Genomic DNA, 144179 nt, shown 5'->3' on the forward strand with positions numbered 1-144179 from the left:
AAACAATTGGTAACACTACGCCGTGAAGGACTGAAATCCTGCAGCGCCCGCAAGGTCCCCCTGCTCAAGAAAGCACATATACAGGGCCGTCTGAAGTTTGCCAATGAACATCTGAATGATTCAGAGGAGAACTGGGTGAAAGTGTTGTGGTCAGATGAGACCAAAATTGAGCTCTTTGGCATCAACTCAACTCGCCGTGTTTGGAGGAGGAGGAATGCTGCCTATGACCCCAAGAACACCATCCCCACCGTCAAACACAGAGGTGGAAACATTATGCTTTGGGGCTGTTTTTCTGCTAAGGGGACAGGACAACTTCCCCGCATCAAAGGGACGATGGACAGGGCCATGTACCGTCAAATCTTGGGTGAGAACCTCCTTCCCTCAGCCAGGGCATTGAAAATGGGTTGTGGATGGGTATTCCAGCATGCCAATGACCCTAAACACACGGCCAAGGCAACAAAGGAGTGGCTCAAGAAGAAGCACATTAAGGTCCTGAAGTGGCCTAGCCAGTCTCCAGACCATAATCCCATAGAAAATCTGTGGAGAGAGCTGAAGGTTTGAGTTGCCAAACGTCAGGCTCGAAATCTTAAGGTGGGACAAAATCCCTCCTGAGATGTGTGCAAACCTGGTGGCCAACTACAAGAAACGTCTGACCTCTGATTGCCAACAAGGGTTTTGCCACCAAGTACTAAGTCATGTTTTGCAGAGGGGTCAAATACTTATTTCCCTCATTAAAATGCAAATCAATTTATAACATTTTTGACATGCGTTTTTCTTGATTTATTAGTTGTTATTCTGTCTCTCACTGTTCAAATAAACCTACCATTAAAATTATAGACTGATAATTTCTTTGTCAGTGGGAAAACGTACAAAATCAGCAGGGGATCAAATACTTTTTTCCCTCACTGTATATCCATCCTGTATGTGTGTGAATGTGTGTATGTGTGTGCGTGGCCTAGTGGTAAAATAATCTGTTTCATTTCACACACCACTTCTGAGGACTTACCTCGCCAGATTCCACTTCCAGGCTCGAAGATGCTTTGTTGAAGACGTGGTCCCACCAATGGAAGGTGAACTGCTCCCCTTGACGATGTCCCACCCCTCCCTTGTCACATTTCACTTTGACTTTGATAGCCTCCGATATACCATTCTCCTGCCGACCAAGACCTTTACCTGTGAACAGTGAGGGGTCTTCTATTAGTGGTAGAGTAAGAACATTAGATCTAACACGGAATTAGATAAAACTGGCACCTACTACTAGTAGGGACGTCCAACATTCAGACACTATGGACAGACACTATGGAGGCTCTAGGGGACCTTATATAGACAGGTGTGTGTGTGTTTGAGAGCAAAACAATTTGTTTACTCTCTAAATGGTTAAATTAGTGAGAAATAGATGTCATTGTTGCAATAGTTTGTGAGTGGGCAACATATACAATCATCTTAAATTGACATGTTTAATTATTTTGCCATATTAAAATTGAATATTGCGCTAATTTCCCTAATGTGGACAGTTTTTTACTACAGTGCATTCGGAAAGTATTCAGACCCCTTGCATTGTTCCACTTTGTTACGTTAGCCTTATTCTAAAATTGATCGTTTTTTCCCCCTCATCAATCTACACACAATACCCCATAATAACAAAGCAAAAACAGTTTTTGAAATGTTTGCAAATGTATTTAAAAAAAACTTAATTATCACATTTACATAAGTATTCAGACCATTTACTCAGTACTTTGTTGAAGCACCTTTGGCAGCGATTACAGCCTCGAGTCTTCTTGGGTATGACGCTACAAGCTTGGCACACCTGTATTTGGGGAGTTTCTCCCATTCTTCTCTGCAGATCCTCTCAAGCTCTCAGGTTGGATGGGGAGCGTCGCTGCACAGCTATTTTCAGGTCTCTCCAGAGATGTTCAATCGGGTTCAAGTCCAAACTCTGGCTGGGCCACTCAAGGACATTCAGAGACTTGTCCCGAAGCCACTCCTGCGTTGTCTTGGCTTTGTGCTTAGGGTCGTTATCCTATTGGAAGGTGAACCTTCACCCCAGTCTGAGGTCCTGAGTGCTCTGGAGCAGGTTTTCATCAAGGATCTCTCTGTACTCTGCTCCGTTCATCTTTCCCGGGCGGCCAGCTCTAGGAAGAGTCTTGGTGGTTCCAAACTTCTTCCATTTAAGAATGATGGCGGCCACTGTGTTCTTGGGGACCTTCAATGCTGCAGAAATGTTTTGGTACCCTTCCCCAGATCTATGCCTCGATACAATCCTGTCTCGGAGCTCTACGGACAATTCCTTTGACCTCATGGCTTGGTTTTTGCTCTGACATGCACTGTCAACTGTGTGCCTTTCATGTCCAATCAATTGAATTTACCACAGGTGAACTCCAATGCAGTTGTAGAAACATCTCAAGGATGATCAATGGAAACAGGATGCACCTGAGCTCAATTTCGAGTCTCATAGCAAAGGGTCTGAATACTTACGTAAATAAGGTATTTCTGTTTTTTATTTATTAGTTTTCGCTTTGTCATTATGGGGTATTGTGTGTAGATTGACGAGGAACATTTTAGAATAAGGCCGTAACAAACAAAATGTGGAAAAAGTCAAGGGGTCTGAATACTTTCCGAATGCACTGTACCTTACATTTTCAACCCATAACATTTAGTGGAATTACACATCCTTTTACCTCAGATTGGTGACGCTAGTATTAAAAGAATATAGTAATCACGATGACATCAGATTGATTGCTTAAAGCTGATCAATATCTTTGGTTTTGTACCGTTGATTGTCACACGTGCTGGGATGCGCAGAACGTGCCGTTAATAAAATGGCACGAAAAATTTGGGGCAGTCACTCTATAAAAGTCGCTGGCCACACCAATGGATTTGACAGTCAAACTATCACTTAAAAAACAGCCAACCGTTGTCACTGTTGATATCCTATGGGTCTTGATAACCCAAACGTTGTGATTCGTTTAAGTTAACAGAAAGTGGTTCGTTCCCTTTTTCGTGATGGCAGCCTCCCGAAATCAACATACGACATTCCAAAATATAGATATAAGCCTTCTACAAGTTCTCATCTAACCAACCATGTACAGGTTATTCAAGGTTTCTGTGTGGCCTTTGAAAAGTGTTAGTTTAAACAGCGCTACACCCCAAACGTTTGCCCCCTGATCAACACTTCAAAATGTAGCTAGCTGTCTTCTACAAATTGTCCCTCTAACCAGTGATGTACACATTATTCCCAGAGTCCATGTGGTTTTCGATATGAGTGATTGACAAATAAGTGTTGCGTTTCTTTTTCTGTTTTGGCGACCCCCAAATCAAAATGCATCCCCCCAATGTAGCCCACTGTCTTCTGCAGGTTGTTCTCTAACCAGTGATGTAAAAATATCTCCAGTTTTCATGTGTTTTTTAGTTTCAACAGCGCGTACAACCCGATTTCCCCCCTAATCGATTTCAGTGATTTTTTGCCATATTAAAACAGGGTTTTTGGTGCATGTGCAGTTTAAAAAGATGCCCATAAAAAAAAAATCTAAGTAACATTATTACCAATTGTTGCACATGTATGATAGTACATTTTATGCTTAGGTTTTCAAGATATCACAAACTGTTTCTGCATATTGGTTATTGATTTGGACAGCATCATTTTCAACATACGTTTTAGGAATATAAATGTAACTTTCAACATTCCTTTCCAATGGTATTGTACTTAAATCAGGTAAAAACTGCTGAATGAGTCCAAAAACGTACTGTGATGGATTTCTTTCGATGATATACCAGAAATCACCAAAACGGGTTTGCCCTGCCTACTAATGTACTAGCAAGTTCAAGCTGACATATGTGTCGTAGTCCCCTGTAGCTCAGTTGGTAGAGCATGGCGCTTGCAACGCCAGGGTTGTGGGTAAATGTAAAATGTGTACACTTGATATAGAAACTCCTGCCTGTAATCTTAAGATGTTAATTAGCTAGCACATTGTCCATAATTAATTTACTATACTGTTACTAAATACATTTCTGAACATGTAACATTAAAGTTACCTTGTTCCCAGCCATGACGCAGTAGCTGTTGCTCTGCAAACTTCAGTCCACGGCTCTTTTCCTGAACAGTTTCTGCCATTTATTTCTAAAGAAATGAACATGTTAGCTAGCTATATTACAAAGCATTTGTCAGGTCTTCAGTCTCAGATGTCAACATTTATGTATTAGATACTTGAACAGTAATGCACAAAGAATACATTATTTTCTAAAATATAATATACAAATCCATTTGCAAGTCCCCAAAAAAAGACTGCTCAGTCAAAGTTCAGTTTGGGTTTTGTTAATGTCAGCTAACAAGCTAGCTAGTTTTAAGAAAACGTTTACACTTGAATGCAAGTCATTACTGTGCTTATAAGGGCTGACTATGAAATCATAAACAACAACCGGGGTAATGGAACTAGTTATTTTACCTATTGTCTGGTTATTTAGCCTCACATCGTCGTTCAAAAGGGATAAATTAAACGTTTTCACAATTCTACAGGAGCCATGAGGTACATTCAGCAAGCTGACATGACGCCGGAAGTGACTACACTTCTTCTTCTTCAATGAGGTTTAGCGGCGGTTGGCATCCAATTAATATGGCATTACCGCCACCTACTAGACTGGAGTATAATGCCCTTATACTTTGCTGGAAAATACAAAATAAAAATAAATCAACAAATACCCTGCCATCTAACCCTACACTCACCACCCTACTCCACTATTTAAATCTTTCTAGTCCTACCTCAGGCCAAAAGCCTGAAAGGACGGGTCACCACCATTCAACACGCCCTGTAACTCTTCTGATGTCAAGTCTCATACACCTAAATACCTCTCTGCAGCTGCCACCACAACCTCAATTTTCTGCGACTTACATTCCATCCCTGCAATACAGTTGAAAACCATTGCTATAAATGCTAAAAATCCAATCTTACTGAAGCATATATCACTGGTTGTCCTATCCCCCTGTACTGGTACAGATCTACTACTCACACCACTCAGGATCCCTCTCCCTTGACCCATCTTCCTCTACTTTCTTCACTGCCTCAGCATACAGCACTACTCTAACCCTGGAAACCTCAACCTGCCTCTTTCGCACCGGACATTTCTGATCCATAGCCCCATGGGCACCCCTACAATTAACACATACCCCTACTTTCCCCAATGCTACACATTCCCTTGTCTCATGCCCATCTGCACACTTCTCACACCTAGGAACCTCCCTCCTACACACTGCTGCCACATGCCCATAAGCTTGACACCTGTAACAACATAATGTACAGTACCAGTCAAAAGTTTGAACACACCTACTCATTCAAGGGTTTTTCTTTATTTTTCTACATTGTAGAATAATAGTAAAGACATCAAACTATGAAATAACACATATGGAATCATGTAGTAACCAAAAAAGTGTTAAACAAATCAAAACATATTTTAGATTTTAGATTCTTCAAAGTAGCCACCCTTTGCCTTGATGACAGCCTTGCACACTCTTGGCATTCTCTCAAACAGCTTCATGAGGAATGCTTTTCCAACAGTCTTGAAGGAGTTCCCACATATGCTGAGCACTTGTTGGCTGATTTTCCTTCACTCTGCAGTCCAACTCATCCCAAACCATCTCAACTGGGTTGAGGTCGGGTGATTGTGGAGGCCAGGTCATCTGATGCAGCACTCCATCACTCTCCTTCTTGGTCAAATAGCCCTTACACAGCCTGGAGGTGTGTTTGAGGTCATTGTCCTGTTGAAAAACAAATGATAGTCCCACTAAGCGCAAACCAGATGGGATGGCGTATCGCTGCAGAATGCTGTGGTAGCCATGCTGGTTAAGTGTGCATTGAATTCTAAATAAATCACTGACAGTGTCACCAGCAAAGCACCCCCACACCATAACACCTCCTCCCCCATTCTTCACAGTGGCAACCACACATGCAGAGATCATCCGTTCACCTACTCTGCGTCTCACAAAGACACGGCGGTTGGAACCAAAAATCTTAAATCTGGACTCATCAGACCAAAGCACAGATTTCCACCGGTCTAATGTCCATTGCTCGTGTTTCTTGGCCCAAACAAGTCTCTTCTTCTTATGTGTGTTCTTTAGTAGTGGTTTCTTTGCAGCAATTCGACCATGAAGGCCTGATTCACACAGTCTCCTCTGAACAGTTGATGTTGAGATGTGTCTGTTACTTGAACTCTGTGAAGCATTTATTTGGGCTGCAAGCTGAGGTGCAGTTAACTCTAATGAATTTATCCTCTGCAGCAGAGGTAACTCTGGGTCTTCCTTTCCTGTGGCGGTCCTCATGAGAGCCAGTTTCATCATAGCACTTGATGGTTTTTGCGACTGCACTTGAAGAAACTTTCAAAGTTCTTGAAATTTGCTGGATTGACTGACCTTCATGTCTTAAAGTAATGATGGACTGTCATTTCTCTTTGCTTATTTGAGCTGTTCTTGCCATAATATGGACTTGGTCTTTTACCAAATAGGGCTATCTTCTGTATACCAACCCTACCTTGTCACAACACAACTAATTGGCTCAAACGCATTAAGAAGGAAAGAAATTCCACAAATTAACTTTTAAGAAGGCACACCTGTTAATTGCAATGCATTCCAGTTGACTACCTCATGAAGCTGGTTGAGAGAATGCCAAGAGTGTGCAAAGCTGTCATCAAGGCAAAGGGTGGCTACTTTGAAGAATCTCAAATATAAAATATATTTTGTTTTGTTTAACACTTTTTTGGTTACTACATGATTCCATGTGTTATTTCATAGTGTTGATGTCTTCACTACTATTCTACAATGTAGAAAATAGTAAAACATAAAGAAAAACCCTTGAATGAGTAGGTGTGTCCACATTTTTGACTGGTACTGTATTTGGCACAAAAGCGCGTACAGGATAACTCACATATCCTAACATCCCTTTGTCGGGCAAAGACTCAACATCAAAACTCAAAAGAACAGACAACGACTCTTCTGTTTCACCACTCACGCCACCTTGTCTGCGTAGCACCAAACAACGAGCATCACAAACACCGGGAATCTTCCCCTTCAGTTGAAGTGACTAAACACCATACATCACCTGTGGTGTATTCCTTACGTTTCTTAAACGGAAGCAAACGGAACGAAACGTGGAGGGAACTAGCTGAATTTGGCCAATAGAAATTCTGGAATGGTATCAAATACATCAAACACATGGTTTCCATGTGTTTGATGCCATTCCATTTACTTCGTTCCAGACATTATTATGAGCCGTTCTCCCCTCATCAGCCTCCACTGGTTTGGACTAATGATTACACCACCGACGAGCAGAATCGGCAACGTTCTGAACTTGTTCCCAGTTTTAGTTGATTAGAAGTGGTTTTGAACATGCAAATAATCATTCTTTAATTGGTAAATGTTGTACTTGCGAACTGAACAGAGAATGTATTGCATAACCATTCCAATATCAACCCTTACCCAATACATATGTGAAACTCACAGGAGGCTGCTGAGGGGAGGTCGGCTCATAATAATGGCTGGACGGAGCTAATGGAATGGCATCAAACACATGGAAACCATGTGTTTGATGTATTTGATACCATTCCACTAATTCCGCTCCAGCCATTACCACGAGCCCCTCCTCCCCAATTAAGGTGCCACCAACCTCCTGTGGTGAAACTACAATACTTTATCCTTCCAAGAGTGGACTCTTGATTAGCCTGTCACAGTTCTGACAGTGGGCCTACCTGCCCCCTTGTTCTTGCAAACCTGCCTCCTAAGGCCCCAATGGAGAAACCCCATGTTGGGGCCCCAGAGAAAATTGCATCAAGTGTACAATTTTTGCACGTTTCTTATAATTATGGAGTTAGAATTATGAAGCTATCAAGATGTTGTAATTTTTTTAACTTATCATGCTTTGAAAATGTCTGATTCATAATTACAGTTTTTCTGATTCGCTAAAACACTAAACCCCATTCTCTGAACCAAATGCTCAGTGGCCTAAACCCATTTGTCGAATCAATCAGTCTTTTTGCAAAACTCTAAACACATTCTCACTCACTAAAACACATTTCGTACTGTGATGCACTTGTGTCACAAAATGGTAAACACAGGCAGCAAAAGTTAAACACAACTACAACACACTTGTCATCGTTAACACACAACGACTCCAAATTGTTCACACTTGTTTCTAATGATGTGATCAAACCAATTGTACAGAATATAAGCCAGTTCAGAGTGCAAAGGTGGCACAGGTGCGTTGAATGTTGATTCCAACAATGGATGGAAACAATCTGAGAGGCAGAGGAGGAAGAGTACGTGTAAGAGGTGGTGGAAGAGTACGAGGAAGAGCAAGACCAAGAACAGTAATTTCAGAAGAAATTCGAGCAACTGCGATTTACCATGTTGTTCATGGAATGACAATGAGGGAAGCAGGACAAAGAGTACAACCCAATTTGAGCAGATTCTCTGTGGCCACCATAATCAGGACATTCAGAGAAGAGAACAGGTAATTGTTTATTTTTATTTTGGTCATTGAAAGTTTACTGTATACATTTGATTCAGTACATCACTTTGTCAATAGAAAGGGGACTGGGGGAAAAAAAATATTAATTTTCTTACCATACAATATTTTACGTATAGAAGTGATGTCCATTATTATTTTTACTGTATGTATACGTTTAAATGCATTTTCCCTTTTTGTAGAAATACAAGACTACCACATGAGGGTGGAAGGCCTGCTATGTTCTCCCAACAGCAAGAGGCTCTCATTGTTGATATGGTCCTTCAAAACAATGCCATCCGACTGCGTGAAATACAGCAAAGAGTTGTTGAACACAATGTAAACTTTGAAGGAATCAACAGTCAGCCTTTCTACCATTGACCGTGTCCTCCAGCGCAACAGGGTACGCATGAAGCAAGTGTAGAGTACCCTTTGAGCGCAACTCAGAAAGGGTCAAAGATCTACGATTTCAGTATGTGCAAGTGTACACTCAGACACTTCCAGCGCTGACGCTTACAGTGCTATGCTACTAGTCTACTGTTACTGTAAACTGCACTATGTTGTAGCGTATGTAAATCAGGAGTGCATACAAATGCACTATTGCAGAAGTATGTCTTTCTGTATCACTTAATAAACTATTTACCTATTTTTATATATAGTGTTTCAATTGGATTCCATGGAAAGTGCATCCTGTCGTGGTTTGGGACAATGTCAGCTTTCACCGTGGTGTCCGGATACGTTAGTGGTTCAACATCAATCAGCGATTCATAAATGGTTGCCTTCCACCATACAGCCCTTTCCTCAACCCAATAGAATAGTTTTTCTCTGCGTGGCGGTGGAAGGTCTATGACCGAAACCCATACACCAGGGAAAATCTCTTACAGGCAATGGAATTGGCCTGTGGTGACATAGGTGTGGAGTGTTGTCAAGACTGGATCCGGCACACCAGAGGGTTTTTCCCCCGTTGCCTGTGATGTGGACGAAATCCTCTGGCCGGAACCAGCACAAAGACGTGATGCTGAGGCAGAATAAATCTCTCATTGACTTTGATTTCGTAGTTGCACAACATTTTTGAGAGCACTAATGTGCTTTTCATTTAGTGTTCTTTGGGCTTTTGCAGTTGGACTACTGTATTTTTATGCAAGTGCTGAATATACAGACGTTCAATACTATTACTTGCAGTACTTACTGTATACAATATATTCACTGCACTACGTTGTGATTACTATACTTTTTATTTTAATTGCAAAATGCGTTTACTATATACAATAAATAAATAAAATCTAACTACATGCCCTGGACGCTGTGTTCTCCCCCTTTTTTTTATTATTTTTTTATGTAGTGTCTAATGAACGCTCTGTAGTGTTTATATATTGACTGGCTGTGTGTATGATCTGAAAGCATTGTTTGATTTTGAGCACAGATTGAATGGTTTTGAGGCGATTGTTAGATTTTGCCAGATGAGTCAGGGGTTTTGTGAATGTAGTTTGAAGTTTTGAGAAAATGGGTGAACATTTCAAGAAATGTGTTTTAGCAATCGAGAAACTGTAATAAAATATTTGATATCTTGCCACATGAATACATCTTCATAATCCACCAGGGGTAATTTGCGAGAGAGAGCAATCTGCAAATCAACAGATGGGCCAGGGTCAAACATCTTTACATATGTCATTTGTCTTATTCCATGATTTTCTGCAGGACATGAGCTCAATTGATTTTAACTTTGCTTTTGAGTTTGCGTCGAGACATAGGCTACAGTTCCATTCTAACTGCGTCCCCAGGCTCAATTAGTGCATAGCCGGCTGTGGACATGATTAGTTCCATCCTACAGGAGTCCAGTCAGGCTTTGCCTCAGAGGACCCTGGTTGGGCATTCTAGCCTACAGGAAACCATTTTATGTTTTCTGTGGGAACTTGGTTTCCTCATGACAAGGATGTGTGTACCATTAACCCACCATGCAGTGCTGTTTCTGTGTGAACATTCGGCGGCAGGAAAAACACACGTCCTGATGAAGTCCGCAGTTATCATCACCACCCTACTGTTTACAAGGAAACTCTTCTCTTGCTGCCTTACAGTCCCTATAAACCACCCAAACACACAGTTATCACAGCAGTCGCAACATATTGTGAGCCAGAAATACCCAATGTCAGTAAAATGTGTCCACTGTCTGGTTAGGTTCAACATCACTGTCCTGAAACTCAGTGACCTACCGGGTAGGGGAAAACCCCAAGGGGAAAGAAAGAAGAGGAAAAAATTGAAGATGTGCAGTATGCATATTGTCATTTTTCAAAAGGAGTACATTTATATGACTAAACCTATACATCACCAGGCCTACTATGTTGAATTATTAGATCTGTCTGTACAGTGGTGAAAAATGATTTAAAGATGCCTTCATCAAACATTGCGGCTAAAAGATGTCACAGATACACTAGGCCTGTCCTCCATATGAGCCAGTGGTAGCAATATGAGGTTATGTCTACCTGCACTAAAGGCCTAATCTAGCATGCAATGAGTTCTTCTGTTTTCCATCAAGTAGTCATTGCCCATTGGTCCTTACTTTTTACAATCTGACCCACAAATTCCTGACCATATCTCCTCATCTACTTCTTCAGATCTTAAACTATGCTACTGTAATGAACAGTGATCATGTATGACAGAGTTTTAAAAAAAACACTTTGACATCATCACCTATTGGTTCAATCTCACTGAAAATGTATCAACCATATACTTTAGGCCTCCAACAAGATAATACATCAATGTGACATTTTAGTTGTAGTTTATTGTGAAAAGTCTAATTGCCATCAAATATTTACTATTCTATAATTGTATAAAATATAAGTGTAGCTGCCTAGCCTTGGCGTCTCTCTCTCTCTCTCTCTCTCGTTCTCGTCCTCGTTCTTTTTTCCTGTCACAGTTTTTCAGTTCACTACTTGGCTCTCCTCTCAATCCACAATCTGCGACTAACAGACCCTCCCCTGATGGAAGCGACAGAAAACAATGCACTGAAGTTGTGAAGTTATACTAGTGCTCTTTCTTCACTGACTTCATGTGGAATTCATTTTCCACCGCTGGAAATTTGTTATAATATCTTGAGGTAGCCTACTTCGTGATTTTTCGTCGCAGAAATCGACTATCGACTCGCAAATACAGTGGATTAACAACAAATGTTTTTCACCCAGGTGAGTACTGCAAACATATGCGTTGAGAAAACAAACGATAAAGTGTCTATTGTAAAACCAAGATTATGATTATGCCTATATTATTTACAGATTATTCAAACTGTAGATCTGTAGATCTGTATGTTGTTGTTTTTAAATTCTCTCCCATACTGTTGTCTTGCTCTTTTTTTCTCTGAAGTACAGCACATACCGTAATAAATCCTGGCATGCCTGTTTATTACCATGGATATTAGTAGATAGAAAAAAGCACGTGAATACTGAACATTTGTATTTGAAATGCTGTTTTTGTGAGTATTTCTTGTCATGAAAGTTTGCTGGGGCATAGCCATATCCTCAATCTTCATAACTAAACTGGGTCAATTAATATTTTGCTAGAAGGATTAGCCTATTTATAGTTTTGTGCTAGAAGGATTAGCCTATTTATAGTCTTGATATGCAAAACATGATCTGACTATCATAGAGTGCCATCTTAATGTGTATTGTTTGATCAGGTTTGCAGTTGTTTGGTTTAGGGTTGAAGTTGTTTCCATGATGGTGCCGCTTGCCTGCCCCCCCCCCCCCCCCCATCTGAAACCAAGTAGGACTGCAAGATATCATCCAGGCAAACACATGTGAACCTCAACCTGCATATTGTTACAAATATATATATTATTACTGATGTTTATTTTCATCACATTGTGTACAGTTACTGTAATAATAGCATTGATGGTACTGTAGCATAACTAGTCCTAGTTGTTTGTTTTTTCAAGACTTACTCTTAAATACCTAGGTACAGTATATGACTGTAATGACAAATCAGTAGAACTCAACTCATAACAGTGATGTAGGCTAGAACACACTCATTTTCGGTCTCCATATTGGCTTATTGACTAGTCACTACTAGGAGAGCTCTTGTCTAAACCTGCTGTGCTACTATCTGTGACACACAAAACTTTGATGTTCAGGCAGTATGTTCTCCATTAGAGAATGTAGAGCAGAGGAAGTCATTGGGAGTAGGTCGGTTGGGAGTAGGTCTGTTGTTGTTTCCATACGCCAAACGGCCAGCCTCCGCCTCTGTTGCGTTTCAATTTATTAAGCGCTTCTGGGGTATTCCAAGATCTTAATTGACCTTAAAGCCTATGTTGTGGCAAGGCAAGATTCATGACTAATGTCACCGAAATGTGGAGATGAGATGGTTGTCACTTCTAGCAGTGTGTGAGACATTGTGACACGGTCTGAGTGACTGAGTCAACTTTCAACACTCTTCCATGTGTAGTCTGTCAAGCTGAAAACATACCAAATGGGACAATCATAGTGAGTCCTCTGGTGGATCTGACACACCCAGTGGTTTCCATATCTATGTGGAGCACGTTTCCTCTTTGGATGACACATATACTCCTTCTATTACTATTTCTTATTGTTCTAAAGGTAAGGTACTGTATATGTCTATGTTTTTGTGAATGGAGGCTCTTGGGAGAACCTGGCACTGTTGCACATAGAAACACTTTAACACTCAACACCTGGAAATGAAAGATAGGATATGTGATTTACACAGTAAGCCGCTGCCACCTGGACCTGACAACACCTAAACTCCCATCTACTGTGCTCTCCAAGACAGCTCACCAAAATCCTCAAATCAAATGTATTGGTCACATACACATGGTTAGCAGATGTTATTGCGAGTGTAGAGAAATGCTTGTGCTTCTAGTTCCGACAGTGCAGTAATACAGTGGGGGAAAAGAGTATTTAGTCAGCCACCAATTGTGCAAGTTCTCCCACTTAAAAAGATGAGAGAGGCCTGTAATTTTCATCATAGGTACACGTCAACTATGACAGACAAATGAGAAAAAAAATCCAGAAAATCACATTGTAGGATTTTTAATGAATTTATTTGCAAATTATGGTGGAAAATAAGTATTTGGTCAATAACAAAAGTTTCTCAATACTTTGTTATATACCCTTTGTTGGCAATGACACAGGTCAAACGTTTTCTGTAAGTCTTCACAAGGTTTTCACACACTGTTGCTGGTATTTTGGCCCATTCCTCCATGCAGATCTCCTCTAGAGCAGTGATGTTTTGGGGCTGTCGCAGGGCAACATGGACTTTCAACTCCCTCCAAAGATGTTCTATGGGGTTGAGATCTGGGGACTGGCTAGGCCACTCCAGGACCTTGAAATGCTTCTTACGAAGCCACTCCTTCGTTGCCCGGGCGGTGTGTTTGGGATCATTGTCATGCTGAAAGACCCAGCCACGTTTCATCTTCAATGCCCTTGCTGATGGAAGGAGGTTTTCACTCAAAATCTCACGATACATGGCCCCATTCATTCTTTCCTTTACACGGATCAGTCGTCCTGGTCCCTTTGCAGAAAAACAGCCCCAAAGCATGATGTTTCCACCCCACTACGAGTTGAGTTTTTACCAAAAAGTTCTATTTTGGTTTCATCTGACCATATGACATTCTCCCAATCCTCTTCTGGATCATCCAAATGCACTCTAGCAAACTTCAGATGGGCCTGGACATGCACTGGCTTAAGCAGGGGGACACGTCTGGCACTGCAGGATTTGAGTCCATGGCAGCGTAATGTGTTACTGATGGTAGGCTTTGTTACTTTGGTCCCAGCTCTCTGCAGGTCATTCACTAGGTCCCCCCGTGTGGTTCTGGGATTTTTGCTCACCGTTCTTGTGATCATTTTGACCCCACAGGGTGAGATCTTGCGTGGAGCCCCAGATCGAGGGAGATTATCAGTGGTCTTGTATGTCTTCCATTTCCTAATAATTGCTCCCACAGTTGATTTCTTCAAACCAAGCTGCTTACCTATTGTAGATTCAGTCTTCCCAGCCTGGTGTAGGTCTACAATTTTGTTTCTGGTGTCCTTTGACAGCTCTTTGGTCTTGGCCATAGTGGAGTTTGGAGTGTGACTGTTTGAGGTTGTGGACAGGTGTCTTTTATACTGATAACAAGTTCAAACAGGTGCCGTTAATACAGGTAACGAGTGGAGGACAGAGGAGCCTCTTAAAGAAGAAGTTACAGGTCTGTGAGAGCCAGAAATCTTGCTTGTTTGTAGGTGACCAAATACTTATTTTCCACCATAATTTGCAAATAAATTCATTACAAATCCTACAATGTGATTTTCTGGATTTTTTTTCCTCAATTTGTCTGTCATAGTTGACGTGTACCTATGATGAAAATTACAGGCCTCTCTCATCTTTTTAAGTGGGAGAACTTGCACAATTGGTGGCTGACTAAATACTTTTTTCCCCCACTGTATCTAACAGTTCCACAACAAATATCTAATACACACAAATCTAAGTAAACGAATGGAATAAGAATATATAAATATATGGATGAGCAATGTCATTGTCAGAGCGGCATAGGCTAAGATGCAATAGATAGTATAGAATACACTATATACATATGAGATGGGTAATGCAAGATATGTAAACATTATTACGATAGTATAGAATACAGTATATACATATGAGATGAGTAATGCAAAATATGTAAACATGATTAAAGTGGCATTATTAAAGGGACTAGTGTTCCATTTATTAAAGTGGCCAGAGACTTTCAAGTCTGTATGTAGGCAGCAGCGCCTCTGTGCTAGTGATGGCTGTTTAACAGTCTGATGGCCTTGAGATATAAGCTGTTTTTCAGTCTCTCGGTCCCAGCTTTGATGCACCTGTATTGACCTCGCCTTCTGGATGATAGCGGGGTGAACAGGCAGTGGCTCGGGTGGTAGTTGTCCTTGATTATCTTTTTGGCCTTCCTGTGACATCGGGTGCTGTTGGTGTCCTGGAGGGTAGGTAGTTTGCCCCCGGTGATGTGTTGTGCAGACCGCACCACCCTCTGGAGAGCCCTGCGGTTGTGGGCGGTGCAGTTGTCGTACCAGGCTGTGATACAGCCCGACAGGATGCTCTCAATTGTGCATCTGTAAAGGTTTATGAGGGTTTTAGGTGACAGGCCAAATTTCTTCAGCCACCTGAGGTTGAAGAGACGCTGTTGCGCCTTCTTCACCACACTGTCTGTGTGGGTGGACCATTTCAGTTTGTCAGTGATATGTACGCTGAGGAACTTGAAACTTTCCACCTTCTCCACTGCTGTCCCGTCGATGTGGATAGGGGGGTACTCCCTCTGCAGTCCACGATTATCTCCTTTGTTTTGTTGACGTTGAGTGAGAGGTTATTTTCCTGACACCACACTCCGAGAGCCCTCACCTCCTCCCTGTAGGCTGTCTCATCGTTGTTGGTAATCAAGCCTACTACTGTTGTGTCGTCTGCAAACTTGATGATTGAGTTGGAGGTGTGCATGGCTACGCAGTCATGGGTGAATAGGGAGTACAGGAGGAGGCTGAGCATGCACCCTTGTGGGGCCCCAGTGTTGAGGATCAGCGAAGTGGAGATGTTGTTTCCTACCTTCACCACCTGGGGGCGGCCCGTCAGGAAGTCCAGGACCCAATTGCACAGGGCGGGGTTGAGACCCAGGGCCTTAAGCTTAATGATGAGCTTGGAGGGTACTATGGTGTTGAATGCTGAGCTATAGTCAATGAACAGCATTCTTACATAGGTATTCCTCTTGTCCAGATGGGATAGGGCATTGAAATGACGTGGAAACATCATTAATTCAGCCAGTGTGTGGCCAGTGGGTAAATCGAGATTCCGTGTGGATCTTTCTGTACACCTCTTGGTAATGTGTCTGTTCGTCTACAGACTGTTACTGCCATCAGTGAGTACTGTATGTAGATTTGGTGATCTCTTTTCTGTCTGTGGTCTAACTACAGATTTGTCTCTTAAATCAAACAGCTGGAGATGATCCATTGCACTCTTCTGACTGCCCTTCTATGACCATCTGTTTCTCCATCGAAGAAGTGAAGTATGGAGGTCTGGTGAGCCATCGGATATGTTTTGGTTTGGGATGACACTGGCCAGACACACCAGAGCCGAAGTAGAAATAGCACGAGTACAGATGAGGTAAATGTAGTTACAGTATATTTGCTTCACGTTAATTTGATCTTCCAAATGGCAGAAAACCTCTGTTTATAAAGGTTTATTGTAACGCCACATAGTACACTGGGTCTCATGAAAGGTTTATACCAGGCCACACACCATTTGGGTGTTGTTATTGAGTTGAGATCATAGTTGTGCATCCTTGTTTGTTTTTTATCCAAGCATGTCACTTTATGGACTCAAAACATTGTTTATATTTTTTATTTTATTTTACCTTTATTTAACTAGGCAAGTCAGTTAAGAACAAATTCTTATTTACAATGACGGCCTACACCGGCCAAACCCGGACGACGCTGGGCCAATTGTGCGCCGCCCTATGGGTCTAAGGCACTGCATCTCTCCCACAGAGACCGCTGCGCCACTCGGGGGCCCCCCATATTGTATCCCCCCATATAGAAGGTGGATTCATGGTTAAACTGTACAGAGAGGTTCTAATGAGTTTTTTTAATTAATTTTTTTACCTTTATTTAACTAGACAAGTCATTTAAGAACAAACTTATTTACAATGATGGCCTACCAAAAGGCAAAAGGCCTCCTGCGGGGACGGGGGCTGGGATCATTTAAAAAAAATATAAATATAGGACCAAACACACATCACGACAAGAGAGACAACACAACACTACATAAAGAGAGACCTAAGACAACAACATACAGTGGGGAAAAAAAGTATTTAGTCAGCCACCAATTGTGCAAGTTCTCCCACTTAAAAAGATGAGAGAGGCCTGTAATTTTCATCATAGGTACACGTCAACTATGACAGACAAATTGAGAGAGAAAAATTCCAGAAAATCAAATTGTAGGATTTTTAATAAATTTATTTGCAAATTATGGTGGAAAATAAGTCTTTGGTCACCTACAAACAAGCAATATTTCTGGCTCTCACAGACCTGTAACTTCTTCTTTAAGAGGCTCCTCTGTCCTCCACTCGTTACCTGTATTAACGGCACCTGTTTGAACTTGTTATCAGTATAAAAGACACCTGTCCACAACCTCAAACAGTCACACTCCAAACTCCACTATGGCCAAGACCAAAGAGCTGTCAAAGGACACCAGAAACAAAATTGTAGACCTGCACCAGGCTGGGAAGACTGAATCTGCAATAGGTAAGCAGCTTGGTTTGAAGAAATCAACTGTGGGAGCAATTATTAGGAAATGGAAGACATACAAGACCACTGATAATCTCCCTCGATCTGGGGCTCCACGCAAGATCTCACCCTGTGGGGTCAAAATGATCACAAGAACGGTGAGCAAAAATCCCAGAACCACACGGGGGGACCTAGTGAATGACCTGCAGAGAGCTGGGACCAAAGTAACAAAGCCTACCATCAGTAACACACTACGCCGCCAGGGACTCAAATCCTGCAGTGCCAGACGTGTCCCCCTGCTTAAGCCAGTACATGTCCAGGCCCGTCTGAAGTTTGCTAGAGTGCATTTGGATGATCCAGAAGAGGATTGGGAGAATGTCATATGGTCAGATGAAACCAAAATATAACTTTTTGGTAAAAACTCAACTCGTCGTGTTTGGAGGACAAAGAATGCTGAGTTGCATCCAAAGAACACCATACCTACTGTGAAGCATGGGTGTGGAAACATCATGCTTTGGGGCTGTTTTTCTGCAAAGGGACCAGGACGATTGATCCGTGTAAAGGAAAGAATGAATGGGGCCATGTATCATGAGATTTTGAGTGAAAACCTCCTTCCATCAGCAAGGGCATTGAAGATGAAACGTGGCTGGGTCTTTCAGCATGACAATGATCCCAAACACACCGCCCGGGCAACGAAGGAGTGGCTTCGTAAGAAGCATTTCAAGGTCCTGGAGTGGCCTAGCCAGTCTCCAGATCTCAACCCCATAGAAAATCTTTGGAGGGAGTTGAAAGTCCGTGTTGCCCAGCGACAGCCCCAAAACATCACTGCTCAAGAGGAGATCTGCATGGAGGAATGGGCCAAAATACCAGCAACAGTGTGTGAAAACCTTGTGAAGACTTACAGAAAACGTTTGACCTGTGTCATTGCCAACAAAGGGTATATAACAAAGTATTGAGAAACTTTTGTTATTGACCAAATACTTATTTTCCACCATAATTTGCAAATAAATTCATAAAAAATCCTACAATGTGATTTTCTGGATTATTTTTTCTCATTTTGTCTGTCATAGTTGACGTGTACCTATGATGAAAATTACAGGCCTCTCTCATCTTTTTAAGTGGGAGAACTAGCACAATTGGTGGCTGACTAAATACTTTTTTTCCCCACTGTAGCATGGCAGCAACACACGACAACACAGCAACGTAGCAACCCAACAAAAAAACAACATGGTAGCAACACAACATGGCAGCAGCACAACATGGTAGCAGCACAAGACATGGTACAAACATTATTGGGCACAGACAACAGCACAAAGGTCAAGAAGGTAGAGACAACAATACATCACGCGAAGCAGCCACAACTGTCAGTAAGAGTGTCCATGATTGAGTCTTTGAATGAAGAGATGGAGATAAAACTGTCCAGTTTGAGTGTTTTTTGCGGCTCGTTCCAGTCGCTAGCTGCAGCTAACTGGAAAGAGGAGCGACCCAGGGATGTGTGTGCTTTGGGGACCTTTAACAGAATGTGACTGGCAGAACAGGTGTTGTATGTGGAGGATGAGGGCTGCAGTAGGTATCTCAGATAGGGGGGAGTGAGGCCTAAGAGGGTTTTGTAAATAAGTATCAACCAGTGGGTCTTGCGATGTGTATACAGAGATGACCAGTTTACAGAGGAGTAAAAAGTGCAGTGATGTGTCCTATAAGGAGCATTGGTGGTAAATCTGATGGCCGAATGGTAAAGAACATCTAGCCGCTCGAGAGCACCCTTACCTGCCGATCTATAAATTACGTCTCTGTAATCTAGCATGGGTAGGAAGGTCATCTGAATCAGGGCTAGTTTGGCAGCTGGGGTGAAAGATAGAGGAAACCAAGTCTAGATTTAACCTTAGCCTGCAGCTTTGATATGTGCTGAGAGAAGGACAGTGTGCTGTCTAGCCATACTCCCAAGTACTTGTATGAGGTGACTACCTCAAGTTCTAAACCCTCAGAGGTAGTAATCACACGGGTGGGGAGAGGGGCATTCTTCTCACCAAACCACATGACCTTTTTTTTGGAGGTGTTTAGAACAAGGTTAAGGGCAGAGAAAGCTTGTTGGACACTAAGAAAGCTTTGTAGAGTGTTTAACACAAAATCCAGGGAGGGGCCAGCTGAGTATAAGACTGTATCATCTGCATATAAATGGATGAGAGCGCTTCCTACTGCCTGAGCTGTATTGTTGATGTAAATTGAGAAGAGCGTGGGGCCTAGGATCGAGCCTGACATCGTAGTCTGGCAAATTTAATGTTGTCAAATCTACACAGCAATCTCCCAATTGATTCATAAACCTCCCAGGGATTTATGTGTATTTTTTCCCAGCCAAAGTGATTGTCAATATTACAATTAATACTTGACTTGAATTGATGATTGGTCAATCTCGTCTTTTCAGTCTTTTGTGCAGATAAATCATCGTAATGGAAAACATCAAAGAGCAATGGCACGTTCAAAAGAAGGTGACAGAGATGTAATATTCCTACCACATGCTTGTATCAGTCTCTCAACCCCATATGCTCTGCAGCCGTGCAGATAATTTGGTGCAGATACGACTGCAGCCATGCAAGACATGGTTTTGGACCAGTTTTGCTGTGGAACATAGACAGTTACTATAGGCTCTGGCTCAAATAAACCTTCATAAAGGACAGTTGGTTTGGAGAAAGGATCGAGGGGGAGGGGACTAGAAGAGGTTAATGAAGTGACCACAGAGTAGTTGTACTGTGGTGAGTGTCTTTGGAGCTGCTTGTGTTGTTGGTTGATTGGGTGGGTGGAAGGGTGGTATTGTGGAGGGGTGGTGGAGACGTGTTATTAAGATTTGGGGGTCTGTTCTGGTGCCTCTCGTTTCATGCGGTGTCTATAGAGGAAGGCTATAACAAACAGAAACCTGAGCTGTAGAGGGAGGAAATGTAGCCCTTTTAACGTCCAATTGCTTTAGGAGGCCGTCTTGATGAAATGGTTGTGTTTTTTCCACTCTTCATTGCGTTCAGCAGCTGGTGTGAGGTAATTTATGTAAATGAAGCAAGGGCCATTTATTTTCTCAACTGTTGGATAAGATATTTACCATATAATGTGAATTCTGCATGTGAAAATAAATAACTGTTATGTCATGCTTGGCACTCCATTGACATGTATTGGTAGAGCCCCACTTGATGTTTTTCCCAGTTCCCGACAGAGAGCCAATCCAGTCATCCACCAGCTGTGTGGAGCAGTGACTCCATGGCCCTCCATCATGCATTTTATGAGATCCCCGCCTGACAAGCATTTCCATCATTCAGGTCAGGTAATAAAAGGGAGAGTTAGTCAAAGAGCATGAGGAAAAGCAGAATGAGACAGGATCCCTCGTCAACATCACCATTATTCAAAACAATATACCAGTCTATATTAGAATCCCAATGGATTTGCTCTTGGAAAATCTGGGTACAGCAATGCCAGTATGGGTATGATGGTGTTGGTAGAGTTTTTATTTTACCCGCTAGAATCCCTCCTCAGTTGTGTTTACTTGTCAGAGGAAGGGAAGGTTGGGATCCAGACCTGAGTTTATAGGCAAGAAGTTTCCTATCCGTTTCCTATTGTTTGTCCTAGTTCTGTCTCCCTGTGCTCCACAGTGATGAGCGAGGGGAAGAGCTAGGAGAATGTGGACTTGTGGGGGTTTGGGAGACTGGGATGTTCTAACTTAGTTTTCTTTTTGCACCATGGCAGAGAAACGGAGCAGAACAAACAAACTATTTGGGTCAAGAGACAGCTTGTCCCCTGTGTTTTATAAGAGGTGAGCTCATGAGTTAGTAGAGTCAATATTGAGCCATCTTGTTTAAATGGTAGAAAGACCTATATGATAAAGATGACCCCATTTAAAGGATGCTTTTGGAGTAGAAGCAGCAGTAACACTTACTTTTACAGTGTGTTAACTACAAGGAAATTACTTAGTACCTACTCACAGCTAAAGCAATTTATAGTTATTAGTTGTTAGGCTACCATTAGAGCATGCCGAATTTCCACTTCACTTATTTTTTTACATCAGTTCAGATCTCTACTGATTAGTTCCCACTTTGCACACAGAAAAAGAAAATGTTACATTCGTTTGCCATTTCCTTGATTGGGGGAGATCATACTCAAAGAGGAAGGGATGCTCCTGGCCCCTCTCCTTCCTCGCCTGCCCACCGTGTTATTTGCCCAGGACGTCCTGTGTGGTGGTGGTGGGGTGCATCTGGCCCTTGTCTCCAGTTGCCTCCGGGCTTCCTGTTGTGTCGAGCAGACCTGCAGGTGTGACACAACACATTTGTTTCACCAAATTATTACATTTGGCATGCATAACCCCCACATGGCTGTATTTTCCTCTTGCTTTTTGCTGAATTTATCGGTTTTCTGTTTTGAGCCAAAGTGGAAAAAGTCATTCCGCCACCTATAGGTCTCAAAATAGGTTACAGCACCACTGCTGAGAAAAGCATAGGAACATTTTTAAGAGTTCACCTTCAGGGTAGCACACGTGGCTCAAGTTCTAAAGTGAAAAAAAGGCCCATCTGGAGAGGGAGATCTTTTGGTTCTGTGAAGAAAAAGCTGCGATAAAAGGATCACATTAATAAGGAGCAGATTTCCTCCTCGCCCTCCAAAGGCAGCGCACCGAAGGCCAGAGGCAGGCCAGTAAATCAATGGGGTTTAACTGAGAGGAATTTACTGGCCCAGACTGGACTTCCTGGAAAACCAGAGAGGTAGTAGAGATGGAGAAAGAAAGAGACAAATTCCTTATGATACGCATCTCCCTCTGAGTTCTACCCCTGCTTACTGTCCCATTGAGTTCTATTTGCTAGCATGTCACAGTACCTTTCTGATGTTCAGTCATTCAAACATATGCAGACAGAGGGACGAGTCTCTAGACGCACATCTGCCTACACGTGTTTAGCTCTGTGTCGCTTCATGCATTGTGCATAATGACCTAACCCCATACCCTGCAGCCTTTTTACATTTAGGGGCTACATGAGGTAAATAAAAGCCCAGGTGGGACACCATTATTACTCCCCAAACAGGAAATGATGCCAGAACTCATCCTGTAAATTTAAAGAAGAACAACAACAGCAGAGAAAGGATATAACAACAGGTCTCCCGAGTGGCACAGTGGTCTGTGCCATCCTGGTTCGAATCCAGGCTCTGTCGTAGCCGGCCGCGACCGGGAGACCCATGGGGCGGTGCACAATTGGCCCAGCGTCGTCCAGGGTAGGGGAGGGAATGGCCGGCAGGGATGTAGCTCAGTTGGTAGAGCATGGTGTTTGCAACGCCAGGGTTGTGTGTTCGATTCCCACGGGGGCCAGTATGAAAAAAATTATTTAAGAAAATTTAAAAAAATAAAAAATATGTATGCACTCACTATGGATAAGAGCGTCTGCTAAATGACTAAAATGTAAAGCTACCCAAATGGGTTCCAGCTCAAGACTATCTCACTGACTGCAAATAAACTTGCCAGCCAGTTACATTAGGAGTGTTATCTTAATCGAAAGCAGATGCTGCATGGTCGTAGTCTGTTATCATAAATTGCTCTCAGTTTTATGGAACTGTGAAGTAAAAGTCCCCTGTAGCTCAGTTGGTAGAGCATGGCGCTTGCAACGCCAGGGTTGTGGGTTCGTTTCCCACTGGGTCCAGTATGAAAATGTATGCACTCACTAACTGTAAGTCGCTCTGGATAAGAGAGTCTGCTAAAATGACTAAAATGTAAAATGTAATAAACATTAAAGGCCCAGTGCAGTCCAAATTCAGTTTTTCCTGGATTTTGTATCATATTGTTCAACAGCTGATGAAACTAATACTGTAAAAGTATGAACAAATGTGATCAGTGTTATTTCCTGATAGTTGCTGGTTGAAAATACAATATACACAGGACCTTCTAAACAGCAGGTTTGCATGGGAGGGAGTTTCGGCTTTCCATGGTGACATGGGTTAAATTGGTTAATAGACGAATAACAAAGAGAGTTCCAAACCTCTCTGCCAATATCAGCTAGTTTTCAGTTTTCTCCTTCCCACTCAAACCATTCCCAGACAGTCCTAGGAACTTTTTTGCTTGAGAAATAGTTTTTTGCTAAAACACAATTTTTGCTCATTTTAATAGAAATCTATTACAGTTAGGTACTTAATTGTTACCAAGACATTATTTGATATTGATAGAAAAACGGCTTCATTGGGCCTTTAAAGCTATTGCCCATGGCATGAAATGTGTGGTGCTTGAACCATGTGTTATTGAAGAGGACACTGAGTCAGACACTCAACCATGGGATACCGAAGGATCAGTGTATGAATGTACATGTTACACTAAATGTGGAAAATCTTTGTTGATTCCTTGGGGTGTCTTTAGTTTTTCTAAAGTTCTGCATTGCACCAAAACCTATATATTAGGAATTACCATACTTGTATTGGAGAAATACTTAAACTAAGGTATACTGTAACATCCAAATCTGTGTTACTGTAACCTATCAGGGCCGCTGTGGGTCCTGTTGAGACCATGGTTCTGTTAGCCTTAGTGTTAGCCAATGCAGAGGGGGTTTGATACCACACCCTGCCGCTGGAGAGGGGACTGCAGCTAACATCTGGGACTACAGTAGAACACAATCTGCATGGGATTCAGCCAAGGGAAAGGGGATAGTGGCTGGGGATGGAAAGTGTGCGTGCACACACACATTGTTGGGGAGGGCATGTGAGGCCTCCATGAAGTCACTGTAGGTCTCTGTGTGTGCACATCTGTGTTTATGTGGATGTGTGATGGAAGGTTTTTTGATGACCAGGCAATTTTTACAGTCCACATCAGTTCAGCATTTCCTTTTGTTAAAGTACATTCTGCTGGGCTGTTTCCCTTAGTGAGAAAATACAGAACAAGACATTATTGGAATACTGAACTAGTGCTGCTCTACGGCCTATGATTAATTGGGTATTGATTGACAGACCGCAAAATTGAGGAAGTACGAGAGGCAAAGAGTGTTTTTGAATTTGCCACCACCAGTGTAGTAAATCCAGATGTGCACAGTGCACGTGGAGTTTCAGACTACAGTGTGGTCATAAAACAGGCATGGCTTTTCTAGACTTGGATGATTTCAAAGGCTTGTGACCTCATGGCCTTGTTGTGTATGTTGGAAGAACCCAGAAGAAAACAAACAAGGATGAAAAGCTGAGTGTTATGTCTGGCAGTGTCATAAGAAGATCAGCCGAGGACGCTAAACATAATTTAGAATACTTCACTTAAGAGGTTCCCACAATACTTTGGGCCGCTAAAAAGGACAGAGAAGTTGAGTGAAAGTGACAGCATGAAGGTAAAGAGCATGGAGAACCAAATTATGATTGAGGAAATTAGATTGACGTTGTGGTGGAAATGTTGGAAAAATAGATATGATGTGAGACACATCAGAGTCGTAGAGGATATTTAGAAGAATAATGAAAGACTGCAATCTGCAGTGTCAAGCTCAAATTGGCGGTGGTCATAGTAGCTATGTTATTGTCGTCACTGGCTGTCCATCCAGTGTGTTTATGTAAGTACACTACAAGTCAAAAGTTTGGACACACCTACTCATTCAAGGGTTTTTCTTTATTTTGACTATTTTCTACATTGTAGACTAATAGTGAAGACATCAAACTATGAAATAACACATACAGTGAGGGAAAAAAGTATTTGATCCCCTGCTGATTTTGTACGTTTGCCCACTGTCAAAGAAATGATCAGTCTATAATTTTAATGGTAGGTTTATTTGAACAGTGAGAGACAGAATAACAACAAAAATGTTATAAATTGATTTGCATTTTAATGAGGGAAATAAATATTTCACCCCTCTGCAAAACATGACTTAGTACTTGGTGGCAAAACCCTTGTTGGCAATCACAGAGGTCAGACGTTTCTTGTAGTTGGCCACCAGGTTTGCACACATCTCAGGAGGGATTTTGTCCCACTCCTCTTTGCAGATCTTCTCCAAGTCATTAAGGTTTCGAGGTTGACGTTTGGCAACTTGAACCTTCAGCTCCCTCCACAGCTTTTCTATGGGATTAAGGTCTGGAGACTGGCTAGGCCACTCCAGGACCTTAATGTGCTTCTTCTTGAGCCACTCCTTTGTTGCCTTGGCCATGTGTTTTGGGTCATTGTCATGCTGGAATACCCATCCACGACCCATTTTCAATGCCCTGGCTGAGGGAAGGAGGTTCTCACCCAAGATTTGACGGTACATGGCCCCATCCATTGTCCCTTTGATGCGGTGAAGTTGTCCTGTCCCCTTAGCAGAAAAACACCCCCAAAGCATAATGTTTCCACCTCCATGTTTGACGGTGGGGATGGTGTTCTTGGGGTCATAGGCAGCATTCCTCCTCCAAACACGGCGAGTTGAGTTGATGCCAAAGAGCTCGATTTTGGTCTCATCTGACCACAATACTTTCACCCAGTTCTCCTCTGAATCATTCAGATGTTCATTGGCTAACTTCAGACGGGCATGTATATGTGCTTTCTTGAGCAGGGGGACCTTGCGGGCGCTGCAGGATTTCAGTCCTTCGCGGCGTAGTGTGTTACCAATTGTTTTCTTGGTGACTATGGTCCCAGCTGCCTTGAAATCATTGACAAGATCCTCCCGTGTAGTTCTGTCTGGGCTGATTTCTCACCGTTCTCATGATCATTGCAACTCCATGAGGTGAGATCTTGCATGGAGCCCCAGGCCGAGGGAGATTGACAGTTCTTTTGTGTTTCTTCCATTTGTGAATAATCGCACCAACTGTATTTGTGAATACAAGACCAACTGCTTGGCGATGGTCTTGTAGCCCATTCCAGCCTTGTGTAGGTCTACAATCTTGTCCCTGACATCCTTGGAGAGCTCTTTGGTCTTGGCCATGGTGGAGAGTTTGGAATCTGATTGATTGATTGCTTCTGTGGACAGGGGTCTTTTATACAGGTAACAAACTGAGATTAGGAGCACTCCCTTTAAGAGTGTGCTCCTAATCTCAGCTCGTTACCTGTATAAAAGACACCTGGGAGCCAGAAATCTTTCTGATTGAGAGGGGGTCAAATACTTATTTCCCTCATTAAAATGCAAATCAATTTATAACATTTTTGACATGCGTTTTTCTGGATTTTGTTGTTGTTATTCTGTCTCTCACTGTTCAATAAACCTACTATTAAAATTATAGACTGATAATTTCTTTGTCAGTGGGTAAACGTACAAAATCAGCAGGGGATCAAATACTTTTTTCCCTCACTGTATGGAATCATGTAGTAACCAAAAAAGTGTTAAACAAATATATCAAAATATATTTTATATTTTATATTCTTCAAAGTAGCCACCCTTTGCCTTGATGACAGCTTTGCACACTCTTGGCATTCTCTCAACCAGCTTCACCTGGAATGCTTTTCCAACAGCCTTGAAGGAGTTCCCACATATGCTGAGCACTTGTTGGCTGCTTTTCCTTCACTCTGCAGTCCAACTCATCCCAAACCATCTCAACTGGGTTGAGGTCAGGTGATTGTGGAGGCCAGGTCATCTGATGCAGCACTCCATCACTCTCCTTCTTGGTCAAATAGCCCTTACACAGCCTGGAGGTGTGTTGGGTCATTGTCCTGTTGAAAAACAAATGATAGTCCCACAAAGCGCAAACCAGATGGGATGGCGTATCACTGTAGAATGCTGTGGTAGCCATGCTGGTTAAGTGTGCCTTGAATTCTAAATAAATCACTGACAGTGTCACCAGCAAAGCACCCCCACACCATAACACCTCCTCCTCCATGCTTTACGGTGGGAACTACAAATGCGGAGATCATCCGTTCACCTACTCTGCATCTCACAAAGACACAGCGGTTGGAACCAAAAGACACATTTCCACCGGTCTAATGTCCATTGCTTGTGTTTCTTGGCCCAAGCAAGTCTCTTCTTGTTATTGGTGTCCTTTAGGAGTGGTTTCTTTGCAGCAATTTGACCATGAAGGCCTGATTCACGCAGTCTCCTCTGAACAGTCCTTCGACCACAGATAGGCTGGCACACACTCCCTAGTCGCTGTAATGCCACATGTTGGGTGGATGGGTGTGGGGGCGAAGGGAGTAGGCACCATCAACAACCCATTGGGAGAATGGGGACTTGATGGTACAACTACACACCACCCCACACCCAATATTTCAAATTCATACTTTCAGAAACTTTCAGGTTTTTTGCAAATCAGAAATATACACTACCAGTCAAAAGTTTGGACATACCTACTCCAGGGCTTGTCTTTATTTATACAGTGTTTTACATTGTAGAATAATAGCGAAGAAATCAAAACTATGAAATAACACATATGGAATCATGTAGTAACCAAAAAAGTGTTAAACAAATCAAAATCTATTTTATATTTGAGATTCTTCAAATAGCCACCCTTTGCCTTGATGACAGCTTTGTACACTATTGGCATTCTCTCAACCAGCTTCATGAGGTAGTCACCTGGAATGCATTTCAATTAACAGTTGTGCCTTCTTAAAAGTTCATTTGTGGAATTTCTTTCCTTCTTAATGTGTTTGAGCCAATCAATTGTGTTGTGACAAGGTAGTGGGGTACACAGAAGATAGCCCTATTCAGTAAAAGATCAAGTCCATATGATGGTAAGAACAGCTCAAATAAGCAAAGAGAAATTACAGTCCATCATTACTTTAAGACATGAAGGTCAGTCAATATGGAAAATCATAAAGCGCTATGATGAAACTGCTCTCATGAGGACCGCCACAGGAATGGAAGACTCAGAGTTACCTCTGCTGCAAAGGATAAGTAAATGCTTCACAGAGTTCAAGTAACAGACACATCTCAACATCAACTGTTGAGATGTGTCTGTTACTTGAACTCTGTGAAGCATTTATTTGGGCTGCAATTTCTGAGGCTGGTAACTCTAATGAACTTATCCTTTATTACAGAGTCATATCTCTTCACTGTCAGGCACCAAGGCCTTTTTCTAACTTTCATCCAATAACTTGGACAAGCATCATGATCATGGCATCATGTGTGAAGTGATTCATGGGGTAGTAAAACAATAGGATTGTGGGGTCCAGGGCACCACAGGGTGACTCACAGAGACCTTCCTTTTGTAATGTCACCACCATATTGTAGTAGGAGAGGTGATTTCACTACAGGGTATGGCAGGAAGAGTAAAGGAAGGGGTAGTTCTGAACAAACAAGATACTGATGATGATTCATACCGCAACACCAGAACAATCAAAATTCCTGTGAATTTTTCAATGGTCATGATTATCAGGATGTCTAGAAGTCATAACACTAATTGTGAAATTCTCAAATGATGTAGTCATTTATCGTTTCGTTATTCAAGACCTGTATGTCAGGATGTTACAGTATTTCTTGAGGATAATGATGGTAAATATTAATCTACAGCCGAGGATTCGGTTATGAATGGGGTTATACCATTAGTGGATTGTTCTTTTATACCAACTAAACTGTACTAAACAGCTTGTCTCCATCATGGAGGTTCATTCACTGTGAAAGCTCACTGTACACGCATGTGGTCTCTAGAATAATACCACTTGATTCTATGGTAATTACATATGGTCTCTAGAATAATACCACTTGATTCTATGGTAATTACATATGGTCTCTAGAATAATACCACTTGATTCTATGGTAATTACATGTCCAGAGTCCTGAACTGTTACTGGAGCCTTCTAAGCGATGGTCTCACGATAATGCCAACGGTGTGGTCTTTCGACTATGTTCTTGCTGTGTGCATTTACAATCAAGCCTGTGTTTTCTGGTTATGGTTTGTGGAAAGCCTTTTTTTTTTTTTTTTTTACAAGAAGCCAATGTGTCTCTGCACACATTATGATCCCCAGTACATTACGGCACATATAATTACTGCTCTGTATGGTCATGTCCCTCCAAAACCTCAGCCAGGGCCTCCATTTTAGGTTTTCCACCATTTCATATAGTTAAGCTTGCATAAAAAAATACTATTAAGACCCTGAACAGTGCTTTTTAATCTGAGGTGAATGTTTTGGGGTGTACTGTACTTTGTTCTGGCTAGGGTACTCCGGAGTGTTTGTGTTTGTGAGTACCCCTACACTTTCCCTGACCGATGAAACCACAGCCACTCTGCCTGTGGTTATGGTCTGGAGTGTGCTGGCCCTAGAGGCAGTTTACACTGTGTGGCTAGTTGGTTGCACACAAGAACACACAAGCCCTCACTGTGGAGCAATGCCACAGGGATGGACTCAACTTGGAGAGAGAGGCCTCAACTTGGCCAAACGCCCAACACAACAAGAGAGAATGTGTTTCCAGAGTTTCAGCACAACATGTTTCAATTGGCCAGGCATTCATACCAACCTTATCATATAGATATATTAGGTCGGAATGAACATGCATGAACTAGCTTCAAGTATTAGCTTAACAACACCATAAGGCACATATTCCATGGCTGACTATTCGGCCATGTGTAGAGCTCATGTTGATGTCCTCATAAGGCCCAAAACAACAGCATTACCATGGTACCCTTATCAACCCTCCCTCCGTTATCTATTTCAGTCTGTTCAGTGTCGCCCTATCGATAGTGCCTATGACATAAGCTTTCTACACTAGAACCACATGACCATCATCACAGGGATAGAGTTGAACACATACACCCCAACTCTGATTTATCAGACTGGTAGAGCTGCTCTCTAGGAGGAGAGGAAAAGGTGTGGCCATCACGTAGACCTCCTGACCCAATCAGCTGGTATTTGGGGGACCCCCAGATAGCATATGTTAGCAAAATGTGTGCCCTGCATGCCCGTTCGGTAATCCGGCCCTGCTCACACACAGGCCCTGGACCCGTTGCCTGACACAAAATAACAGGGTGCGTGTCCCTCATTTCCCCAAGATAGCATATGAGAGCAAAATGTGTAGAATTGCTGGAAATTTGCTTTAAAATTGCAAAATGTTCTCTCAACCTCATGACAAAATGTGTATAATAGCATTAAAAAACTGCAAATTTTTCTCTCTGCACCATGGCAAAATGTGTTGAAATGCAGTAAGTTCGCTTATTTCCCCTGGAGGTCGGTGCCCCAGGGCCCCAAATGCGGTAGTCCGGCCCTGTGTGTGAGGCAGAAGAAGACTGACATAGGGATAACATAGAGTTGACATACAGACATAGGTTCTATTTTATTTTTCCATAGCAACTACCCTGATTTAACGAAGCGTTAGAGAAGTGATTTACATTTACATTTTACATTTTAGTCATTTAGCAGACGCTCTTATCCAGAGCGACTTACAGTTAGTGAGTGCATACATTTTCATTTAGGACTCAAACCCAAGCATAGATTGGCAGACACCATTAAGCATACAGCATACTGTATTGAAGAGGCTGTTGTGTTGAATCGTATCCAAAATGTTGACCTCTGTGCTTTTTCAAGAACATTTAGCAAATGTGGGCCTACAAAAAACGGTCCGCTAGTTGCCCATCCCTGATTTAGACACAAGTGCTTTTGTCAGTTGTTAATCATTGGTCATCAAAGTGTTTAGCTGGGGTTGTTTTTGTTTTCTGATGGTCCACTAAAGATTTCAAAGGCTTGTGACCTCTTGGCCTTGTTGTGTATGTGTAAAAGCTAACTGTTATGTCTGGCAGTGTCATGAGAAGATCCACCGAGGACAATACACATCATCTAGAATACTTCACTCAAGTAGTGGTTCCCACAACACTCTGGTCCCAAAGCAAGACAGAAGTTGAGTTAAAGAGACAACATGAAGAAAATAAGAAAAGAGCATGAAGTACAACATTATGATTGAGGACATTAGACATAGGGATGACATACAGTTGACATAGGGACCATTTTATTTGTTTTTTCATAGCAACTACCCTGATTTAAGGAAGCATTAGAGAGATGTTCTATGACTCAAACCCTAGCATAGATTGGCAGACACCATTAAGCATATGTCACTGTATTGAAGAGGCTGTGTGTGTTGAATCGCATCCAAAATGTTTACGTCTGTGCTTTTTCGAGAACATTCAGCAAAAGGAAAGCATCAAACAGATTTGCTGAGATAGAATAACAATTTTAACTTGTCTATAAAAGGAAGACAAAAGAAGCAGACACCCAAATGTTAAAGGTGTTTGTTTTTCTCTCAGGTCAAAGGTCAAAGTTCAAGAACTCATAGTTCATTGGCATTAATCCTACGGACAGCACACCCTGCAGCTCCAAGCTCACTCAGCAAAATACAGCCTTCCGAGTAGTAACTCCCCAAAAGACAAACCCCTCCTCTTTCCCTCCATATCATCCCTTTGTCACGCAAATCCCACGACAACCATCAACAGCATATGAGCTGCCAATAGAAGACTTTCCACTCAGAATGTTCCAGTGTGTGGGGGATGAGTCTCGTGGTTCGGTACCACCCTTAATGTACAAAGCCTCACTGTAAACACCCCCAAAATGTGTCATGTTCAAGAAACAATAAAAAAATGTAATGGATAAATGCCCCCATACTATAACACCTCCTCCTCCCATGCTTTACGGTGGGAACTACAAATGCTGAGATCATCCGTTCACCTACACTACGTCTCACAAAGACACGGCGGTTGGAACCAAAAATCTCAAATTTGGAACCGGTCTAATGTCCATTGCTCGCGTTTCTTGGCACAACCAGGTATCTTATTATTATTGGTGTCCTTTAGTAGTGGTTTCTTTGCAGCGATTTGACCATGAAGGCCTGATTCACACAGTCCCCTCTGAACAGTTGATGTTGAGATGTGTCTGTGACTTGAACTCTGTGAAGCATTTATTTGGGCTGCAATTTCTGAGGCTGGTAACTCTAATGAACTTATCCTTTGCAGCAGAGGTAACTCTGAGTCTTCCATTCCTGTGGCGGTCCTCATGAGAGCAGTTTCATCATAGCGCTTTATGGTTTTCCATATTGACTGACCTTCATGTCTTAAAGTAATGATGGACTGTAATTTCTCTTTGCTTATTTGAGCTGTTCTTACCATCATATGGACTTGATCTTTTACTGAATAGGGCTATCTTCTGTGTACCCCCCTACCTTGTCACAACACAATTGATTGGCTCAAACACATTAAGAAGGAAAGAAATTCCACAAATGAACTTTTAAGAAGGCACAACTGTTAATTGAAATGCATTCCAGGTGACTACCTCATGAAGCTGGTTGAGAGAATGCCAAGAGTATACAAAGCTGCCATCAAGGCAAAGGGTGTCTATTTGAAGAATCTCAAATATAAAATAGATTTTGATTTGTTTAACACTTTTTTGGTTACTACATGATTCCATATGTGTTATTTCATAGTTTTGATTTCTTCACTATTATTCTACAATGTAAAACATTGTAAAAAATAAAGACAAACTTTTGACTGGTAGTGTATATTTCTGATTTGCAAAAAACCTTAATGTTTCTGAAAGTATGAATTTGAAATATTGGGTGTGGGGTGGTGTGTAGTTGTTCCATCAAGTCCCCATTCTCCCAATGGGTTGTTGATGCCTACTCCCTTCGCCCCCACACCCATCCACCCAACATGTGGTATTACAGCGACTAGGGAGTGTGTGCCAGCCTAGCTGTGGTCGAAGGAGCCGAATCCTCCTTATGGGTTTTATATCCAGTTTACAGTAACTGTGTTTTAATGGGGGGAGAGGGGGTGGGGTATAATGCTGCATAGTCAGGACTATAGGCTGTGGTTAGAGTGACACATCAAGCTCTCCATCTTATTCACTCCAACTGGCAATGCCTGTCAGTGCCAGCTTGAGAGCACATTTATGGATTTGTTATTCTTACTGTTGATATGTAAATTGATGACACAAAGTCTAGAGCTTGAAATTGTTATATTCTTCCTAAAAAGGCGCTTTTGACACCACTAATCATGGGAATTGACCATCAGAAGCATTCAGTCAATTATATCATGTTGACAAGTTTTGGTTGTCACGTTACCTAAGTGATATGCATGAAAAATCATATATGATTTAGCTGAAGCTACAATCTATCATGAAAACAGTGCAGCTGGTGACATTGACCTTTGATTGGTTTTTATTACATTATAAGTATCATAGAATCATATATAGGAGTTGGCTGTTGAATTGATATCGACCTCATTACAATGTGTTGACGCTTAGCCCATCTTTTTTGTGCAGTGCACACGTGGAGAATGCAATACTGAAGTGAATAAACTGTTTTCCTGTGTTATTTTTCTTTCTTTGGCTTCAATAACTTGGAACATTTGGACATTTAGAAGAAAGCATTATGAAATGGTATTCATATTATTGAGCATGTAACATTATTCTAGCATTTTACAATGCCAGGAGATTCCCAGGAGGAACTTTGAGGAATTACTGTGAACTTGAACTTGTGCTTGGCATCCCTCTCTCCTTCTCCCTCCTTTCCTCCCTCTCTCTCTTTATTTATCTCTCTTTCTTTCTTTCTCTCTCTCTCTCTCTCTCTCTCTCTCTCTCTCTCTCTCTCTCTCTCTCTCTCTCTCTCTCTCTCTCTCTCTCTCTCTCTCTCTCTCTCTCTCTCTCTCTCTCTCTCTCTCTCTCTCTCTCTCTCTCTCTCTCTCTCTCTCTCTCTCTTCTCCTTTTCTATTTTCTCTCTCTCTCTCGCTCTGTCACCAATCCACAGCCAATGTGTTTTTCTCTCAAATGTATTTTCCTTTGCAACGCTCTGTTCCAAAGAGTGACTCATATTTTCTACCAAAATTAACGTTTCAACCCCAAAGAGAGAGAGGAGTAGAGGGGAGGGAAAAAGGCAAGCAACATTTTAAACAGTGCCATGTGCAGTGTCTAGGATTTCACCATTTACTGACAGTATAAAAAAAAACTCTCTACTCTTATTTAAGGAGCTTGTTATCCAATAGCGACCATTAAGACCCCACCCCACTCAGGACTGGATTGTCTTGGAAGACAAGAAGATTTAGGATGCTCAGTAAATGTGAATTAATCGCTATTGCATGCATATTGCATGGTTCAAATGATGGTAAAGATGATATAATAATAATAATAATAATAATAATAATAATAATAATAATAATTATAATAATTATAATAATTATAATAATAATAATAAAAGATGAGCATGGAGTTTCAGTAAGTTTGTGTGAGTAGCCTCCAGAGCTGTCATTAAATGAACTGTGAATGCAATCTGCACAGTTGGTTGTCATATGTGTTGAAACCAAATCAGATATTTTTCCTTAGTCTCATTTCTGAGGCTTCTGCAAGACTCATGACTGAAATTGAATGTTAATAACATACATAAGAGTGTCTCAGTTTTGCAAGATTCATGTGACACGAGTACATCTGTTTTCATTTAGGCCTTGTTTTCATTTAAGTCACTGTGCAGTTCTGGAAAAAGCATTGTGGGGCCTTTTTAAACATTAGGACATTTTCCAGTTGGTACGATCTGCACACGCGTGGGCCACTTGTTTAGTTCTGGGGCGCTTGACATTGTGAGCCAAGACGAGTCCATTGAATTAGCGAATATACTCAGATACTATAAATAGTCTCTCTGTACTCGTTTCAACGTATGGGACTCATTTTGTGCATAGAACGTTTTAAGAACTAAGCTACCGGGCGGCAGGTGGTTAAGAGCGTTGTGCCAGTAACCGAAAGGTCGCTGGTTCTAATCCCCGAGACGACTAGGTGAAAAATCTGTCGATGTGCCCTTGAGCAAGGCACTTAACCCTAATTGCTCCTGTAAGTCGCTCTGGATAAGAGCGTCTGCTAAATGACTAAAATGTAAATGTAAAAACAAATGAGCTGTCAATGAAAGTATTAGAAAGTGTGTGCGTGTGTGTGTGTGTGTGTGTGTGTGTGTTATACTGTGTATTCCTATCCTCTATTGTTTTATTGGGCCACATGAAAGTCCAATTGAGATGGTCTGCTTTGCTCATTGAAACTAACCCAAAAGCGTTCTAGTGCAGGCTGCAGCATTAGAGGTCCAGAACCACCTCTGTACCATTCAAGGCACATCGAGATGTAGCTCTGGTCCAGACTACACCCTGTACCAGACTACACCCTGGACCACAGCTAATAGATATGTAGAGCCAAATCTGGTGTCCATCTACACTTATCACGTGTAACATAATAAATATATTTAGCCATCTGTGTATGTTTTTATCTTACGTTGATTGCATGAAGCAACACAGAAGAAGAATCTTGATTTTTATAAAAGATGATGGAAAAAAGATGATGAGGAAAAAGCTAAAAAGCTGAATTTAATAAGAGTGTACTCTCAGCAGGAAAGGCTTGGGCAGGAATCAATAATCAACCCACATGTATGGGTGGAGTAGCAAAAAAAAGCCTACTTTTTGGGTGGGAGGACCTGAACCCTTTTACCTCTCAGAGCAGGGGTCTGCTACCTACTTACCAGTTATGTCTACCGACCTACCGTTCAATTTAAAGGTAACCCAAACATGTAATGTGAACTGCCGCTGACCTTAACTTCAGTCAGAACTCTGTCTCTCTTCACGTCTGCACTCATTAAACCGACACTCTCTTTCTCAGCACTTAAGAATTCCCATGTGGTTTCAAGGCTTTGTCTAATGAAGCTCAATTAAAAAGAAAAAAGGTAAATAAAAATATTTACCCCAGTCCAATAAAGTGGCTGCTAATGTCGATTGCTCCTCTTAATAAAAACCATACGCCTGTTCTTGTAAAATTCTGTTTTAGTGGTGCAGCTTTTTAAGGCGTTAAGAGTGTGTGCCAGAATGTGTATTATTGTCACGGAATCAGCCGAGGCTGCTCCTCCTCCTTGCTCGGGCAGGCTTCGGCGTTCGTCGTCCCCGGAGTACTAGCTGCCACCGATCTATGTTTCGGTGTTTGACTTGTTTTGTCTTGATTGTGTACACCTGTTTCCCATTACGTTGTATTGTATTCCCTATTTAACCCTCTTGTCGTTCATTGTGTGTTGTGTGTTATTGTATTCGTCATCGGCAGTGTTAGTGTGCGGGTTGTTTTTCCTCCTTGTATGGAGATTGTTTTCTTCTCTGGTTACTTTCAAGTAAAGTACGTTTCCAGTAAGCTCTGTGTCCTGCGTTTGACTTCGCCTACCGCATTTCACCGTCGCATTCTGACAGAATAACACACCTTCACGATGGATTCAGCAGGATCGTCCGCGTCAACGGGAGCACTGGAGGAGCGTGTAACCCAACAAGAGGCCATGATCCAGCACCTGGGCACCACCATCCAAGGGGTGATGGACACCTTGAGGCGATGGGAGAGTGGAGGTTTGCCCACACCTCATCCTACGATACCACCCCCATCAGCCATACCCATCGTTCCATCTCCGGAGTCCAGTGGGATTCGGCTATCGCTCCCAAGGGCTTATGATGGCACCGCGGCCGGGTGTCAGGGTTTCCTACTCCAGGTTGAACTCTACCTAGCAACCATTCACCCGGCGCCCTCGGGATACGAGAGCGTGTCCGCCCTCATCTCCTGTCTGTCCGGCAAGGCGCTGGAATGGGCCAACGCCGAATGGAGTGGGATAGACGCCGCTACGGTCAGCTATGCGGAGTTCACCCGCCGCTTCTGGGCAGTATTCGATCATCCCCCAGAGGGTATAGCGGTGGGTGAGCGTCTATTCCATCTTAGACAGGGGAGGAGGAGCGCGCAGGAGTTCGCGCTGGACTTCCGGACGCTAGCTGCCAACACGGGATGGAACGAGAGGGCCCTCATCGACCACTACAGATGCAGCCTGAGGGAGGACGTGCGTCGGGAATTGGCCTGCAGGGACACCAACCTCAGCTTTGACCAACTGGTGGACATGTCGATTCGCCTGGATACCCTGTTGGCTACCCGCGGACGTCCGGATTCGGGGCCGTCCATTCCATCCCCCAGCACTTCCGAGCCGACCCCTATGGAGCTCGGGGGTGCTGGTGCTAGGGAGACCAGGAGGGAGACCAGGAGGGAGGCCGTCCCCTGCACCAACTGTGGCCGCAGAGGACACACTGCTGGTCGGTGCTGGGGAGGGTCTCCTAGGAATCGAGGCAGTGGGCGACGCACTGATGAGTCATTCCAGGTGAGTAGGCACCCAACTCACCCAGAGCTCTCTGCTGATCATATGTGTATTAAAGTGGTGTTTCCCGAGGTTTCTCCTCACTCCCAGCATAAGGTAGATTCAGGCGCAGCTGGGAATTTCATTGATCGCCAGTTCACCTATAAGTTAGGGATTCCTATCGTACCTGTTGATGTGCCCTTCCCCATTCATGCCCTAGATAGCCGCCCGTTGGGGTCAGGTTTGATTAGGGAGGTCACGGCGCCTCTCCGGATGAAAACGCAGGAGGGTCATGAGGAGATCGTACGGTTGTATTTGATTGATTCTCCTAAGTTTCCTGTGGTGTTGGGACTTCCCTGGTTAACAGCTCATGACCCCAACATTTCATGGCAGCAGAGAGCTCTCCAGGAATGGTCTGATCAGTGTACTGGGCGGTGTGTAGGCGTTTCCGTAGGGGCAACGACGGTGGAAAGGCCGAACCAAGTTCCCACCTTGCACATTCCACCTGAGGATGCCGATTTGGCTCTCGCCTTCAGTAAGAAGAAGGTGACTCAATTACCACCTCATCGACAGGGGGATTGTGCATTAGACCTCCAGGTAGGCGCTGCGCTTCCACGTAGTCACGTGTATCCTCTGTCTCAGGAGGAGACGGCCGCTATGGAGACCTACGTCACCGAATCTTTGAGACAGGGTTACATACGGCCGTCTACTTCCCCTGCTTCCTCAAGTTTCTTTTTTGTGAAGAAGAAGGATGGGGGTTTACGCCCGTGTATTGATTACCGTGGTCTAAATCAGATCACCATCAAATACAGCTATCCTCTCCCTCTGATTGCTAGTATGACGGAGTCATTACACGGGGCGCGATTCTTCACAAAATTGGATCTCAGGAGCGCGTACAACCTGGTGCGCATTAGGGAGGGAGATGAGTGGAAGACAGCATTCAGTACCACCTCGGGTCACTATGAGTACCTCGTCATGCCATACGGGTTAATGAATGCTCCTTCAGTCTTCCAATAATTTGTGGACGAGATTTTCCGGGACTTGCATGGGCAGGGTGTTGTGGTATATATTGATGACATTCTAATATATTCCGCTACACGAGCCAGCATGTGTCCCTGGTGCGTCAAGTGCTTGGTAGACTGTTGGAGCATGACCTGTATGCGAAGGCGGAGAAATGTATGTTCTTCCAGAATTGGCAGACTCCCACCACGGTAAAGGAGGTGCAGCGCTTCTTGGGTTTTGCCAATTACTATCGGAGGTTTATCCGGGGCTTTGGACAGGTAGCAGCTCCCATTACCTCTCTGCTAAAGGGGGGTCCGGTTCGCCTGCAGTGGTCAGTTGAGGCGGACAGGGCGTTTAAACGTCTGAAGGACCTGTTTACCTCGGCTCCGGTGCTGGCGCATCCGGATCCCTCATTGGCATTCCAGGTGGAGGTGGACGCTTCCGAGGCTGGGATCGGCGCTGTGCTGTCTCAGCGCTCGGGTACGCCACCTAAACTCCGCCCCTGTGCTTTCTATTCTAAGAAGCTCAGTCCGGCGGAGCGCAATTATGACGTGGGGGATAGGGAGCTGCTGGCTGTGGTTCAAGCCCTGAAGGTGTGGAGACATTGGCTTGAGGGGGCTAAACACCCTTTTCTCATTCTGACTGACCATCGTAACCTGGAGTACATCCAGGCAGCGAGGAGGCTGAATCCTCGCCAGGCAAGGTGGTCAATGTTTCTTTCCTGTTTTGTATTTAAGCTCACCTATATACCAGGGTCCCAGAACGCTAAGGCAGACGCCCTGTCCCGACTATATGACACAGAGGAGAGGTCCATTGAGCCCACTCCCATACTCCCGGAGTCTTGTTTAGTGGCACCGGTGGTGTGGGAGGTGGATGCGGAAATAGAGCGGGCGTTACGTTCCGACCCTACTCCTCCACAGTGTCCAGAGGGTCGGAGGTACGTGCCGCTCGAAGTTCGCGACCGTTTGATATACTGGGCTCACACGTCACCCTCCTCTGGTCATCCGGGTATTGGTCGGACAGTGCACTGCCTTAGTGAGAAGTACTGGTGGCCAACCTTAGCTAAGGACGTGAGGGTTTATGTTTCCTCCTGCTCGGTGTGCGCCCAGTGTAAGGCACCTAGACACCTGCCCAGGGGGAAGTTACAACCCCTACCCGTTCCACAACGGCCGTGGTCTCACCTATCGGTGGATTTTGTCACGGACCTTCCCCCCTCCCAGGGGAACACTACGATCTTGGTCGTTGTGGATCGGTTTTCTAAAGCCTGCCGTCTCATTCCCCTGCCAGGTCTCCCTACTGCCCTACAAACTGCTGAGGCCCTGTTTACACACGTCTTCCGACACTATGGGGTGCCTGAGGATATAGTGTCTGATCGGGGTCCCCAGTTCACCTCTAGAGTCTGGAGGGCATTTATGGAACGTCTGGGGGTCTCGATTAGCCTTACCTCAGGTTTTCACCCCGAGAGTAATGGGCAGGTGGAGAGAGTTAACCAGGATGTGGGTAGGTTTCTGAGGTCATATTGCCAGGACCGGCAAGAGGAGTGGTCGGGATATATTCCCTGGGCAGAGATAGCCCAAAACTCCCTCCGCCATTCGTCCACTAACCTTACGCCTTTCCAGTGTGTGTTAGGGTATCAGCCGGTTCTGGCACCTTGGCATCAGAGCCAGACCGAAGCCCCTGCGGTGGACGAGTGGTTTCGGCGCTCGGAAGAAACTTGGAACGCTGCGCACGTCCATCTGCAGCGGGCCATCAGGCGTCAAAAGGCGAGCGCCGATCTCGAAAATATTTACCCCAGTCCAATAAAGTGGCTGCTAATGTCGATTGCTCCTCTTAATAAAAACCATACGCCTGTTCTTGTAAAATTCTGTTTTAGTGGTGCAGCTTTTTAAGGCGTTAAGAGTGTGTGCCAGAATGTGTATTATTGTCACGGAATCAGCCGAGGCTGCTCCTCCTCCTTGCTCGGGCAGGCTTCGGCGTTCGTCGTCCCCGGAGTACTAGCTGCCACCGATCTATGTTTCGGTGTTTGACTTGTTTTGTCCTGATTGTGTACACCTGTTTCCCATTACGTTGTATTGTATTCCCTATTTAACCCTCTTGTCGTTTATTGTGTGTTGTGTATTATTGTATTTGTCATCGGCAGTGTTAGTGTGCGGGTTGTTTTTCCTCCTTGTATGGAGATTGTTTTCTTCTCTGGTTACTTTCAAGTAAAGTACGTTTCCAGTAAGCTCTGTGTCCTGCGTTTGACTTCGCCTACCGCATTTCACCGTCGCATTCTGACAATTATCTCCTGACACAGAAGACAGGAGGGTTGTAAGGGGTGATATATCAAAAGCAGCAGATCAGTGAATGTACATGATTTATGTTACAGGGAGCATTTGCCAAATCAACTCATAGCTACAGCTGTAGGTTTAGTGTGACTGCTGGGGTGTGGCTGCAGTTTATTTGTTACTTTGATTATGAAAATGCTTTGGCTGAAGCCCCTAAAAGGGATCCTAGCATGGCATTGTTGAAGAACCACACCCTTACGTTGTGAGGGGAGGAAGAGACCTTGTGAAGGGCTAGGCCTAGGCCTTGTTGTTCCTCTCTTTGCTTGACTGAACCAATTACTAAATATCTTCTTTGGAATAGTCATAGAAATAGTTGAATACCCCAAGCTCTTTATTTCATGCTCGTTGGTGACATGAGAAGCTATAGTACACTAACTCTGTCATGGGGACTTATTACAAAAACAGAAGGGAATAAATAGCCTTGACCAATTCTATGTCAACATCAGTCCATCCTCCAAAGACCGTCCCTTTCCCACGATGAGGGGAATGGCCCTTCAGTCGACCCATGCTATAGTGTTCCTGAACTTCCCAAAATGTCCATGGGAGTTTTGGGGGAAAAATACCACTTTCTCTGTGCCGGCCTCCCTGCCGCTCCCTGAGAGCCTGCTCCGGTCCCCATCACTAGGCGTTCCCCTGGGTCTGCGTTTTGATTGGATCCAGATGGTGTGTGAGTGTGGAAGGGGACATGGCGGAAGAGTGTGGTCTTCTCTCCAGCTCTGATTGATAATAGCTAGGATGGTAGCTGAAGTCGCATTCCTCCCTCCAATCCATTTCTGTCTCTCTCTCTCTCGCTCGTTCACTCGCTCTTTATCACTCTCTCAGATTCAGTGGTGGAAAAAGTACCCAATTGTCATACTTGAGTAAAAGTAAAGATACCTTCAAAGAAAATGACTCTAGTAAAAGTGAAAGTCACCCAGTAAAATACTACTTGAGTAAAAGTCTAAAAGTATTTGGTTTTAAATATGCTTAAGGATAAAATGTAAATGTAATTGCTAAAATATACTAAATCATTTCAAATTCCTTATATTAAGAAAATCAGATGGCACAATGTTTTATTTTATTTTTTTCGGATAGCCAGGGGCACACTCCAACTCCAGACATCATTTACAAACGAAGCATTTGTGTTTAGTGAGTCCGGCAGATCAGAGGCAGTAGGGATGACCAGGGATCTTGATTAGTGTGTGAATTGGACAATCTTCCTGTCCTGCTAAGCATTCAAAATGTAAGTACTTTTGGGTGTCAGGGAAAATGTATGGAGTAAAAGGTACATAATTTTCTTTAGGAACATAGTAAAAGTAGTCAAAAATATAAATAGTAAAGTACGGATACCCCAAAAAACTACTTAAGTAGTACCTTAAAGTATGTTTACTTAAATACTCTACACCACTGCTCAGATTCCTCTGTTCTAAGTTGCCATATGGGGAGAATAGGGTGCGCGACGGGGAGGGTTTGGGTAAACGGCTCAATGCTGGCCCGCTGCCTTACCTCTGCTTCGTGTTTAATGAACTCTTTTACAAGGTGTAATACTTACCATGCTTTATAGGTGCTGAGAATATCATTAGATTCCCCTTGGACTGAAACTACGGGAAGGTTTCAGATAAATGTTAATATTCTTTACAATATGAAGTGTTTGATATCTTTGTAATTCAGATGGTGGGCTAAAAGCGGACAAGTAGCCAAGCCAGTATGATTTGATTAGCTGTTTAATAAGAAAATAAAAAAGATAGGTATTTGATTGTCCCCTTTCCTGCTAATAACCTGATCCTTAATAACCCTCTCCTCAAATGTCGGTCCTCATGCTTTCGATCTATAGCCTATTATCACTGATATTTCTCCCATGGATAGGCATTATAAATATCCTCCATAACCTTTTTCCTCCCTTTCTCTCCTCAGGACCATGCAGTCACTGCAGACCTGTACCGTCCTGCTGGTTCTGAGTGTTCTGATTGGCCTGTCCTGGTCTCTGAACCCAAGGGATCCCAACGTGTGTAGCCTATGGGAGAGGTAAGTCAGTGTAGCTCATGTCATTTCATTGTACCAGAATAGAAGAGAGCACATTTTTTGTTTATACTGTTTAGTGTGTGAGAAAGAAGTAGAAGTATAACTAACTTGTTGTTCGTTGTTGCACTTATCATTGAATATGTAGCACTTGGCTCAAAATATGAACTTCAGGTTGTCTCAACTCTAGACCATGATGGGTCCTGTTAGAAATTGCGTAATTCAAATCTGGTATTGGAATAAGAGAAAACATAATCAAAGAGATATTCAATCCAAGCTAAATTTATTATATGCAAAATGTATGTATGATAAGTATGTTGGTTCGTATACGTCTCACTGAAATACCACGCAGGGCAGACAGAGAACTAATCCATTGTTACAGGTTCTTCTTCAAATACTCTGACAGAGATATTTCCCACTCCCTGCTGGCCAATCAGAGTAGAGACTGAGCGTGGTTTAGACTTACTCAGCCAATCCGTTGGCGCACAGGCTAGTCCCAGCCTCTTGGCTCTCCACTTGTTGCACACTGTTGCCAGGCATAAGTTTTTATCATAACAACCTGTGGAGTCAGCACCCAAAAGACACCATTCCACTGTACTACGTTCAAGGACGGTTCACAGACAACAAAGAGGCAGTGTTCGTATCTGTGAGAAATACAAGTCTTATCTATAAGAAATACAAGTTTTATCTCATCCTAGCCCCTAACGTTCCTCACATGAATCACAGCCTGTTATGTGAAACAATTCATATCAGTACAGTATAAACCTTTTATGCTTTAATCATTAATGCATTCTTTGTAAGTTAGTCATCCCATCCAGTTATGAGAAAATAGAACCCCACAGTCCGTTCTGTCAATGTATTGCATTTGCCTATTATTATGTCTTGAGTACATTTTGTCCTTTCATGCAGCTTCACAACCTCAGTGAAGGAGTCGTACGCCCACCCTTATGACCAGGTGACAGAGGAACCTTGCTCTGAGCCACGCACCTCCTACAGATGCACCCGTCACAGGTAACACAGTCTGCCGACTCACTTCCTGTCTACTTCCTGGTTCTGTCCATAAGGTCAGGGGGTAACAGGAAGTATTCTCTATTTGACTTTGTGTTGGCCAGGATCACCTATAAGACAGCATACAGACAGGCGGTGAAGATGGACTACCGCCGGAGGTACCAGTGTTGCCCTGGCTACTACGAGAGCAGAGACAAATGTGTCCGTAAGTTTAACGCCATAGCTTTTCTTTATTTCCATATCAAAGCTAACTTAGAAGATTCATCAGTAGCATTTCAATTAATTAAATATAGACATATTTTGCCATTGATTTCTAGAATTCATCCTATTTTGTGCTTGGTTGCTGAGTTGGTTACATTCTGGAGAGTAGACATGCATGACCTTCTAGTCTACTAAAGAGTGTGTTTGTGTGTGTTTTTCATCACTAGCCCGCTGTACTAAGGAGTGTGTCCATGGGAGATGTGTTGCTCCAGACCGCTGCCAGTGTGAGGGAGGCTGGCGTGACGACGACTGCTCCAGTGGTGCGTTACATCAACACACACACACACACACTGCAGGATATGACAGGTGACCATTACTCAAACACTGATCCTCACACACAACACTCAGTCACACATAGGGCTTTCCAATGGAAACAGCAAGGGACCATTACCAAATAAACAGTGATGCGTCATTGAAGTAAGCCACAGCCCAGAAAACAGTTTATTAGACCAGGAGGACACTATGTCCCACTCCCTCCCCTTCCTGCCACTTGCCATTTTGTACTACATCAAGTATGTAACAGTGTATACTGCGTATACTGCATGCTTAGACCCAGGACCCGGGATGTAAATCAATATTTTCCGTATTCTGCAAGTATACACTTTTGGAATCAAATGCAAAAAAATGTATAGTTGCATATTAATTAAAATAGCTTTATCTTAGCACATTATTAATGTTTTACATTTTATTTATCCCAGAAACATTTTATTAACCCAGAAACTCCCAGTTAATCAATGCCAGTGTTCTTCTGAACTCAACCAGGTCACTAGTACAGTGCTGAATAGAGGGCTTAACTTAAGCTGGTGGTGTATGATGCCTTCAGAGGGGATGATGGGAAGGGCAAATGGAAAATGTTACCCCTCTCCCTATTTTTCCTCACTCTCCTTCTCTCTCTGGGTAAACGAGTGCTGGCCTTGGCACCATACTGCTGAGGCCTATAATAAAGCTCACTGGCAGAGTGAGAGCTGACACTTAGATGCCTGTGTGTTGAGCTAGCTGTGGGAAATGAGAGAGAGGATGAGGTTTAGCACTGAGAGCTGAGAGAAAGACAGAGGAAGAGGGAGAGCGCTAGAGACAGAGAGAGAGAGAAGTGGACAGAGACAACGAGAGAGGAAGATAGAGATTAAATAAATGTAGTTTAATAAGAGGTCGTTGGGGAAGAGAGATTGTGATGGAATAGTTTATGTTGGGTGATGTTGGGGGGTTTAGATACAGAAAAGATGACTGGTTGAGTTTTGATGCTTAAGAACAGAGTGATATACTCTAGAAGGGTGTGGGGGAAAGAAGGACTGGATGTGGTTCAGTTAGATATGTGGGAGATAATGCTGCTGTTGGATGCAGACGAGACCTCCACCACCACTCGGACAATACACTTGGGGAAAGAGAGGAATTTTCCCACCATATCTTAATGCATTCCATTTACAGAACAATGGAGACTTGCCATTTTAAAGAGCGCATCAATCGAAAAAATGTCACTTTAGAACCTTGATCAGATATAAACAAACATATGGACCATTTCTGTGAGAACAGGTCTGGGTTCTGTTATAAATTGGGTAAGTGCAGAGGCTTGGGCACAGCCAGCTGGTCCTAGCACAGCTATTCAAAGCCTAGGTGTCCAATCCATCACGTTTCACTCACCCACACTCATGGCTGGCCTTGTCAGGCCTGGACTATGATAGCAGATAGTAGAAGGACTAGTAAACTGCAGGTCCTTTACTAAATCTCCATTGCCGTCCTGGAGAACGCCTGTGTAAACATTATTGCTGCTCCAGCTGAGCTTCCCATAACTCAATGTGACACACACTCGAACTGCAACCTCTCAGCGTCTCTCGCCCACACGGAATGAGTAAATGTTTGATTCATTTAAACAAAGAAAATAGAAAAGGGTCCTGTTCTGAGTTAGAGTAATAAACATGTCTCTGCTATGTGGTAGTTTTCACTCTAAACCCTAATTTGGCCATACTGTACCCTCCATTTAATTGTCAAAGAAGTCCTGCTTGAAACGGTGACACAGTACACACTGTATGTTACTGAAGGAAAGAGAGGTGGGTGGAAGATCTCATTATAAACTACGTAGAAAAGGTACAGTTCCTGTAGAAAATGTGTGTGCTTGCTTCAGCTGACTAAAATGATTTTTATCATAGTGGAAGTAGTAGTAGTATAACTGCAGTAGTAGTTGTGACTGAAGCAAGCACACTAGAATCCATATAGAACAGTACGATTTGTTTGTGATCATTCACACTGTATGTCATTCCCCACAAACCTCAATGAGACAATGAAGTATCAATCCATCATTGAATGGTTGTCATCATGATAGTTAGTGAGATCATCACTTGGATTGGATATCTTTTTTTCCCTTGAATGGGGTTTGTGCCCCAGTCAGTCCGCGTTATTGATGAGACATTGGAGGAGTCAGTGTGTGTCCATGTGGGATCCTGGTTTTCATGGAATCAGGAATGATCCCCCTGACGCTCTTTAACTCTGATTGAAATCCAAACCTTGTGCGATTCACCGGTTGGCGATAACCACCAGAGCCATCCCGAAAGGCCACTGTAAAATTCCCAATTTTAACCTCATCCATCTTGTTGGCTCCATGCAAATCGCCCTGTCAATCGTGAATCACAAGTCGGTAACATGAGATTCATGAGCTAGTAGGGCTAGAGTTGGACACTGACTATGTCTCTGTTTGTTGGAAATTCATGACTATACATGGATAGATATATTGTCCCTGGGGGAGTGATCTTTACCATTGTCATCTACTCTGGTTCCTGTGCTGTTGTTTTTGGGTTGAAACATGACAGTCCCAGTGGTCCAAATAGAATAGAATTTAATTGGATTTGTTTTTGTTCATGTGCATTGCAATGAAATCACATACAGTATACAGTGTATCACCGTGCAACTACATCAGGTTAGGTTAATATAAGGAAAACCTCCTTCAGAGATATCAGATGGAAAACATTGTACACTGGTCCACTAGTCCACTGGTTTATCCATACATTTATATGATTACATATATTTTGTTGCATGGGGTTTATTTTTTGATGTGTCTGTTATCATCTGTGACTGTGTGTGTCTTCCAGCCTGCGATGACAAACACTGGGGTCCAGGTTGTGGTCAGCTGTGTAAGTGTGAGAACGGTGGCCTGTGCAATCCTGTGACCGGTACCTGCCAGTGTCCTCCAGGCTACATTGGGCGCCGCTGTGAGGACCCCTGCCCACCAGGCACCTTTGGCAAGGGCTGTCTTCAGAAGTGCCAGTGTGGAACTGGGGGTTCCTGTGATAAAGTGACCGGAGAGTGCCTGTGTCGAGAAAGTTTCACTGGGACATTGTGAGTAGTAGAAGTAACACTCTCTCAAATAGGCCTACAGCTATATGTATAAATATAAAGTAAATTGTATGTTAAGGTTGGAAAGACAAAATGTGAGGGCAGTAGACTAATTGTTATACCATATCCTATGGCCTTATTCCATTCTACCAATGCAGGAAAAGAGCCCCTCTTGAAACACTAGGTTAGAGCATGAGTCATTAGTTACAGCCTGTGTTTTAGATGCCCTTGAGGATGAGTAGAGAACCACTAGCTATTAGTGGAAACTCTTTATATGAGGCAGCTGCCAATGTCAGAAAACCGCACAGCACTCTAATAGTCCAAGGACCACCCACCAAAAATGTGTTGTTCCGTGACCTAGGAAGCAAAACTGCAAAATATCAACAACTAAGTAGATAAACTTATGAATATGAACACTGTGTGGTTCAAAACTTGTAAAAGTTGCACTTTAATGTATTATTTTTAATCAAAGAAATCATAGCGCATCTTGGGTAATATCCCTAGCAACGTTCCGACATTGGTATGTTTCACCTTGGTTACTTTTGTTGCACGCTGGCGCACAAAACACATAACTATTTGTGCGTTCGGTGTTCGTCCGTGCATAATCCCAAGCAACACGTTACCGGTCCTTCACTGATCCAGATGAACCTGTATAAGGCATTTTGGCAGCTGTATTTAGCTTACAAGGCCATCATTTCGTTTGCCTGCTAGCCATACTAAAGACAGCACAACGTTTGCTAGCTAACACAGCTCTCAAAACATTCAAGGTCCCGACAGCTACATAATGCGCTGTTCTGGTATCTGAGATAAAAATCTATTTAGCACCTTTCAACAGCTTCCTACCTCGTATTATTCCGTGATTTTTCGGTCCGGTACATAAATTGCCTTCTGCAAGCATGGACAATGGAACTTGTGTAACAAGGTTAACATGGCAACCTCATTATGTTGCTAGAGGAAATTACCCAAAATGCGCGATGATTTTGAAATTGTACCTTTTGATTTATAATATTTAAGCAATATGCAACTTTTACAAGTTTTGAACCACACAGTGTTCATACTCATAAAATTATCTACGTAATGATGTTAAAACTTTGTTGAAGTTTTGTTTCCTGGGTCACAGAATGCCTTTTCTGAAGCCTTTTTTTGGTGTGTGGCACTTTGACTATAAGAAATAGTAGAAGTGTTTGGCAATGTACCACTACTGATAAATTCTACCGTGTACAGTTGAGTATTTGTTGCAATGCAGTCATTTTATTTGTCCTTAAACAACTTTCTCTGTATGTTTATGCACTGTGTCGCAAAGAGATTCCACTAAATTGAAAAAGATAGGAACACCTTAACTTGTACCCTAAATTAAAATCTCTACACAACCTGAGTTGACCTGCCACTCAGAGTTATTTCCTCCATGTTCCTCAGCTGTGAGAAGGCATGCCCAAGGAGTCGATGCCCGCTGCGATGCCCATGCCAGAACGGGGGCATCTGCCAGGGGAAGGGGATCTGTGCGTGCCCCCCTGGGTGGACGGTACGTTTCCTGATCCCTACACTGACTCAAACACAGCATCAGTGGGTCAACATGGAAATCTTTGTCTTTTGAGGTTATCAATCTGATCCCTGTTTTAATGTCATCGTACTATGTTCACTCTCTCTATTTCTCTTTCTTTCCTCTCTCTCTCTATCTCTCCATCTCTCTCAGGGTGAGGTGTGTACAGAGCGCTGTGCAGAGGGCAGGTTTGGTCCTAACTGTGCCCAGGAGTGTGTTTGTCACAACAGGGGCCACTGCGACCCTGAGACAGGCCAGTGCCAGTGTGCTGAAGGCTTCACTGGAAACAGGTGTGTGTGTTTATCTAACTCACTGCAGTAGAGACATATATTTGCAATATACTCAACCTGCACCCATGGTTGGGTCTAAGTTGTTTATATCATACAGTTCATGTATCTTTCATTCATAATATTAAATAAGATACATATAGAATAGTTTCTGATACAGTTCAAGCCAGAGATATCTTATTCCACTTTGGTTTCGGAGCATGTCCTGATTTGTGTGTATGTGTTGTATCTCCACAGGTGCAGTGAGGAGTGTCAGGTGGGTAGTTACGGGCGGGACTGTAAGGGTTTGTGTGACTGTGCCAACGGGGCTCGCTGCTATAACATAGACGGAGGCTGTCTGTGTGAGTCTGGCTTCAAAGGACCCCAGTGCAGAGAGAGGATGTGTACGCACGGCACCTATGGCCTTCACTGTGAACGCACCTGCCTCTGCCACGACACACACACACTCAGGTATGGATCAACAAAGGGTACACACACACATTGCCACACATAACAACTCACACACATACACACACACAAACCCATAATAGTTTTTAAATGATTTTGTTGTTTATAATTCTTAGATTAGTTTAATTCCGTATTAATTGTACTCACCCATGTGACCATATTTTCCTCTGTACATTGGCCAGCTGTCACCCACTGAAAGGCGAGTGCACGTGCCAGCCAGGCTGGGCGGGGCTTTACTGCAACGAGACCTGCTCCCGTGGTTACTACGGCCATGGTTGCCTGGAGCCCTGCCTGTGTGTCAACGGAGGGGTGTGTGACAGTGTGAGCGGGCGCTGCCACTGTACCCCTGGGTACACGGTGAGTGATTAGGACGGGCAGAACTGAATGGGGCACAGGATGGCACTGACAATAACTAAAGTATCATTTATTTGGGTTATTTACTTAAGATAATATACATGCATGCAGAAATGTATACTCATACTTCATATATTCTGCTTTTCTGCTGTTGTGAGCTGTTATAACCTGCTTATGTCTGTTGCGTAGGGTGTTCACTGTGAGAGTCCCTGTAAGAGTGGTACCTATGGGAAGAACTGCTCTCTGGAGTGCTCCTGCTCCAACTCAGTGGACTGCTCTCCAATTGATGGGACCTGCTTCTGCAAAGAGGGTGAGTCACTGATAGAGACAGTCTGACTGACAGATAATAGTCATAATATCTCTACTCAGATGGGACAAACAAACACACAGACATACTCAACGGTGTGTATGTCTGTGGCTACCTTATTGTATGAACAAGTCAGTTAGGGCTCGATTCCATCTGTATCGCTGAAGCGTTACAAATTGCACGATCTAAATTTAAACGTAATTTCCTATTGAGCCAAAATATGCACCGTTTACCGTGAATGCAGTCACCGCTAACGTGGGAACATTCCCTTTAAATTTCAGTGACGCTGTAACACTGAACTTCAGCGATACAGATTGAATCAAGCCGTAGGTCTCAGAAGCAGACTTGTATTTTGTTCCAAAATGGCTGCTCCTCTTTACAGAAAGACCGTTAGACAAACATACAGGCTGACAGACACAGACATGTATGATTCCTCTACAATATGTCCGTATCTGTTTCTCTCCAGGCTGGCGAGGGCGGTACTGCTCCATACCCTGCTCTAAGGGCACCTGGGGCCCTGGCTGCAACGCCACGTGCCAGTGCGCCAATGGGGCATTGTGTAACCCAGCAGACGGATCCTGCACTTGTACTCCAGGTTGGCAGGGGCCCCTGTGCGACCAACCATGCCCCGTAAGTGCCAGTGTAATACTGTAGCTATAACGTTTGTTAAAATGTAACATAATCTAACATAACATAGGCCTAATGTGATTTTTTTCAATGCATAGATTAGTAATGTTACTCACACTATAATCACTGTCTTTATCTCTTTACTGTAGCTCATTCTGTGCATCCATAAACCTATATTCTGGACTACCCCTTATCTTCAGTCCTCCTTTTCCTCAATGAGATTAATCTGCCAGCTATGATGCATTTACAGTGTATCTTGCCAAAGTATTTGCTTGACTCTTGACTGTGCTGGCCAAATGGTTCAGGAATTCCCTTGACGATGCTTTCGCTGTTGGCATGTCTTTGCTGTACAGATGGGCACGTTCGGGCCAGGCTGCCTGAAGAGGTGTGACTGCCTCCACGCAGACGGCTGCCAGGGTGCCAGCGGGCAGTGCCAGTGTCTGCCAGGGTGGACTGGTAAGCACAGACGCCCCCGTTGAGTTTGTACCAGCTTGGATGTGGACCTGGAAATTAGTCAGTCCAATGTGATCTACAGGTTTTAATCTCTCTCTCTCTCTCTCCCTGTCTGTCTGTCTGTCTGTCTGTCTGTCTGTGTGTCTCTCTCTCTCTCTCTCTCTCTCTCTCTGTGTGTCTCTCTCTCTCTCTCTGTGTGTGTCTCTCTCTCTCTGTGTGTCTCTCTCTCTCTGTGTGTCTCTCTCTCGCTCTCTGTCTGTCTGTCTTGTTTGTGCCTCTCTCTCCTAGGTGCCCGCTGTGCCCAGACATGCCCAGAGGGTTCATGGGGACGTCGCTGTAACCAGAGCTGCTTCTGTCAGAACAGCGCCACCTGTCTGCCACACAGCGGTGCCTGCGTCTGTCGCCCCGGTTACTGGGGACCCACCTGTCAACATAGTGAGTACAGAAAATGATATTGTTGCCTTTATGAATAAGTAGAAAATGCTATGTTGAATGTTAAGTTGCTAAATTGTTATGCATCATCATAATCTCTCTCTTTCTCTCAGTGTGCAGTGCGGGTGTGTATGGTGACCAGTGCAGTATAACGTGCCCGTCCTGTGCCCACTCCTCCTCCTGCCACCATATCACAGGCCAGTGTGTGTGTACCCCAGGGTACACTGGAGCCCTTTGTGAACAAGGTCAGCACTAACCCATATCTCACCTATAGTCAAACTAGCAAACATATAGAAGACCTGCAGCATCTTGGCATACTTTAGTGCTTTACATGTTGAATATTTTATGTGTGTATTATATTTAACCTTGACGTGTGTTTTGGTGTAATTCATAGCCTGCCCAGTGGGTCTCTATGGTAAGCAGTGTACTGGAGTGTGTAGATGTGCCCACAACTCATCGTGCCACCATCAGGACGGGTCCTGCCACTGCCCCCCAGGATGGACAGGCCCTGACTGTACTTTACGTAAGTCTGGCTCAATGGATTTTGAAGTAAAATATACTGTATCACAACATATGCCCAACTTGATCTTTGCTGATTGAAATCAATAAACAATTGTATAAAGACTTCAAATTCATTATGAGTCATACTTTTAATCTCCGCCTATGTCTCTAGAATGCCATCCTGGGATGTTTGGCCTTAACTGTGCCCAAGTCTGCTCCTGCCCACCCAACTTCTACTGCGACCCACAGACAGGGGAGTGTGTGTGTGAGTCAGGACCAGGGATCGACTGCAGAAAAGGTATGGTATGGTCTCCCCTTTACCCAATGAACAGTTACTAACCATACATCTGTTTACAAGCTAGTAATGACATACTGTTGGCCATAGCTACCAGACTATAATAGTTGTTTATTGAGTTGTCTATTGAATCTACTACAATCCAGTTAAATAAGACGGTAATGCCACTTTGGTTATTGTCTATCTAAGGCAATCCAGCATTAAGCATTGTTACGGTGATGACTGGATGGCCTGTGACGGTGATGACCCATGTTCTCTGTGCTCCACAGAACGCTTTGTGAGTATGATGGTGCCCGTGTCCCCGGGGGAGAGGGACTCGTGGGGGGCCATCACGGGCATCGTGGTGCTGGTCATCCTGGTGGTGCTGCTGCTGGCCCTGCTACTGCTTTACCGCCGCCGGCAGAAAGACAAGCAAGCCAACACACCAACAGTCTCCTTCTCCACCTCACGCACGGTCAACTCCGAATACGCAATACCAGGTACTGTATTGATACAGCATTGATTTAAAAGATGATGATAAAAAACGAATGTTTACGAATAGTTTGACCACATAATGTATCCATACTGTAGTTTTAGGTTAGGATTCATACACAGTAATGTATTTTATGTCCCTGCTTGCTCCTCAGATGTTCCTCACAGCTACCACCACTACTACTCCAACCCCAGCTACCACACACTGACTGGGGGCAGACCCCCTCTACCACACGTCCCCAACAACCAGGACCGCGCCATCAAGGCAAGTGTCATAACCGTCATCTCCGCCTCGAGTCAACTCTGTTATATATTTAATACTGGATACACTTGTTGTTTGAGAGGAGCTGTATGATTTCTGATTGGTTAATATTGGTGTCTTTTAAACAGAACACCAATAACCAGCTCTTCTGTAACGTGAAGAACATGGAGAGGGAGAGAGGGCGAGGCCTGTTTGGGGTGGAGAGCAATGCCACTTTGCCTGCAGACTGGAAACACCATGAGGCTCGCAAAGAACCAGGTCTTTTTTACTGCCTGTTTCAAACTCTGCCCGTTCTTCGCCAACTTTCATCCTCAGCCGTTTTATCACCTGGTATTGATTTAATACAAAGACAGGCTATTTGTCTTTTATGAGTTTGCTATAAATAAAATAGATTATGCCAAATGTGTGTTTAATGTTTACAGGAGCTTTCAGCATTGACCGCAGTTATAGCTACAGTGCCAGCCTTGGGAAATATTACAACAAAGGTAGTTTTCCATGCTTCCTATATCCCTTTTCTCCTTCATTTCCAGCAATTCCAAGTTAACATGAAATATGCTTGCTTTTCTCTAGAACTATTCTAGGCAACATTTCCATCAATCCATTTTCACACCCGCCTTCCTTTAGTGGAATATTTGACATAAATAATGTCTGAACTGTCGACCCATCACCAGATTACAAGCTACAGTGGCTTGCGAAAGTATTCACCCCCCTTGGCATTTTTCCTATTTTGTTGCCTTACAACCTGGAATTAAAATTGATTTTTTTTCATTCGATTTACACAACATGCCTACCACTTTGAAGACGCAAAATATTTTTTCTTGTGAAACAAAACAAAAAATAAGACCAAAAGAATGGAAAACTTGAGAGTGCATAACTATTCATCCCCCCCAACAATACTTTGTAGAGCCACCTTTTGCAGCAATTACAGCTGCAAGTCTCTTGGAGTATGTCTCTATAAGCTTGGCACGTCTAGCCACTGGGATTTTTGCCCATTCTTCAAGGCAAAACTGCTCCAGGTCCTTCAAGTTGGATGGGTTCCGCTGGTGTACAGCAATCTTTAAGTCATACCACAGATTCTCAATTGGATTGAGGTCTGGGCTTTGACTAGGCCATTCTAAGACATTTAAATGTTTCCCCTTAAACCACTTGAGTGTTGCTTTAGCAGTATGCTAAGGGTCATTGTCCTGCTGGAAGGTGAACCTCCGTCCCAGTCTCAAATCTCTGGAAGACAAACAGGTTTCCCTCAAGAATTTCCCTGTATTTAGCGTCATCCTTCAATTCTGACCAGTTTCCCAGTCCCTGCTGATGAAAAACATCCCCACAGCATGATGCTGCCACCACAATTCTTCACTGTGGGGATGGTGTTCTCGGGGTGTTGGGTTTGCGCCAGACATAACGTTTTTCTTGATGGCCAAAAAGCTCAATTGTAGTCTCATCTGACCAGAGTACCTTCTTCCATATGTTTGGGGAGTCTCCCACATGCCTTTTGGCGAACACCAAACATGTTTGCTTATTTTTTTCTTTAAGCAATGGCTTTTTTCTGGCCACTCTTCAGTAAAGCCCAGCTCTGTGGAGTGTATGGCTTAAAGTGGTCCTATGGACAGATACTCCAATCTCCGCTGTGGAGCTTTGCAGCTCCTTCAGGGTTATCTTTGGTGTCTTTGTTGCCTCTCTGATTAATGCCCTCCTTGCCTGGTCCGTGAGTTTTGGTGGGAGGCCCTCTCTTGGCAGGTTTGTTGTAGTGCCATATTCTTTCCATTTTTTTATAATGGATTTAATGGTGCTCCGTGGGATGTTCAAAGTTTCAGATATTTTTTTATAACCCAACCCTGATCTGTACTTCTCCACAACATTGTCCCTGACCTGTTTGGAGAGCTCCTTGGTCTTCATGGTGCCGCTTGCTTGGTGGTGCCCGTTGCTTAGTGGGGTTGCAGAGTCTGGGGCCTTTCAGAACAGGTGTATATATACTGAGATCATGTGACAGATCATGTGACACTTAGATTGCACACAGGTGGACTTTATTTAACTAATTATGTGACTTTTTAAGGTAATTGGTTGCACCAGATCTTATTTAGGGGCTTCATAGCAAAGGGGGTGAATACATATGCACGCACCACTTTTCCGTTATTTATTTTTTTAGAAACAAGTTATGTTTTTCTTTTCACTTCACCAATTTGGACTATTTTGTGAATGTCCATTACATGAAATCCAAATAAAAATCAATTTAAATTACAGGTTGTAATGCAACAAAATAGGAAAAATGCCAAGGGGGATGAATACTTTTGCAAGGCACTGTACATGTGACCTGGCTGACCCAGAGCTAGTCAGATCCTCTGTTAAATTTTACACTCTACCCCTTGTTAGTGACAGAGCTGAAGGACACTGTAGTGGCAGCTAGCAGCAGTTCTCTGAACAGTGAGAACCCTTACGCCACCATTAAAGACCTGCCCGGCCTGCCCTTCGGCCCTCCTGAGAGCAGCTACATGGAGATGAGGACGGCCATGCCCCGTGAGAGGTCCTACACCGAGATCAACCCTCCACCATTCAGCACAGCCACACTACGCAGAGGTGGTTTACTGTACAGTTCAGCACCCTTCAAGATCCTTCCAATTTATATCAGTAGTATATACGGAATATCTGGCTATTCTTGCATGTAAAACAGAAAAACAATGGAAAATTATCTCACTATGTAAAACGTTTAAGTTTCACATAGCATACTCAGAGAAAATGAATAAATGTTGGACTTAGAAGAACCCTGTGCAAATAGACAATTGTTTGTGGGATGGATTGACAAATAAGATGGATGGGTTTCCGTAACACATGGTTGAATGGGCAGAACGGTTTTCATGGAAATGAGGTCATGTGAGGGATTATTAAACCACAGGGGAGATGTCCTATGGATTATACTATCCTTAATTTAGCATTCACAGTATTTGAGTAAACATAAGACAATCAGAAATATAAACTCCAGTAAATGGATGACAATTACTTACAATATGTTTATTTCACATTTTTCAGAGCGCAGTTCCCTTGGGCAGGTCCCAGAGCAGGAGCCCCAGAATCACTATGACCTACCTGTGAACAGCCACATCCCAGGACACTACGACCTGCCACCGGTCCGCCGTCCACCCTCTCCCACACGCAGGAGACTGCCCCAATGACACCAGCCCAACTCTGAACATCACAATCAGAAGAAAAACTTTACTGCCATTCAAAAACATTGGTAGGAAGTTGTATTGGGGTTATTCAAGGCTACAAAACAGCCAGTTGCACCAGTGACAGTCAAGGCAACCTGACAAAGACAGCAGATTATGCCGATGCTTCTGTCAATGTGTTTACATTGTAACACTGCCCCCTGGTGGATCAATGTGACATTTTCTCCACCGTTACATGCTTGGGATCCAGACTCGAGCGCCAAGGCCTTTGGGGACAAGCTTTGAAGATGCCAGTATCGCAGTTCGAGGACATACATGCATACATTGGAGATTGACCAAATTTTGAGATTTTTTCAAAAAGTTATTTTCATACTGCAGTTGAAGGGACTTGGCTTTTGGAGCATGTGATTTGACATACAAGCCTTTTGACCAGAATTGCATAAACCGGGACAGCAATTAAAGGGCATTTTTAAATCTCAATGATGTCAGTAGTTTAGTATGATGTCCTCTCAAACCCCTTTTCCTCTCCACTATAGTCCATAGAATGTCAGCTTCCAATTAGGGGAAATCCAGAGCACATTTGTACAGCTAGCTCCTGAATTATTTTATATATTATATATACAGTGGGGAGAACAAGTATTTGATACACTGCCGATTTTGCAGGTTTTCCTACTTACAAAGCATGTAGAGGTCTGTAATTTTTATCATAGGTACACTTCAACTGTGAGAGACGGAATCTAAAACAAAAATCCAGAAAATCACATTGTATGATTTTTAAGTAATTAATTTGCATTTTATTTCATGACATAAGTATTTGATCACCTACCAACCAGTAAGAATTCCGGCTCTCACAGACCTGTTCGTTTTTCTTTAAGAAGCCTTCCTGTTCTCCACTCATTACCTGTCCCTCTCTGTGGATGACTTTGTCAACCACTTTGAAAAGAAGGTTGACGACATCCGATCCTCGTTTGTTAAGTCTAATGACACTGCTGGTCCTGCTCACACTGCCCTACCCTATGCTTTGACTTCTTTCTCCCCTCTCTCTCCAGATAAAATCTTGTGACTAGTGACTGCAGGCCGCCCAACAACCTGCCCGCTTGACCCCATCCCCTCCTCTCTTCTCCAGACCATCTCCGGTGACCTTCTCCCCTACCTCACCTCGCTGATCAACTCATCCTTGACCGCTGGCCATGTCCCTTCCGTCTTCAAGAGAGCGAGAGTTGCACCCCTTCTCAAAAAACCAACACTCGATCCCACTGATGTCAACAACTACAGACCAGTATCCCTTCTTTCTTTTCTTTCCAAAACTATTGAGCGTGCCGTCTTTAGCCAACTCTCTTGCTATCTCTCTCAGAATGACCTTCTTGATCCAAACCAGTCAGGTTTCAGGACTGGTCATTCAACTGAGACTGCTCTTCTCTGTGTCACGGAGGCTCTCCGCACTGCTAAAGCTAACTCTCTCTCCTCTGCTCTTGTCCTTCTAACCTGTCTGCTGCCTTTGATACAGTGAACCATCAGATCCTCCTCTCCACCCTCTCCGAGCTGGGCATCTCCGGCGCGGCTCACTCCTGGATTGCGTCCTACCTGACCGGTCGCTCCTACCAAGTGGCGTGGCGAGAAGCTGTCTCCGCACCACGTGCTCTCACCACTGGTGTCCCCCAGGGCTCAGTTCTAGGCCCTCTCCTTTTCTCCCTATACACCAAGTCACTTGGCTCTGTCATATCCTCACATGGCCTCTCCTATCATTGCTACGCTGACGATACACAACTAATCTTCTCCTTTCCCCCTTCTGATAACCAGGTGGCGAATCGCATCTCTGCATGTCTGGCCGACATATCAGTATGGATGACGGATCACCACCTCAAGCTGAACCCTGGCAAGACGGAGCTGCTCTTCCTCCCGGGGAAGGACTGCCCGTTCCATGATCTCGCCATCACGGTTGACAACTCCGTTGTGTCCTCCTCCCAGAGTGCGAAGAGCCTTGGCGTGACCCTGGACAACACCCTGTCGTTCTCCGCTAACATCAAGGCGGTGACCCGATCCTGCAGGTTCATGCTCTACAACATTCGGAGAGTACGACCCTGCCTTACACAGGAAGCGGCACAGGTCCTAATCCAGGCACTTGTCATCTCCCGTCTGGATTACTGCAACTCGCTGTTGGCTGGGCTCCCTGCCTGTGCCATTAAACCCCTACAACTCATCCAGAATGCCGCAGCCCGTCTGGTGTTCAACCTTCCCAAGTTCTCTCACGTCACCCCCCTCCTCCGCACACTCCACTGGCTTCCAGTTGAAGCTCGCATCCGTTACAAGACCATGGTGCTTGCCTATGGAGCAGTGAGGGGAACGGCACCTCCGTACCTTCAGGCTCTGATCAGTCCCTACACCCAAACGAGGGCATTGCGTTCATCCACTTCTGGCCTGCTGGCTCCCCTTCCTCTGCGGAAGCATAGTTCCCGCTCAGCCCAGTCAAAACTGTTCGCTGCTCTGGCACCCCAATGGTGGAACAAGCTCCCTCACGACGCCAGGACAGCGGAGTCACTCACCACCTTCCGGAGACATTTGAAACCCCACCTCTTTAAGGAACACCTGGGATAGGATAAAGTAATCCTTCTACCCCCCCCCAAAATTAAAAAAAAAAAATAATAATAATAATAAGTATAATTGTAAAGTGGTTATCCCACTGGCTATAGGGTGAATGCACCAATTTGTAGTCGCTCTGGATAAGAGCGTCTGCTAAATGACGTAAATGTGCCCTTGAGCAAGGCACTTAACCCTAATTGCTCCTGTAAGTCGCTCTGGATAAGAGCGTCTGCTAAATGACTAAAATGTAAAATGTAAATGTTAACTGCACCTGTTTGAACTCGTTACCTGTATAAAACACACCTGTCCACACACTCAATCAAACAGACTCCAACCTCTCCACAATGGCCAAGACCAGAGAGCTGTGTAAGGATATCAGGGATACAATTGTAGACCTGCACAAGGCTGGGATGGGCTACAGGACAATAGGCAAGCAGCTTGGTGAGAAGGCAACAACTGTTGATGCAATTATTAGAAAATGGAAGAAGTTCAAGATGACGGTCAATCACCCTCGGTCTGGGGCTCCATGCAAGATCTCACCTCGTGGGGCATCAATGATCATGAGGAAGGTGAGGGATCAGCCCAGAACTACACGGCAGGACCTGGTCAATGACCTGAAGAGAGCTGGGACCACAGTCTCAAAGAAAACCATTAGTAACACACTACGCCGTCATGGATTAAAATCCTGCAGCGCACGCAAGGTCCCCCTGCTCAAGCCAGTGCATGTCCAGGCCCGTCTGAAGTTTGCCAATGACCATCTGGATGATCCAGAGGAGGAATGGGAGAAGGTCATGTGGTCTGATGAGACAAAAATAGAGCTTTTTGGTCTAAACTCCACTCGCCGTGTTTGGAGGAAGAAGAAGGATGAGTACAAACCCAAGAACACCATCCCAACCGTGAAGCATGGAGGTGTAAACATCATTATTTGGGGATGCTTTTCTGCAGAGGGGACAGGACGACTGCACCGTATTGAGGGGAGGATGGAATGGGCCATGTATCGCGAGATCTTGGCCAACAACCTCCTTCCCTCAGTAAGAGCATTGAAGATGGGTCGTGGCTGGGTCTTCCAGCATGACAACGACCCGAAACACACAGCCAGGGCAACTAAGGAGTGGCTCCGTAAGAAGCATCTCAAGGTCCTGGAGTGGCCTAGCCAGTCTCCAGACCTGAACCCAATAGAAAATATTTGGAGGGAGTTGAAAGTCCGTATTGCCAAGCGACAGCCCCTAAACCTGAAGGATCTGGAGAAGGTCTGTATGGAGGAGTGGGCCAAAATCCCTGCTGCAGTGTCTGCAAACCTGGTCAAGACCTACAGGAAACGTATGATCTCTGTAATTGCAAACAAAGGTTTCTGTACCAAATATTAAGTTCTGCTTTTCTAATGTATCAAATACTTATGTCATCCAATAAAATGCAAATGAATTACTTAAAAATCATACAATGTGATTTTCTGGATTTTTGTTTTACATTCCGTCTCTCACAGTTGAAGTGTACCTATGATAAAAAATTACAGACCTCTACATGCTTTGTAAGTAGGAATACACTGCCGATTTTGCAGGTTTCAAATACTTGTTCTCCCCACTGTATATATATATTTCTTTTTTTCTAGCTCCTCAATGTTTTTCACTGTTTTTCAATGTAATCATGCAATATGTTGTATATAATGTACATAAAATGGCTGAACTTTTTATGCACTTGTTCATTTGTATTTTGTACTCCAGTAGCTACTTGAAATCTAATATCTCACATCAAACCACAGATTACATTTGATTAAGAAGTCAACCACAAGAGAGCAAGTGTTGGGAAAATAATTTTAAAGGCAAAAAATAGTAAATCACTACTACACTCTACTTGGATTGCATGGCTTTTTCATATTAGGAATAATCATTTCTTACAAATTCAATTGAGCATTATGTACAAGTACAATTTCCGTACAAATATGCAAATATGGCCTACATACTCTGTAAATCTATAAATTCCATTGTCTTTAAAGACAAAATACCACATATCTTTGGAATTGACACTTCATAATGCAAGAAGAATACATCATTTTCAATGATCACTAGCAGGTATCGATAAGGCACTTGAGAAAAGAAATATACTGAAAAAAGTAAAACTATCTGAATCGGTCAAGTAAGAAATGATTATTGAGCTTTTCTCAGGTATTTCTGAGGCAGTGAACTTTTCTCCTGTTTGGTAGTGATAGAAATGTGTATGAAGTACAAAAAAACACAAAATGTTCAAAAACTATCAAGTATTCTCAGAAAATCTTTACTGCTTATACATCCTATAAAAGGCTGCCAGACTACTGTACATGCCTCTTAATATGCAGTGGATAAAGCTTTGTAGATGATTGTAGCTCGTTCTTGACAAAGTTATAAAGAAATAAGAAGCCCTCATACACCCCCCCCCCCCCAAAAAAAATGTATAAACATGCCCAAAAGCAAAGCCACTAAGCTCAGAAAAACATAGCCATTATAATCCTTTAGTGGGAGAGAGGCCTCTGGACAATAGTCTCAAGACTACAATACATGATTACAGAGGACAAAATAAGTCAATTGGCATCATATCATGAGGAATGGATGGTTTAAGTTTCATTTAGGTTTCCTTCTCTAGTAAATACTCTTTCTGACATTGTCAAAGTGAGAGTTCTTATGCACCATGTAAATATAAACAGTAATTGAAGACAATAATTGATTACACTGAAAATATGCTATGAGGCAATATTGGCACCAACATATTTGCCAGTGCAACATACTGTAGTTCATTAATAAAGTAAACGTTTGGCCAGATAGACTATATGGTATTAACTACCCCTATGGGCCGTTCAGGCTTGAGCAAAGCTTACTTACTAACTATCTGAACCCATTCTTTCTGACACTACACCTAATACAAACAAAGGTACAGAATGTACACATTCTGTTGCACTGCTGTCATGAGAAGGTAAGCATTGTCCTTTCATTTAAATCAACATACTTCCAACTCAGGCAATTTCTGACTTTAGAGTCTGCCTCATTCCCTCATCCATTAACATGCAGAATCATAATAGAACGTTACAGTAACATTACTATAATCCATCTGGCAATTATCCCAGATTCAAAATGCAGCAAAATAGTCCCTAGAAATCATATTTTTCTGCCTTGATGAGTTGCCCTACAGTACAACTACCTAAACAAAAAAGTGTGGCATAATTGTTTTGTTTTTTCAAACAAGACAAAGGTGAGGTCAGACAAGGATTATCAGCCTCTAAGAGGAAACTCTTTCTAGAGGTCATATCAAGACCTTCAACAACTTTACAATACAGTCCTACTTTGTCTTCCCCATATCTGTGCTCTCATCTCGTTTGCTTTCCTTTCTTTAACAACTACGAACCTCTTTCAAGCCTGTGAAAACAAGTCACAATTTGGAACCTATATCCATATCACCATAGTTGTCTGATTGTTTCATGAGTAATACTATAGATGTCATTCCATAAAAAACTACCGCCTTGTGTTCAGAAATATAAACCACTTGATGGCAGTTTCAAGTTTGAGCTCCTCTTTGTAACTATGGCTTTAGAATGACCAATCCCATCATCCCATCGCTCAGTCTAATACAAAAAACCCATAATCCTCTAGGGGTCTGAGGGGGTCAACTCCATCTCTATTAAGTGACATTCAGGACATTCTATGGTAGTGTATGGGGAATACCAGGGCAGAGATCCCTGGTTCCAGCCCCCACAGGGTTTGCTGCTGTGCGTGTTTAGTGTTGACAGCTTAGACATGAGACGCAAAAGTCCACTATGGATCAAAGTCCACTGTAATGGTTAAAGGCGCTTTCTGTGCCTCTCTCCCTAGATATGGCCCTAAACAGTGCAAGCATCTGCCCAGCCCACATGCAATATAACTCGAATATACAAGCTCATATATCTGAAGTGAATACGCAGCTCCTAACCCTTTTCCAAACACCAAAGCCAATCTAACCTGCAGATGATGTCATACAAAATAGGACCGATCATATACGAAACAAAGGAAATAAAAAGTAATAAACAAATAAAAAAAAGGAGTCTCCCATCCATGTGTGGTGTGGGAGGTTCTTGTCCAGGTAAGGTGGTGCCTGCCTGGTTTTACATGATGGAGCAGTTCTCCGGTCTGGGACCTCCCTGAGAAAGACAGGAAGTGACATGGGGGGGGGGGGAACAGGAAGGCGATGTTGTCATAACAGCACGAGAAACAGGAAAACTGGGATAACAGTGTTGCTGTGCGCATGTGAGTGAGAGAGAGAATGAGGGGGTGTTTGTGCTTTGAAACAGAAATAGTGTGTTAAAAGTGTCTTAAAATGTGTGTTAAAATGCATTTGTCTTCATTAAAACGATCTACATGATCAAACAGATGATGGAGTCCTACAGTACCTGTCTGGGTGAGTTGCTGCCCATTATAAAGAGGGGAGACATCAGGCCCTCAGGTAGACCCCCTCCTCCACTGCTGATGGAGCAGGAGCCGCTGGACACCCCTGAGGTGGTACAGCTCTTATCAGACGGCTGGCCACACGAGCCACAGACCACCGTGCGGCTCCGCAGGTTGTACTCACTGTCCACACCGCATGCGCTGTGGTTGCCCTGCAGAGGGAGACAGAGAACAGAAGGTTCGAACATTACTGTTAAATACCAACTGTAGCCACTGTGAGGCAGTGGTTCCTACACTTTTTAGCACTGGGACCCAGTGACGGTAAATCAAAGTATTTCTATTTTTCTTGTCACCCTTTAGATAAGTATTTTAGATGTATCATCACACTCCCCTGGCCTTGTTGGGTGACTAAATAAGTACTCTACATAAATTAACCTATTTTCATCTGAAACAGGCGATCATGAACAATGTTTTGGCTCAATAGCCTTCCTCACAGTGCAAGTATAGTATGAGTCATTTATTTATTTATCGTCCTGAGCCTGCGTCTTTCATAAACAGTGAGACTCACGTCATCGTCATCATCTTCCTGGAGCAGGGTGCGTGTAACTTTCCTCTGTGCCATTTCCTGTGGGAAAGAGAGGCGCAGAACAGTCAGTTTGTCAATTGGCTATGACGTGAGTAATGTAATTTATCAAATCTCACATGCATTCAAATATGTAGGAAGTGGGATGATGTTGCCAAGAGCAAGACTGAACAGTCAACGGGACAATGGGAAGGTACAACTACAAACATGTGCGTGTGTCGTGTGTGTCTCACCTCTCCATTGGCGCTGACCAGGGTGGTTTGGAACAGGTCTCCGCTGCCCCATGAGTTCTGGGTCTTCCACACCAGGTCTGAGGGGGGATTGTGGGTGCCACCTGCTCCTGAAGCCCAAATCTACAGAGGGAAGAGGTACAGGACTGTCTGTTATGGCCTGATCACATGCTACAGATACTTTACACACAGGCCTACATTGTGACAAACATGCTGCTCCCTGTTAGAATACACACTTCTCTCAACATCTTGTACGAAAAACTGAACACAAACATATTGATGACAGTGCAGACATGATGAAGGTTTTACTCACGGTGACGGTCTGTCCTGCCTTAAGGGTGAACTTGGGGGGGAACTTGTAGACGATGGGGGTGCTGGTGCCCACCTGTCTCTTCACCTGCCAGTGGCCCAGGAGCTGGTCCTGAAGGAGAACAGATAAGCATTAAGTCTGTTTCAGCCAATGTCAACTAAAATCACTAAGTAGTTCATCACCCAACATGGTGTTTTTACCATATAACAGAAAGCATGCGACGCATCGTAGCATAAAGCACCCATTGTATGTCAAGCTGACCGATTAACTCCATACCTCGTTGGCCTTGTTGCTGAGGCGGACGTACTTCCCCTCCAGGTCCACCTCGTCCACGGTGACGCGGCCACTAGCAGAGGCCTGCTGGGCGATGCGTGTACGGGTCACGACGCCCCCCGCCAGGCTGGAGGTCTCGCTGTCGTTGTCATTGAGCCGTCTCTTCTTGGCGCTGGCCGTGCCTGAGGAGTTGCGACTGCCGCTGGTGGACTGGAAAACGCGGGCGCTGTGGCTGTGTCCTGAGCCGGAGGTACGGGTGGTAAGGGTGTGTGCTGAGCCCGAACCGGTGGTACGGGACACGGTGACTCGGGTTGGGGGAGGGCTGGGAGACAGACGCAGTCTGGGGGGAGGCAGAGAAGAAGATTGTTGATACAAATCTAATGTGTGTGTGTGTGTATGCATGATGTGTAATGTCTCCTCACCTCTCCTCCTCTCCCTCCAGCAGTTTACGGTAGGCGCTGATCTCCATGTCCAGGGCCAGTTTGATGTCCAGCAGCTCCTGGTATTCATCCAGCTGTTGCTGCATTCGCATGCGCATGTCCCTCATCTCCTTCTCCTTGTCCTCCAGGCGCTGGCGCATCATGTCCCGCTCACGGGCCAGAGACTCCTCCAGCTCACGCATCTTGGCCTCCCTCGCCGCCAGCTAACACAGAGAGGGTTGATACGCCGGTTAGACCAACCAAACGGCCATATTAGATAGAGATGAGATGAACTGTGCTAATACTTTGTATTAGAGAGCCAACACTTGAGCTAAGATTACAGCTGTCAGAGCTCCACAGTACGGAGATATACGGTAAGAGACTTCTGTGATTGACAGTGTGATTGACAGATGGACAGGGTGCAGCCGTACCTGTTTCTGCAGCTGGCTGAGCTGGGAGGACATGCCCTCCATCCGCACACGGGTCTGCTGCAGCTCCTCGTGGGCCGCCCCCACCAGGGTGCTGTTCCTGTCTGCAGAGTGACGGGCGTTCTCCAGCTGAGACACACACAGGGCCAGAGGTCAGAACGAAACCATGTGTCTGTGCTAGGTTGGCACTGGGCCAGTGAAAGGATGTTGAATGATGAATGGACAGTACTACCGATTTCAACTGATCTACTTCTAGTCCACGTTTGAGCTGGCAGTGTGGACCTGTGGGTTCTGCTCCCTACCTTGGAGTTGTAGGTCTTTTCGATCTCGTCCTTGTAGATGCGGACCTGCTCCTCGTGCTGGGCTCTCAGCTCCATCAGGGCCTCGGCCAGCTTACTCTCGTAATCCTGCTTTGTTCCTGCACTGTCAATCTCCACCATGCGAGACTCGTGCCTGCGCTTGGACTCCCTCAGCTCCTGCAGGGAGATAGACGGTACAGGCATACCTGAGTTATAGAAGAGAGGGTGAAGAGGTAACCTCATAAACCAGACTGATCTCGGTGTTCCATCAGTCTGGTTTACAAGGCTAGTGAAGAGGACAGACGAGGAAGCGAAAGAAAGAAAGAAAGAAAGAAAGAAAGAAAGAAAGAAAGAAAGAAAGAAAGAAAGAAAGAAAGAAAGAAAGAAAGAAAGAAAGAAAGAAAGAAAGAAAGAAAGAAAGAAAGAAAGAAAGAAAGAAAGAAAGAAAGAAAGAAAGAAAGAAAGAAAGAAAGAAAGAAAGAAAGAAAGACAGAAAGAAAGACAGAAAGACAGAAAGACAGAAAGACAGAAAGACAGAAAGACAGAAAGACGAGGAAACAAAATAAGGGAGAGAAAAATAATGAGAGAAAGAAAGAGAAGAGAGAGAAAAAGAGAGAGTGAGGTAGAGAGAGAGGTAGAGAGAGAGGTAAAGAGAGAGAGAGGTAAAGAGAGAGAGAGGTAAAGGAAGAAAATGAGAAAAGGCGAGACAGAGGGTAAGTGTGAGGTAAGAGAGAGAGAGAGAGAGTCTCACCTCTCCGTAGATGTTCTTCTGGAACTGCAGTTCTTCCTTGAGGGTCTGCAGGTGGTTCTCAGCATCCACTCTCCTCAGCATCTCATCCTGAAGCTGCTTCTTAGCATCGCTCAGACCGGTCTCCAGCTAAGGGACAGAGAGTTTAAAGTTGGATGATTATCTTTAGGGTTATGTTAGATATGACAAATTTGTTGATCCTTTGGCAAGGAGGAATAGAGGAGTTGCATGTAGGATGTCAACTCATGACAGGGTGAAACTGTAGTTCACTTACGTGACCAAAAGGTGGCATAGAACGATCCATGATGATGCACTGAACTTGTTACAGCACTTACCCAAAAATCCTATTCACAATTGATAGTTCTTTAAATGTAACCATTTTTCTTTATATACAATGGAAGAAAAAATATAATTTCCGGTAGGGGAGTTTTTTTTCATCCAATTATATGCAGTCTGAAACCTGTACCTGAGGTGCGAGTATGCAGTATGTGTAGAATTCAGAGTTGTCACAGTTATCCATTAGGCCTTTACCACTAGTCTCTTACCTTGGCTAGCTGGGCCTTCAGGTCCCTGACCTCAGCATCTAGAGAGCGTTTCTCCCCCAGGGCGGTGGACAGGGAGGCATCTTTAGAGTTCAACAGAGCCTCTAAATCCCTCAGCCGGGCCAGAGCAGCCTCCAGGTCCGACTCCTTCTTCCCATTTCTGTTGAGACAGGTAGTTAAATACACTGCTCAAAAAAATAAAGGGAACACTTAAAAAACACAATGTAACTCCAAGTCAATCACACTTCTGTGAAATCAAACTGTCCACTTAGGAAGCAACACTGATTGACAATAAATGTCACATGCTGTTGTGCAAATGGAATAGACAACAGGTGGAAATTATAGGCAATTAGCAAGACACCCCCAATAAAGGAATGGTTTTGCAGGTGGTGACCACAGACCACTTCTCAGTTCCTATGCTTCCTGGCTGATGTTTTGGTCACTTTTGAATGCTGGCGGTGCTTTCACTCTAGTGGTAGCATGAGACGGAGTCTACAACCCACACAAGTGGCTCAGGTAGTGCAGCTCATCCAGGATGGCACATCAATGCGAGCTGTGGCAAGAAGGTTTGCTGTGTCTGTCAGCGTAGTGTCCAGAGCATGGAGGCGCTACCAGGAGACGGGCCAGTACATCAGGAGACGTGGAGGAGGCCGTAGGAGGGCAACAACCCAGCAGCAGGACTGCTACCTCCGCCTTTGTGCAAGGAGGAGCAGGAGGAGCACTGCCAGAGCCCTGCAAAATGACCTCCAGCAGGCCACAAATGTGCATGTGTCTGCTCAAACGGTCAGAAACAGACTCCATGAGGGTGGTATGAGGGCCCGACGTCCACAGGTGGGGGTTGTGCTTACAGCCCAACACCGTGCAGGACGTTTGGCATTTGCCAGAGAACACCAAGATTGGCAAATTCGCCACTGGCGCCCTGTTCTCTTCACAGATGAAAGCAGGTTCACACTGAGCACATGTGACAGACGTGACAGAGTCTGGAGACGCTGTGGAGAACGTTCTGCTGCCTGCAACATCCTCCAGCATGACCGGTTTGGCGGTGGGTCAGTCATGGTGTGGGGTGGCATTTCTTTGGGGGGCCGCACAGCCCTCCATGTGCTCGCCAGAGGTAGCCTGACTGCCATTAGGTACCGAGATGAGCTCCTCAGACCCCTTGTGAGACCATATGCTGGTGCGGTTGGCCCTGGGTTCCTCCTAATGCAAGACAATGCTAGACCTCATGTGGCTGGAGTGTGTCAGCAGTTCCTGCAAGAGGAAGGCATTGATGCTATGGACTGGCCTGCCCGTTCCCCAGACCTGAATCCAATTGAGCACATCTGGGACATCATGCCTCGCTCCATCCACCAACGCCACGTTGCACCACAGACTGTCCAGGAGTTGGCAGATGCTTTAGTCCAGGTCTGGGAGGAGATCCCTCAGGAGACCATCCGCCACCCCATCAGGAGCATGCCCAGGTGTTGTAGGGAGGTCATACAGGCACGTGGAGGCCACACACACTCATTTTGACTTGTTTTAAGGACATTACATCAAAGTTGGATCAGCCTGTAGTGTGGTTTTCCACTTTAATTTTGAGGGTGACTCCAAATCCAGACCTCCATGGGTTGATAAATTTGATTTCCATTGATAATTTTTGTGTGATTTTGTTGTCAGCACATTCAACTATGTAAAGAAAAAAGTATTTAATAAGATTATTTCATTCATTCAGATCTAGGATGTGTTATTTTAGTGTTCCCTTTATTTTTTTGAGAAGTGTATATCAGTTTCCTTTTTCAATAACACTGTCGGTGTTTGAGCAACTTGGGTCTAATGCAGTATGATTACAATAAAAGCTGTTATGCATTTAGGCTCTTACAAAGCATCAAACTGTCTAGTAACCTCTGTGCATCAACTTCCTATTGACAATTCCTTATCCACATTGGTTCTGATTCTGGGATAACATACTCACTACCTGTGAAAGAATCATGAATGCCTTGAGCTGTCCCTAACTGAACTCAAATCATATTGCATTGCATTGAAATGAATTGACCGGAACATATAATTGAATCAAGCTCACCCTTGTTCGAAACAAAGGCCAACATAGGCACTCCTGAGGGAATCCCAGTTAAAATCAAATGGAGTGGCTGCAGATCCAACTTTTCCCTGACCTTTTTTCCATGGACTAAAGTTCCTGGAGCTTCTGCACGTACGGCTCACGTTATGCGCCTTCATTTCTTTACACACACATTTTTGTGGTCTCCTTCCCTTCACATTTCTCACTGTCAATCGTGAATGATCATTCTTTAAGTTTTACCATCTGATTACCAAAAATTTGAGCTCACTCAGTTTCATGGGGACATGCATTTAGATCTTCTTGAGTTATACAGTGTTGTTTCGAAGTAGCCTACAGTGTTGTTTTGAATGATGTACAGAGCGAATTTGAGAAAAGATGGTGTTAAGAAACTGTAGCATAGCCTACTTGTGTATTTTACCTAGCGACACACGCTTTTCAGTTTTGGCCACGAGAGAAAAATGCGTTGGTGTTTTGTTCTTACAGTAACGTCATACTATTATAATCGGTTCTGTTATGTAGAATACTATCATTATGTGATCTTGCAGACATTGATTCAGCTTTGATCTAACTTTATTAAACGAGTACTATTCACCAGAGTAGCCTGTTCTCTACGAGTAAAGCAGAGAATAGTCTGGAAAAGGCTTAAATCAAAAGCATTCACATTTGTTGGCATGTGCGTGTTTTCTTTTGTCAGACCTCTAAAGCAGGCATCAATTTGCAGTAGTGGTAAAAAAAAAAAACTTGGACTCGGACCGTGGAAAAACGATATAGCCAAAACAGAAGATGAAGAGAAAGTGGTAGCTTGAGCTTCATACCAGTTTGGCTGGCGCACTGTGAAAGCCAAGCAGGAAATAGATTCCCCGTTATTACATTTGGCCCCTGTAGTTCAATGTTCATTGTCACTAATGACGCCCATCTGCTTGGGAGATGGCATCCAGACCACTAACCCACCACTTAGCCCTCATGCTCCCCCAGCCACTGCCAGCCTAAAACAACCTCTTTCATCCAAATGTATGCATGAATTCAATAAAAGACACAGAAAATCAGAACTATATGGAAATGCCTGTATAGCCTACACTGTACAAGAACACACATACCGTCTACAATGGAGTAGAATTATGCTCTGCCACACACTGACTAGCCTTAGTCCCATCTCAGATTTCACAAAGGCCCAGAGAGTGATTGATGGACTAACAGGTGGTATCCAACCCCATTTACCAGCACCAGCACCATCACGGCCACCCACACAGACATAACCATTTGCATGAAAACAAAGACCCAACACCCTTCATGCACAGGAACACTAACACCCATACATATATTACAGTGATGATGGACAAGATCCAGCAATTACAATGTACAGAGGCATATTAGTATGTAGAAAGGGTCCATTAAAAACATTGTCTGCATATTTAATAAATAATAACTTAGCTATACATGTAGCAGTACACTGCCTAGTTTGATCTGAATTAATTAAACCAGTATTTCTAGTGGCTTAAGGAAACTCTACCCCTGTGTAGATTTGATTGGGCTCTACTCATTAGACTTTATGACTGACACTGGGGTCATATTTAGCTTATTTTCCACCTGTGTGGATGGAGGGGATCAGTCTAACAGCTTGTACTGATAAGCCTGACTGGCAGTGACACACAGGAGAGCTCAGTGGGACGTGAACAAGGAGTCATGTGAGTAATGTGCTGGTACTGTAGCCGGACAGGCCAGACAGGGAGAGGTGAGAGGCTTTTTATCTGGAAGAGAGCGCTAAGAAGAAAGGAATTCTTTCCGGTTGGCTCCTGTGCTGAAATATTTCCACTGAACTGCAATAAGAGTCACTGTTTTAGAAAGGCCTAGCTCTTATGTCATAGATACTCACACATACACAGGCCCTCATACGCGCAGGTACTTGGAAGGCATAAGACATGTCCCACTAAACAGCAAAGCTTTCAACCAAAAACAAGTTAATCAAGACAGACAGCTTAGTGACTGGGGGCAAATGAAACCGCAGTTACTATACTGTTATTGTCATTTTTACAACCTATGTTCAACAATATTTGTTACATTTAACCACCTTTGGTGGGGCCAAGTTCCCTCTGGCTTATAGCCTAACTGTGGCCCTAATGAAGTTCTCACTGTTCCAGTGGTTAGGAGGGTGTTGTTTGTGTGGAATATTTTAAAATAGTCATTAAAATATAATAGACATGGGAGAACCCAGAATAACCCAACATAGGGATGTTAGTCCTGTGTTATGAGGTGTGAGTGAGTTTGTGTGTCTGCATGTGTGTATAGCCTAACTTGCACACTGAGTTGGAACAGTAAAGCGCTTGTGTCCAGATATTTTCAGTGTTTATTTTTGTTTTTTTGTTTTTTTCACCTTTATTTAACCAGGTAAACCAGTTGAGAACAGGTTCTCATTTACAACTGCGACCTGGCCAAGATAAAGCAAAGCAGTGCAATAAAAACAACACAGAGTTACATATGGGGTAAAAAAACATAAAGTCAAAAATACAACAGAAAATATATATACAGTGTGTGCAAATGTAGCAAGTTATGGAGGTAAGGCAATAAATAGGCTATAGTGCAGAATAATTACAATAGTATTAACACTGGAATGCTAGATGTGCAAGAGATTATGTGCAAATAGAGATACTGGGGTGCAAAAGAGCAAAATAAATAACAATATAGGGATGAGGTAGTTGGGTGGGCTAATTTCAGATGGGCTGTGTACAGGTGCAGTGATCGGTAAGGTGCTCTGACAACTGATGCTTAAAGTTATTGAGGGAGATAAGAGTCTCCAGCTTCAGAGATTTTTGCAATTCGTTCCAGTCATTGGCAGCAGAGAACTGGAAGGAATGGCGGCCAAAGGAGGTGTTGGCTTTGGGAATGACCAGTGAGATATACCTGCTGGAGCGCAGACTACGGGTGGGTGCTGCTATGGTGACCAATGAGCTAAGATAAGGCGGGGATTTGCCTAGCAGTGATTTATAGATGGCCTGGAGCCAGTGGGTTTGACGACGAACATGTAGTGAGGACCAGCCAACAAGAGCGTACAGGTCACAGTGGTGGGTAGTGTATGGGGCTTTGGAGACAAAACGGATGGCACTGTGATAGACTACATCCAATTTGCTGAGTAGAGTGTTGGAGGCTATTTTGTAAATGACATCGCCGAAGTCAAGGATCGGTAGGATAGTCAGTTTTACGAGGGCATGTTTGGCAGCATGAGTGAAGGAGGCTTTGTTGCGAAATAGGAAGCCGATTCTAGATTTAACTTTGGATTGGAGATTCTTTATGTGAGTCTGGAAGTTGAGTTTACAGTCTAACCAGACACCTAGGTATTTGTAGTTGTCCACATACTCTAGGTCAGACCCGTCGAGAGTGGTGATTCTAGTCGGGTGGGCGGGTGCCAGCAGCGTTCGATTGAAAAGCATGCATTTAGTTTTACTAGTGTTTAAGAGCAGTTGGAGGCTACTGAAGGATTGTTGTATGGCATTGAAGCTCGTTTGGAGGTTTGTTAACACAGTGTCCAATGAAGGGCCAGATGTATACAAAATGGTGTCGTCTGCGTAGAGGTGGATCTGAGAGTCACCAGCAGCAAGAGCGACATCATTGATATACACGGAGAAAAGTGTCGGCCCAAGAATTGAACCCTGTGGCACCCCCATAGAGACTGCCATAGGTCCAGACAACAGGCCCTCCGATTTGACACACTGAACTCTATCTGAGAAGTAGTTGGTGAACCAGGCGAGGCAGTCATTTGAGAAACCAAGGCTATTTTAGTCTGCCAATAAGAATGCGGTGGTTGACAGAGTCGAAAGTCTTGGCCAGGTCGATGAAGACGGCTGCACAGTACTGTCTATTATCAATCGTGGTTATAATATCGTTTATGACCTTGAGCGTGGCTGAAGTGCACCCGTGACCAGCTCGGAAACCGGATTGCATAGCGGAGAAGGTACGGTGGTATTCGAAATGGTCGGTGATCTGTTTGTTAACTTGGCTTTCAAATACTTTCGAAAGGCAGGGCAGGATGGATATAGGTCTGTAGCAGTTTGGATCTAGAGTGTCATCCCCTTTGAAGAGGGGGATGACCGCGGCAGCTTTCCAATCTCTGGGGATCTCAGACGTTATGAAAGAGAGGTAAAATAAATAAGACATCTAAACATTTCATGCTGGGGCTACATTAATGCCTCTAGAACTGTAGCTTGTGTGTGGGTGGTGGGCCATTTATTATGGCTAGTGAGCTATGTGGATCAGCTCTGGTACTGAATCTATGGTGATATAGAATGTAAATAATAAGCATGTAAACTCAGCAAAAAAAGAAACATCCTCTCACTGTCAACTGTTATTTCCGCAAACTTAACATGTTTAAATATTTGTATGAACATAACAAGATTCAACAACTGAGACAAACTGAACAAGTTCCACAGACATGTGACTAACAGAAATAGAATAATGTGTCCCTGAACAAAGGGGGGGTCGAAATCAAAAGTAACAGTCAGTATCTGGTGTGGCCCCCAGCTGCATTAAGTACTGCAGTGCATCTCCTCCTCATGGACTGCACCAGATTTGCCAGTTCTTGCTATGAGATGTTACCCCACTCTTCCACCAAGGCAACTGCAAGTTCCCGGACATTTCAGGGGGGAATGGCCCTAGCCCTCACCCTCCGATCAAACAGGTCCCAGACGTACTCGGGCAGTTGTTGTTGCCATCCTGTACCTGTCCCGCAGGTGTGATGTTCGGATGTACCGATCCTGTGAAGGTGTTGTTACACGTGGTCTGACACTGCGAGGACGATCAGCTGTCCGTCCTGTCTCCCTGTAGCGCTGTCTTAGGCGTCTCATTGCAATTTATTGCCCTGGCCACATCTGCAGTCCTCATGCCTCCTTGCAGCATGCCTAAGGCATGTTCACGCAGATGAGCAGGGACCCTGGGCATCTTTCTTTTGGTGTTTTTCAGAGTCAGTAGAAAGGCCTCTTTACTGTCCTAAGTTTTCATAACTGTGACCTTAATTGCCTACCGTCTGTAAGCTGTTAGTGTCTTAACGACCGTTCCACAGGTGCATGTTCATTAATTGTTTATGGTTCATTGAACAAGCATGGGAAACTGTTTAAACCCGTTACAATGAAGATCTGTGAAGTTATATGGATTTTTACTAATTATCTTTGAAAGACAGGGTCCTGAAAAAGGGACGTTTCCTTTTTTGCTGAGTTTACATGACATTATCTCATGTGAATGGCTGGTAGAAGGTGACATCGAATGGTAATAGGACATGGTAATACAGGAGGCCTGGCTGTGATGACAGAATGTGAATGACCGGAGTATGGCAATATTGGATGTGATGTGTGTCAGTAACTTTGTTCATCAGCTGTAGTACTGAGGATATAGGTGATAATGAATATGAATGGCATTGTTGATCAGCTCTAGTGTTGAGGATATGGATGATATTGAATGTGAATGCCTGTGTATCTATGACTGCAATGCGTTTGTTTGCTCCAGGATGTCAACTCAATGGAATGCATGACCTGTAAACAATGGGAGGACATTGGAGAATCTCATGCCTGAGCGTGAATGTGTGAAAGGGAGAAAATGTGTGTGTGCAAACTGAATACATTTGTAGAGCAAAATTCACTTTGAAGTAAGTTTACATTTGAATCCATCCAAACTTGGACCACACCTCAGAAACCAGTGTGGATGGAATTCTGTTTATCAAAACAGCATGTGTTGGATGTGGACAGTTTATACAACTGAATTTTAGGGGATAAAGAACCTAACCGGTGTACTGTATTTATAGCATATAGGGTGTGTTGTGTTCAATTGTCACAATTATTCATAGGCCATTGAGCCAGGCATCTAGAAACCATGTAAAGAAAAGGAGTTAAGGAAGCCTACAGTTAACGGTCTGATTTAGATAAGAGAAATATGCTGCAAATAGGAACAAGTCGATGATGCTTCGAACACACTGTAGCCCAACTGTTTCTCCTGTGCACATTACTGTTGTGATAATCCCGGTTACCCAGAAGTAAAATTATCTTGCGAAAAAGTTTGTCAATTCCTGTTTTACTTCTGGGGGGGAATGGCGTTAACAATTGTGATTACCTTTGTGCAAAGGAAGGAAGCGAAGTCTCCTCCCTCGCAAACGGAAACTCTCGGACAAACCCCTCCCTTCCACTAATTTCCCCCGTGTTTATCATGGCCAAAATGCACATTTTAGTTTCCATTAATTTTTACATACAGACAATTTTGACCTTGTGGCTGTTGAATCTAGTGGAAAGTGTTGATCATCCGCACACAGGCTTGAAAATCACTGCACCAGTTTAAGCACCGCCTTCGCCCAATCCCGATTCGTCCAAGTAATCAACGACGAAAACCCAAAACCAGGATCTACTGCTGCTCGTAATCACATAATTCTATGAGAGCCATGACAGATTCTTGCCGTTTCATCTGTCCACGAGAATCTGTCCACGAGAGATTACTGTTGTGACAACAGTGTTATCAAAGACCACATATGACTTAAAGGACAAAGGACAAAGAGCTCTGTCTCTAAACGTTTTCCAGTGTACATAAAGAGAGCAGCAGAGCTACTGCCGAAAGACAGTTTAGTAGAGTGTGTGAGAGAGAGAGTGGGAGAAAGAGGTGAGGAGAGAGAGAAAGGGGAGGAATGTGTTGGTTCAGCCGCCACTCTTGGGTGACTCACTGCTATCTTTGTCCACCTCAATGATGAGAATGGAGCCCCCCCCCCCCAAAAAAAAAAAAAATTATATATATATATATATATATATACACACAAAAGGAAAAGCCCACAATCCTGGCTGTTTTGCTGTGCCGTTGCTATGACAACAAAGGCCTACTCATCAGGCCTAAAGTATGGCATTTCCCCACATTTTGGATGGAATGGATAAACATGTAGAATTTTCACTGCCGATGCTTACTTTGAGCATATTTCAGAGCTAAACTCTGTCGAAAAGCTTTCCTCCCTTATAGGCCTATTTGGAAAAGCTTTCCTGTTAGGCTCCTGGTGGAAAATCTAGCCTATAATTACTACAATATGACAGATGCAGCATGCGGAATACCCACAGTCTTAAAGGCTTTTAATGTCCTGGCAGCAGTAACGGCTAAATAATGATTCACTATGAAGACCAGCCAGAAACCAGAGATCGTATCTGTTTCCCATGAAGTTGATGTTAAACAGATCATTCATTGCATGCACTCTATATCATTTTTTAAAGGATAGGAAGCATATGAACAATACTAAACACTGTTCATTTTAACTAGGGATACATATGGTTCTTGTCCAAATTACTTTTTACACACAACTACTACAGCGGCATGATTATAGACAACTATGAACGCTCCTATACTGTGTGTATGTGCACCCATCCTCTGGTCCCCTCATTATATTACCACACCTACTTTCTGACTCTCACTCTGTTACGCACAGTAAATTACAGTCACCCACCTTGTAAACAGCCATTTCCCTATCAGTGCAGGCTAACGGGCTAACAGTATACCGTAGTAAGGCGGTCAATGCTAAATCACCCCACTAATGGGAAAGGCCAAATCTCAATAGTCACACAGTCAATCAGGCGGTGCAAAAAGCCCTCTGGCCTCTCAGTGCTATTAGGGGGTCTGTTAGGAATGAGAACGTAATCACCCCCTCCCTCTCCGGTGTTACTACACAGTCTTCCACTGCACAGAGTTGTAATGGTTGATTGATCTGTATGGTACGGTGCGCTACTAAGGAACGACGCCCCGCCCGTCTGGCTTACATGTGTGAACACGTGTGGGTGGGGTTCCTTGGAAGTTGGAAATTACCGGCAGTCCTCTATCCCTAAAGACGATCTTTGGGCTCCCATCCCTATTAATAGCAATCCTTTCCAATCCCATTTTCAAAGTGGTACGTTTAGGAAACAGAGAATACAGAGGGAAAAAGGAAGGCTGTTGAATAATGGGGTCGTAGTGCAAACAGGGTCCAGAAATAGCAGTAGAGTTTTTCAAGACCAACAGCCAGACTATACAATGTGTCAATGGAGTTTCAGGAGAACTCTGAAAACAGCATTGATTAAATGAAAGATTTTCGGTTCGTATGAAAGATAAAGTTCAGTATTCAGACCATGGATTGGTTCAACTGTTACTTCTGTATTGATTCAACAAAATGTTTAAGTATGTCATAGTATTACTTCAACTAAAGGTTGTTTATGTGAACATAATTTAGAAGCATTGTTAAGAGGACATGGGGATCTTCCAAATGGGCTACGCAACTCTGACATTAAAATAACATAATACAATAATAAGTACAGGCTGGCACATGATCATGTCTCTTCTGGGATCAAATACAATGGAAGGGATTGTTTTCATTCCGTGTGTGTGCGCGTGAGAAAGAGAGATAAATCACAAGGGGAAAACAACCCAGCCATAGCCAGAAGCCACCCACTCACCACATCCATATGGGCAGATGGGAATAGAGTTTCACCACCAACATCATGGTGCCCATGACTGATAACTTCCTTGGTGCGTTTCAAATAGACAAGAAGAGAGAGGGGGAGATATGGAGAGGAGGCCATTTCATATCACATAAACATCCTACACATGGGTGATGCTCAGTAGGTTCAAAACGTTTTGAAACAGAAAAATAAAATCCCCCCATTTTGAAATGTTTTCTCCCCTTGTCATGTCTATTGAACATGACCCTGCTTGTGCCTCCCATAATATCCCCATTCAAACACATGGCCAGCGATGAGGAAAAGAAAGCGTCTCTCCTACAGATAAGGCCTTTTATGTAGCTCTCTGTATAAGTGACACAGGCCTGGTTCTGCTTATAATGATTAGTTAGTGATTCACCATGACATGAGTCAGAAGCCCAGTGCCCTTTCATTCAGTCTGCATGTTGGCATAAGAGCTAGCTATCGTTGTTTGATTTGATTATCTAGCCCTGATAAGGTAGATAACTAGAGAACACAGGTTAGCCAGTTTGTCCTTGTCTTACCACTTGTAACACTCGTCTTATAACACTAGTTAACATGAAATCAAACTACTGCATACTGAAATCAAAGTCTAAATTAATTTCTAGAGTTATCTTTTTCATTCAATATTGGTGCAGCCAACCTTGGTAGAACATACGCTCCATGTAGATGAACAACAAACAGTGTATGATTGGCTTTGACAGAGCAAACAGAGCCAGTGGCGTGTCCAGGGGGTGTCCCAGGGTGGCCACGCCCCCCCCCCCAAAAAACATTTTTTAATTTTTTTATATATGGTTGGCCACCCCAATGGCCCCCCCCAGAAATGTGGAGATCAGATAGGTCGTCTTTGAATATATTGATCTGGATGCTTTCTCTGGTGAATTGAATGAAAATTATGAAAGATAGTTGGACACGAATGAGAAATCATTTTATAAGTTTGTTTCTTTTTTTTTTATTGTTAATTTTTGGGGATCCTGGCTTCCCTTGGCAACCATGAATACACAATACTTTGTAGGCTGAATGTCATAACACTTATGGCGTTTGTAATATCCCTTTCCATTCAAATGGTGGGTGCACAGTTCAGATGCTGGACTTATATTGGAGTAGACAAACATGTGCAGGTAACCTACTTGACCTACTGTTTGAAGTGATTTGTTTACCAATCAAATGAGAACATCATGAGACTGGTTGTGTTCATGACACATTAAAAAGGTAATATATTTTTACAGTTAAATTACATGCATTTACTATGAAGCTGATAAAAATTAATTTGTGCACGCGCAAGCACACATAGGAGGTTGAGCCAAAAAAATAGAGACCCCCCGAATGTCACGGTATAATTTGCTCTCTGGATGTCGCTTTCAAGTCAATTTACTGCTGTATGCTAACACATTTGATTTTTTAAATGTTTTGTCATTTAGCAGACTCTCTTATCCAGAGCGACTTACAGGAGCAATTAGGGTTAAGTGCCTTGCTCAAGGGCACGTCGGCAGATTTTTCACCTAGTCGGCTCGGGGATTAGAACCAGCGACCTTTCGGTTACTGGCACTAACCACTAAGCTACCTGCCGCCCCCTTATATAAAATCCAGACCTCGAATGCAAACACTAACAAAACTTTTGGAATTGATTTATGATTTATTTGAACAGGGAAAATGTACCAAACCTAAGCTGAAGCATTTAATGCATTAAACCATCATAATTCAATTGAAAATAAAATCCTGGTTCAAAATGGTATGGTCCCCCTAAACTGGGTGTGTCCCACCTTGGCCACCCCATTCAAAATGTTCTGGACACACCACTGAACAGAGTCAGAGCTTAACTGATCTGAGGCCTATTACCCCATGCAGCTGCATTGAGTTACAATGAAAGCTCTGCTGTGGTGCCATGTGAATACATTTTACATTACATTTTAGTCATTTAGCAGACGCTCTTATCCAGAGCGACTTACAGTTAGTGAGTGCGTACATTATTTTTTTATTTTTCATACTGGCCCCCCCGTGGGAATCGAACCCACAACCCTACCAACTGAGCTACATCCCTGCCGGCCATTCCCTCCCCTACCCTGGACGACGCTGGGCCAATTGTGCGCCGCCCCATGGGTCTCCCGGTCGCTGCCGGCTACGACAGAGCCTGGATTCGAACCAGGATCTCTAGTGGCACAGCTAGCACAGCGATGCAGTGCCTTAGACCACTGCGCCACTCTGGAGACATATGTAGATGTAATGTGAATAGATGGGGAGTGGCGCTAACGTTAGCATTATGGAACTAATACAGCAGACTGTGTTGCACATATGAGGAGGAGCAGTGTTAGCTTTAACATTCTTTAGCCTATTCTAGCCCATGGGAATAAGTCTGTAACAGCACAAAACTGTTGTTAGATGCACTAAGCAGAAATCGCTCCGCCATTTCCCGGATGCTACAATTCTAATAGTTCGCCTAATTTCAGTTTGTGACAAAACAAGCAAGTATAGTGTAGAGAATCATTGTACCATCTAAACAACTGTGAAATGTATTTTCCATAACCAAAATATTACAAATGAAACTTAAGAACAGGAAGCATAGAAATAGCACACATAGAACAGATCTACTGCTTCTTAGACTTGCTTTCAATGAGAATGACAGATCTATAACACACATTTCTGTGACTTTGGTCAGGTCGCCCAAAAAGTTACATATTCCAGCTTTAAGAGGTAAAGATGAGTTCGCTTCTGCTCTACGGTATGTAAACGTCAGTAAACATTTCCCTAATGAGCACTTGCATTGAGGAGTGCATTGGACAACATTGGCCTGCATCTGGTTAACCATCACAATAATCCTTTTAAAGCTTGGATTGTATAGGCTCCAGTAAACAAGAGTGATTGTTAGTGACACAAAATGCAAAACATCTGGAGGTATTCCTGAATGCTCAAAATGCTCCATGCAAACATCAAGCTCTGTTGAATGAAATGAAAACGCTTCAGATGTATTGATTATCTCAAATATACTTGTGAGTTAATGAGCATTCAGAGTTGTGGTCATCAACTGGCAGTTATATTACTGACCAGATTAGGAAGTTTGAGGTCACACCCACTTCATCCACTACCAAATGGGAACTTCCCAGTGTGTTGAGTGTGCATGACTTACTTTGAGACGTGTGTGTTTTAATTTGCATTTGTGTACATGTAATGTGTGTGTCTAAGTATGATGTGTGTTCGTGTGGAGTGAGCATGTGTGATTCTGCAGAGGCCCAGCATCTTAAAGTGATTTACCCTTTTAGCGAGCGGATGACTCATTCAGTTTGGCTGGGTCCTGAATAGAATCAAAGTGTTATGGAAACTCTGATCCAAACACTGCTCTACACACACACACTCGTCCAGCCCACCAATGCCTTCTCGGAACACAGTACTGGTCTACCGAAAGTCCACCTACCGAAACACTACTCTTTAATTATCAAAACTCCAACAAAGAGAGCTCTATATAGCAGACATCACATTTACAGTCTTAGCGCTAGTGGAGCAAGAAGCCACAGGACCAGGCTAGGTATACTCCCACAAGACCTAAAAGACACTAAATTAAAAGACAAAACAATATATTAGAATAGCCATCAATTGTACAACTACTATTAACATTGTTGTGTAACTACAGTCAACCATCAAGCTACCTATGCATTGCTAGTCAATACACTAGTTGAAATAACTACTAATGACACAGTAAACACTGTAAAATGCACTCAATAATAAATCAACGACATGAAAACAAAGAGTACTGGTTGTTCAAACAATTTTTCAATAACATTATTTAAATATACTTACACATTTTCAATAAGCCTAAACCTGTGTCTCTAATAGCAGGTCACACAACAACAGGTTTCATTTGTGGCCAAAATAAAGTGTGTCACCCAAATCCAGGGAGCCTGCGGTCCAGACAGACCCCCTTGGTTCTGTATAACTTGAGAAGGTCACACTGCGTCACATGATACAGGCTGAGGACATGCTGGTAGAATATGACGCTGCCCTCGAGTGAGTTTACAGAGAGAGTGGTGATCCAAACCTCCTGGGAGAAGCTGGAGTATAATAAACTGTCATGGTACACATCTCTTCCCTGAGGAAAACGAGGGGGGAAAAAGGCTGCACTCTGTCGAGTTTCTATTTGTTCCATGAAGAGCGAGCGTTTTAGAAACCAAATATTTATTATTTGTGCCTCACAAACTGTACCAAAGATAGACTATTTGTTGAATAAGAAGTGTTCCTTCTTCTCTTCAATTCAAGTTCTGTTCTGCACAATTAAGGATGTTCACCAACTATTTCTCTCTCTCTCTGGTGTACTTTCCCTGTTTCTATTGTGTACTTTAGACATTCATATCCTGAGGGATTGTGAGCCAAAAGCCTGTATTGAGAGGATGTTTGAGTGCAGAACCACAGAGTATTTGAACAGCTTTGGTACATCATCATTCATTGCTCTTGTCCATTTTAGGGGAGAAGGACTTAATTCAAACACTTTAGCATAACAAATGGACTTCAATGGGTTCCTCCTATTGTCCAGCTATGTGTCAGCCCCACCAAACATTCACATGATTAAATGGAAGTAGAGTGCATTACACGTCAGCAAATTGTTTAGAGTTTCCCTGAGCTAAAAGTAGCAGTATACTCCTTGGTTACTAGTGGTAACCAAACTATGTGTTTAGAAAATATTTGGGCCTAAAAATAGACCAATTAGCCTCCTTGTATTACTATCCTTGTGGGTACCGGAAATCCCCCACCAGGACAAAGGCTATTTGAAGCTTAGGGGTTAGGTTTAGGGTTGCAATTAGGGTTAGGGGTTAGGTTTAGGGTAAATAGGATTTTGAATGGAAATAAATGTTAGGTCCCCACAAAGATAGTAAAACATGTGCTGTGTGTGTGTACGTGTTTAACTATTCTTGTTGGGACCACACCACAAGAATAGTAAACAAACCTAAATTTGACCAACTGGGAACATTCTGTTGGTCCCCACAAGGTCAAATGCTATTTCTAGGGGGTTTAGGGTTAAGGTTAGAATTAGTGTTAGAATTAGGTTTAGGGTTAGGAGCTAGGGTTAGTTTTAGGGTTAGGAGCTAGGGTTAGGGTAAGTGTACGGGTTAGGGAAAATAGGATTTTGAATGGGACTGAATTGTGTCCCCACAAGGTTAGCTGTACAATACTATGTGTGTGTGTGTGGAAAGGAAACTGTGAGAACAAACTTTCTTAATGAAGGAAATGTGTTTGTGCTATATGATAAGTGTACTTCCTGCTGTGTTGTCTGATAGTCCCAAAGTGTTACAAGTTGGCAGACATAAAGAAGCCAAATGACGTGATATCAGATGTTCCATCATTCATGTCATTGGAATGAAAACACAAGTAAAAAAGGAAATATGTTGGGATACTTCACACTGTAATCATATGAATTATAATGAACATTTAGAAGTATCCTGCATACCGTACCCTCAATAAACAGACAAAACATCATAGCCCTACAAGTGTTAGAAGATCTTAACAAATGATCCATTGTGTTAGACTTTTCCAGTCCTGCCCCACCCTTAGCTACGCTGATCTGTTACTCTGTGCCAACAGGTATGGCACACAGCAACCTTGGAAAAGCGCTCAATAAACACAGACTCTAGAAATCCGGAAATGGGCGCGGCTATTGACTTTTGAAATCCCTCAATGATATAGCCTACTCCACCACCTTTGATCATGAATGCCTACAACATTTCATCATTGTTTAACAGTCTGCAATAGATTAGTGAACCATCTTTACTTCCAGGTGTGAAGAAAAAGGTTAAAAAGCAACAGGTTAACAATATAATTCGCATTGTAAACTGGACAAAAGTATATTGTCAACACAAAGCAGTCTATTCATCCAGACGTCTATTCATTGTCTGGGAGGGGAGACGGGGTTGTCCTGCCAATGACGACCAGGAACAGGTTCCCCCACATATGCTCCTGTTTCACAGCCACTGGCACAGATGGAAGGCACTGTGGCACGAGACTAGCGTCCGCCGCTCCTCTTATGTTCTAGAGGAGGAGCATCCACAGTGGATAACTAGACTAGACCTTGACGAATGTGGGAGTGTGAGCCTTGGGGCTCATGTTGAAGCTTAGCAAATCATATTGTAGCATAGCAGCGTCTTAGTTAAGCAGTCGATATTTTAGGCTACCCCGCTTGTGTTCTAGCCTAGCGATTCTTCCTCTATCCTAACAGTGGAACATGCTTTAGCCAAATAAGGTTTGTTTTTATCCCCCCTGGCAAATCATTTACAAGCTAGACTGGGTTATAGACGAGCAGTTTACATCCCAGTAGCACAACGGCGGTGGTCTGCCCTCAGGGGAGTTGCATGTGCGACACAAAGACGTCTGTGTGGCATGGCCCAATGGCATGTCTATGAACAGGTGTGTACAGTCATAGGCCATGGTAAGTGACAGTTACATCTGTTGCAGCACACATCAAAACAGGGCTAGAGAGGGCTTGGCTCTGTATAATGTACAAGCTATACAGCATGTAGGGCCTACAGTAATGGGGCTTTATAATATTTGAATGACTAACAATATCGTTGAAAGGGACATGCACACTTTCTGTTTATTTGTCAATCACATTGCTGGGACAGTATACTGCTCTGTCTCTGATAAGAAAGTTACATTTACTTGCATTATTATTGCAAGCCCTCATAGGGCACCAGCAAGTGGTAATAACATGGTGTTGATAGGGAACTAGATGATACGTATTAACTATTAATAAAGATGATGCACTGCCCCAGAGGTCCAGACCTAAAGGAGAGGACACAGCCAGCAGCCCCTTCCCTTCCCACAACCAAAGCCTTGAAAAACCTCTGAGTCACCACCCTGTCACACACCCATATCAAGACTCCCCAGCTGCCATGGCAACCAAACACTGGCAAACACACCAGCTGAAGAGTAAGAGACTGAGCCTGCCCACACGGGGCTGAGTGATACATTTCCACCACACGTGTAACAAATGATTGGTTTCCTTTGGAAAGCAATATAGTTATAGGTGCTGTTGCTATTTTTCACTCAGCTAAGGACCTTATGGCACAATGGGAAAGAGAATAGAAGTGAACTGTAAAATTCCATTCAATCACCAAACTGACTTGGTTTTTAAAGAGAGACACTACACTCTGAAATGCATCTACTTCTTCACACAGCCTAAATAACTCAACACCCTCAAGTCAACATCCAGAAGTCCACACCCTGACCAAGGTCAACACTGAAACACAAACCCACCCCAGAGCCACACCCTCACCTGCAACCTTGGGCACACCAAATACTGTACATTTCATCTTGACGGATACACTGCAAACATCAATTGAAACATTCACCAAGTGAAAACACAATGGCACTATGGTTGGACCAGTAAGACTCCACCCACCTCTCTGTACAGATGCCGTTGCTTCAACATTGCAATTGCACAGTGTTGAAACTCACTGAGGTATGTCAATGAGAAGCTGTTGAAGACAGTGTTTGCATAGCTTAAAAATATTCCTATTCTCTGTTTGCGACTCCCTTTGGAAGGAAGCCCCATGCATAAATGATGGTATGTTAAAAGAAACAAAGTAGGAGAGTAAAAGAATAAGTAAATACAACTAATACTTTCAACTGTCTTTCATTTTCTCAGACGCACTCCAACCCGATTTGCACTTTGCCAAGACTTTCAAACATTCCTGTGGAGTCATTGCAGGCTGTTGCCTGCTAGTAGGAGAGAGAGTTGTATGCTATTTTCTGTCTGTGGACACATTCACCCACTGAACTCTGGTAGAGAGATACCTTTAACATTCTCCCCAAGGTCTAACTAACCTGCCCAGCCAGTTCAGATGGCTCAGTTGGTTGGAGCATGGTGCTTACAACACCAGAGTTTGGATTAAAGCATGTTTTATCTTAACCTGGAAAGGCTTTGATTGAAACGTGTTGCGTAACAACGCATTGCATGCATGGGATTGTGGGAATGTTGAGTGTGTCATTACACTCGTAAGTCAAGCTAAACAGAGCGAGCTGTTTGTCAGGGGCGTGGCCCCGTGTGGGGGAATACAGTATTTACTACCCAACCTGCTGAAAACCACCAGGAATGTACTCAACTAATGTCAGGCATGTCGCTCTCCACACCTCTTTCTAAAGTATTTTAGAAGTTGGAGTTGAACTAATAGGTAGTGTACATTCTGGTGCAAAATGGATGTTGCATCACCCAGGTGTGGATTAGAAGCACTACCACTCACACCCTCAGTGGCAAACTGCCTTGGAATTAAAGGTTGCAATGGGTTCAATTCAATTATTTATTACTAAAGGCTTATCTAATCAACACTCTGACAAATGTGCCAGCATACTGAAAATGGCTTCAGGGCTGGTGTACTTATGGTTTGGAAGAGAGAGCGGAACATACTGTAGTAGTGGAAATCTACTTCATTGAGAAAGACTGTAGTGAAGGAGTAAGAGCAGACATGCACTGGTTGATGAGTCAGAGCCCGTCCAGGGAAATAATGTTACCACTAATTATGTGTAATGAAATGAGATGGTGTCTCATCCTCTGGTTTGAATATGCCCCTCCCTATCATCATGTAGGAGGTTGTAGGCAGGTAAATGTGTGTCATTGATGTGTGTCAGTGAGATTACATGCTGAAGCACAATCACTTTCAAATTCAGACTAAATTAATTAGTCCCTTGGCCAGAACCCAATGTGTCCCTCGGCCAGAAACTTACAATAGACTCACTTTATGACACCATATTCAGATAAAGGATTACCCATAAACCTCCTGCCTTTCCGTCCCCATCCCAGTGTTTCCCCTAATAATACTCCTGCCACCCCATCTTCGCTAGCTCTCTTACCCCCCACCGAGAACATTTGGCCTCAATTAAATTGAACATTTGGTGTTTGCAGCCTTTGCATGCTGCCTACGGAAAACTAACCTATAGGGGAAACCCTGCCAGTCTAATGTGTCCTACCTGACTTTGAGCTCCTTGTACTCCTCCTTGACTTTGCCTAGCTCCAGCTGCAGTCGGGCGCGCTCCTTGGCCACCGAGTCGAGGGTCTTGCGGGCGTCAGCGAGCTCCGTCTCATAGGCCGCCTTCATGCCCGTCACCTCACGGCTGATCTCGGTCTCAGACTCGGTGATGCGGAGCCGCAGCCCAGCGTTCTCTACCTCCAGTGAGCGCACCTTGTCAATGTAGACGGCCAGCCGGTCGTTGAGGTTGCATAGGTCGTCCTTCTCCTGCAGGCGGGAGATACGGGTTGGGGAGAGCGGAGTGGCGGCTCCGCCACGGCTGGTTCGTTTCTGACCCGGAGTTTCCATAGTGGACATCCAGCAAGTGGTTCAGGTGGTTAGCTGGGAGACAGGCTGTGGAGGGAAGGATGAATTAATTAACATAAGATACAGAAAATGTTAGAACAAGTATAGTGAAGCCTGAGGGAACCATGTGAGTTTGCATGTGCCCAAATAGAAAATAGTAAAGGAGGAGTGGGGTGGGGTTTAGGCGTGTAACAGCTATGCATCTCTCTCACTATCAGAAGCCTTATTAAATTGCTGTTTGGGTGGTTAAGCAACTTTAGCTCTCTCCTGAGCAAGTCAAATTCCCACCGTCTGGCGTCTGCACAGTGAACAGGCAATTACGATAATATACAAAATATGTATTCAAGAACTACAGAAGCATACAAAACAATTAACAAACATTATGCAAGCAAAGAATAGCTGCATCATCTCCCTTGTCGGCCAACTGCTTGTTGAGACAGAGTGAAGAAGTACTAACAGCCTGCTAATTATGCCAGAGTCATTAATTCTGAGAGATCTGTCCGATGGTTGTCTCCCTCCACTTACATTCGGCTTGCCTAAACCTCAGTCATTATACCACAGCCTTGACTCACTACATAAATAAACACAGCAGGATGCCCTGATTAGGAGATGAAGAACCACTGTCTCAATGTTTAGACAGGCAGAGGCAGCAGTGAAATAAATGACTGTCAGAAAGTACTGGATGAAAGGCTTTTGAAGGCCAAAAAACTAGCTTAGATTCCACTCTGGAACTTTGATATGGCCGTAGAGTATATTATGTTTCCACAATATATTGACAATTAGCAATATAAAAAATAATATATTCATGTAAAAAAATATATATATCTGTAAATACTACTCATATTACAGAGCAAGCTGAAAAGCTTCATATGCCACCAATTTTTGCTTTGTAGCATCTACAGCTGAAACATAATGGAGTCTTACAGGATAACTTGGTAAGCCCAAAATGTCATAAATAAGCCAACTTTGATTAATTATTTCTCAATTATGCTTTTAGATACACATTTCAAATACACATAGTGTACCAAACATTAGGAACACCTTCCTAATATTGAGTTGCACCCCCTTTTGACCTCAGAACAGCCTCAATTCGTCGGGGCATGGACTCCACAAGGTGTTGAAAGCGTTCCACAGGGATGCTGGCCCATGTTGACTCCAATGCTTCCCACAGTTGTGTCAAGTTGGCTGGATGTCCTTTGGGTGGTGGGCCGTTCTTGATACACACAGGAAACTTAAGCGTGAAAAGCCCAGCAGCGTTGCAGTTCTTGACACACTCAAATCGGTGCGCCTGGCACCTACTACCATACCCCATTCAAAGGAACTTAAATATTTTTTGTCTTGCCCATTCACCCTCTGAATGGCACACATACACAATCCATGTTTCAATTGTCTCAAGGCTTAAAAATCCTTCTTTAACTCGTTTCTTCCCCTTCAACTACACTGATTGAAGTGGATTTAACAGGTGACATCATAGCTTTCACCTGGTCAGTCTGTCATGGAAAGAGCAGGTGTTCCTAATGTTTTGTACACTCAGTGTACGTCAACAATCCTTCTTCCAAAGGACTTTTGTATGGACTACATTTTGTGAAAATCCCCCAAATCATGGTCTTTTTTTGTCTGGGTGTCGTTAGGAATCACTCAATAACAGATAGATGACATCTATTTCATTACTCGTGCAATGATACAGCACATACGATAAATAAGTAACTGATAAATGTGAACACCTTAACACTCCATATAATGTACAACGTGTCAAGTCCTTTCCATAGATAATGAGGTACTTTTGGAAAGAGTAACTTTCCCCAATAACCATGCATTTCAGTAACCTACACTGAATGACATATACTTTAAAAAGGTCCCAGCCGAGTTGTTATCCCACGCCCCCAACCGGTCAACAATGAAAGTGAAATTACATTTCAACTGTACACTGTAGCCGTCAAGATCAAGGTACAAGCAGGAACCTATTCTCTCATCTCTGTTAGTGTGGGCTCACATTCACAACTGTCAGTCAAAGTGCAACCAGAGCTAAAACGCCTTTGTCTTACCTTAGTGGGAGTGTCAGGTTGTGAGTGGAAGCCTCCTGGTGGTCTGCACAGCCGGACCTCTGGAAGTTTAGCAGCCGGTGTGTGTTGTAGATAAGGTGTTCTTCTCTGGGTCTGGTGTGCCCCTGTGGAGTATAGGGAGTAGGATCAGTGCTGCCTGGCTGTCTGTGTGCCTTTGGCTCACACTCTGGAATGGCTGCGTCACAGTCTCTCCCTGCACATGTATCGCTGAAGAGAGAGGGAAGGAGGGAGGGAGGGAGGGAGAGAGGGAGGGAGAGAGGGAGGGGCAGGGAGGAGCCAGGCTGGACTAATACAGACAGAGCCCACACACAGCACAGCAACTACTCAGCTCGCTGGTGTCTCTCTCTTACTCTCTTTTCCTTTCTCTTTCATTCACACAGTGGGCTCACAGACACAGTGATCCCAACTCCTTGCACATTTGGCCTGTCAGTAAAAGCTCCACTTTCAAGTGCAAACAGAGAGAAAAATGGTTGGATGGAAAATCCGCCCTTATCCATTCTTTAACTGTACGGAACAGTACAAATTAGTCTGTAATTGCAAATCATCACCTTACGGTCAGCTTGCAAAAAATATTGCGTTTTCACAATTGTTTAAAATGAAAAGACCAAAAATCCCAAAGAAAATAGTCATATTTCCAATGAAGGGTACAGCACAGTACACCAATATAGTCATTCCCATAGGTCATCTTCTAAGCTCCCAGGTCTCTACCATCTCTGCTCGAAGATGGATCTTGTATTTATTGCCTCGGGGTGGAGTTAATGAAAGAACAGGTCCAATAAAGTCCAATGTCAGGAGAGGATGGTTTTTCTGGTGTGTGTGTGTGTGTGTGTGTGTGTGTGTGTGTGTGTGTGTGTGTGCGCGTGAGTGCGCGTGCGCGTTGTGGATAGAGAGTGTGGGCATGGCATGGAACAGGCCCAGTGGCTATGGGAGTACCCTGGCGAGGCCCTAGCAGAGGAGAAAACCTGTAATTCTGTGGCCTTCTCTCTCTGAGTCACAGATCCCAGCACAAACAGCTCACTGTGTTCAGCGGTGCCCCCGTCTTTTTTTAAATCCCTCCCTCTCTCCCATTTCTCTCCCTCCCTCCCTCTGTCCTCTTGCTCCTACGGCATTCCCCCTAACCAGTGGTGGAAAAAGTACCTAATTGTCATACTTGAGTATTATATAAATAGTAAAGTATTGTTCAGATACCCAAAAAAGTAGTACTTTAAAGTATTTTTACACACCACTGCCCCCAACAATGGACAAGTACTTTACACCACTGCCCCTAACAAACAACAAGCCTGTTCCAAATGAAGTATTTACCCCAAACTTTTATACTGGACATTGGACTATACTAACAAGGAGCAAATAGCCAACTCTTTGCCTGAACCATAAAGGACTCAAAAAACCTAGTCCTAAGAAGCCATTGGGTTTGCTTCAATTCACTTCATTTTGGTTCATTCACAAAGCACATAACCCAAAGGGTTTTATGGTTAACAATAGTAGGACCGGGACGATACCAGTATCGCGATACTCATTAGTATCGTGGCAAGGAAACAAAACATGAAGCGGATTTCACTTCTTTAGGAAAACAGCCCTAATTTTGGAAACAAACATTATGTCATCCAGAGTCACATGTATATATTTTCCAAGCTATAGCACACAATATTTTACATTTATCCGGTTTTAAAGGACCAAAGTCTGCTTCGTGTTCTCATTTTTGCCATGGAAAAAAATATTATGATACTGGTATCCTCACAGCCCTAAACAAACATTTCAGGTTTGGATAAAGGCAGTTGATTGATGTAAAACCAACACACAAAGTGGGTCCACTGAAATCCAGGGTCAGGAGTGAATGCTCTAACTCTCTGAGGCACTCATCCAGTCAACAGGCAGGAGCAGGAATGACAACCTGTGATGCAACTTACGAGACATGACAGGCAACAAACGGCATGTTAACTCTGCAGTCAGCACTTTCTTTATTTTTTATTCTCTTTCACCATTTCTTTCCATGCCCCTATAGCATCCCAAGAGGGCAATAAAAAACACAAGGCACTCTGTTGAGCAATCTAAATGTTATTTTTTACAATGAGATACTCTATTGAGTGCTGATGCACTACGTACAAGAATGAGGGGTACGAATTTATCTCTGAATAATTAATGCAAGAGGGGACTTGAAGGGTAACATTCCTGTTTCAAAAACAAATCAATTAAAATGACTTCCTTTCCTCATCTCATTTCCTTCATGGCCTCTCATTTAGGGCTTGAATAAATGCTGCAATAATTCTCAGATCACAGTATAATCATACAGATACAGCTTATCTTTGGCTGGGCATGGTACATTTACAGTTACTTTAATATCACTGTTGCTATGGTCAGCAGGTATACTGTACTGTACTCACAACTGCTCTTGCTTTGTCCTGGTATCATTTTTAAAATGCTCTGTCAGACACTGGTCACCGTGTCAACCCTTTCAACAAAATGAACAGCCTCTGCACTATGGAAAAAACAGCCCATTGTTCATGCTGTAACATCATCAAATCATTAATAAGCCACCTGTTCAGAATGCTGGGAAATCTACTGTACATGTGGTTGCTGTTCGTATCTTCTAAAGCCACAGTAAAACTGCAAATAGTAATCACACAGTATGGAATATTCACCCGAATCTGAATCATAATTACGGTACCATTTCATGTTACCCTTAAAAGTAGTATCACTTGTTACATTTCTCACCACATGGCATATCCTAGTTTATTTCATAATTCCACCTAGGTTTATTTTGTGTTAGCTTGAAAAATGAACAAATAGCTACAGAAAATCATTTTTGACATGCAGTTGAGACAGGTTGCTATAGGCTGTTTGCTTTTGTGTAGCTATCTATCTGCCTCAGTTTACTGAGTGTGAATTGTGAATTGACCAATGGTGTAAAGTACTTAAGTAAAAATACTTTAAAGTACTACTTAACTCGTTTTTTGGGGTATCTGTACTTTACTTTACTATTTATATTTTTGACAACTTTTACTTCACTACATTCCTAAAGAAAATATTGTACTTTTTACTCCATACATTTTCCCTGACACCCAAAAGTACTCGTTACACTTTGAATGCTTAGCAGCACAGGAAAATGGTCCAATTCACGCACTTATCAACAGAACATCCCTGGTCACCCCTACTGCCTCTGATCTGGCGGACTCATTAAACACACATGCTTAGTTTGTAAATTATGTCTAAATGTTGGAGTGAGCCCCTGGCTATCCGTAAATAAACAAAACAAGAAAATGGTGCCGTCTGGTTTGCTTAATATAAGGAATTTGAAATGATTTATACTTTTACTGGGTGACTTTTACTTGAGTCATTTTCTATTAAGGTATCTTTACTTTTACTCAAGTATGACAATTAGGTACTTTTTCCACCACTGGAATTGACTATTGAGCAACCAAAGCTGCAGACATATCCATCTCGCAAACCTTTTTATCTAATGTGTTTTTGTGACCAGGTTCAATCTCTACGAAGTTCAACAAAAAATAATTTTACATTAGCCTCCTTTGTATTGAAGATTCAGTATATGCTAAGATGGTTTATACTGTATGTTGTATGAATGGCTTTTGATGCATTGTCCGGCTAGTATTCACTGTAAATCTTTACCCTCAGGGGAACAATGGCAGGCTATAATAATAATAATAATAATATGCCATTTAGCAGACGCTTTTATCCAAAGCGACTTACAGTCATGCGTGCATACATTTTTGTGTATGGGTGGTCCCGGGGATCGAACCCACTACCTTGGCGTTACAAGCGCCGTGCTCTACCAGTTGAGCTACAGAGGACCACATGTATCAGCAGAGCAGAGTACAGTGGGATTACATTGGATGTGCTAACTTTGTTTTGTGCACGTATCCTCCCTTTGGGTGGGTCCAAAAGAAACAGGACCACAAGGGACGAAGGATCAAGGCCCATGGTCCCATTTAGCATAATTAGGAACATGATGTGATTATGAAGTGTCCCATAGGAACAGATAAAGAGGGTATAGGGCTTAAAAGGAAAAAGAGCTCCAATGTGCCCCTTCCTAATCCTAACCACTTGTTTATAAGGCTGGCTGAATTTCTAGTGAGTGACTACTGAGGCTATAATGATGAGCAGGCCCAAAATATGGGTTGGGAATTTTTTACATTAATGTATCTATAGACTCTGGAAAAATAGCAAGATGTTCAATAAAACACAGATACTGTAATTATTCTCTCATCATTCCAAAAACTGTAATTCATCTCTCATCATTCCATTCTTTTGGAATGGACATTTTGGTAGGTAGTCCTTGACGTTTGAGACACACGTGGGCGCGCCCTCTCCTGCTTTCTGTTATCCACCCAGTCCAGACAATTTTCCTCCTTCAGTAACCACAGGCAGAAACAAAGACATAGGCGCCACCCACCGGCCAACTGTTGATGAGAACTCTGACTGACGTGAAGTGAAGGACTTACATTTTAGGAAACATATTATAGAAGTAAAAATTGGTACGGAAAAATGCTGATTGAAAACAGCAAACCATTTCACCTGAAGAGAAGTGGTAGCCTAGATATTTGCGGAGAAACAAACTCATCTCAATAGACATATGGCCATATTGGCTTCTTTGATAAAACTTACCACAACCAGTTGGGGACTTTTTGGTTTGTTGACAGGTGAAAGAAAGACACTTCAAAAACCTACGCATTTGTCATCCGTAAGTGAAATTTAAGTAGCCTACAATTTGTTTGAAATACTGATGTAGCCTAATTGTACACTATTTGGCATACAGTGTCACGGCCATCTGAAATTACATTGCTGCGCCCGCCACCGTCTTCTTCCTTGATATCATGGCGTTTGCTCATTTTGTTTGTACTTGCCGCCACCTACTGTGCGGTAGTGTTGTGGTCAATCACGTTATATTCATTTTGTGATACAAAAATAAAAAAGGAAAGGGGAAAAGGAAAAGGAAAAAAATGGCACCAACTAACCCTACACCTATTTACAGGTTCGTAGTGCTGAGGAAGCTTTTTCATTTTGAGAATACACTGAAAATTATTTATAATCAATTCAGAATCAATTATATTTACTTACCAAAAAATTCTAAGAAAAATGATAGAATGACAAACCAAATAGAGACCCATAAAATCTTGTGGTCAAACACCGTTCTTTTTTCCCATAGGGAATTTTTGAAACATTTCAAATAAGGGCTGTGTTTCGTGTAGGCTTACACTGGCATGAAGTTTTGATAACCATGTAAATCTCTCTCGGACAAGGTGACTTTTACCAATATTTTCAACTCTATTTACTCTCAGATTCAAAAATGCTAATTAGCATCAAAGTAGACTACAAAGATTTACACGGTGATCAAAACGTCACGCCAGGGTAAGCCTACATGAAACACAGCCCTTATTTTAAGTGTTTCTAAAATCCCCTGTGGGAAAAATGAATGGTGGAAAAATGATTGGAACCATTTCCTTGTTTGATAAAGGCCCCGTGTAGCTCAGTTGGTACATTTACATTTTAGTCATTTAGCAGACGCTCTTATCCAGAGCGACTTACAGTTAGTGAGTGCATACATTATTTTATTTATTTATTTTTCATACTGCCCCCCCCGTGGGAATCAAACCCACAACCCTGGCGTTGCAAACACCATGCTCTACCAACTGAGCTACAGTGGGGGAAAAAAGTATTTAGTCAGCCACCAATTGTGCAAGTTCTCCCACTTAAATAGATGAGAGAGGCCTGTAATTTTCATCATAGGTACACGTCAACTATGACAGTTGGATTTTTAATGAATTTATTTGCAAATTATGGTGGAAAATAAGTATTTGGTCAATAACAAAAGTTTCTCAATACTTTGTTATATACCCTTTGTTGGCAATGACACAGGTCAAACGTTTTCTGTAAGTCTTCACAAGGTTTTCACACACTGTTGCTGGTATTTTGGCCCATTCCTCCATGCAGATCTCCTCTAGAGCAGTGATGTTTTGGGGCTGTCGCTGGGCAACACAGACTTTCAACTCCCTCCAAAGATTTTCTATGGGGTTGAGATCTGGAGACTGGCTAGGCCACTCCAGGACCTTGAAATGCTTCTTACGAAGCCACTCCTTCGTTGCCCGGGCGGTGTGTTTGGGATCATTGTCATGCTGAAAGACCCAGCCACGTTTCATCTTCAATGACCTTGCTGATGGAAGGAGGTTTTCACTCAAAGTCTCACGATACATGGCCCCATTCATTCTTTCCTTTACACGGATCAGTCGTCCTGGTCCCTTTGCAGAAAAACAGCCCCAAAGCATGATGTTTCCACCCCCATGCTTCACAGTAGGTATGGTGTTCTTTGGATGCAACTCAGCATTCTTTGTCCTCCAAACACGACGAGTTGAGTTTTTACCAAAAAGTTATATTTTGGTTTTATCTGACATTCTCCCAATCCTCTTCTGGATCATCCAAATGCACTCTAGCAAACTTCAGACGGGCCTGGACATGTACTGGCTTAAGCAGGGGGACACGTCTGGCACTGCAGGATTTGAGTCCCTGGTGGCGTAGTGTGTTACTGATGGTAGGCTTTGTTACTTTGGTCCCAGCTCTCTGCAGGTCATTCACTAGGTCCCCCCGTGTGGTTCTGGGATTGCTCACCGTTCTTGTGATCATTTTGACCCCACGGGGTGAGATCTTGCGTGGAGCCCCAGATCGAGGGAGATTATCAGTGGTCTTGTATGTCTTCCATTTCCTAATAATTGCTCCCACAGTTGATTTCTTCAAACCAAGCTGCTTACCTATTGCAGATTCAGTCTTCCCAGCCTGGTGCAGGTCTACAATTTTGTTTCTGGTGTCCTTTGACAGCTCTTTGGTCTTGGCCATAGTGGAGTTTGGAGTGTGACTGTTTGAGGTTGTGGACAGGTGTCTTTTATACTGATAACAAGTTCAAACAGGTGCCATTAATACAGGTAACGAGTGGAGGACAGAGGAGCCGCTTAAAGAAGAAGTTACAGGTCTGTGAGAGCCAGAAATCTTGCTTGTTTGTAGGTGACCAAATACTTATTTTCCACCATAATTTGCAAATAAATTCATTAAAAATCCTACAATGTGATTTTCTGGAAAAAAATTCTCAATTTGTCTGTCATAGTTGACGTGTACCTATGAAGAAAATTACAGGCCTCTCTCATCTTTTTAAGTGGGAGAACTTGCACAATTGGTGGCTGACTAAATACTTTTTCCCCCCACTGTACATCCCTGCCGGCCATTCCCTCCCCTCCCCTGGACCAATTGTGCGCCGCCCCATGGGTCTCCCGGTCGCGGCCGGCTACGACAGAGCCTGGATTCGAACCAGGATCTCTAGTGGCACAGCTAGCACTGCGATGCAGTGCCTTAGACCACTGCGCCACTCGGGAGACGCCAGCGTTGTGGGTTCGATTCCCACGGGGAGCCAGTATGAAAATGTATGCACTCACTAACTGTAAGTTGCTCTGGATAAGACTTATTCCTCATCAATCTACACACAATACCCCATTATGACAAAGCAAAAACAAGTTTCTATAAAATTTTGCAAATTTCATTTAAATAAAAAACTGAAATATAACATTTACATAAGTATTCAGACACTTTACTCAGTATTTTGTTGAAGCACCTTTGGCAGCGATTACAGCCTTGAGTCTTCTTGGGTATGACGCTACAAGCTTGGCACACCTGTATTTGGGCAGTTTCTCCCATTCTTCTCTGCAGATCCTCTCAAGCTCTGTCAGGTTGGATGGGGAGCGTCGCTGCACAGCTATTTTTAGGTCTCTCCAGAGGTGTTAGATCGGGTTCATGTCCGGGCTCTGGCTGGGCCACTCAAGGACATTCAGAAACTTGGCCCGTAGCCACTGCTGCGTTGTCTTGGCTGTGTGCTTAGGGTTGTTGTCCTGTTGGAAGGTGAACCTTTGCCCCAGTCTGAGGTCCTGAGCACTCTGGAGCAGGTTTTCATCAAGGATCTCACAGTACTTTGCTTCGTTCATCTTTCCCTCGATCCTGACTAGTCTCCCAGTCCCTGCCGCTGAAAAACATCTCCACAGCATGATGCTGCCACCACCATGCTTCACCGTAGGATGGTTCCAGGTTTCCTCCAGACGTGACGCTTGGCATTCAGGCCAAAGAGTTCAATCTTGGTTTCATCAGACCAGAGAATCTTGTTTCTCATGGTCTGAGAGTCTTTTAGGTGCCTTTTGGCAAACTCCAGGTGGGCTGTCATGTGCCTTTTACTGAGGAGTGGCTTCCATCTGGCCACTACCAAAAGGCCTGATTGGTGGAGTGATGCAGAGATGGTTGTCCTTCTGGAAGGTTCTCCCATCTCCACAGAGGAACGTTGGATCTCTGTCAGAGTGACCATCGGGTTCTTGGTCACCTCCCTGACCAAGGCCCTTCTCCCCCGATTGCTCAGTTTGGCCGGGTGGTCAGCTCTAGGAAGAGTCTTGGTGGTTCCAAACTTCTTCCATTTAAGAATGATGGAGATCACGGTGTTCTTTTGGACCTTCAAATGGTACTCTTCCCCAGATCTGTGCCTCGACACAATCCTGTCTCAGAGCTCTACGGACAATTCCTTCAACCTCATGGCTTGGAAATTGGAAATGTGAATTGGGCATTTCCAATTGGAGGTAATAATACATATAGGTTATAGTTTATTGAGATGCATAAATAGGCTACACCACACCAAAAGCTTGATTTTATGGCTGTTTTAAAATGGATTTCCTGCAATTCTAGTAGTATAATTTATGTTCAATACTTGGTCAATTTATTTGACGGTTAAATGTATGCAAAAAAATTATTTAATTGATAGTTCACCTCTGTTTTCTTTTATTCTGTAATAGGGTATATTGTAACCATGTGTTCAAGCTAATCAAATCAAAGTTTATTTAGCGCTGTCCTTTTAGATCTGCCAAGGGTGTCACGGTTCAGACAGACGACCAGAGGACCACAATTGCGTCACACCAGAAAGTTTATTAAACTTAAGGGAAAAGGGAAGTAGGGAGTGAATGAAGGCTCCAGGGGTAACAGGGATCCCGTCCAATGCGCTGGGTCTGTGCCCCCCCCAGTGGCAGCGATGCGTCCTATGAAGCCGGTGGTGGGTGGTCCAGAAGTCCTGGGGGGGGGAGACACAGACACAACAGGGCGGAATGAAACAAGGCAGCAGTACAGTTCAAGGGAAATCCAAAATACGTAGTAGCAAGGCAGAAGGCTGGTCAGAGTTACCGGGATTGAAGAGTAGTCAGGAGTCGTAATGGCAGAAGCAGGTCTGGATCTCCTGAGGCAGAAGAGTATCCAAAAAACAGGCAGGTCCGGGGTCACAAAACCAGGGTGAGCCAGAAGCGCGAGCAAACAGGTTCCGGGTGTGAGCTTTGCAGACGATCTGACACCGGAGAGCTGAAAGACAGGGCCTTAAATACTGGGAGAGGTAGTGGGTAATGCAGCGCAGCTGGCAGAGTAATTAGAGCAGAGCAGAGCAGGGACAGGTGGAGCTAGTTAGGCTGAGTAGAGAGAGTGGTGAGCAGAGTGGAAGAAAATTAAGGTGGTAACCCGGTGGAGTGAGAGGCCCATGACAGAACCCCCCCCCCAAGGGACGGCCCCAGAAGTCCCAAGAGCAACACCACGCCGGGCGGGAGGAGGGGAGCCGGAGGAGGGCTAGAACTCCTCCGAACGGTCCGAGTGAACGTCCTCATCCTCGGAGGAAGCCGGAGGGCCGTGGTCGGGAGATGGGACAGGTCCCGAGACAGGATCAGGCACAGGACAGGAAGCCGAGCGGGCAGGACGGTTAGGGACCCCTCTGGGGCGGCCCCTACGGATTGCAGGTTGATCAGGATGCCGTTGGTGGAAAGCGGTGATGAGAGTCCTATCCACAATCCGACTAGCTGGCACCCAGGTCCTTTCCTCAGGTCCATAGCCCTCCCAGTCAATGAGGTACTGGAGACCCCTACCCCTCCGTCTGGACCGAAGCAGGCGGCGGACGGTGTAAACCAGACCACCATCGACGAGCCGTGGAGGAGGAGGACCAGGCGCAGCAGGGACCAGCGGACTCTCATGGATGGGCTTAATCTTAGACACATGGAAAGTGGGGTGCACCCTCAGGGAATTAGGCAGTTGGAGCCGGACAGCAGTTGGGCTAATCACTCTTATGATAGGGAATGGGCCAATGAACCGAGGTGCCAGCTTCTGCGACTCCACCCTGAGTGGCAGGTTCTTCGATGACAACCACACCCTTTGACCAACATGGTAGGTGGGAGCAGGAATTCTCCGACGGTTGGCCCCGGTAGTGTAGCTGGCAACGGATCTGAGGAGTGTGGCTCGGGCTTGTGACCAGGTGCGGCGACATCGACGGGCAAAAGCAAGTGCAGATGGGCAAGTAACCTCCTCTTCCTGGCTGGCAAATAGAGGAGGCTGGTATCCATAAACACATTGGAAAGGGGACATACCGATGGCAGAGCAGGTCAGAGAATTGTGTGCGTACTCCACCCATGTCAATTGCTGCGACCAGGAGTGGGGGTTGCGTGAAGTCATGCATCGTAGTGCCTTCTCGAGCTCCTGATTAGCCCGCTCTGACTGCCCATTGGATTGGGGATGGAATCCGGAAGTCAGACTGACTGTGGCTCCCAGCAGGTGACAGAACTCCTTCCAAAAAGCGGAGGAGAATTGTGGACCACGGTCAGAAACTACATCCTTTGGCAGTCCGTGGATCCGGAAGACGTGTTCCAGGACCACCTGGGCGGTCTCCTTGGCGGTTGGGAGCTTGGGGAGGGGAATGAAGTGTGCCATCTTGCTGAAACGGTCAACGATGGTGAGAATGACGGTCATGCCACTTGAAGGGGGCAGCCCCGTGACAAAGTCAAGGGCGATGTGAGACCAGGGACGTCTGGGCACAGGCAGGGGCTGCAGCAATCCGGCTGGGGGCTGGCAGGACGACTTGTGTTGGTTGCAGATGGGGCAGGCTTGGACGAATTCCCGTACATCCTTCCTCAGAGAGGGCCACCAGAACCTCTGGGCGAGCAGGTTGTAAGTGCGGGTGGAGCCAGGGTGACAAGCTAGGCGGGAGTCATGTCCCCACTGAACGACCTGGGACCTCAGGTCTTCGGGGACAAAAAGGCGGTCAGCTGGGCAAGTGCTGGGACCTGGCTGGTTACGGAGAGCCTCCAGCACCTGTTCCTCAACAGCCCAGGTCAGAGCTGCAACGATGCAGGGACTTGGCAGAATCGACACAGGGTCCTTGGAGGGGGTGTCATCCTTCTGGAATTGACGGGAGAGGGCGTCTGGCTTGGTGTTGCGTGATCCAGGCCGGTATGACAGAGTGAAATTAAACCTGGTGAAGAACAGGGCCCAGCGGGACTGCCTGGAGTTCAACCGTTTGGCCGTGCGGATGTACTCCAAGTTCTTATGATCGGTCCAAACGAGAAATGGAATGGTGGACCCCTCCAGCCAGTGACGCCACTCCTCCAAGGCAAGCTTCACAGCCAGCAGCTCACGGTTCCCTATGTCGTAATTGCACTCAGAGGGGGACAACCGACGTGAGAAAAAGGCACAGGGATGGAGCTTCCTATCCTCCGCAGCCCACTGAGAAATCACAGCACCAACTCCCACATCCGAGGCGTCCACCTCCACAATGAATTGCCGGTCCACATCAGGCATCTGGAGGATGGGAGCGGAGGTGAACCTCACCTTGAGGGTACTGAAGGCTTTGTCGGCTGCTGGGGTCCAGGTGAAGGGTTGCTTGGTGCTGGTTAGAGCAGTGAGAGGGGCAGCAACGGTACTGTAGTTCCGGATAAACTTCCTATAGAAGTTAGCAAACCCCAGAAACTGTTGCAGCTTCTTTCTGTTCTCCGGAACTGGCCATGAAGTGACTGCTGATACTTTGGCAGGATCCATTTGGATACTTCCCTCTGCCACTATGTACCCCAGGAAGGCCACTGTCTTGACGTGAAACTCACATTTCTCTGCCTTGGCGTAGAGGGAATTCTCCAGAAGACGATGAAGGACTTGCTGGACATGGCGGGTGTGTTCAGACAGGTTTCTGGAGTAGATTAAGATGTCATCCAGGTAAACGAAGACAAACTTGTTTAACATGTCCCGCAGTACATCATTCACTAGAGCCTGGAACACAGCAGGAGCATTGGTGAGGCCAAAAGGCATAACCAGATACTCGTAGTGGCCTGTTGGTGTATTGAATGCGGTTTTCCATTCATCTCCCTCCCGGATCCGCACTAGGTGGTAAGCGTTTCTGAGATCCAACTTGGTAAAAACAGTGGCTCCCTGGAGCAACTCAAAAGCAGAGGTGAGCAGAGGCAGAGGGTAACGGTTTTTCACTGTGATGTCGTTGAGTCCCCTGTAGTCGATGCAGGGGCGAAGAGATCCGTCCTTCTTCCCCACAAAGAAGAAGCCAGCACCAGCAGGAGATGAAGATGAACGGATTAATCCTGCGGACAGAGAGCCATTGATGTAGTCCTCCATGGACTTTCTTTCAGGAGCAGACAACGAATAAAGACGACCCTTTGGAGGAGCTGTTCCAGGGAGGAGGTCGATGGCACAGTCGTACGGTCGGTGAGGGGGCAGAGATGTGGCTCTTGCTTTGTTAAACACCTCTCTGAGACCATGGTAGCATTCTGGGACATTGGAGAGGTCAGGAGCGGAGTTAGTAGGTACTGGCCGAGGGGGTAGTGCGGCAGCAAGCAGGCAGGTTCGGTGGCAGTCCTCTCCCCACTCCCTGATCACCCCGGTCACCCAGTCGAGCTGAGGGTTGTGCCGGCGGAGCCATGGGTAACCCAGGATGAGGGGTTGGCCTGGAGAGGGGAGCAGGTGAAACTGGATAGTTTCTTGATGGTTTCCGGACAGACCCATCGAGACCGGGGCCGTGACATGAGTGACCGATCCGAGTAAGTGTCCGTCCAGTGCCCGGGCAGGAATAGGAGGTGTCAAACGGAGGTTCTCCAGTCCCAGTTGGCGTGCCAGCTTGATGTCCATTATGTTGGCTTCGGCGCCAGAATCCACCAGAGCAGCCAGGGTGTGAGTTGAGTCAGAGAGGCGGAGGTGAACTTGCAGCAGGGGTTTGCGGTCGGAAGACTGGATGGTCATTGAACTCAACCGGACTCCCCCTATGCCCGGTGAGCTTCGGCCCTTTAAAGGGCAGGTTACCACACGATGTCCATCACCTCCACAATAGAGGCAGAGGTTTGAGGTGAAGCGGCGCTGGCGCTCTGCAGGAGTGAGAGAGGCTCGCCCAATCTCCATAGGCTCAGACTGATCAAGCTGACCTGGGTGAGTGGCAGTAGATGACAGGAGCCCAGTCGGATCTCTCCGAATGCCGGTAGTAGGTGGACCTTGGCGCCCCCTCTCACGACGACGGGTCTGTATCCTTCTGTCGATCCTGACAGTCAGTGCGATGGCTTCATCAAGAGTGGAAGGCAGTTCATGGGAGACCAACTCGTCCTTGATATAGTCAGCCAAACTATGGAAGAACGCGTCCACCAACGATGGTGTGTTCCAAGAACTTCGTCTAGCCAGGGTTCGGAAGTCGATGGAATGGTCTGCGACTGTACGTCTGCCTTGTCGAATACTGAACAGTTCACGAGACGCCTCTGCGGTGGGTGAATCCAGGTCAAACACCTTCAGCATCTCCTCAGCAAACAGGTCGAAGGTTGCACATGCGGGGGTTTGACGTTCGAACTCTGCTGTTCCCCAGAGTCGAGCTCGGCCCGTCAGGTGAGTGATGGCATACCCAACTTTAGCCCCCTCCGTGGCGAAGGTCCTTGGCTGCAAGGAGAACTGAAGTCGGCAGCTAGTCAGGACTGGCCGGACCTGGGTTGAATCGCCGTTGAACCGCTCGGGGTTTCCAATCTTGGGTTCCGGAGCAGCGGCTGCAATGACCGGGGCAGGTAACTCGGGGGCAGGTCTGGTGGGCAGACTGGCTGGGGTAAGGTTGGTGAGGAGTTGAATGATCATGGCGAGTTGTTGTTGCTGCTGCTGGAACTGCTGCTCATGCTCATCGGTTTCCATGTCGGGGAAAGTGTGCGCTGAGTCCATAATGGTCAGATCGTACTGTCACGGTTCAGACAGACGACCAGAGGACCACAATTGCGTCACACCAGAAAGTTTATTAAACTTAAGGGAAAAGGGAAGTAGGGAGTGAATGAAGGCTCCAGGGGTAACAGGGATCCCGTCCAATGCGCTGGGTCTGTGCCCCCCCCAGTGGCAGCGATGCGTCCTATGAAGCCGGTGGTGGGTGGTCCAGAAGTCCTGGGGGGGGGAGACACAGACACAACAGGGCGGAATGAAACAAGGCAGCAGTACAGTTCAAGGGAAATCCAAAATACGTAGTAGCAAGGCAGAAGGCTGGTCAGAGTTACCGGGATTGAAGAGTAGTCAGGAGTCGTAATGGCAGAAGCAGGTCTGGATCTCCTGAGGCAGAAGAGTATCCAAAAAACAGGCAGGTCCGGGGTCACAAAACCAGGGTGAGCCAGAAGCGCGAGCAAACAGGTTCCGGGTGTGAGCTTTGCAGACGATCTGACACCGGAGAGCTGAAAGACAGGGCCTTAAATACTGGGAGAGGTAGTGGGTAATGCAGCGCAGCTGGCAGAGTAATTAGAGCAGAGCAGAGCAGGGACAGGTGGAGCTAGTTAGGCTGAGTAGAGAGAGTGGTGAGCAGAGTGGAAGAAAATTAAGGTGGTAACCCGGTGGAGTGAGAGGCCCATGACAAAGGGCGCTCCAATCGTTTAAAATAACACTCATCAAGATCTGTTGCCTATGCCTAATAGTCCTACTCATCACTTATTATATTATTACAAATAGAAGATTATCACTTCTCACAATGGTGCTCTTTTAATAAAGTTAGATCAAAGCTGAATCAATGTCTTGCAAGATCACATAACAGAACCAAATATAAAAGCATAGCAGGCCTATAACGTTACTGTTACACCAAAAACACCTTCTCATTTCTAACTAGATTTTAGGATGGTTAGCTGAAGCTGAATAGTACAACAACAAAAAATGTCATAAGCCAAAACTCAACAGAGCCACTAGGCAGGTTATATGCTTTCATTGAAACAAAATACAAGAAAGGCTAATAGTTTGATGACACCATCTGCTTTAATTCGCTCACGAAAACAGTAATTCAAGAAGTTCGAAATGCATAGGCTATTCCCATGAAACTGATTGAGATCAATCAGATGATTGACATGCAGATGCAGTTTCACAGATGCAGTTTCACCAGTAAAACATGAAGAATTATCAATTAACTGATCCTACACCAGGCCAATGGCCTGGGAGGACAGGACTCTTACATTCAACAAACCTTGTAACTCTTCTGCTGTAAAACTCGTACACAGAGAAAGTACTTCTCTGCAGCTGCCACCACAAAATCTATTTTCTGTGATGTACGTTCCATTTCTGCGATACAGTTGATAACCACGGCAATGAATGCTAAGAAGCCAACCTTACTGAAGCAAAAATTCACATCACTCTGTATTGACCTAGGCCTACTACTCACCCTTAACCCATCATCCTCTACTCTTTCCACTGTCTCAGCATACAACACCTTCTGTTCTACTCTAACCCTGGCAACCTCAACCTGTCTCTCTCGCACCTGGCACTTCTGATCCCCAGCAACATGGGCACCCCGACAATTGACACACAGTTTTTTACACCGATACTACACATTCCTTTGTCCCATGCCCTCCTACACACTGCTGCAACATAATTATCAGCTTGGCATCTCTAACACAGTGTGTTTGGCACAAAAGCTCTCACTGGATAACTGCTTATCTTAACATGACTTTATCAGGTCTGCTTCAAAACTCAAAAGGACAGACAATGTCTTCTCAGTTTCACCGTCACAGAAACAGGGAATTTTCCATTTCAGTTGCTCCATCTCAACACTTAATGCCACCCCAGTAATCACTCCTTTCAAAGGTGCCCTGCTCCGGAGAGCAAAGCAAGTCACAGGTCATGTCCCTAGTCGCGTGACGTGATGCGCCTGCTTCCTCTGGACGGAAGAAACACAGAAAATCATCACAAGTCCACTTCGAGCTACCTTCACCTATTTAACAGTACCCAACTTCTTTTCTACCCAGCCTGAGACTACATATGGATCAGCCAAAAGGCAGGGATCCACTTTCTCCAAAAACTTCGCTCCCACTGGGCCCGAATCATCCTTTGCATGGCCATCGGGGCGAGGCTTGGACTCTGAGGTCTTCACTACACCTGCCACCACAGGTAATTAATCCCCACTGTAGTCAGGTAAAATTTCTGAGCCATTAGAGACAGCAGAATACGGTTTGTACTTGGCGCCATTCTTTCTCAACACACATCTTCCCACTGCACTCGGCTCTTCTACTTCTTCCTCGCTGTCCATAACCACGTCTATCTGTTCTCCACGCTCTTGCTGCGCCTTCATCCACTGTGTTGCTTGCAGAGCACGCACTGATGGCGTTTCTCCAAAACAAAACTTCTGTTCCTTAGCCCAATTTACAAGTCTGGCTATCTCTGGCGCTGGCCACCTGGCGACGATAGTGGTAATTAATGCTGGTGTGTGTGAGAAATGTTCCCCGAAGATACAACATAAAGTGGCAGGTAGTAGGTTGCGTAGAAATACTTTGTAACTATTTTCATTAAATATGAAATATTCCAATTCAAGAGGCGAGCACCCTGACTGAATTGTTGATAATTTCACAGTAGAAAAGTTGTTTTGAATAGAAAATGGGGCTAAATATGAGGCCAATTATCTGTAGGCGAGGTCTATTTGTTTCTTAGTTGAAGTTGACACTTTTATTAAATGGTCAGCCAAAATAGTAGGCTACGTGATCTGGGCCCGGTTTCTGATCTGGGCCCAAAATCCCATGGTAGATGTGGGCCCGGTTTCCAAAGAGCATCTGAAGGCTTTCATCATTAGAACCATAAGATCCTATGGTTCTAAGATGAATTTAGCCTTAAGATGCTCTTTGGAAACCGGGCCCACATCTACCATGGGTCAGGGTCAAGGCAAGGCCACCCAGAGGAGGTGAGATTACATTTTCACTTTTTCCCATTGCACTGATCAATTTGCATATAACAGCATTTGTTGTCATCAGATTTCCATAAAATGCAATAACTGAAATCTATCCATAATGTTGTTTGAAACAAGGGTCTGGATTATTTAATATACCTAATCTATTTGCCAGAAAATAATGACAATGCTCATAAAATTGAAAGAAAATATATATGAATACAGAATCTGCATTAATTTTGACACTGTAGGCTACATTGACTACTTTATTACCTATATTTATCTGTGGTTCTCTCTCTTTCATTTTTGTAACGGGTCACCAAACAACCTATGGGAACTCCTTCCCCTTCACACGATGTGATTGAGATGCTTAATATCAAAGATGTTTACAGTCACGCCACACCCTTACTGTACCCACATGACCTGTCACTATAAAAAGGCAGTGTCACGTGACATTATTTTCTTCACTCTCACATTTACAGTACCAGTCAAAAGTTTGGAAACACCTACTCACTCAAGGGGTTTTTCATAATTTTTACTATTTTCTACATTGTAGAATAATAGTGAAGACATCAAAACTATAAAATAACACATATAGAATCATGTAGTAACCAAAAAAGTGTTAAACAAATCTAAATATATTTTATATTTGAGATTCTTAAAATAGTCACCCTTTGCCTTGATGACAGCTTTGCACACTCTTGGCATTCTCTCAACCAGCTTCACCTGGAATGCTTTTTTCAACAGTCTTGAAGGAGTTCCCACATATGCTGAGCACTTGTTGGCTGCTTTTCCTTCACTCTGCGATCCAACTCATCCCAAACCATCTCAATTGGGTTGAGGTCGGGTGATTGTGGAGGCCAGGTCATCTGATGCAGCACTCCATCACTCTCCTTCTTGGTCAAATAGCCCTTACACAGCCTGGAGGTGTGTTGGGTCATTGTCCTGTTGAAAAACAAATGATAGTCCCACTAAGCGCAAACCAGATGCGATGGCGTATTGCTGCAGAATGCTGTGGTAGCCATGCTGGTTAAGTGTGCCTTGAATTCTAAATAATTGAATGAATTTAATCGGAACAAACATAGAGAGAATACAAAAACAGGAGTAGCGCCGACACCAGGGCCGACGTCATGGGGGTCGGCTCCAGTACCTAGTGGACTGGGAGGGGTACTGTCTAGAGGAGCGGTGTTGGGTTCTGGTGGACGACATTCTAGATGCCAACATCATCCGAGATTTCCACCTTCGCCGTCCGGACCGACGGTCAACCTGCTCCTTCTGGCGACGGTCTACGTGTTGGAGCCTCACGTGGGCAGCGTTCCAAACCTCCTCTGCGTGCCGGAACCACTAGTCCAACGCAGGAGTGTTGGTCTGGCTCGGGGTCCACGGAGCCAGGGCCGGCTGGTACCCCAGGACGCACTGGAAGGGAGACAGCCCGGTGGAGGAGTGACGAAGTGAGTTGTGGGCATACTCCGCCCAGGGAAGGAACCGGGCCCACTCCCCCTGCCGGTCCTGACAGTGACTCCTAAGGAACCTCCCCAGCTCCTGGTTAGTCCTCTCTACCTGCCCGTTGGACTGAGGCCGGTACCCGGATGTGAGGCTGACCGTGACCCCCAGATTCTCCATGAAGGCTCTCCATACCCGCAACATGAATTGGGGACCACGGTTGGAGACAATGTCCTCTGGAAGGACAGAATACCTGCTGGAACAGTGCCTCAGCGACCTGGAGAGCGGTAGGGAGACCAGAGACAGGGACAAAATGGCAGGATTTGGAGAATCTGTCCACAACAACCATAACAGTGGTGAAACCATCAGACGGGGGAAGATCAGTTATAAAATCTATGGACAGATGGGAGATTTGGTTTGGGCACATACGGAGCAGGAGTTGACGTAGCGGACAGCATCCTGTGCTAAGGTGGGCCACCAGCACTTAACGGAGATGGATTGAGTGGTGCGGGTGATACCTGGGTTTCCAGCGGCAAGGGATGTGTGTGCCCAGGTGAACAGCTGATGCCTTACATCTGTGGGAACGTAGGTGCACTCCGGAGGGCAGGTAGTAGGCGCGGGTTCCCTCTTCAGAGCCTGGCGGATGTCCACGTCTACGTCCCAAAGCACGGGGGTAACGATTCAGGAGGGCGGTATGATGGGCGCACTCAGGACAGGAACCTCTCCCGAATCGTGGAGACGGGACAGGGCATCGGCTTTGATGTTCTTTGAACCTGGGCGGTATGACAGGGTGAAGTTGAATCTAGTGAAGAAAAGGGCCCACCTTGTTTGGCGCGGGTTCAGTCGCCTCGCTGTCCGTATGTACTCCAGGTTCCAATGGTCGGTGAGGATGAGAAATGGGTTCTTGGCGCCCTCCAGCCAGTGTCTCCACTCCTCTAGTGCTAACTTCACTGCCAGGAGCTCCCGGTCGCCAATATCGTAGTTCCTCTCTGCAGGAGACAGTTTTTTTGAGCAGTATGCACATGGATACAATTTTTGTGGGTTAACTTGGCATTGTGATAGGACAGCCCCCACGTCCACTTCTGAGGCGTCCACCTCCACCATGAAGGGCAGCGTAGGATCTGGGTATTTCAGTAATGGGGTGGAGGTGAAACGCCCCTTCAGTAGGCGGAAGGCCCCCCTTGAGGAGAGAGGTGAGAGGAGAGGCAATGGAGCTGAAGTTTTTAATGAATCGTTGTAGTCCTTTTATGGTGGTTGGGACTGGCCATGACCTGACTGCCTCAACCTTCCTTTCCTCCATAACCACTCCCTGCGGGCTGATCCGGTATCCCAAGAAGGACACAGCGGCCTGATGGAACTGGCACTTCTCCGCTTTGTCATACAGATGGTTCTCCAGGAGGCATCCCAGGACTACCTGGACGTGAGTGATGTGATCCTCCAAGGTGGCCGAGTAGATCAGGATGTCGTCGATATACATGACCACCTGATGCCCAAGCATGTCCCAGAACACCTCGTTCACGAATGCCTGGAACACCGACGTAGCATTGGCTAAACCATAAGGCATCACCAAGTACTCGTAGTGCCCAGACATCGTGCTGAAGGCCGTTTTCCATTCATCCCCCTCCCGGATGCGGATCAAATTGTAGGCACTCCCTAGGTCCAGTTTAGTAAAAAACCGAGCCCCGTGGAGCTGTTTGATGGCGGCCGGCACCAACGGGAGGGGGTAATGGTACTTGGTGGTGATGGAATTGAGACCTCTGTAGTCTATGCAGGGACGTAGACCCCCCTCCTTCTTGTCCACGAAGAAGAAACCTGCCGATGCAGGGGAGGTGGATGGACGGATTAAACCCTGTTGGAGAGCCTCCTGGATATACTCCTCCATAGCCTTGGTTTCAGCCACTGACAGGGGGTAGACGCGACTGCGCGGAGGCGCAGAGTCTGTTAGCAGGTCGATGGCACAGTCCCAGGGACGATGAGGAGGGAGGCAGATGGCGCAGGTATTGGAGAAAACCTCTCGGAGATCCTGGTAAACCTCTGAGATGTCGGCCTGGAGGGCAACCACAGGACTCTCAACCGACGTGGAACCACAGGGTAAGGGAAAGCAGGTCTTCCGACATCCGGGTGCCCAGGCAGTAATCTCCATACTCGACCAGGAGATGGTGGGGTCGTGGCGTTGGAGCCACGGTAGGCCGAGGATGACTTTGTGTATGGGTGCCTTGATGATGAAGAAGGGAAGGCTTTCTTGGTGCAGGGGTCCCACGGTGATGGTGAGTGGTGCTGTGATGTATGTGATTGTCCCAGATCCCAATGGTCGATTATCCAGCGCTTGAACCGGAAACGGAGAGGAGAGCGGGTATGAGGTTCTGTTCAGGGAGGAGGCAAGGGCCTGGTCAATAAAATTATCTGCGGTACCGGAGTCCACTAGAGCTGTAGAAACAACACATGAGGGACAGCCAGCTAGTGAAATCGGTACTAAAAAGGGTTTGGCGGAAAGTGATGAAGATGGAATACTCACGCCTACCCCAGGAGATGGATGATCATGGGGCCGTCCCTCTGCTCTAGTGGATCTTGGGTTGGGACGTAGCAGACACCTTTGAAGCTGGTGCCCCTCCTGACCACAATAGGGACAGAGCCCCAGCTGTCTCCGACGGCGTCGCTCAGCCACTGGAAGGCGTGTGGCCCCTACCTCCATGGGTTCAGGCTTTGAATCAGAACGGTCAACAAAGGAGGGAGAGAGGCGATGGGGGTACCGACACTCCCGAAGAAGGTTATCCAGACTGATGGCCATTCCGATGTGTGCGTCCAAGGAGAGGATGTCGTCTCGGCATGCCAACTCTGTCTGGACCTCTTCGTGCAATCCTCTTCTGAATAAGGTGCGGAGCGTCGGCTCATTCCATCCGCTGGATGCTGCCACTGTACAGAAGGTGAAGGCGTACTCCGCAGCAGTCTGGCCATCCTGCCGTAGTTGGAGTAGACGCTCACCCCCTTCTCTGCACTCCGGTGGATGAGCAAAGACTCCTCTGAACAGAGCCATGAACCTCTCATAGGAACCCAGCACCTCCTCTCCTCTCTCCCAGACAGCCGTAGCCCACTCCAAAGCCTGCCCGGTCAGCAGGGAAATAACTGTGGCAACCTTGGATCTCTCGGTGGTGGGGGCTCCCATCTGATGAGCGAAATAGAGGGAGCACTGGAGGAGGAAGCCACGGCATTTGGATGGAGTCCCGTCTTATTTGTCCGGGAGGGACAAACGGACATCGCTGACCTGGGCAGACTGCTGAATGGGCTGAGGTGCTGGCTCGCTGGGTCGACTCATGGTAGAGGATCCTCCGCTCCTTGGGGGTGATGCCCCTTGAGGAAGATCTAGACATTGAAGAACGCGGAGGACCTCATCCATCGCCGTCCCCAGTTGCGCCAGCTGGTCGTGGTGTTGGCGAAGTAGGTCTTCCTGTTTGTCAACCATCTAGGAGATGTCTCGGTTGGCTGCTGCTTCCATTTTGTGAGGCAGTATTCTGTGACGAAGATGAAGAGAGTCAGGAAGCAGGTGCAGTCAGTGAGTTTAATCGGAACGAACATAGAGAGAATACTAAACCAGGAGTAGCGTCTGAACATGAAAACAGAAACAATACTGCCTGATGGGTGATACAACGGAGTGCTAGATAAAGGGGAAGTAATCAGGGTAGTGATGAAGTCCAGGTGTGCGTAATGATGGGTTGCCAGGACCGGTGGTTAGTAGACCGGCGACGTCGAGCGCCGGAGCGGGGGAGCGGGAGTAGATGTAGGATGGGGAGCAGTCTTGAACCAGTCAGTGGTCCATGGTGTATGGTCAGCACCATGGACAATGGCTCACATCAACGTACTGGAGCTCAAGGCGGTTCACCTTGCACTCCGGCCCTTCCTCCCAGTACTGAGAGGACAACATGTACTGATACGGACAGACAACACAACCGTGGTTGCACACATCAACCACCAGGGTGGACTGAGGTCAATGGCACTGCACCAGATAGCAAAGGCGCTACTGCTTTGGGCAAACAGACACCTTACATCTCTCGGAGCAATACACCTGCCGGGGGTGGAGAATCAGGCAGCAGACCTTCTCTCCAGAGGAGGCCCTCTTCCTTCAGACTGGAAGATACATCCCACAGTAGTGGAGATGATCTTGGCGTGATTCGGAAGGGCCAATGCCGATCTACTTAATCGCAAGACTCAACCTATTGTCCTATTTGGTTCTCAATAAAGGGTCAAGCAGGCCACCTCGGCCACACAGATGGCCAAGGGGGCTGCTGTATGCATTTCCACTAATTCCTTTGCTCCCTCTTGAGGAAAATCAGTCTCAAGAGCGCGTCAGTTCTACTTGTTGCTCCACATTGGCCACAGCATCACTGGTTTTCAGACCTTGTACAGCTGACAACCTCCCAACCATGGGAACTCCCTCTTTGAGCGGACCTCCTGTCACAAGCGAACGGTAAGCTTTGGCACCCCAAACACAGAATACTGTAGTTGTGGGTGTGGCCCCTGAACGTGACCGCCTTGTAGCTGCAGTGTTGCCCTCCTTGGTAATTTATACAATTCAGCCAGCCAGAGCATCCTCTATGCGAACCCTGTATTCCTAAAAGTGGAACGTGTTCAGGAGGTGTTGTGTCGACCATACAGAATCGCTATCTTCCTGCCCAATTTCTGTCATTTTGACTTTCCTCCAGGAGCTTATGGCTGCAGGGAAGTCCCCCTCTACATTGAAAGTGTATATGGCAGCCATCTCTATGGGTCATGACCAGATTGCGATTGCATCACCATGGGCACACCCTCTAGTATCGCAATTCATAAAAGGTGCCCACAGGCTACGGCCCCCCAAGGCTCCTTCAGTACCCTCATGGGAGTTAGATGTTGTCCTACGATCACTTATGAGCCCACCATTTGAGCCCCTGTCTTCACTTGAGCTATGTGAGTTCTCAGTCAAGACTGTCTTTCTATTGGCTATTGTTTCAGCCAAGCTGGTTGGAGAATTACATGCGCTTTCTTCCCATCCTTCATGCCTCACTTTAGCAGAAGATGGATCTAAGGCAGTGCTTCAGCCAAATACAGTATTCTTACCTAAGGTGCTTTCATCATCACATGCTAACCAGCCCTTAATCATAGCAGCATTTCACCCGCCTCCCCACTCCTCACAGGAGAGTCGTGAGTTGCATACACTTTGCCCGGGTTAGGGCATTGAGTGCCTATCTTGCTGCAACAAGAACTGTTCGTCAAACAGAACAGCTTTTTATGTGTTATGGGGATAACACCAAAGGGTGCACTGTCTCGAAGCAGAGACGGGCACATTGGATTACCAATCATATGCTGCAGCAGGTAGACCCTTCATGGGCCCTGTTCAGAGGGGCCTCCCTGGACTCTCTCTGTGCTGCTGCAAGTTGGGCAACAACCATGACTTTCATGAGGAACTACAGACTCAATGTTATGTCCACACCATTAGTGGAGTCTGTGGTTCTGGACACGAACACAGGATAAGTGAGCCAGATAAGTGAGCGTACCGTGAACCTTGTACATACTTACTTATCAACCATCAGTGAGATATATGTTCTATACAGAGGCCTTCCACTCTTGGTGCTGTTGCACCCAATTGAAGCCTCATGTTGTAAGTTCTAGCTTTCAGCTTGCTTGTGTATACGGTTGTGTACCACAGTTGACATTTTGTGTTACCCTGTTGGCTCATTATATTCTGTTGCATCCTGTGGTGGATATAAGGACATCCCAGGGACTCATCTGGAATAAGTTAAATGGTGAGTTATCCCACTCTGTTGTCCGAAAGACCTCTTTGCTACAGCCTTTCCCATAGGTCGTTTGGCGACCTGTTACGAAAATGAAAGAGAACGTTGGATTATGGATGTAACCTTGGTTCTCTGAGTAGAGTAATGGGTCGCCAAGCTTTCATGTCGTTCCTCCACCTCCGTGGAGTTCAAGTGAAGTAATAGACAGTATGTCACACCACACCGCCTTTTATAGTGACAGGTCACGTGGGTACAGTAAGGGTGTGGCGTGACTGTAAACATCTTTGATATTAAGCATCTAAATCACATCGCGTGAAGGGGAAGGAGTTCCCATAGGTCATTTGGCGACCCGTTACTCTACTCAGAGAACCAAGGTTACATCCGTAACCCAACGTTATATGTATGCTTTGTTAGGCATTATGACTTTGTTCATCTACAATAAACACACACAAAGACCAGAAAAAGTACAAGAGATTAAAGTAACTGTCCAGTGAAAATCTCAGTTTAACTCATACCCCAAATAATGAAAGCATAAAGTGGAGAAAAACACTTCTCAAACAGACCGTTTCAAAAAAGGCTTGCTAGTTCCTCAGAGGATGATGTCATCGGAGGATGAGTTGGCCAATCAGCGGTCTACTCGCATTAATATTTTTAATGATCAGTATACGCCCACACCATTCTGTTGTTGGGGTACTCCCGAACCATTCCAAATCTAATCAAATTGTATTTGTTACATGCGCCGAATACAACAGGTGTAGACTTTACCGTGAAATGCTTACTTACGAGCTCTTTCCCAACAATGCAGAGTTCAAAAGTAATAAATAAATCATAAATAATAATAAAATAAAAAATTTGCTAAATAAAAAAAGGAACATAGTAACACAATAAAATAACAATAATGAGGCTATATACAAGGAGTACTGGTACCGAGTCAATGTGCAGGGGTATGAGGTAGTTGAGGTAATTGAGGTAATATGTACATGTTTGTAGGGATAAAAGTGACTAGGCAATCAGGATAGATAATAAACAGAGTAGCAGCAGCGCATGTGAAGAGTGTGAAAGAGTATAAAAAAGTGTCTGTGTTAGTGTGTGTGTGTGGCGTCAATATGCGTGTGTGTGTATGTGCATGTTGGAGCGTCAGTGTAGAATATGTGAGTGTGTGGGTAGAGTCTAGTGAGTGTGATAGACAGTATCAAGAGAGTGCAAGAGAGTCAGTGGAGAAAAAAAACTATACAAAAAACACAGAAAAGCTGCTTTTTAACGTACTTCATTACCATTTTTTGAAAGGAAAACTATTTTACACATATTGTAATTAATTATAGGCCATATTTGATAGAAATCTGGAAACACTGGACAGTTACTTTAAGGCTGAAGCTTGACTTCAGTCCCTTAAGGGTGATATCATCAGAGAGGGGGAAACATGAGGTGAGGTGAACCGTACTCATCACTAGGTGTGTCACTAGCTGCTGAGCATCGATGTGATCAGTTTGCTCAGAGAGAGAGAGAGAGAAGGGGGGGGGGGGAGCTGGATGACCTAATACCTGAGAAAAGCCATGAAGTCATAGCCACCTGACTCATATTCCCAGCTGAGACCAGCTTTCCCAATCTCCACAACCCTGTGTGTATGTGTGTGTGTGTGTGTGTGTGCGCGCCAGTGCATGCAAGAGAGAAAGTGAGTGAGTGTATGCCTGTCCAGGGAGTTGTTGGGGGGATCATGCCTTTAATAGCAAAAGAGGGTGTTGAATAAACCTTGGTGTGGATATGTTTGTCACACCAATCCTACCACTCTCCTGTTACAAACACATTCACTCACATACAGTAAATAGAGCTTGCCTTGTAGTGAGAGAACACATTAACAGCCTCATTCACAGAGGAGTTTTATGGGGCTATATTTATGGATTGCCGTTCATTTGAGAAAATGCTGCCGTTTCATTGACAAATTCTACCATGTTCAGCGAACAAACACAATCAATTGGATAAAACCAAAGAGACCAATAACACCAGCAAAGTCCAGGTTTAAGTGAATAACATGTTGATAAGTGTCACGTTTGTCTTAGTCAAGCTAACTGATTATGGTTTATGTTAAATAATCTGCAATATTAAACTGATCCTCTTACCGAGGATTCTATTGCCGTCTTGTCTGTGCACAGCTGTTGCAGTGCAGGGCATTTTAGGCTATTGTAGGCTTAGAATTAGATATTAGTGCAAGATATGACATGGTGACATCATATGCAGGAGGCGTTACGTCATCCACAAGTGCTGGTTCAGTGTATGACATCAGCATGTGGCACCAGGCCAACATCTCCATTGTGCTCATAGCCTCATTCAGGCGACAGCGGGGCACCCAACATGTCATGAAAGGACATCTGGCCATGAAAGTCAAAGGGATGCCCCTTGGGGGTTTCTTAAAGATGTCTTTACACTCCATTAAGTCCACTTTGAAAGACAGACACTGTCCATAGGTGGATACGGTGTTTGCATGGGTTGTTGGACAAAGAGATTGGTGTCTGTGGCACAGTAAACCAAAGCACCTCCCCACAGATTCAGCTTCCCTTTCAGAGGGTGCAGGAGGGAGACAGGCCTAATCAAACAGCCAGATGGTCAAGATCATTGAGAGTTTTTTATGTGGGCATGTAACATGACCTCAGCACTCTGGGTTTTATCAAGCATCCTGCATACACACGCAGCTGATGAGTTTGTACACTCAAACTACTAGGTAATAATGTCTGGATGTAAACCAGGCCTGTTGTGTCTGAACTTTTAGCGGCATACTGAGTGAAACTTGTACTGGGGTGGGGTCAGATCCGGGTCCATAGGTTTAGGTTTAGAGAGAAAAATAATGTAAGGAATACAGTATCATCACAAACAGGCCCATAACCCAGAGCCCAAGACACCCAGACAGACTGGGGTGGGGGGGAAACATTATCCCTGATCTGTCCTCTTTATTGATTGGGCCTTGGGCTCCCTGCAGACCCCATTAATGGAGGCAGATGACCTCTTGGACAACACTGGCTCTGTGTGTCACTAAGAAGCTGTCCCTTCTCCAGCGTCTGCCCCAGAGCCTCTTCCCCCATCCTCACACTCTCCCCAGTCCTCAAGCCTCTCCGCTGGGTTAGGGGGATACAGACCCCCCCTCCTCCAGTCCTTTATTCATCCCCAGCAATCAGGCTGTTGGTGCTGTTGTTGTCATAGAGGCCTTGGGGTTAGGTGGACTAATACAGGGTTTTTAATCCTGTATTCCTTTGTACATATTTGTTCCTCTCTCCCCATGGGCCAGCCTTGGGAGAGCCCCCCTTTCTGATAAGCACCCAGGGCAGGTGTCAGAGTCTAGACTCTCTAGACTATGATTATGCACAGGTGCACCTGAACTGACCTTTGTTGTGACAATATCTTTCAACACATGACATAGCCTACTCATCTGTAGTGACTCAGTCAGTGACTCATGTGACCAGAAGAGAAAGTTGGGAGATTTCAATCAAATGTCTTTGCAAGGGCTTCATTTAACTATTTACTAATTAATTACATGGATTATGGATGAAACATTTACAGTACATTGATGTGAACACTGAAATGTTCACTGATTCATGTGAACTGTCCCTGTTAAATAAATGACATATAACTAAATAAATCATGAATTAAATAATTATTTATTCAGTAATTGTTTCTCAGTTTCATACATCCTCAGATTGTAATGGTTGTAAAAACAATTATGGTGTAAACATCATCGTGGTTATAAGTTAGTGTTTTTGTCGATGTATTAGGCTAAACATTCATTATGAACATGTATTACCGCTGCATTACCACATTAGTAGGTATAGTTATTGTATAGGGATTTGTGCCCATCAAATGAGTGAGAGACTGTCTGATCACCCAGTCTGTCACATCCCAAATGAAGGAGAGTTGTTGTTGTTATCAGTAGTGTAATTCATGACAAGGCCACATACAGTATATAGTGACAAGTGATTAATTGAACTCAGTTAGTGGGGTTCAAGCCCTCAGATAATCTGGTTAAACCAGTCCAGCCAAACCATATCCCCTTTGAGAATACAAAGAGAGCATCAAATCATCTGATGATATTCATAATCGGTTAGGCTAACTATAGTTTTATCAGTGCTGAACATATCACCCATTTGAGGGTGGCTTTGGTGACCAACGTCAACATTTCCACAGTTAGTTCGAGGGACACCAGAAACAGCAAGAAAACATATTTGCTCATGCGAGGTGCACAGTCAGAAGTAATGGAAACGGTCAATTACCGATCAAATGAACCGTTTCATCGTTGGTAAGAGAGCAAGCACAGTGATGCCCCCCACAGTTTGCCACAGCCCTGCCATGCGCACCCACACTGCGCCCGCGCCAGGCACTATAGGCTACAGTAGAGATACTACTGTTCCGCTCCAATTCACTATTGAGAGTTTTTATTGTTCACTTGTGAAATTAGACATTGGAGACATTTTAACTTAAAACACTGGAGATACATTGTATTATTCAATTGCACTATTATTATTATTAATACTAAGCACATGTGTCTTTGTGTTATTATACAACCATGCCGCCAGGCGTGGCTTCTCTCTAGGACATTTCGGTATGTAGATTTCGCGAGGCAAACGCGGTTCTTTGTTCGCGCCTGGCAAGCAATGCTGCAAGCAAGAGCTCTGCTTACGGGAAATATGTAAGGATATTTTTTTTTTTACATCCCTGCTGCACAGGGTCTGCAACGCCTGTCTGACAACTCCCTTTATCCTCTCCTCCTCACCCCCTCCTCCTACGTTACAGCCCCCATTTGCAACGGCGCCCGAGACAACAACGCGGTGACCTGCTGCAACCCACGACGAGTGGGGTGGGCGGGGCGGTCCCCCGAAATATCACTTAACTCCTTCATTCTCGATAGACAGAATAACCTACATCCTCCGCAAGACAGTGAACGAAGTTGTTCATATTTCACAAATAAACTCCATCCAAAGTCCATATATCCCTCATTAGGCTACTGCTCTGCGTCCCACCATAGATAATACAACATTGGCAATGTACCAAACAGCACACTCTGGTGCCCAAATAGTCACTTGAATCGGGAAACAATCCTAAATGCATCCACTTTAGAAATTTTATTGAGGGGGAATTATTAGGCTATAGTCCATGCATCCTTGTGTAAATAGCCTACAGTACAAAGACCGTTGCGGTCTTGCATTGCAGGGATGCGGAATGAGTAGCGTGGCTTGGATCTAACGCATGGCTGATATGGACAAAGGAAAGGTGGAGGGAATATTTTTGTTTTTTCATACGTGAAGAAAAACGCGGGGGATGGTTTCTGAGATGCCACAGGCTTGGGAACCTGAGACGGAATGGTATAACGGGAGGGCGGCTCGTTTTGTCTCAGCAAGGAGGGGACTGTGAACCAGACGGGGTGGAGCGATACATCGCCTAGCCCCTCTCCGTGCAGACGGCCTTGTGTCCCGTTTGCCTAGAGCTCGGAGAATACTGTATCGCAAGTAGGCCTATAGCAGACAGAGAGAGGGGCCGGTCTATGGGAGGGACTAGCGCAAAGGGAGAATTGGAAAGAGGAGGGGGCGGGGAGGCGGCACGGGTGCTGTTTCTCCAGTCTCTTTCCCCTGTCTTTGTCTCACACTCTTTTGTTAGCCATGCCTAGCCTGCTGGTTCTAGCAGGGATCATGGAGAAAAATGGGGGTTACGGCGGGGATCTAGCCGGCTCCGGGTTCGGAAGCGAAGGTCTCCTAGTGCCACCCGACGAGGAAGAAGACGACTCCCGTGCCCTGAGGGTCGCGCTGGGCCAGCTGTCTCTACTGGGGCTTGGTGAAGGCGAGGACGGCGGCGGGGCTCCTGGAACGGGAGTACAGGATCGGAGTAACAATAACAATAACCATCACAACCATACCAATAATATTGGCGGAGGTGGTGGGGACACAGGGCTTTTGCAAGGGAAGAGCAAGTTATGTGTCCTGTACGAGGGTTCTTCAAGTGAGACGAAAGGACGAGGCTGCAACATAACAGAATGCGTCCCCGTGCCCAGCTCGGAACATGTGGCCGAAATAGTGGGGAGACAAGGTAAAGATTCCAACCAAATGTTCCTATTTAAAGTTATGTTGCTGTTCTGAGCTAAATGTGTCTACCTGTAGTTTGTAGGGTGTTTTTTATAATGCTCTATAACTGTTAGCTGGTGTTATTGATATAGAAAAGGGAGTGGTGTTGTTTTTTGTTGTATTCTACACAGGCTTCCTTACCACTCTTTGGCCATGGTAACAAATCTGTTTCAAGTTAACATACTGTGGCAGAAACTGCAACGTTGTTGCAACTAGGCTCGGTTCTATTGTCTGTCTAGTGAATTTCAAACGTGGGGAGACACAAAGCAGGACTGTAACCGTTACCTCATGGGCGCATTATTCTACATCCAGCCATCAATGTCAGCTCACAGACGCACACTTCAGGCAGGGATAGCACTTGCTTCCTTTGTCGTCTGAACGCGCGAGAATGTTAAAAAAAAAACCGCAACGTGCTACTGGTAACGGAGGTATCTCGTCGCCCAGAAATGTTTACAAATTATTTATTGTCTTTATTGTGAATAGAACTTGTATTTGAGTAATGATTGCCGTTTTCAAGCAGTTGTTTTCAGTTTCGTAAATTCTAATTATGTTCATTGTTTTTGTTGCTGACTGCCCCAGTGACACAATTCTACAATGGCAAGTGTTTCTCTATATTCTCTATTCTTGAGCGAGTTAAAAAGTGAATTCCCAGATTTAAGATGGATATATCTGTGTATCAAATAATTGTCGAAGACATCGACATGAACCTGAATGACAGCAGCTGTCAAACAAAGGTGTGAAAGTGAGAGGGGGGTGAGGGGAGGGGTACCTTATTAGGCAGTGTTACCAGTAGACACTCGGGATGATCCAAGGAATCGAAGCGTGACTCAGCGAGAAGTTGGACCAACGTGTCAAGTTGAATGTTGTGTAGTTCTTCTATGTCTGACGTAAGATAAGAACAAAGAATAACATAAAATATGTGGCCTTTCTAAAACCTATTGCCCATATTGTTATTGTGATCAACACAAAATGGCTATTTATCAGACTGTAATATACGGATTCTCCAGACTGCTTGTAACCTGACCAACTCTCAGAACCAGCAACTCAAGGTTGTTGATTTTTATTTATTGCTTTGTGGTACATGGTTGTTTTTGGTTGACTGCATCTATTGTTGACTGGCTCTGTTGTGATGAGTCCAAAAGATACAGAGGGGTTGGTTAGACAAGCAGGGATGAATGGGTGGGTGGATGGTTGGTGGGTCAGAGGCACTGGGCATTGAAAGGGAGTCACACCCAGACACCCAAACCAAGGGCTCCACCTGAACCTCACTCCAATGAACACTCCCAATACCACATGGTTTCCCAAGTCACTAAGAGAGAGAGGAGAGGGGGGACACACACCAATTCAGCCAGTGAATCCTAATTCATGTTTTTGGGGTTACACAAATAAACAGGTCCCCACAATGTCAAGTGGTTCCAAGGCAGCAGAGACTGTTTGCTTCAACTCCATTTTTTCCACAGATGTGGTGATCTGGTTTTTGTTGTGCCGTTAAGTGCTCTCATCTTCCTGTGCGTCTCCTGTTCGTTACTCTGAAGTGTAAGCTTCGCATTTTAATGGGGTAACTGATGACAGCCGTAGGGTGGATCCAGTGAGCACAAGTGCAGCAGAGGGCTTTGTGTTGACTGAGAAGTGCCGATTTGGAGGATTTGGGATGAGCTCCTTTTGATTCAGGGCCTCGTTAGTTAGTTCACATTCAACGCCCTCCTTCCCAGGGTCGACTACTGCCTGGTGAATCTGGCAAGTTAATGTCCCGTCCTGGAGAGGAGAATATTATTGTTTTCTCCTTTGTCAAAGTCATTTGAATTGATTCCGGAGGATGCTTTTGTGTCGTCTAGGGCTACATTATTACGACTCTAGGTCAAGGGTGGGTTTGCCGTGCAGGCACCACTAACAATGGACACAGTACTGGAAAGCATGCTCTCCAAATGAAAGACATGGCATAAAGTTGTGGAATGATATATAATGATCTTTGTTATTTGACTGAAGGAAATTGTAAAGGTTCCAATGGAGTCGTTTTCTTTGTCTCCTCCTCTGTTCATAGTTTGACGTTTTTATGTAGCCTATTGGTTTCAACTTAAATAGCCATTCACCTTCCTGCTACAAAGGATCACTAAACCTTACATCTATCCTAAGTTAACGCATGGTTTAATATAATAACATTGTGGTTATTACATAAGTTATAACTATCATACATAGTATATATGCAATAACTATCATACATATTATATATGCAATAACTATCATACATATTATATATGCAATAACTATCATACATATTATAAAGCTTGAGTGTTCCTTCTAACACCCTTATGATTAAACCCCAAATAACATCATCACCGCCATCATACTCAATAAATAAAAAATTATTATAGTTTGAACTCTTCAGCCCTCAGAGCCTCACTGAGTCACTCAGTCAGTGCCATCTAGGCTTCTGAAGTTTGTGCCCTAGTAGGTGGGGCTATTTAGTAGCATTAGGAAAGCACATCTCCCTCGGTTAGAGGTGTGCAGACATTTGATCCACACTGCTAAAGTCCCTGCACAGGGACTGCAGTTGAAAATAAGCAGGCTGGCTAAAACTGGCACTTTTACTGTAATGTTGATTACTGTGCACTGTCCCTGTAAAACGACATTGAATAAAGTAAGTAAAGTAAAGCGTATTTAGGCTACGGATGTAATGGTGTGCTGTGATTTGTAGTGCTACTTAGAAAGACGTGCTGAGACCTGACAATTGAATAAATTGCTACTTATTGTTACCAGACCACGGACATACATAAGCCTCTTAAAGACCCTGCTAAGGGGAGACACTCAGGGATTCTTAGGGGTGGAACATAAACATGCATTTCAGAATGAGAACGGTAGCTGCACACCTGCCTATATGTCACCACAGGCTGCCGTAGTGGAGTGTTGCATGTCGTTTCCTGTTGGGTGTAATATATAGTGTACGGCTGTGTTTACCATATCCCTCTTGACCTCAAGTGCTCTTAACAAGCCTACTCAACAATTACTCCTTTTTTATTCCCCTCTTTGTCATATTACAACGTCTCAGTATTAGAGTTTAAGGTAATTTGACATGAAATAGCATTAGCCTGTACTCTCTCACATCTAGGCTCTCGCTAAAAGCACTTAATATAGTCAGTTTTTACACACTGATCAAAAACAGAGCAAATGCACTGCAATAAATGACCCAAAAATGATGTATGTGTGGGCCGGAGGTAGCAGACATGTCAGTTCAAGGAGAGGGGCTGGTTGTTCGTGGCAACACTGTTGAATGCAGCCATAACTGTAGCCATATCACAGAATAGTTCTGATGTCCTTTGGAAACAGGTACAATAACTAATCTGTTTAGCAATGTTTGTACATAGGAAATAAAATAAAGGGGTGTTCTAAAAATACTTTGACATCTACAGTCTCTTCAGATTGAGACTTGATGCCATGTGAAAACATGTGACTTAGTAATGATAATCTTTGCAGAAATTTAAAAAAGTGTAACACTTTAAAATGTTGTAAAGGGGATAAAGACTAGTGACCATAGCTGGACTGTCTAAACACTCTGTAGTTGTGAGCATTTTAGACCTACATTTGCCATCTTTTAAAAAGGTATGTCAAAGGTCAACTATCAATTCTGTCTTTGTTTCCATAGAAGAAGAAAAAACATAAAAAATTACAATCATAGCTATTCCAAATTCCTTATATTTGATGAGTGTATCAGAAAATTGAATTAAATGTGTCCTTGGCTTTTTAAAACATTGTCTTTTGTTTCTGCAGGTTGCAAGATCAAAGCCTTGCGGGCCAAGACCAACACCTACATCAAGACCCCAGTGAGGGGCGAGGAGCCTGTGTTTCTCATCACGGGCCGAAAGGAGGATGTGGCCCTTGCCCGCCGCGAGATCATCTCTGCCGCCGAGCACTTCTCCATGCTCCGAGCGTCCCGCAACAAGCTGGGCGTGTCCTTCAGCGGTTCCCCGCCTGCGCCCCTGCCGGGCCAGACCACCATCCAGGTAAGGGTGCCCTACCGCGTGGTGGGGCTGGTGGTGGGTCCCAAGGGTTCCACCATCAAACGCATCCAACAGCAGACCTGCACCTACATCGTCACCCCTAGCCGAGACCGTGACCCCGTCTTTGAGATCACCGGATCACCCAGCAACGCCGAGAGGGCCCGTGAGGAGATCGAGGCGCACATCGCATTCCGAACGGGGGGTCTGCACGACCACAACAACGAGAATGACTGCCTGGGGCCGGATGGTGGCAGCCCAGTAGGCTCCGGGGGTCTGGAGAGCCGCCTGCAGCAGGTGTGGGGGCTGCAGGGGGGCCAGCGAAAGCCGTTGACCAGCAGCTTCCGCCAGAACTTCTCAGATGCCATGATTGGAGGAGGGGAAGGAGGAGGGCTAATCTACAGCAAGGGCAACTTCAACAGCCCCGGAGAGAAGCCCTGCTCCTACTTTGGCTCAGAGGGCACCCAGAGTTGGGGAGACCCAGACTACCCAAAACAGGTGGCCTTCTACGCCCAGCAGCGCTCCAAGAGCTTTGGAGGTCTGCCCCTGCCCCTGACTAGACTCTCTCCAGGCCTTCCTGAGCCCTGTGGAGGGAACACCGGCAACTCCTCAGGCACCAGCATCACTATTCTATCTGGCTCGCCTCATGCCCAGGCCCGCCGTGCCCACAGTGAGCCAACCTCGGGCGTGGGGTTCCCTGGACGCCTTCCTGTGCCGGACTCGCCACCGGCCACCCTCCGGGACTGCATGACCTGCTTCGAGAGCAAAGTGACGGCCGCCCTGGTGCCCTGCGGCCACAACCTCTTCTGCATGGAGTGTGCCATCCGCATCTGTGAGCTCAACCATCCAGAGTGCCCGGTGTGCCACACCCTGGTCTCTCAGGCTATCCGAATATTCTCCTAAAAAACACCACGTCAGTTTTTATCATTCGTTTTATCACAGTGTTTGTTCGACAATTATTTACTATTACTATTATTATGATTATGATTATTATTATTATACGTACTTTTCTTTTCTCAGAAAAATTTCAAACACACAAGCAGATATTTTAGAAGGCACTGCTTGCTTTACTAAAAAGTATAAGAAATATTTTGAATTTTTTCTTTTATATATATACATATATATTTTATAAAAGTTTTGTTTATAAGAAAAGTATAGTACCTAGCATTTTTTCATTTTTTTTTACTGCTGCTGTTTTTCATTCACGAATCACAGTATGGGCGGAGTAGATAGGAACGTGAACATTTAACGATTCAGATTTATTTTACCATGAAGTGGTTTTATATGGAGGAAAGGAAGGAGGTGATCATTAAGGTTCAGTTTAACTCCCTGGTATCTTATCTGTACCTGAATGATATGGGAAGTCAAAATCGAACAGAAGGAAAAATATTGAATCTTTCATTGCACCTTACAATCGTCTTAGTTTCGGATAGTCAGATGAATGATTGTAAATCATCCAGAAAAATTACGTAGCTGATGAAAAGGTAAATCCCCCAATGTGGCTCGAAATAATGGAACAAACTCTGATATTGTCATTGAAAGTCTAAATTTGTTCCAATCAAAGGATGGACTATTCCACCATTGTCCCCTTTCTGACATTTGTATCCCTTACAAGCTTGTTGTTATACCTGGTAGTCCTTCCTAAACACCTGTTAGAATGGTAACAATATAGGACAGGATAACACACTCAAACGCCTTTCTTTATGCAGATATGTTTTACAGATTTCCTTTTTCACAAAGAGGTGAATGAATGCTACACATTGTATTGCTAAAATGTTCACTTCAATATCTGTTACACCTTGAATATCACTGCAGTTTGGTGAAAAGTTTCAGCGATGCCTGTTCCTCGTGGCACTTGAAAAGCATGTTGCTTTCGCCGGTGTTAAGCACTGATTTAATTTGTGAGGCTAAAAGCCTTGGAATTTGTCCAGTTGGCTAATTTGGGAGATCCGTCTCCCCGACGGACTAGTTTCAAAGCCTTATCCCCACTTTATTGTCTTATGTGGTAATTTAGCTGTTATCTGAACGATGTAGGACAAAAACGAGAGCCACTTTTGACAGGCATCTATCTGAGGTTTGCGCAGTTAGAGTGTCAGCCATTAGAGTGGACAGAAGCTGAGGAAAACATTGAGCTGTTCTCTGAATTGGTAATAGTGTGCCTAAATGGGCGAAAAGCTCCTAGAATACAGTACTACCATCCACAGAGCTCCCTCACCAACCCCGTCCAGCAGCTTTGTATTTTAGCTCAGAGGCCTATAATTATCAGAGCTGTGCAGGAGCAGGTGTTTAATAGCGCACTGTGGATGTGACCTCAACTTGGAGGTCTTTTTTAGCCCCCTCTTTTTCTATTTTCTTTGGGAGTGGCCTCCCCCCCCCCCCCCGCTTACTGTTCGATCGTTGGCTGTTGAAGGTAGTAATGACTGCAGCCGACCCACAATGCATTGCCTCCCTGAGTGGGGCGTATTGTCTGGGCCCAGCGGTGGCGTGGGCCCGGAGTGCTCGGACACGGCCCGGAGAGACTCATTGATAATTAGGCAAATGGGCCGGTCCAGGTGCGGACCGTGTGGGGACCCTGGTGCTGTATTGGGGGTGAGACTGAGTCCCGGCGTGGGCCGCTGACCGCCCCACCTCTCTGTCACAGGCACAGAAGGTCCAGTCTGGGTGCAGCTGGGCAAATGGGACCCCTCCTTCCATCCCTCCCTCCTTCTCTGCTGCTCTGAGCTATCCCTACTGGGGAGAGGGGCCTCCTTTGTCCCAACACTCAGAAAAAAAAGCAGCATATGAAAGAAAGAGACCAACTGAACAGGCTGGCAGCTCTGAAATGAGAGTGAGGGGACTTTGGAGAAAGAAAATATATCTACAGTGTCAGTAGATACAGTAATTACCTAGTGTAAAATTATGACACACAGATCCAATTCTTGAAATGCCCCACTGAACTAGATGTCTCCATGTGTTCTCAATAAGATAAGGGTATGAAAACATGCAGACATATATAATTTAAGAGTACGAGGAGTCTGATCACCCCCCACCCCAATTTGGATGAAGGCCTTTGTGACAGAGAGCGAGTGCAGATCGAAGTCGTCCCCCCCCTCCCCCCCCCCCCCGTATCTCCCTTCTGTATGGGACATCCTGCAGCTGCCCACTCACCACAGACACACAAGCTTAGCCAATGGCAGGCTAGCACTGGGCCTTCAGAATGAAATCAGACGATTGTAATTGACAGGAAAGCGGAGGAAACGCCCCATTTAGCCACCACTCATGCTGAATCAAATTACACACCCTTTGCCTGTGCCTCTGCCTTAGCCCCAGCCTGGGGATTTCAGAGGGAGGGAGGGGGATTAGAGCCGTTGGAGGATAAGAGGGGGGCTTTTTGGGGTGGAGAGAGAGAAGGCTGCTCCCAAAGAAAAGAGAACCTGCAGATCTAGTCTTTGTGAGAGGGGTAGTTAGAGGGCTGCTGCCTCATGTTTGCTGGTGGTGGCAGGGGAACAAGGACATGCTGGTGATTCAGCAGGTCTCCCACTAACACTGCATCAGATCGCTCTATTGCGTTTTTTCAGGAGAACTCTTTTGCTCAACTTCTGTCCATGAAAATATGATGAATAGTTACAATAGACGCTTGTCCCTACTCTAGGCAGCAACAGAGCCACCCTTTCCCCCATTGTATTGTCAGCAGACCACTCCTGTTGTGTGTGGACTGTGAAGAAATAGAACTGTACCTTCAGAGTATCTAAATTCTATTACATATATAGAAATTAATTGACTATTTATGAATGGGGAGAATTGCACAGTGGTTTGGTCTGAACTTTCAATGACAATTTCAAGGCAGTATAACGCTGTTAACTGAATATAGTATTTTCTATTATTTGTTATTGTGTTTTAAGCCTTAATATTCTGTATTAAAAGATACATATTGCTTTCACTTTGGCATAAAAGTTTAGTGACATACAGTAGGCCTTCAATAGTATTGCCCCCCAAAAAACTTTAAAGTAACTATTTGTCAGAAAAGAATGTGAATCAACCGGGGTGGGTGGGATTAAAGGGAATTGGGAAATTAGGCTTTTAAACACTTCATATTAAAATAGAGAGTAAAGCACCTTATTATGAGAAAACACATATAATTAATACCAAACCGACCACTGATGGTGAATATTTCTTCATAGATTTTGAAAGACATGCACATAAGGTTTCCCTATCATGTTTTTATAATATAATTATTGTTATTCCTTGTAGTAGTGGTATTATGGGAGACCTCTCATCCATTCAGTCAGTACTGATGACTTGGTTGAGTTTGCACTGGTTTAATGTAGAGGGCTTTTTAGAGAGTCTCACTGTTTTAGAGGCTGTGGGAGACGTTTGCATTGTGCTTTATGAGAAAGGATTCTGCGCATCTGTGTATATATATATCAGTAATTTACATCCAGTCAAATGCCTGCTATATAAGTGGGATTTTGATTATTTTTACAAGGTGAAAATATCCTTTTGAATTTGTTTGTTTATGGACTTTGAAGATCACTTTTATTTATATACAGTACCAGTCAGAAGTTTGGACACACCTACTCATTCAAGGGTTTTTCTTATTTTTACTGTTTTCTACATTGTAGAATAATAGTGAAGACATCAAAACTATGAAATAACACATATGGAATCATGTAGTAACCAAAAAAGTGTTAAACAAATCAAAATATATTTTATATTTGAGATTCTTCAAATAGCCACCCTTTGCCTTGATGACAGCTTTGCACACTCTTGGCATTCTCTCAACCAACTTCACCTGGAATGCTTTTCCAACAGTCTTGAAGGAGTTCCCAAATATGCTTAGCACTTATTGGCTGCTTTTCCTTCACACTGCGGTCCAACTCATCCCAAACCATCTCAATTGGGCTGAGGTCGGGGGATTGTGGAGGCCAGGTCATCTGATGCAGCACTCCATCACTCTCCTTCTTGGTAAAATAGCCCTTACACAGCCTGGAGGTGTGTTGGGCCATTGTCCTGTTGAAAAACAAATGATAGTCCCACTAAGCCCAAACCAGATGGGATTGCGTATCGCTGCAGAATGCTGTGGTAGCCATGCTGTTTAAGTGTGCCTTGAATTCTAAATAAATCACAGACAGAGTCACCAGCAAAGCACCCCCACACCATAACTCCTCCTCCTCCATGCTTTACGGTGGGATCTACACATGCGGAGATCATCCGTTCACCCATACCGCGTCTCACAAAGACACGGCGATTGGAACCAAAAATCTCAAATTTGGACTCCAGACCAAAGGATACATTTCCACCGGTCTAATGTCCATTGCTCGTGTTTCTTGGCCCAAGTAGGTCTCTTCTTCTTATTGGTGTCCTTTAGTAGTGGTTTCTTTGCAGCAATTCGACCATGAAGGCCTAATTCACACTGTCCCCTCTGAACAGTTGATGTTGAGATGTGTCTGTGACTTGAACTCTGTGAAGCATTTATTTGGGCTGCAATTTCTGAGGCTGGTAACTCTAATGAACTTATCCTCTGCAGCAGAGGTAACTCTTGTTCTTCCATTCCTGTGGTGGTCCTCATGAAAGCCAGTTTCATCCTAGCACTTGATGGTTTTTGCGACTGCACTTGAAGAAACATTCAAAGTTCTTGAAATTTTCCGTATTGACTGAATTTTCCGTATGTCTTAAAGTAATGATGGACTGTCGTTTCTCTTTGCTTATTTGAGCTGTTCTTGCCATAATATGGACTTGGTCTTTTACCAAATAGGGCTATCTTCTGTATACCCCCCCTACCTTGTCACAACACAACTGATTGGCTCAAACGTATTAAGAAGGAAAGAAATTCCACAAATTAACTTTTAAGAAGGCACACCTTTTAATTCAAATGCATTCCAGGTGACTACCTCATGAAGCTGGTTGAGAGAATGCCAAGAGTGTGCAAAGCCGTCATCAAGGCAAAGGGTGTCTATTTGAAGAATCTCAAATATAAAATATATTTTGATTTGTTCAACACTTCTTTGGTTACTACATGATTCCATATGTGTTATTTCATATATTTGATGTCTTCACTATTATTCTACAATGTACAAAATAGTAAAAATAAAGAAAGACCCTTGAATGAGTAGATATGTCCAAACTTTTGACTGGTAGTGTATATATCTATATATAATGTCCCCTCATCCTTAAACATAAAGACGTATATTGATAGGCTACTTATATGTATGGATCTAATAAATTTAAGCATTTCATCAAGTCAAATATATAGATAAGAATACCATAATACCACATACTGTAATGATGAATACAGTGCTGTATTGATGATTCCACTGACATATACCGATACATTCTCTCAAATATGTAAAGACGTGTTCTAAAATATTCCTAGATCCCTTTGGATGAATCAGGTTTTATGTACATTAGGATGAAAAGCAATAATGTCAATACTGCAACAGTAAACAAGAGCCAGTTTAGTATGTTCATAGAATTCAGCGCCATCCAGAACGCAACTTTGATTCATTTTAATATTATTCCATTTTTGTCTAATATCTTCTAAAAATGCATATGGATTTATGCCAATGTAGGATGAGAAATGTAATTAATTAGCAACAGTTTCAGGCACAAGAGCATGTTTTTGTTGCTTTCCTACGTCTTGCTTTTAGTAATTTTTGACTGCTTAATCCCGTCTTTTTCACATTGAATATTAATAAGACTGCAAGCATACCTCAAATACAGGGTGTGCCAACACCAGTGCAACCTCAAGATTCCCTCCTCTTAGTATCTGTGGAATTTTGAGAACACAATACCTATTATTTGGAAGAAACCAATTGCATTGTAAAAGTAAGCTTTTCAGTGTAAACATACAATGCATTTCAAGAACATAACATTAACAATTGAGGCATTTCCTGTCTGTCAAAAGCAGGAATTCATAACTCCTATGGTGATAGATTGGTGTCTAAGTGACAACTTAAATCACACACTAAAGTAGACACAATAGTAAGACAGAAGGTTGGATTATTTCCATAGGATCTGTCAAAGACCTCTTCCATAAGAACGTATTCTGATGCCCAATGCATTGAGCCAAACATTTTCATCACTTGAGAATTTAGCATTTATTTAACATGTATTACTCTGTATTTATTTATGTTTAGGGAGAAACATTTATAGTTACCATAAGCATATCATGAGAATATATTTCAGTTTTTAGATTGGTTCCAAAACATGTTTTGTAGCTGATTTGATGGCACAATTTAATTATTTCTTAATGCTGTCTGTTATAAGTAGTTGTCATTATCCAGCTTTTAGCTGATTTAAGATAAAAGGTCAAAGGTAGCCAAAGAACAAAACCTTGGGAGAGGTTCGAGGACATCTATAGTAATTATATTGCTAATCATAAGGTATGTATTGGTCATTTAGCAGACGCTCTTATCCAGAGCAAAGCGAATGTTAACACATTTCCCCCTTATGATAGTTTGGATTTATTGATGAAGGTGGCTGAGGTCAATACAATAATAATCAGCTTTCATTTTTAATAACCCACTAGTGATAGTTTTGTCAAAAGTCATACAGCATACAAGCTTCAGTCAATATCTGTGAAATGAAGCTTGTCTCAAAAAGACATCCTGTTTCAGTTTGGTCTTTTTTTTATGCTACAGGAGCTTCAGTGATCAAATACCCAATCACTGCCCAAAGACACCAATCCTAATGCGTCACCCTCTTAAGTTGTATTGATATTATTATTGCCAATTTAGATTTATGAATAATGATGTCAATAAGTTTTGTTTAATCATCACAGCTCTTAATGTGAAAAGGCTAGACTTGTCTTGGAAAGCTGATGTCTCTTCAGAATGGGGCAGGAACACATACTAAATGAGAAAAAGAAGGGGTAGAGATTTGTATTTGTTTACAATTCTGTTAAAATTCATGTTGAATTGCAGCTGAAGGGCTACATTCGTCTCAAAGACCCCAGACTGAACAATAGTTGAATAATGGATAAGAAAGTTGTTAAGATTACACAAATACCCTGCAGTACTTTTGTTAGAGTTGAAAAAGAATACTGTGGTTTTAATTTAATATTGTTTATAGTTAACTTTATTCTCCATGTTGAAGTATGATAGCTGAAGTTTAGTACAGTACATAAGAGTAACAGTAAAATTAAGATCCCATGGCATTAACATATCTCATCAACATAACCACAAGGTGTATAAAAAGCTTTAAAATAAATTAAGATGGACATATATTTAATTCCATATATTTACCTTGAGGTGTAATTGATATAGAAATTAAAATAATGACTGTCTTATAAGATGAGGCATAGCTTGATATATGCACCCACTCACCCAGAATAGGAAGTACTCCACTTAATTTAGTGGAGAAACAAAGATGGCGGTGAGATAACTCTTAGGGGGATGTCTATTTCATTAACTATTTTCTTCAATTGATAGTGTTCTTTACAATAAATTAAGCATACTATAATAGTAACCGTAGAAACTGAACAGTTTGTCTCTTTAACAAATGTACAACTCTTTATGCATTATGTATAATAATAGTAGCGCCCCTTTCAAGGAGTGATAGGAAATCCTTTAAATTGATGCGCTTAAGCAATTATTCTGACCTATCATAATCACAAGATGAGCAAGTAATGCATTTGAATGTAAAATAAATTACCAGTGCACTCCTTTTACCTTTTGGTTTATCAATTTTAAAGTGAGCTGGAAAGAATTTGTGAGAAGGTTTCACCGCAGACTATATTTGAGTTCTTCCACATACATTTATAGAAAGCAACTTTAAAAAAGTAATCTTATTACAGTTTCTTAAATCTATTTTGCTAACATGGGTTATTATTTCATAGAAAGACGAGGAATAAGTCAGTTTCTGGATGTTATTTATGAAAATCTTAAAATGAAGAAAACATATTTATGAGTAACCTCAAGAAATTTGTTTTTTAATTAAAAATACAAGAAGTTAATATATTTCTAAACACAGGAAAGTTGGTTTCTACTAACGGTTAAAAAAATAAAATAAGTTTTATTTATGAAAGTTATGGACTCACCTCCACACTGTATTTCATTGTAAATGAAATAAGAGTTGATGTGGGTTCCCCATAGCTTATATTTTAACTTCCGATATGCACTATTTCAAAGAACACCAGTGCATTCACAGTGGAATTATGACAGAAAATAATATAATATTTTTAGGATTTTTAGGTATTTTAGTCACTGAGCATCAATTTTGTGCCTCAATTACACATTCATTTCTTGCATCAGCACTCTCTCAATGCTGGTTGCTTACCTTTTCCCCTTTGACTAACCCCATACTGACTGGCCCCATTACACATTTCCTCTGGAGTCTTAACTTGCTTTTATTAATCTCTAACTTTTTATGCTAACACAGCTTCAGTTGTGATTACAATGCTGAGAACGAGTGATTCAGGTGTCCCACAGGGGCACATGTAACGTATACAGATACACACACATTCATATGTCTACAACTTGGGACCCTTTGTGATTGGTAAGGCAAGAGAGGACATCATCAAAGCCTTAATGAATGATTACCTTAAAATTGGGCTCAAGTTTCTTTGTGAAAACATGACAGGGTGAGAACTGAGCTGAGTGATCAATAGTTTAGCACATAGGCACACTGTGTAGTAGATCTATGGTAACCAGCCACACACACACCAACACATTCATATCCGTACTAGTTTGCATGTATCTTGTATGGTCACCTAGACTGGATAAACACCACAGATCCTATGTGTTTTGTTTTAACACAAGGGGTCTGGGGCTGTTTGTTCCTTGTAGATTTTCATAGTTGGCGCCTCTTCAGAAACAGAAAAAAGGACAAGTGTTTCAGGTGAAGCAAAGAGAGGCCATTTCAGTCCCCATGTGAGACTGTCAGTATTTTACCCTTTTCATTTTCTCATCCCAGTTCTATAAAAGGGGAGAAAAGCTTGGTTGTCAGTCCTTCACATATGGATGAACCTAAAATGAATTTATTTAATCTCAATACTAGGTAGTTAAAAGTGAACCTTTGTCGTACAATTCAACACGTCAGGACGGTATATTTTTCCGCCACCACTGACAGAAGCATGGGAACTGAAATGACCTTCCGGCCTTGACGTCGTCCTCTTCTGAAGGGGCCATTGCAGTCTGACAGTTTGTCTTTGGTAGTGTTTCTTCAGATTCTCCCGGCACCGTAGAAGTGTTTCATACCGGTCTTATAGTGGTCTTAGTGCATTAGTTTTGGGTCAGCATCTCCTGGCTTTAGTTTCTGGTTTCTCTGTGATCAGTGAGAGAGGGTTTGCCATGTGGCTGGCCGTCACTTTGATAAAATAAAAAGTATTCTTTGAACTGTTACAGTGTGTCATGCCCACAAGAGGCATGTGATATTGCAGGTTTATTTCTTAGCACATGTTTTTGTGAATAATTTCTTTGACATTTTATTATTGTATCTGCACCATATTAGTTTTGGTTTCTGTTATTTTTTCAAAGATGTATTGTAAATGTTTCTAATAAAACAAAAATGAAATCATCTCCGATGGATTTTGCTTTGTCTTATGAGTATTTTAAGAAGTTGCAGTTGTGAAATAGCAAATGAGTACCATAAGTTAAGTGTAGCTAAAGTACCATACAGTAATTCCACAGTATGTGATTTTTCAATGTAAAGTAGGTACAAATAAGGCATATGATTAAGGCATAAAATAAAGGAGCAAGAAATGAAATTTATTTATACATATGCAATCCAAATATACACGAGAATTCACATTTTAAAAACCTCTAACCTTTACCACCCAATGTACTATTGGGAATGCCACAAGGAAAAAAACAGTGTTGTTGGGGAAAGAACTCAGCAGGATAATGACTGTTTACACTGTTGACCTTCGGTTGTGGTAAAGGCACCCTGAAACTTTCCCCACACCTCCCCTCTTTTGCCAAACTAGCAGATCTATAAGGGCTAGTATCCTCCCTAGTGCTTACTCTTACCAACCTACTGACAGAACTACACACACCCAGAAAAAACAGAAAATATAACCATAAAAAGAGACCTGGGACACTCTTAAGAGATATCCCAGAAGGCATTATACTGTTCCAGTTACATACAGTGGATAAGGGGGGGGTGGGCAGTGGAGGAGTTCATTTACAGTAAAACAAGCCATCTTGTGTACATCAGAGACCCAGCAGCAGGCAAGGCTGAGTGCCCTTCCTACCCATCTCCTGCAACATGAGCTGTCCATCCAGGACAGCGGGCAGCAGGGAGGGCTCCACTCAGAGACCATGGTTTATGACCACCACCCCTCCAACCAATATCCCCTCATCACCCTCCCATATCTACACAGCCATGGGGAAAGCGACAGCAATTCAGTTCAACCGAAAAACACCCAAAAGAGCAAGACTGGTTTGCAAAAAAGACATAGGCCTATGTGAGAAATATTGCTGTGCACAAAGTACTTTGTAATGGGTTTGAGGGAGGAGGGGTGAAAATGTTGATCACCAAAAAAATCTGAAGAGCAAACTTTATTCTGTGTAATGACTTTAAGGGAAGTCAAAGTGCACTGATAAAATGGACATGAAAAGTTACCTCCACAGACCCCCATTTTGTGCAGTTTAGATTGGCCTGACATATTTGACCAGGTACATTTGAGATAACTTAACTCCTCGTTTCCCCATTAGCCAAGGGTAGTTCCATTTAATGACTATCATAAAAGGATTTGATTACCAGTGAAATCAAGAACAGAAAGAGAGAGGACACCCTTCATATATAGTAAGCAGCTTCAGATCAAAACCACCCAGTGTTGCATGTTAGCACAAACCCTTTGGTCAAACAAGACCTCAATATAGTGTTAAATAAATATAATTGGGACAAACTCAAATACGTTTGGGAGGAGCTGACTGACAATGGAGAGGGGAGGGGGGGGTTATTGCCCCTTTTCTGTGCTGGGGAATTGGGTCTGTTCACAGGCTTATTAAATTGAGCTGACAATGGGGGATCAGTTCACAATGAGTGAGACAAAAACTGCGGAAAGATATGGCGGACCATACCCTAACATGCTCAATTTATATAAATGAATTCAATTCAAGTCCTTTTTCATATTTAAAACCGATCAAGCCAAGGCTTAACCATAAAGCTTATTGAATTAGATCGGGACAGACTTCTCAGAGGAAACAACGCAAACAGAGGCTATAGAAACATCTGGTTGCCCCCCTTTGTCTGCCTGTCTTTCTGTCCTTTTGCCTCCCTTTGTATCTCTCCCCCTGTTTCTGTCTGCCTGTATCCTTGTCTCTCAGTTTCTCCTCCTTGTCTCCCAGTCCTCCCTCCCAGTCTACCTGTCTGTCCCTGACTCTCCCTGGCGGTGGCGAGGCCTCAGTTGTTCTGGCAGCAGGCACTCGACTTGGCAGCGTTCTGCGTGGGCTGCACCGTGATCGGCACCACATTGGAGTTGGGCGAGAAGTCGGCGTCGCTGCGGCCCGACATCTGCCTCTGGGACACGATGTTGTAGATGGCTGCAGCAGACGGACAGACAGACAGACAGACAGGTGAGGACACAGATAACAGTTGCTGTTGGGTTATTAGGTGAGGAGAAAGGGAGAGTGTTTCGTCAAGGACTACAGCAGATACAAAACTGAGAACAAGACTGAGAACAAGACGGTCATGCAATGGGGACCTAACAGCATTTCACTTTCCAGGATTGTGTAAATAAATACCAAAAACAAACATAAAATGGAGACAAGTTGTCATAGAAACCACACAGCAGCACACTGTGGCTCCTGGGGACTGAACTTCTGCACCTTCCCTAGGATTACTCGAGTCTGGCACGCAAAACTAACTTCAAACTGACTCATACATGCCACTGACTGGCTGGTGAATCCCCAAGGCAGTTCCCTACCTCAAAATTAGCAAGACATTGAAAACCTACAGTGAAAACGAGCAGACAAGACGACCTCAACTAACCCTTGACCTGGTATGTCAACCACTAGCTACAGTCAGCCTGCTTCCTGGGTCAGGGAGTCTAGTTCAATTCCTACATGGCTGTGTTTGGGCACACTGCTATGCGCTCTCTTCTCCTCTCTTAAATGAGCTAATTAGAACTATCGTTAGCTCAATGGGCCTAGTTGGTTTGAAGTTTCTATGAATAAAAAATTGGTTGAAGAGTAGAATGACTAATTGTACAAATGCAGGCAGAAAGCAGAACACAAATAGCAGGGAGCATGCTGACAGCCCTATAGCAATTGATTTGAAGGCCTCACTCAGTGAGAGGCTTGTTCCTCAGACACTCTTGGGTTTTTGAGTCGGCCGTTGCTCATTTTTCTATTTTATAGCAGCCATGCATTAACAAGGGAATTTCTAAGGTGTGGCTAATAAGTCAATGCCTCTCAGTAAGTTGCTCTTGTAGAGGTACTTAATGTGAGTTCTGGGTATGAGGGACTAAATGATGAGACACCTGGAAAGCTCATATTTGCATTCCAAAGTACCAAAAATAAATGCTTTAGTGGTTTCGTGGCAAACATCAGATCTGATTGAGGCTCACACAAAGTGCGAGTGTCTGAGTGTTCCAATTACAGATGCTTTTGACCTGCAGAGTAATCTTACAGTAGAGGCCTCATAATAACCTGGATTTTGCTGCCATCTATTGGTGGAAGATAAGTCAGCACTGAACAAATAGACTACAAAGCTCTCAGAGTCCAAATAATATATATATAAAAACTACAGAAACGTTTGGTATGGCTGTTAATAAAGGAGAGACATTTACTTGGACTAGCGACTCTTTTTAAGCCTTTTAAGTGTTAGAGTAGGCCAGCTCTTTCACAAGATGGCATGATTCTGAGTGCACTACAGGGTGAACACAAGTTGCAGTTTGGGGCAATTCCACTTTAAAATGTATACCAAAAAAAAAACATTGATTTCAATTATGAATAAATCATAGAACACTATGCATAAAGACTAATTTCAACAATTTCCATAGAAACTTTTACAAAAACACATTTGCAGGAAGAACTGCGCAGATACAAAGTTTGGTAACAGAATAAAACTGAGGGAGATTTTACCGTAATTCTGCAGTTTCCAATAAATGTTATTTTATACTGTATAAATTGTTCAAAGTAGTTACTGTGCATAGAGTTGTATGGTTTGTTAAACTTTTAGATCAATGGTTTTTGTTTGGCATACATTTTAAAGTGAAAGATCGGAGTCACAGTGTAATTCCGTAACGATGGAATTGCCCCTTATCAAAATCACAAGCAGTCCCAATGTGTATGGTAGGCAGTGTTGCATGGTATATTGTACACTAACCTGTGAGAATGGTCTGGAAAGCCAGCTCCACATTAGAGGAGTCTAACGCCGAGGTCTCCAGGAAAGACAGTCCATGCTTCTCTGTGGAAAGTGGGGACACACACACACACACACTCACAGGTCATATTCACTGTCCATTCTAGTAGGCACTTCATAAAACAGCTATCCAGTCACTATACATCAGCAATGAGGCTATTTGCAACAGTCACCACTGTGTAGGCTAACTGATAGAGCAAATAGAAATGGCATGATGTCGATGACCCTTTGTAGTAGTGCTGCATAAGCCAACCCTGGTGACAAATCAATAGCAGAAATTGAATGAGAGCCTGTTGTTTCACATGGTATGGTTGTTTGCTCTACACAATGACGCCTTCCAGTCTGGCTTGGCCATCACAAGGACAATTCCATTCGTTCATATATAATCAGTCACTCTTATCAAGAGCAATTTACAAGTCAAAGTGTATTCCATGCATGAAATAAGAATCAAGGTCTTAAGTAAACACATGAAAACTATTATGCAGAACTACAACAAAGGAGAAGTGAGATAAGTTGGAAATGTCACATTGGAGTGTGGAGAGAAGCTAAAATCTTAATGGAGTCAACTCGACTGGCTTTTTTTCCAATTGCTGGGAATGTGCATTCAGAACCATGGGCTGTTAATCACTGACAGAGGCAGCCTGATGGGAGCTCTGTTGTCTCTACATCAAAGAGCAGCCCCTAGGGGGAAAGCAGACAGTGACTGACAGTGGAGGGCATTCCCTTGTCCATTGGGAGGCTCAGGTGCATCACTTTCCCCAGCCCCAGATTATTTTTGAAATGTGTTTGAAATGTTCTTGTTCCAATTTTGAAAGCAAGATTATGGTAATGCTTATCAAAACATTGGTATTGTGTTGTTGTTCAGCTTGCTGTATCACTTTATGTCCACTGCTATTGCGAATAAAAAAGCAAAACTTATCGAGGGAGAAACAACTCTCCTGTACTGTCCCCTTGGCAAGGTAATGCTGCTGTAGTAGAATAAACAAACAGATCAACTAGATGGCTATAAAACTAGTTGATGTGAGGGTACCTGCCAAGGCCTTGGCCTCGTCCGTGGGCACGGCCCTGAGGTGGCGCAGGTCACTCTTGTTGCCCACCAGCATGATGACGATGTTGCTGTCAGCGTGGTCCTGCAGCTCCTTCAACCAGCGTTCAGCGTTTTCATACGTCAGGTGCTTGGCGATGTCGTACACCAGCAGAGCCCCCACTGCCCCACGGTAGTACCTACACAGAGGACAGGAGGAGGGAACTAAGTGTTACTGGGAGCAGTAGTGGACAGAACACCAGAGCATTGGCTGGTGTTCTACATGAAATGCTATTGCATACATCATAAGCAAAGTGCTCAAAGCTGTCAACAAGATGAGAAAAATTGAAAATTAGCAGAAATAGGCTGGAATGTTCTGCACGTACAAACATCCTCAATGGCTGCGTTTACACAGGAAACCCAATTCTGATCTTTTTCCCCCACTAATTGGGTATTTTGACCAATCCCATCAGATCTTTTTCAGAGCTGATCTGATTGTCAAAAGACCAATTAGCTCAAAAATATATCAGAATTGGGCTGCCTGTGTAAACGCTGCCAATTTGTCACAGGTGCCTGGCAGACAGACCCAAAACAAACAAATCACTACGTGTGCGAGCTGTGTTAATACTCACGCGGAGGTGATGGCTCTGTAGCGCTCCTGTCCTGCCGTGTCCCAGATCTGGGCCTTGACGGTCTTGCCCTCCACATTGATGCTGCGCGTGGCAAACTCCACCCCAATGGTGCTCTTGCTCTCCAAGCTGAACTCGTTGCGGGTGAAGCGGGACAGCAGGTTACTCTTCCCCACTCCAGAGTCCCCAATCAGCACCACTGGAGCACAGAGAGAGGAGCGAGGGCATGAGTCAGACAGACACCACCAGAATAACAATACAATACGTTACCCACTGTACAGGGGTCGACAAACAACTTGTTTTCTACAATGTAGGAACAGGAACACTCAGTGGGGGTAAAAAACAGGTCTGACAAAGAAAATCATGGTAGAAGATACGACAGCTCCTGATTGGGTCTAAGAGCATTGCGCCATGCGTCTGCTGCTCTGTTAGTGATTAACAGTCTACTGAGAGGGCCTGACTGTACATGACTGTAGTTCAATAAACAATATTTGTGCAAAATACAGGCCATCTGGCTTGTTTTTGCTTTTGACAAAGCCCCATGACATGAAGTTTCGAACTTCGTGAGGTAGTGTAGCGCCTAGGCTAAGTATTGTCATGAATCACCAAAGTTTGATTTAATTGACAAAGAAGATGATGCCTTGTGTAGTTCAGCGTATCCACTGAACCCTGCCCTTATGGAGCAATGAAACATTTGGCATCTGTTCCCGTTTTGACACCCATTCATTTCCAAACACAAGGTGGGGGTGTGTTGGGAAAGAGGATTTTACAATGACTGAAATCCAGGTGAGTCAGGAGGAAATTCCTAACTCATTAGCTCACCACCCTGTTATTAGGAAATAGGAACTGGTTGTGTGTTGACGGGGCCTTATTGACACATCTCCCACAGAATGTAGGCTGTGTTAATCATACAAGCTAAGCATGGAAGCTCATCACATGAAAATGCTACAGTGGTGCAACAGACAGGTAGAAACCTGTCTACCAATTGACGATTGTGCTGACTGACTCAAGCTAGGAGAACCTAACAAAAGTTCACTTGTTCCACAGGCAATCCATCGGCAACTCTCCACATCAGTTAGCAACATGAGAACTGGGACTTTGTAGTTCCAAGAAAATCCTTGTCAGTTGCAAGAAGGACTCTGAACTACAATTCCCATTGACTAGCCTTTCTGGTAACAGTGATAATATGGTGGCTGAGGAACGAACAAAAGCATTATGTAACTTTCAGTGTACTTGTCACCAGAAACATAATATCACCAATTTAGTCTACAGTATTGTGTAGGCTGCATTCCAGAGTTCTAAAGCTACAACCAGTGTTCTATTCTTGGTCGCCATCACTACATAGCCTAGGCCTAAACAGTGTAGTCTAGCTTCCTTCAAAATCTAAATTCTATTTCCCAATACAGTATAAGGAAGTTATTTTAAGTAGGCCTATCTTATCTGGAAGTCAAATCAACAAGAGAGTATTTGTTTATTTGTAAAGAGAGCACTCAGTAGGAGTCATTTCAACAAGAAAGCTGGTCAACTTGCTGTGCAACACTTACAGGCTCTTAGTCGGGAGCAGTGATTCAACCGCTCACCTGACTGACTCATGCCTAAACAGTGAGGGGTGCAGTAAAGAAAGGAATTAAAAGCAGGAAACTGGAGGGGGAGGAACCTACTGGTTATGTGGCCTACTGACAGTCCTCACTTTATGCTCTATGGGGCAGTGTGTTCTAGCAGTGTTCCACTGAATTCAGATAATCATGCTATTTGGACAGCACTCAAGGCATTTTAACTGATAGTGAAGTTATGCTCATCTTCCCTACTGTCAGGGCCCTTCTGTATAGGGACACACACAGACAAACAAACACTCACTTGATTCATGCAGGTCTTTCCAGTTTGACAACCCATGCCTGTTTGGGGTTCTACATTTGAACAAAGGACCCTGTGCACTTCATGTCCCTTTGTCCAGGACAAGACAACCCACATGGGAAGTAGTTAGTGTAAGTACAGGGGAACATTTGTAGAGAAAAAATAATTTGCTATTATTGTAACATACCAATTGTTAATGTATTCCTAAAAATGTAGGCCTACACATTCTCATATGTAGGCCTAACAATAGGCTACAGTGCATGTGCACAGAAAAGTCTGGGAAAGGTACGACTAGACAACATAGAACATAAGGTCATGTTGAGTAGGGACCAATAAGCTTTCACTCTGTGCTATCTGTTAGATGAATTAGGAATCATTAGGCCAAGGTCATCTTTACTCCACTTCAGTCAGATGTAAACAGATCGTGGAGATGACAGCTTTCTCTAAACCCAGTGTTACTCACCAATACACCAGGTCAATGGAATCCCTACAAACAGAATGGTGCTTAAAGGCTAAACCATGTGGTCACTGGTCACCTTAGGGCAATCCGTTTGAGTAAATGTAGTATTTTGAAGTGTCATAGTGCCACAGTCAGTGGGCTATATGACCCCTGTTGACCAATACTTCCTCTCCTGATGATTGCGTCATTGGCCCACCACAAGATGACTAAACAACAGATGTCATTTAATGGATACTTGGTGCTTATTAACGGTCAGTGTGCAGTGCTGTTGCAATCAACTAACTTAGCCTACTACACAGCTGTAGCCATATTTCTACTAAATTGTAACGAAATGGTTGTAGCAATTCAGAGTGAAGTTTTTACTGTAACTGGTACTGCTACGCATTTCCTCGTGTCATTGAGAATTGATTTTGGCAGCGCTCTTTACATAGTTGCAGCAACACAGTCCGATTACTTTTGACAGGGCGGAAGCAGCGACAAATTAAATGTATTACATTGAAAGCGGTGTGGTGCTGAACAAAATGGCAATGTCCCAGTATCGTAAACGTAAACACACTCACCTTTGAAAAGATAGTCATATTCGTCTTCTCTATTCGTCATTTCTTCAACGTTTCTACCTACGGAAATGTGAAACGTTCAAACCCTCCCGTGGTGGTTTTTCTTTTCAATTCGAGAAAACTTCTTGACCATTTATCTCGCGACCGACCGCTTCCTTAGAACGAACAACCGAGTCAAAAAGGTCAATTCGCACTATGTCAACACCTCTAATATCTTGACGTTATGTCCTAATATATTATTCGACTATAGGTCTCCTATTATACTGTGAAATGTTAAAAGACAACAAACTATCTTCAACAAACTTTCGCCTACCACTTGTCATTTGCCATTTCCGAGCGACGTAACGTTGAGTCTCTAGCCCCGCCCTTTACCCAGTTTCGACTGGCCAGTCGACGAGAGATACCTGTCACTGACTTTCCTGTGATTGGTCTACTTTGTTGTCATTCATGATTTGCCTCCATTGATCCTACTCAGCCTTTTGGGTGACGTCTTCAATCGCAAGCCTTTCCAGGTATGCTGATGCCCCGTTCAAAACAACTGGGAACTCGGATCTCGGAAATCTCCGACTTCCGACTTCTGTGCGTTCAAGACAACTGGGAATTCGAAAAAAAAACGAGTTCCGACTGGGAAAAATCGTTTTGAACGGTCATCCAACACTCGGAATTCCAAGTCGGGAACTCAGGCCTCTTTCTACAGCTCCAACTTTCCGACCTGAAGATCACTGACGACAGGATTTGACCACGTTTTTTTCCGAGTTCCCAGTTGTCGTGAAAGCCTCAGGTTTAATGGATCCTTGGCACAGTATCATTATGACACCACAGCACTGCCGCACGTGAACTGTAGGCTATGCCTACGTAGCTAAATATATTCAATTAATATATAAAAAAAAATCAATCTGGATGTAGGCTTATCGGTCTATTTTTTTTATTTTTTTTTATGCGCCTTGGGTCTGAAAAAAGTGCTTTACAAATTAAATGAATTATTATTATTATAGGTTTAGCCAAGGGCTACTTATGAGATCAATATGGTCAATGTCTAATCATTAATGGGATAAAAAAATAAAAAAAATAACTTCATTAGATTCAAAAGCGATCCTCACAGATGGAAAATGTAGCCTATTCCATTATATTCTCGTCTATCAGTTGCTGTTTGTGTATTATACTTATTGGCATATGCATTTATTTATTATAATCTACAGGTATGAAATGTGTGTATGATGGATTGGTTATTATTGTGAAGGAAATCAAATGTCAAATAATGAACCTGGCATCCGAGTGCAAAAAAATATTTCTGTATTGTAAAATCATCTCACAATAAGAATAAACCATTTTGGAACAATGTAAGCATAAGATAAAAAGTACATTTAACTGTAAATTAAGTAAACAGAGCACAAACAACAGTGACAGCCAATTTAATTAATCAAGCTTTGTGTAAAATGTGAAACATGGTTTTGGCACCTGTTGTCCAACCTCACAAAAAATACAATTGTACATCAGTTGACTACCTTTCTTTCTAAAAACATTTCGCCTTCCAAGCAAAGTTAAATCTTAGAAGTTTACACAAAATATTTTTTTATATATATATTTTGTTTATATTCAAACCATTGCTGGATTCTTTGGGGAAAAATGGACCATGGACCTCCAGCCATGTACATACACATTACATCATCTTTAGGAATGGAAAACTCATTCTGTCT

The 144179-nt window shown here is 44.0% G+C and overlaps 6 protein-coding genes across 6 annotated transcripts in view; 2 read left to right on the top strand and 4 right to left on the bottom strand.

The window, feature by feature from the left end:
- LOC311114465 (G patch domain-containing protein 4-like) overlaps positions 1-4556 on the bottom strand; it is a 7405-nt gene extending 2849 nt beyond the window's left edge. The window contains exons 1-3 of the mRNA XM_084157194.1: positions 4443-4556; positions 4033-4117; positions 1007-1173 (exon numbers count right to left, since the gene is read on the bottom strand). Of these exons, the coding sequence (XP_084013320.1) occupies positions 1007-1173; positions 4033-4111 (246 nt within the window). The 5' untranslated portion in view covers positions 4112-4117; positions 4443-4556. The remainder of the gene's footprint in view (positions 1-1006; positions 1174-4032; positions 4118-4442) is intronic.
- Positions 4557-16542: 11986 nt separating this feature from the next.
- LOC311110749 (platelet endothelial aggregation receptor 1-like) lies at positions 16543-57224 on the top strand (the record flags this gene model as incomplete). Its single annotated transcript, XM_084153310.1, has 23 exons — positions 16543-16613; positions 42918-43028; positions 43932-44033; positions 44135-44235; positions 44459-44551; positions 47372-47618; positions 49032-49137; positions 49309-49451; positions 49686-49892; positions 50072-50246; positions 50433-50553; positions 51017-51180; positions 51531-51633; positions 51919-52065; positions 52176-52307; positions 52457-52585; positions 52736-52861; positions 53128-53337; positions 53485-53594; positions 53720-53849; positions 54014-54076; positions 55962-56159; positions 56610-57224. 23 exons carry the CDS (start codon positions 16543-16545, stop codon positions 56750-56752), a joined length of 3132 nt encoding a protein of 1043 aa, XP_084009436.1. The 3' UTR covers positions 56753-57224.
- Positions 57225-61123: 3899 nt separating this feature from the next.
- Positions 61124-89626, bottom strand: LOC311123494 (lamin-A-like). The gene is made up of 13 exons (XM_084158186.1): positions 89385-89626; positions 86996-87387; positions 67547-67703; positions 67005-67130; positions 66257-66430; positions 65958-66083; positions 65530-65750; positions 65111-65447; positions 64838-64945; positions 64528-64647; positions 64280-64336; positions 63717-63923; positions 61124-63467 (listed from the first exon to the last, which is right to left on the bottom strand). Exons 2-13 carry the CDS (start codon positions 87349-87351, stop codon positions 63432-63434), a joined length of 2025 nt encoding a protein of 674 aa, XP_084014312.1. The 5' UTR covers positions 87352-87387; positions 89385-89626; the 3' UTR covers positions 61124-63431.
- Positions 89627-118917: 29291 nt separating this feature from the next.
- On the top strand, positions 118918-124575 carry LOC311106704 (RNA-binding protein MEX3A-like; the record flags this gene model as incomplete). The annotated part of the gene is made up of 2 exons (XM_084149100.1): positions 118918-119645; positions 123446-124575. The coding sequence occupies exons 1-2, from the start codon at positions 119222-119224 to the stop codon at positions 124573-124575; spliced, it is 1554 nt and encodes a 517-aa protein (XP_084005226.1). The 5' UTR covers positions 118918-119221.
- Positions 124576-134336: 9761 nt separating this feature from the next.
- On the bottom strand, positions 134337-143219 carry LOC311126575 (ras-related protein Rab-11A-like). The gene is made up of 5 exons (XM_084158536.1): positions 142486-143219; positions 139615-139810; positions 138989-139182; positions 137923-138003; positions 134337-136136 (listed from the first exon to the last, which is right to left on the bottom strand). The coding sequence occupies exons 1-5, from the start codon at positions 142523-142525 to the stop codon at positions 135997-135999; spliced, it is 651 nt and encodes a 216-aa protein (XP_084014662.1). The 5' UTR covers positions 142526-143219; the 3' UTR covers positions 134337-135996.
- A 659-nt stretch (positions 143220-143878) lies between these two features.
- The window catches only part of LOC311126586 (ras-related protein Rab-25-like), a 5914-nt gene continuing 5613 nt past the window's right edge, over positions 143879-144179 (bottom strand). The window contains exon 5 of the mRNA XM_084158537.1: positions 143879-144179. This exon is cut by the window's right edge and continues 331 nt beyond it. The gene's annotated coding sequence lies outside the window, so the exon portion shown is untranslated.

This window comes from Coregonus lavaretus, assembly GCF_964263955.1.
Source record: "Coregonus lavaretus genome assembly, chromosome: 3".
Classification (NCBI taxonomy): domain Eukaryota; kingdom Metazoa; phylum Chordata; class Actinopteri; order Salmoniformes; family Salmonidae; genus Coregonus; species Coregonus lavaretus.

Excerpts from the sequence above, each read along its gene's own strand:
- LOC311123494 (XM_084158186.1), bottom strand. The coding sequence starts at position 87,351 with ATGTCCACTATGGAAACTCCGGGTCAGAAACGAACCAGCCGTGGCGGA. Across the intron at positions 66,431-67,004 it reads AGAAGAACATCTACGGAGAG|GAGCTGAGGGAGTCCAAGCG; the intron begins GTGAGACTCTCT and ends ATCTCCCTGCAG. Across the intron at positions 64,946-65,110 it reads TCAGCAACAAGGCCAACGAG|GACCAGCTCCTGGGCCACTG; the intron begins GTATGGAGTTAA and ends GTTCTCCTTCAG.
- LOC311126575 (XM_084158536.1), bottom strand. The coding sequence starts at position 142,525 with ATGACGAATAGAGAAGACGAATATGACTATCTTTTCAAAG. Across the intron at positions 138,004-138,988 it reads CGAGGCCAAGGCCTTGGCAG|AGAAGCATGGACTGTCTTTC; the intron begins GTACCCTCACAT and ends CACTTTCCACAG. Across the intron at positions 136,137-137,922 it reads TTTCCAGACCATTCTCACAG|CCATCTACAACATCGTGTCC; the intron begins GTTAGTGTACAA and ends CGTCTGCTGCAG.